This window comes from Trachurus japonicus, chromosome 5, assembly GCF_045865225.1.
Source record: "Trachurus japonicus isolate A0001 chromosome 5, Traja_1.0".
Lineage (NCBI taxonomy): Eukaryota > Metazoa > Chordata > Actinopteri > Carangiformes > Carangidae > Trachurus > Trachurus japonicus.
In genome coordinates this window covers 8,863,257-8,976,117 of record NC_140911.1, presented here as the reverse complement: position 1 = coordinate 8,976,117, position 112,861 = coordinate 8,863,257, and the positions used below count along the sequence as shown (strand labels likewise).

Here is a 112,861-nt window from a genome sequence, read left to right as displayed (position 1 = left end):
TCTGGGACATGTAGTATTAAAACCATCATCAACAGTAAAACCATGGATGTCACGACTAAGTAAAGCCGAGCATTACAATCCTAAGTTCCCAATGCCCAACGTTCACTGTGACTCACTGAGGGAAAATGGTGCTGACATGTGATGTGATTAGCAACTCGAGCGAGAATTAAAACATCCCTGAAATTATGTGGGACACTGAGTACTCGCTTAACTGCTTCCAATTTCTACTAGGAATTTCAGGCCAAGTGAACTGAACGTCATTATGTGAGGCTCGGTGAAGTGTGGTTATATAAAATTGATTCAGTGATGCCGTCTGACTTTGATTGTCATCACCTGCTCGCGGAGGAATCATAACTCTGAAAGCATGCTTTCCTGTAAACCATCTAAACCTGTTGAAGTAAATAAATTGTAACTAAATCTGCATGTCTCCAAACAATCACCCCAGAGTTTGCAATAGTTCACAGTAACAGTGGGCAACCATCTGCTGGAAACAGAACCAATTACACAACTGCTACACTATGACACAGAAAACATAAACCGAGATCCAGTTGTGCATAAAAGGACCGAGGCTCCTGGTCATGGCCCTCAACTTCAGCAAAGATAATCATCGGAGATATTGAATAAGGGGGATGTGAAGATAATACGAAGCATGCAAGCCAGAGGAATCCACGCTGCCTTATAAGGGGCTCGACTGGTGCAGAGAGGGGCAACGGAGTCTGAGGAGCGAGGGCACAAAATGGTGGACAGTACCAGTTCATCCACGGGGGGAACTTTCATCTACGGATGTGGAACCAACAAAAGTTTAATAGATATTTACCACATCCAAAACAGATTCCAGTGCGACTACATCACTTGTGTCCTGTTGTCTGCATTTAATGATTCCAGGTAGAGCCAACTTTTCTTCCAACTTTTCTTCCAACTTTTCCAGCGTTTCTTTTAAAAAAAAGGGGTCGATATCCTTTCCTGAATTACCCTTAATTCCACCATTCAAGTGCTTCTTAGTATTTTCCACTAAGCCATCCAATCCTGTCCTCCTACACTGTAGTTAACAGCTAGATCCATTACTAAATAGCACACTTGTACTTCTCACTATGCTCATCTGTCCATCAAGTGAAATTTAATAATCATATTTGTGTAACTCACCCTCATAATTCCCACACACTCAACAGAAGCTAAATATATACACCACTTCAGCTGGCTCCACACGTCCAGTTTGTGTCTGCTAGCAATTAGTATATAGGTTTGTGCGACTCCATTGTTTGCACTGCCGACCTCTCAGAGAGATAATGAACCATAATCGCTGAGTGACGCCATAATTGCCAAGGTGTATGGTGACACGACAGCCGATGCAATTACCCTACTTTTGACATCAATGCTCTCATTAAATGATGTCATTGAAACGTGACGCTCTGCATACACATACACACACTCACTCTTGCATTTGCACATGTGTGTGCACACATGGGGATCATACAGTCACAGAGGATTTGCAGGTATGTCGTACATGTTGCACCACATCACTTACATAGAAATACAAAAAAGGTAAATAGTTAAAAAGTGTATTAATGACCGGTGTCTGCTTTATAATAAAGGCACAATCAGTATTATACTTAGATTTTTTTTCATATTTAATCAGATGATTAATGTTGCAGAACATCTGGAAAACCAATAACTTATCAAGTTGGACAACATTTGGATTATAAACACTTGTTGGCTATTTCTTGCTCCTTTTTGGACATGAATTATGAATATTTCCTCCAAAAGTTCACTGTTTTGTAATAAAAGAAAGTCTAAGGTTTTTATTTTCATGCCAGAAATGATTTGTCAGAATTACCTTTAAAGGGTTTGTGTGTCTGCACATTGTATGTTTTGTGACACAGTTTGTTACATCCAAGCAGGTAATGGATTCGGCACCAACTGGAACAAAGGTTTACCTTTACTCCTCGATTCAACTCTGTGAACCGTAACCCCATACTAAGTGACTCCAATATTCATCCCTGTTTTCACTTAAATATGGCTTAGAACTTCATTTACAAGGTGCCTGTGCAAAGCGTACAGAAGTATTTCTTTATTAAGTGTTAGAAGCTACTGGTGTTTTAGCCACCACTTAAATATATGCTGTAAAAAGGTGTCAAGCAAATAGCTTGTTACAGTTTTATTGTCACACCTAACACTATTCATTCAAATCACTTTTCTCCAGTAGAAACATTAGAAACTGCGATATGAGAGGCAGGAAGAATAATTTCATGCACTGCCTCCTAAACACACAGAGAAAGTTCCTTACTTACTTACATACACGTGATTCTATTAATAAATATTTTCTCATGTACACACACACTTTATCTCTTTCATGCACACTTACAACCCTCCTTGAAGTACTTTACTTAACCTCTTTCTCAAACACACTCACACGCTCCCAACACTGACCATGAAGCACTGTCAAACAGAACACAAGCAAAAAGGCCATGACCATAAATAAACACAAGAATTTGTAAGGTTGACTTTTGCAATTAGGACTGCAAGGGAAAATATATCTCTGAGAAACATTTTAATGAGCTTCAGCTCAGCTGCACTGCTTTCTAAAAAAGAGCAGCCCAATAATGGTTCATCACTCAAAAACTGATGTAGGGAAAATTCTTGAGGATGTGAAATAATTCACCGTGTCCAGTGATGGCTCGGTAAAGAGCCCAGGGCGTCATAAAAACCTGAAGGCAATTAAAAGTGGTTATTTTTCACTCGCGTTTCTAAATTCTGTAGCAATTAATCTGCCCAATTTGATTACGAACGGCACAAATTAAACAATAAAGACCTGTCTAATGAGGGATTAATTATGGGTAGCAGGAGGGTAGTGGGGCCGAGGCAACGGCCATACGTCAGTGTCTCCTGCAGACAGCACAGGGCCATAAGGAAGACAAAGAGGCTCCTCGTCCATGTGGTCCCGCACTGATAGGGCCCCCTCATCACAGATCAGTAGATCCACAGTCCATGGAGCCCATAAAGGGCTGAGCCATAATTGAAAGTGCCAAAATCAATAGCGTTGACAGGCCTTAATTAAATTAAATATGTCTCCCACAGGAGAGGGGTGGGGCTGTGGAAGGAGGTGGGTACCAGAGCTGCTTCCCCTGTGAGCTCACTGTGAGGGGACTGTGGCTGCATGCAGGGGCATCTTATTTGACAACACCCTTAAATGATTTTACCAGAAAGTGACATGTTGTGATGACATTAAACAGGCAGTGGCGAATGCAATATCCCAGTGAAGATGTTGTTTTTAAAAGTCACTTTTCTCAGAATATAAACAACTTGAATTAACAGAATCTTGCAACACCCAGAGTTTCAGATTTCAGCGGTGAAATGCCAAACTCCAGGCTGCATGATGTTGCACTCACTGCTTACACATGATACAGTATCTGTCTGCATTCGGCCACTAGTTAAAGGAGGGCTGAGAATACAGCCACGCCACAACACGCCATGTTCCACAAATATTAATCGAGCACACACTTAATGTGACCAGATTTGTAAAAAATCCACCAGACAAAGGAGATTTTTTTTCCCCCACTGAAATATTCACTGTCTACCTCCAGGTTCGTCAGACCTTTTAGCCTCTTTGATTGCAGGTTTTCTCACAACAAACAGAGGGGATGTACTGTACCTACAGTAGTGACCTGCATGGCTGAATCTGACACAAATCCTCCTGCATTCCTGCTGCAGACTGCCCGGTGCGGGGTTTGCTGCTCGGCCCCAGAACAACCAGAGGATCTCTTGTGTGTCTCTCTGGGCTGATACTGCTGGACACAAGGAAACGAGGGAGAGGCAAAGGACATCACCTGTATGTTTAAACAAAAAGAGAAAGAAAAAAAAGGCCCAACTCCTCATCATTTCAGGCTTTGCCCACATTTAAAGGATTAGGCAGCCAGAGTCAGCAAAGGGTCACTGACAAGAGTGTTCCTCTGGGTGGAGGCAGGCGGAGGACAGGGGCGGGTTAGATGGGATGGTAATGGGGGGGCTACGAGAGGCTCAACCCCCTCTGGATAAACTTGAGTTGCAGACTGTTGAGACTTGTGAGATTAGGATGGAGCCAAGTCTGCTACACTGTGTGATCTGAAGGACAAGGGAACGCATGCCGCTCGCCGTCCACAGTGCAACTTCCCAGACGAACCCCCTGATTCTGCCCCGCTTTGTTGTTTTCGGTTTGCTTTTCTTTGGCCTGGTCTAAAGTGGGAGGGAACGGCCTGAAATGATTGGTTTAAGATTTTTTTTTTTTTTTTTTTGTGAAGGATGGTTTATGTTTTTGCAGTGATAATTTAAAAATGGCTGACCCACACACTACTGTATAAATCCTCATGATTGCATTTCAAAACCTATTTGTATCTGATGTCAGTTCCCACAGCATTAATTTCCAACACAATTACCTACAGTTATTATTCTGGCTTATCTTGATTTGTGTGTTCCTTAGGAAAATTAGATTTACTGATGTTATCTACAGGGGAAATAATATCTGTTTTAAAACAACAAAAAAAATGTAATTATTGGATATTTGGTCAGTATTATGTGATAACATGCCGAGTACTGTCAAATAAAATAGATACTTGCACTTCATTATATTTTTTAAAATAAACAATTGCTATTAATTGAAATGAATTATACTTGCAATTGCAATTTAATGAGTTGTCATATCATTAAATTATTATTATTTCAATGCACTTAAAAAAAATCATCTCATTGTATTCTAATGTTGGAAAAATAACTGGTAAATAAGAGATGGTTGCAGCAGTGAGTCTGTGGGACTGAACATGTTTTCATTATTCCTGCAATTTGTTTTGAGCGCTGGGGAAATATGGCTGACAGCGTTTTGATGCTCTACATCATTTACGTCATCATTAAGCGGCCTTTAAATACCCCTATATATCCGATTACAGAGATGATTTGTTGTTGAAAAATATTGCTTGTTATGCGCTTATTAAGCATTTCATTTAAGAATCTATTTAGTTTCTAATCAACAGGCGCACGCGGCCTTTATAAAAAGCCCAAATGATCGACTTTATCAAAATAAATCCCCCTGATTTGTCACGAGTTAATCAGTCCATTTAGATGGGCCTATATCATATTACTCAGGCTCAGTGATTTGCAAATGATTTTTTTAGTGTGCTTCCTGTTTAATGGCGTGAAAGAAATAAAGGGGCGATAATTCAATTTCACACCAATACCTCGGGTAATTGAGATGTCTGTGATTGAACGGCGGGATGTTGTAAATTCAAAAAGCCGCAGTTTTATCTAAGTTTTACAGAGAGTGAGCGGCAGCCAGAGGAGACACTGATACCGCCGAACACGTGATGACATTAGCCTATTATTTTGATTTTTGAAGTCATGCAGAGGTCAGGGTGTGAGGGAGTAGTAGTGATCCTATCTGGCTGCCAGTGTGTGTGTGTGTGTGTGTGTGTGTGTGTGTGTGTGTGTGGCTGCATCACAGAGGTAAAAAGGGGGATGATCAGTGACTTTTCATATAAACGCAACACAAAACCCTCAGCAGAAGAAACAGTTTAGATGTATGTGATGTTGACTTATGTCTTTATTTTGTTATGCCACCCCCACCTACTGAGTGACAAATTGTTGTTTTTTTTAATAGATGTAAAGAAGAATAAATTATGATTGAATTATGAATGAAGTCACAACAAAAACAGACTAATAATAATAATAATATTTATAGGCCTAATGATAATTAAAATGATCATTATCTGTACATTATGTAATAATTAATGGGTTAAGTATCCTCTCCTCTTAAATTACATCATATTATTTTCACATACTTTTTATTAAATGACCATAAATTAAATCCTAATTTAATTGGCGACAACAAATTTTCAAGACACTGAATTGAAATTAAATTTAGGCTAAGTGGTCTGGCAAGTAAGGAGACATGAAAGAAAGAAGCCCAGGTGCACTTTGCATTATGCAGTGCTTTTCCCCATGCTGTTTAAAAAAACAAAAAAAAAAACCCAAAAAACAAAAAAAAACAATTAGACACTGATCTCAGAACCGTTATGAGTTATTTGTCGCGAATCGATCATTATTCTGAAAATGAGTGACGCCACAAATTGTACAATTAGTAGCAACTTCTACTGTCAAATTGATTTACTATTGCGACAAGTGTCGGGAATGTAGCTCTTAAATAACACCGGTGACAGCGAGACCGAGTTGTTCTGAAGTGGCGCATTAATATTTAAACAAACAACAAGTGATGCGGTCACACAGTCACAGGTGTGTCAGGTAGAGGCTGCTGTACGCTGCTGCGTTTTAATGCGACTGCAGCCAATCGGATCTGAGCAGAGGAACAGTTCACTGACATCGATAGGATACAAAAAGTGGCCAATCAAAGTGTTTGTTATGAAGCCTTAAAAAAGAAAAGGAAGGAAATAGAAACGTTATTTTATTATTGAATATCATTTCCGAGTTTGGAAAGTGGTCTGCTGTTACATCCGTGGGGTATCGATAGTTCCCTAAAAAAAAAAAAAAAAAAACCTTCATGCATCATTTCCGAGTGACTGTGGCGGTGCCAGGGAAATATTTCTTCTCCAGAGCCTCTCCTCCACCGACATGGCCCCCCGCCGCGCCGGCGACAACCGAGCTGAAAACCGCTTCTTTTCTTTCTTTCTTTCTTTCTTTTTTTTTCTTCCCTTGAACCGCACGAGGGTTTTTATCATCACCGAGGGACACATTCATCCCGCCTGTCAGCCAGGGAGAGGTGAGGGAGATGAATGGGGAATAAAGTTCACTAAGCGCTGGGTCTGATTGACTTAAGAGAGTTAATAATTCCAAAAAACACCCAATTTCTTCTTCTTCTTAGTCTTCTTTTTCTTCGAGCCGCACGAGGTCGTTTAATCCCCGAAGCTTCACGTGCATTTATCATCGAGGCTCCTGCACGTTTGGAGCCTGTTTCTCTGCGAGCTGCAGTTTTTCCTGCTGCTCAGTGGCTCAGTGGCTCTAGTGGACTGCTGCAGCCTGAACCACTCACTCCCTCCAACACCAGAACTCAACTGCGGGTTGATACTAAATTTGTCTTTAATTATCTCACTTTTTCTTCTTCTTTTTTTTCATTTACACAATGTGCAAAATATGGCTATTTCGCTATGACTACATTATGTTAATACATACAATAGTATAGTAGTTATAGTCAATGTTAAGTGCTAAATTATAATAAATAGATGATTCATTGTATTTAAAGTTTGAATAAACAGCCTCATTCAAAAGCTTTGCTTCTTTAAATTAGACTGTATCAAAATTAACTGAAATATATTGTTAAATAGTTTTTTAATAGCACTCTCCCTTCTTTATTCCATAATGGCTGGATATATTACAGTTAGTGCAATGTTAAATAAAATATGCACAGCTCCATGTTCTTCTGCGCAGTGTTTAGGTATTCAGCTACTACATTACATGCATTGTTATTCCGGGGGGTGGTGGGGATTACCAGGACGTGAACTGGCTTCAGTAAACGAGGCGCTAGCTGACTTTTGGACTTTTGGACGCATCCACCTGCCAAAGCGACTGGAGCTCCAGTCCGCAGGGCCGAACCTGTGAGCCAGGGAGAGTGAATGGCATCTTGAAGCTTAAATGACCGTGATGCATTGTTGCTCACTGGCGGCGGAGAGATCCCTGTCCGCCTGATTGCGCTAATTACTTTGAAATAGGAGACATTATGTATAATTGTGCAGAGCTCGGGCCTGGACTGTGCCTGTGCACCCATGCACTTGTTTCTTTCATCCCCTCTGACCTGCATCAAAAAGTCGCTGTTGAGTTTAGTTCAAATCACCTGCATATATTACTCAGATCATCAAGTGTTCACAACTTTGAGCAGCTCCATAATTAGTGACAGTTTGGTTTATTTATTTATTAAATTCTCCGGTGCAGGCGCAAATTCACAATGTGACCAAGCTGGAGAAGTTACTACTCACATATGCGGTCGGTGTGTGTGTCACTGTCCTCAGGCGAGAGTCATTCACTGGCACCAAGTGCAAATATTTTCCCTGTGAAAATGCCTTTTGACATCCACGCTGCCTTTTATGTCTTTACAGTCCAAATTGACAGGGTTGCATGAAAAGGGTTAAGACAACTTTGAGAGGAGTCAACAATGGGCCTTTGTGCGCAGTCCCTGCCTCCTGACTGGGAATCAAAGGTAGTTTATAAAGAGAAATAAAGGCCCGATGAGCCTTACAGTTGTTTTGTATCTCAGCTCGGCCCTCATTTGTTGCCTCGGGATTTGAATAAAACGCTATGGTAATCGTCTTCTCCATGGCATATCAAGCCTTCTTAAAAAGGGCCAGTGTTTGGGATGCTAATTACAACCAGCATTGTTTTCCATGACCGCTGTCCCTGTGATGATCCGCAGACTGATCGACTGGAGGCTGCAGCGACCGAGGCCCCAAATCAAGTTTAGCAGATGTTGATCAAAATCAATCAATCAAATCATAATCAAATCATCTAATACCGATAGTAGGCTATTAGATGATACGGTGGAGAGTGTAGCAGACATCATTACATCAGTGATTGGATCATTAAACACGCGCGTGTGTGTGTGTGTGGAGAAGGAATCCTAACAATAACCACAGAGGTGCAGAGTTTTCAGAGTCAAACACGACTCTGATTTATGAGTTTCTGAACATCCCCACAAAAATTAGCAGGCTATACGCGTCGTTGCCAAAACAGCCTCTGTTGCCTATTTGTGTTTACGCACCCTCGGTTAACGAGTCGCATGTTTGAGGGAGCCTGAAGTTGTGTGTGTGTGTGTGTGTGTGTGTGTGTGTGTGTGTGTGTGTGTGTGTGTGTGTACCCCGGGCAGAGGGCGACTTCAGACGGACGTGGGAGCTCCGGAGACTCTCGGTGACTTCAAAGCTTTCTCGGAGCAAGGCCACTCGTTCCAGGTTAGAGGCTTTAAGTGTTTCCAAACACGCTGCAGCTGCACGCGGAGCCTGCTACCTGCACGCACGCGCGCGCACACACACACCTACTCACACACACCCACACACACACCCACACACACACAAACATCACACAACCCGGATGTGCTGCAGAGGAAATGATAAATTAAGACTTGTGTGTTAAGTTCTGTGGGACCAGGTAACAGGACAATTAAAGATCACCTGGGGTCTCTATTTTAAAAAAAAACTCTAAAGTGAACCGGAAGTCACACTGTTATTAATTTTTAATAGAATTATGATTATGAACTTTTCATTTGAAACGCAATTTATAATAAATCACAATTCTTGTTTTATTATCAATAGGGATTTTATTTGATTTCATCTTTTCTGTTTTGTTTTTTAATTGCTATACACTTTCCTTCATGTTATGGCTCGTGGAGTAGCAATTTCTTAAATTATGAATGAGCACGTTCCCCAGTAGCAAATGATTTACCTTATCGTGTCATCTATATTTGCTCATACATGCTAAGGAGTGGAGTCTGAACCTGCGTCAGTGGTAAACCACCTTGAATGTTAATTACATTATTGTTCCAGTGCAGGAAGCTATTTAATATTTCTAACTATTATGACTTCACCATAGAGAGGTTATCAGCTTCATATGAGGGAACTTGGATCCAGAGGTGGTTATACAGATGCTGAGGTGTCCAGCAGCAGCAGCAGCAGCAGCACAGATCACCATCATCTGCCTGCGCACACAGACATAACAACAAACACCTCCGCGCACTGAGATCATGTGCTCTAATGTGTATCTTGGGAAACGCAACAAGGAATCCTTTTAAGTAGAAGGGGGCTTTCTGAGAGTAACTAGTGGGCGCTGACCTTTTCTTCTGCGGAGCCTACTATTACACCGACCATGGTGCTCATTTGAATAGATGGAAGTGGCGTGCGATCGGGCTGAGAAAAAGCTAATTTTTCAGGCTGAATGGCTCAGTGTCCCTGGGCTAGGGCGGGTATGGAGGAGGAGGAGGAGGAGGAGGAGGAGGCGGTGCTGAGCTCTCGGTGCGCGGGTTCAACTTCTTCTATAGTCTCGCTAGAAGTGGAGGCTTTGATCCGGCCGCTGCTGGCGCCTAAAAACAACATAACTTGTCTGCGCATTAGGGAAGACTGACAAATCGTGACAGATTGTTTATGCGTGGTAATTAGCGACGCAGACGCTTCCCTGAGAACTGACGAATCTGTGGTAATAAGGTGAACTGTTTTTAAGCTCCCCTGAAGCCCATTTCGGATATATAATTTATTGCACCGACATTATTTGATATGAAATCATACTTTTACGCCTGCATCCAATGAGATAGGACGAGTTTCCACAGAGATTTGGTGATATATTTAATGCTCTCTTTTTAAAGGGCTGCAGATAATGATAAGGTAAGGTAGAAGGCTACAGGAGGTACAGCCAGGTAAATCAATGACAGTCGAGGGTTAAATCCCTCCCTGGCTCCACGCTGCCTCCACCCCCCCGGACTCCACATAATTTTTGACTTTAATGGATGTAGTCAAAGGAGAAGGGGGGAAAAAATCCCACTGACCCCCCCACCCCCTACCCCTACCCCACCCCAAGCCCAATAATTACCCCTAAATGACAGCGAAGGCCCTGTGCGTTTCAATCTGATTAGAGCCCCGCAGCTGTCAATAAACAGCGCGCTGCAAGAGGTTCATCACATAACGAGGCTGCAGGAAACTGTTGTGCAATATCCAAGGCTCGGTGCTGCTGCTGCTGCTGCTGCAGCGGGGGGATGTATAATGCACATGCATGGCACAAGTCCCGATATGTGGGTCGAACAGAATCAAGTTTTTCCAAAAATCATCATAAGGCAAGAAAAGTTATCAAAGATGGTTGTAAATATGATGAGAAATAATGCCCACGCCTTTAGTCCTCATTATAAAATGACAGGAACTTAATGGAAGGATAATTACAGGGTACACTTACGGGCAAAAGATCATTTGTGGGATTTAGTCCTGGAGGTTTTTTTTTTTTTTATGTGTGTGTGTGTTTATGTTTATCTGAAGTTGGTTTTTTAAAAAAAAGAGAAAAAAGTAACTATTGTTAACTTTCCCACTCTGTTTTTTTTTTTTTTTTCTTGGACTCTCTCAGGGGCCGGCCCATCTGAGCCCTGATTGGCTGCCTCTCTCTCCACGCCTGCCTTATTATAGCCCTGCACTCCAATTTGGTCACATAAACATGAGGATACCGTCACCTTAGGGCGCACTGCTGCTGCTGCAACTTTTTTTGTAACTCTTTTTCTTTGCACGACGACACGACACCCACGAGCAGTCGCTTCACCACCAGTGCCAGTCGGACCTGTATGGCCCCATCGATCGTCATGTCAGCTTTGACCGCTGGTTTGAAAACTGAAGACCTTCCTCCCCGCGCGGCTCTCGTCGGCAGAGGCGAGATGCAGCAGACCAGCCTGAGCCCCGCAGAGGAGACTGGGAAGCCCAAAGTCGCTATTCTGCCCTTCAGCGTCGAGGCACTGATGGCTGATAGGAAGCCCAGCAGGGAGTTGCCATCCCCGGATCATGCCACATCCGTAGCCGGGACGTCCCACGCGCTGGGAAAGGGCGCACGGATGGGCTCTTTCGGTAGTCTGGATACTTCACTTCCTGCTTTACCCATGAGCTCCTCGTTTTCGGTGGGCGAGATCATGAACATGCCAGAAGACGTACTGATTAAACCCGAGAGCCCGGACAGTCAAGAGAGGTCTTCATGGATACAGAGTCCTCGGTTTTCTCCTACACCTCCACGTAAGTTGAAGCTACAGAGTTATAACGTGTATCCTATAGGTTAGAGGAATGGATAATGCATGTGTGTAATATTGTTGTTTTGTTTTTAATCTTAAATATATCAATTGTGGACTGGTGTGGGGATTGATTTCTTTCATAGTCAGTGTGCTTTAAACATGAGAACTTTGTACCCAGTTGGTCTTTGTCAGTTTTATCCCGGGTGGGTTTGGCATTACGCGTTGTAATCCAGGGTTTTAAATGGAAGCGTTTTGTCTCCCCCCCTCCCTCCCTCCCCTCCTCACAGGAAGGTTGAGTCCTCCTGCCTGCCCTCTGCGAAAACACAAGACGAACAGAAAGCCCCGGACCCCGTTCACCACGTCCCAGCTGCTGGCCCTGGAGAGGAAGTTCCGCCAGAAGCAGTACCTTTCCATCGCCGAGCGCGCAGAGTTCTCCAGTTCCCTCAACTTGACGGAGACCCAGGTCAAAATCTGGTTTCAGAACAGGAGAGCCAAAGCCAAGAGGCTGCAGGAGGCAGAACTTGAAAAACTGAAAATGGCAGCTAAGCCTATGCTGCCTCCGGCTTTCGGGATTTCCTTTCCACTCGGTGCGCACGTCCCCGCGTCCTACGCAGGGTCGCACCCGTTCCAGAGGCACTCGCTGCCGGTTTCCCCCGTGGGACTGTACGCCGCTCACGTCGGATACAGTATGTACCACCTCGCTTGACTGGGACGAGGGGTTAAAGACTACTTTTCCATGTGAGCCCCGCGAGCGCGAGGTGGGTGGGTATAGGGGAAGTCAGATGGACAGGTGAGGTGGCACTCTAGTAAATACAGAGGCGTCCTGACGTCGGTGTCACATCTGGTCATGGCCCCTTCTGAGGAACCTTGAAGTTTATCCACTTCTCTTGACCTCGCCAGTAAGTTCACACACTGCAAAAATACTCCAGCTTTACTGGTCATTTAATCCTGACTGTTAAATCTGTTTGTCAGTGGAATTTAAAAAAATATATTATAATAATAAGAGCAATAATGAAGAGCGCATTGGTCGTTAGGTGTAAGATGGAGTGTGAGACTAAATGACTTTAAGATGGATATTTTTGCGGTGCAGAGGTGAAGAACATCTTAGTACCTGTAGGCCAATATGGACAGTCAAGTATGGACAGCAGGCTGTGTGTCACGGAGAGCCCACTCTGCCTCCAGCCAGGTGAAAAGGTCTCCTCCACGAGCCTCAATCATTAAAGTAACAAGACTATTTGCTGCAGCTTGAAATATTTGCACCAACAAACTTAAAGTTGGGCTTTTATCGTCGCATTCGTGCTGCTGTCACACTGCGAGAACCATACTTTCCTATTGTTTTGCATTCATATCAATGCGTAACTATACAGTGGGTTACTGAACCCAGTGTCCATGAATGCTCTTTGTGAATTTGGAGAACCACAGCATTTGTTTTTTTGGTTTTGTTTTGTTTTTTGTTTTTTTGTTTTTTATAACAGCACTGTCTGTTGTTGGATTGATTCCCTTCGGAAGGGATAATGTGTACTGTAAAATAATGTATATTTGAAGAATATCCTCATTTATATTATGAATATATTTGTGACATAACTTAACAATAAATTGTTTATTCTTTTTTCATTAAGAAGTTTTATTTTTCATTTTGACTGACACTGCTGCACCAAAATCTTTAACAGCTCTGAAAAATATATTTTCCTCCTGTTAAATTGAAAATATAGAAATATTTGATATTCTAAAATTCCTCACTTATATTATAGTGAAGTTTGGAGCCACTGGGAGTGAGCTGAGTATGAGCGAACAAGCGTCAACAAGCAGAAGTGAATTATTATTATTATTATTATTATTATCAGGCCTATTAAAGAAGGTTTGAAAATAAATATAGGGATATTGATCAGCTGCAGCACAGCATGATTTTAAAATTATATATTTTGAATCTCGTAGATGTACGTGACCCACATGTGTAGGCAGCCCTACTGTCCACATTTTCTTCAGGTTCATATTTACATCCTTCAGCCTTCACACTTCTGTGCACGCGCGCAGCAGAGGATGAGCCGCGTGCTGCAGAGCTGCTGTTGTGCTTCGCGTGAATTGAAACTTGTCACATGTTATTTTGGTGGAATGTATTTCTACAGCTGTTGCCTATTGCTTTGAAACAACTAACCTAGATTTTGTTGGCGCCAGAAGAGTTTAGGGGGGTGGAAGGGTGGGGTGGGGGGGCTGGGAAAAGGAGGAGGAGGAGATGGGGTGGGGTGGTGGTGGTGGGGCTGACAACCAGTTGTGCTGACTTCAAAACACACCGATAAATATTAGAGATTGCTTCACTGGGCTAAATCGCTTGTAAACAATCCACTTTGGAGTGTCATTATGGGGTGTTCAGGGGGTGTAAAATGAGCCAGGTGACACCCCCATTATGGAGAAGACAGGGTGCCACATCCATGCATATTCCATGACTGCATGCAGCACATTAAGAAAACATGTGTGGGTGTGTGTGTGCGTGTGTGTATGAGCACCTGTGTGATATGGAGGAAAATTACAGGCCACTCTGCAGCAGTTCTTTTTTTTTTTTTTAAAGGCTTTCTCTTGACTCCTCTGCTATTCAGGCAGGGGTTAAACTGGAGTAAAATAATTGCTGTAATGAGCAAAGGCAATCTGCCGCAGACTGAGGCCCGGCTCCAGTGAGGCTGTAGCTCCAGGCAAGGCGGAACTTTTATCATTCCTAAAATGTCAACGGGGGACTGGGACGGGCAACACTTCTCTGCTCGCTGTGATTTCCTCCTCAGCGCCGACAGCCTGCTGTCCTCAGCCAGGGCCTCAAAGTGCTGATTTATTATTAACACAGAGAGATTTTGCAATGATCAGTTGACAAGTTTTTGTTATTGCGTCAATATGAGATTAATTTATAATCGTGAGTGTTTTTTGTGTGCCTACTTTAAAGCCTGCTGAGTGCTGCCATAATTCTTAATGTCGTATTATGTCTTTCTTCATTAATCTAGTGAATATTCCTCCGCGCATCACTTTACCCATGAAGCATGAATTAATACATAATCCCTGACAATAAGTGGAAATCACACGGATGGATGCTCCATCTGAAAGGAAAAAGAAACTTTAACACAAAAGACCAAAGAGGATCGGTCTATTCTTCTAAACTCTTTCATTCTTTTGTCCCCCCTCCTCCTCCTTCTCCTCCTCCGCTCTCCATCTTGCCAGGAGCCATGCACAGAAAACAAAACTCACTTGTTTCTATCATCCAAAAGATCACAGGAGGCTGTTTGACTCCGCACTCAACCCCCTTGATCCTCTAGAAAAAAAGAGGAATGGTTTTATAAGAAGCGGCCTCAGATAAATGACTATTGGAAGAAGAAGGAGAAGAGGCTCACTGGATGTTTAACGGACCTTTAACCTCTCGTCAGGCCGGGGTAGAGGAGCTGGTACTGGGCGTTTAGGAGTTTTACAAGTTCGCCAGGAACCAGAGCTTCATCTGGTCGTTTTATCTTTCCTTAATAAATAGTGTTATGGTGTTAGAAAACAAAATATATCCGCTCCTTTATCACAGGCCCGCACGAGACCAATACTGATGATTGGGGACACAGCAGAAATTAAAAACGCTTTAACGCAAAGTTGATCAGACATGAATGACAAAGAGTCCTCGCATCTTAATTCTTTAATTATCTTAAATGCGATCTACTCTTAATAGTTCTAAAGGCGCCTACAGGGCTATATGTCGTTATGCATACCTACAGTATATAGTCCTACAAATTATTTGGCCACACGCACTATGCATTGTGAAACAACCTTTACGATACCTGATCATTAACGACGCTTCCCTCTAAAACCAGTTGGACGTGATTTTGCCGTAAATACAACTAGACACACGACTTCACAGTGTCATGGCCTTTAGAAGAAGAAGAAGAAAAAAAAGCTCTGACGCCTCTGGTGAATAAGCACCTGGACTTATAGGCTGTAAACGTTTCATTAAAACATTATAGCCTATATAATATATAGTAATATACTGGGTTGTTGCAAGTCGCAAATCAGGTGATGTCATTTTATTTTAAATACAAAATAAAGTGTTGCCAGGGTTAAATGCAGGCCCAATCATATTTGAACCTTTCCGAAAAAGGTTAAAATCCATTTACTATAGAAAAACTCCACATGCGTCCTGATATTGAAATGTTGTGAAAACTAAGCAAATTCCATAAAATCTGTAAAAGACCAAGTTACCTGCACAGTTTCTATAAAATGCCACACCACCACCTTCTGTTCAGAGTCGGAGTAACATAACATAACTTAAAATAAATAAAAAGTGATCAAATCTGACTCAACTAACAGGTAGTTAAATGTTCATCACATGTCGTTGTTGCTCTCAGGGCAATATGATTTCAGGTTAAAGCATAATAACTGACTTATAATAACAATAATATTATTCTAAGATAATATTTTTTAATGACTAGTATTTTTTATGTTTGAAATTAAGGAATAGGCTACATAATAATAATAAAAAAGAAACGTCATGTTCCCTGTTGAGGATGAACGTGTCTAGACATTTCTTTTTAGATTATTCTTTCTTTCTTTCTTTTAAAGTAACTTAACAACATGTTAATTCCGAGTCCACAGTTGCACTAAAATAAATTCATGGGTTGCAGGTACTATAATACCCACATTTCTCAATCGCAGACTATAAACCTGAACGCACCACCACGTCCTTGCTGCTCAGCTGTGCAGTGGGAGTCCAGTCGGAGCCCGCATGCTGCAGTAGGCCTATAGATATTATAAATAATGCAGCATGCATGTTGTAAATCAGTGCTCAGTCTAAGCAGAGATAAACATCATCACCAATTTCTTGCGGCTGCCTTTACCGAAAAAGACCTAATAAAAGCAGCCTCCTGCAGAAAACCAGATGTTCTCATATAGGGAACTTACAGAAAAGTTACAACTATATGTTAAAATGTATAAAGCAATAAGCTCAGCATGAAGTCAGTTTGAGACTATCATGCAGTAAAAGTCGTTATTAAAGGAAGGATTTTAATACATCATTGAGTTGGACATTAAAGATGCAGGAAGCAGAGCAACCAACAGGTCTGTACATAGAGAAAATAATATATATATTTATACATATGTATATATTTTAAATCTGTTCTATTCATCAGCTTGAGATATAACTGTGATAAAAGTGTTGCAAAGTTAAAACGGATTATAATGACGAACGAGGACTACATTTTATGCTTTTTTGTCCTTTACTGTCCACTAGAGGGCAGCATGTCTTATTTTATTTGGTTGTTTGGTTGACCTGGGATCATGACCAGGCTCTGGCCACTAGTCATGATCAGGCTGAAGTTATTAAGCAACAAAGACAACAATAGAGTCACCACCCGTGAATGTATGAGCCTATATAACTGTTAATAACTGCATTCAACCTTGTTGAACAGTCCTTATTCACTCACTCCCCCTGTGCTAGTACAAAGTCCTCCACTGACCCTCTATTGAATAATTACTTCAATGTGTAAATCCATGGAACAATTGCGCATTTATAAGGTACATTTACTGTTGACAGGAGGGGCAGCTCAGGCCTGATGTGTGAGACTTTTTGAATCTCAGTGTGGGTTGGTGGGACTATAAGGCCGGCCCTCCATGCACAGCAGATTTACTGAGCAGCGTAATTACAACAAGTGTGGAGTGTGTGCCAATCATCTATTGGAAATTAAGGGGGAAACATTTTCTTATGTGGACTAATGAGGCAACATTTCTTTTAAAGGTGCAATAAAAGCGCTAAATGTGATGGAAAATTGCCTGAAACCCCCATAAACAAAAACTGCATCACAAAACTGCATCACCGAAACTTTAATGCAAATAGGTTTCTGATCTGTCCTTTACAAGGTAATTTATTTCAACAGAGCAGAGAATGATTACTGTCACCCCTCGGCTAAGTTTTTTGGTGTTTTACTGTGGAGCATTTAAGCATTTTGGTGCAGTGTGCAGCACTTAACATAAAATTGTTAATGTACCTGGCCGCCTGTGGTTTAAATGTTCTGTTCTCGGTTTTTTTTGCCTTAATGATAGAAAACAACACGGAGTCTGCGGCCCCTCTAATGCTGATCAATAAGCGCGGAGACTATAAGCTTTATAATCACACCGTGGGTTGGTTTCTTAACAAGCCACATGCTGCTGACGAACATTTTCATTTTTGTAGGGTTAGTTAATTAGCAGTGAGGGGTTCAGGCCTGATGGTTCAGAAGTGCAAGAACTTGATTCCTGGCACAGAAAGAAACACATTCTTGTTGCAACATGGGCCAAACTAAACTAAAACTGCAGGCTGTAAAATGATTAGTGAAATGATTAGTATGTGGTGGAAGATTAAAAACATCTTCTGCATGGGAGTGATGATGGAGCTGTGAGATGAGGTTGTTTTTTTAACATAATGTCAGAAGTGGATTGATATTACAACTCATTATTATGACATTTTTAGGGGTAAACCTCTGGGTTTGCAGATTCAAATTCTACAACATTATGCTTATAGTTTGAAACCCCTTGTGAATCCATGTGTTTTTGCTCAGTCATTTATTAAAGCACATTTTGTATGGAGTTCTTAGTCTTGATCACTAACAGAAAACCATTAGGCCCAGTTCAACATCATGGCTGCAGATTTTCACAAAGGCAGAGCTCAGGGATTAACTCTGTTGTCAAGTTGAAAATAGCAACGGGAACTTTTAGATCGTAAAGTCTGAAACATTAGCATCATCTAACATTTGATCAACATGTGGCGGCAATGTAAAAATAAATCCAAGTCCATGGCCACAGTCTGCAATGTTTTAAAATGATTGAGAAAAGCAGCACTGAATACTGACAGGAAGTTCTAACAAAGGGACGTATTAAAGAGCTGTCAATCAGGGGGGATGAAATGAGGGAGAACTGTGCTCATCTGATGTGGCACCATGAAACTGTGACAACCAGCAGCACCACCTTGTGGCAGATCAAGGTATCACTAAGCTCTGAAGCTGAACCTTATCCAAAGCATTAAAGACAGTGAAATGATGCTGCTGCTCATCTATCAGCCTTCAAAAGTGATCCATGCTCTCGACTCGACCCAGCAGCATCACAGCTCCCACTTCACTGCCGCTTCAACGGCACTCAAGATCAGAGAGAGGCCACTCAACAGCAGGCCACGGACCAAACCTATTTCATTTGAACAGCACAACAGGCTCTTTCATATCAAGACGTTTTGAACAGTCGTAGGACGGAAAGCACAGATATTAACAATAACATAGACAATTATTCAAGAAAGCCACAGCAGTGTGACAGTGAGCCAGCAGGAAAAGCTAAATGGAATTCAGCCATAGTGGATTTTAATATCTAGAACAATGTGTTTCCTACTGTGGCATGTTCAAACACGTCTTTGTCTGTCTGTAACGCAAAAATCACAAACACATTGTGAATCTCCCATGATTCTTCCTTTCTTTCATTAAATCTATTGCAGTTTTGCATATTGCATGTTGGGGAGGGGGTCCTTCAATGAATGACCCTGTGGAGGCGTCAAAAAAGTCCCTGCTGGCAGCAGCACTTAACTTTCCCCAACCACATGACAGTGACAGTCAATTAATTTGTCAAAATTAAACTGAATGAGACAGATTACCCATTACAAGTGATTTCATGTCTCTACAATTCAATTTTCATTCAAGTATGCACACCCCGTTGACATGAATAACATTAGCATTAAGAGCAGTTTACTTACCAAATATTTCTTTACTCACTTACTTTGACTCTCTTCATATAGCTACTTGTTTCCTCTGAAGTTCGCATGCCAACCGGCTTCATGTGGCCTGGTCACCTGGTCTGGTCTGTAGCATCCAGTCTGCTCTGAAGAGACAGTGCTGCTCAGAGGGCATATCATAACTTCTTGGACTATAAATGTGATAAGTGAAGCTCCTGGAAAAACTATAGTGACAGTACAATACACTGACTAAGTAGCAATAGCAAAAAAAACCCCAAAAAACAAATTATCTTAAACGATATTCAAGCAATAATCCAGGATTCAACAGGAAGAAGCCCACATTAGATATAAAGTCTGAATGTGATATGAATTAATATTCTATTAACTGGCAAAAAGAAAAGAAAAGAAACAGGGACAACTCAGAGAAATGAATCCCTGCAGACCCACCTGTTTGTAGGTTACAGTCTTGCCAACAGAGAGCAGCAGAGGCCATGAATAAAACCAGGAAGGCAAAGTGTTCCCAGTTAACCGATTGTTCCCACATCACAACACTGCATGCAAAACAACAGCAGGAGCAACATTATTCACTGCATCTGTCCAAAAAGCACAGAGGCACGCTTTTTCATCTGGAGGGTTAATGTTTCAAGTTATTTCTGTCAGCTAAATGTAAAAGAAAGCAGGAACCATGATCTATGCACAGCCACATTGTTCTCTCACAGTTCATCCATCACAGATCCCAGACATAACCACCAGTTAAAGCCTCTGTGCTGTGACGTCAACAATGGTTACTTGAAATACAGTTGTATTTCTGTTCTGAAATACAAGAGAATGAGAGTTCATACTGACAGGGAGTCTGAGGATATCAGTGCATGAGCTCATAAAAAGAACATAAACAACACACAGACCTATTTACATTAAGAGATGTTTTATTAATAATATAAGACATACTGTATAGAGATTGTCATAAGGTATACATAACGGCACATGTTTCCAATATGTCTGTGATAGTGGATATTACTTCATATGCTAAATGCCATGAAAATATTAATTTGACTGAGTGTCACTCCAAGCAGCAGTGACAAATAAAAACACTTCTGTATAACTGAATCAATGCTTAGGGACATACATTTCTTACATAACGTTTCTAACCACCATGTTCAGCTCGTGTTTACAAAATGCTGTATAGTGCTCCTTTAAGACATCGTAGTCAGACCAAGGGTTATGGCAACACAACATATTTCTCTTAATGACACACGGAGCTTTGATCAGCCCTGGTAAGTAAGCAGCGGTTAAAGCCCGGCTCACAAGCATCTCTTATTGCTTTATTATTTCAAGGTTTTCATCGGCATGGTTGGCATTCAGCAAATTTCCTGTGGAAAGTTCGGCCTCCTTGCTGTAATGTAACCACACATGTCCACTAACATGAGTCTGCAGCTAACGCGGAGCCAACTGGGTAAGGTATGAAACAGCATAATACACTGTAGGCTGTGGTGCGTGCTGTACATGTAATTTGTACCTGCATTCTACATATTGCTGATATGTGTTTCTTTATGAATGAATAGACCAGTGTATGTCTTCGTCTCCTCTGTGTGTTGCTCATCTGTCCTCCTGCAGAAGCTGAAGCCTGTCCTCAGCAAAGTGGGGCCTGGTGTGGCCAGTATCAATAGCCTCACAGTCATCTGTGAAAAACACCAGGTCCTGCCAACGAAAAACAAAGACATGTGGTCAAGTCACTCGTGCATGAAAACAAGAATGTTGAGGTCGGGAACGCTGCAGATTTTGGAGATCCTCTCACCCGATAACAGACTCTGGTGATGATGGAGTACAGATTTTGGATCTTGCGTTTCAGCAGCACCATTCTGGGACGCTCTCTGCAGTACTGGTTGGGATGGTTCAGCACCACATAGAGAAAGTCACGCAGCTTGGTGGTGACGCATTGGTTCTGCAAGGAAAACAGAACAATACTTTTAATACTTTAAAAAAAGAACATCAGCATCAAATTTTAAATCAATTATTCAAAGAATATGCTGCACAGATTTACTCATGTCATCAAGTAAACTCTTTTTCCCCTCATATATTGCAATTTCACAATCTTTCATCATGCAAACAAGCCATGAAGTTATGTTATTGTTTTATTTTGTACTTAATTAAAAACTGCTCTCAGTATGTAACTGAGCTTTGAAAGTGGTTATCCCAACTTCATGGAAACCCCCTGAAACCATTGCCAGCACCTCCGTGTGTGTTCCCCACATCATTTGCATCACTTCGCTGCTTTCAACTTACATGCACATCCAGGAAGATGGGAGGTAGGATCTCAGCACACGTTTTCTGCAACGTCGAACATCATCGTTAGAACAAAACAGCACAGTCAAACACAGCCTCGTCTGTCTGCACAACAGTGACAATGCAACGAGCGCCAAAAGTGCTTACCGTGCGGTGGTAAGTGTGTATTTTGTCCAACAGAGCCATGACTTCTTTGCTCAGGCCGAGCGCCCTGGAGTAGCAGGTCGGAGGCGCGCACTCCGACAGCCACACAAAGCTGAAGAAACACACCACGGTGGCCAGTCCCAGCCTCATGTTTGGGTTGTAAACGCTGCTGCTGCTGCTGCTGCTGCTGATCGGGATCTGCCTCCAGCTACTGCTGCTGCTGCTGCTGCTCGTACAGCCAACGCTGTGTCAAATAGTAAAGAGGAGGACTTGCTGCAGTTTTAAGGATGGTGTAGTTAAAAAAAAAAAACGACGGACGGTGACGTGGACGCGCCGCAAGAGTGAGGAAAACATCTGGGGTCTGCTGTGTTTTGGAGAGAAAAATTTGTTCATGTGAGCTCCAAATGCCAGGGATGACTGATCCTCTGCTGCTGATAACACAGCCAAACGGTTTGCAGACCCCCCACCCCCCTCCACCACCACATCTACGAGCCAGCTCTGCGGCTGAGAGCGGGGTATTTATGTCAGCTATTGAATTATCGATGGGAGTCAAACCACTGTACATGTCATAAGGAAACAAGGCAAAATTCAGGGGAAATTTGGACTCTTGAGTTATGATCATCATAAAGTTGGAGTCCAAAGTTGTTTGGCAAAGTCAAAGCAGTCTTTTCTTATCAATTTTTACAGTTGCACGTGGAAGGGATTGGGGATTTATGTGATACAGTTGTGTGTTTTGAGTGTTGTGAGGTGATACAGTCAAAACAATGACCCTTAACCTGCAGTTTTGGCACAAAATAGCAGAATGGGGTTATTTTAGTCAGTAAACGGATAAGTGATACGTAGCCTATGAGAAGAACCCACTGTGTGGACTTTTTCCCTTATTTAAAAATGATGCCAGTTTAAGACATGGGGCGAGGATGAAGACAAAGTTGACCTTGTAAATCATTCTGCCTATTAACAATCTGAAGTCATGAGAAGAAGAAATAACTGGAAGCAGTTAAAGTCAGCTGCCTTTACTTTAAAATAAAGCCAGATGCTACATACACTTTTAAGACCATGTGCTATTTTTTTTTCTTTCTTTTTTTTGCTACACAGTGAAACTACTGGTTTAGTTTACATTTATGTACCATCGTCATAAAAAAAAATCATTTTAAAAAACAATGTAAATCTCAATATTCATGTTCATAGGATTGTTGGTGCCACTGAGCCCTTCTTTAAATTGAGGAAATTCCTCTTCCTTTTTCTCTTGGGAACAGACACAGTGTCACATGTTTCAGGTGGATCACGAAACACAAACAGCCTTCCTTCGGCAGCAGCAGGGCTGGCCGGAGTAGAGCTGGCAGAGGCTGAAGTCATGTAATCCCCTGCAGCGCCATGTAACGTTTCATTCACTGTAGCCCCGACCTTTTCTTCTGCAGTGTCACCCTGCTGCTGTTTAACTATGTCTTCAGCCACAACTGATTTATATATGGGTTGTTGTGCTTTGGTAAAACAGTCCGGCCTTCCTTTCTCTTCGACCAGCCGTGGTTCACCATCTCTTGGAAGCGGAGGACAGGATCTGGGGAGCAGTTTTTCCATCAGACTCTGCCTCTTTTCCTGGACTCTGTGGGGATTTGGAGGACAAAGGAGCTGTTGTTGGTGGGAATAGAGAGTTACCTCATGCATGTGGTCACTGCTGCCCAGCCATGTAACCCCTCTGATGACAGGCTTATTTCACTTCAATAAAATGATCTGTCTATGAAGCTGCTGACCACTGAACTACAAATTAGTCTCAACATCAGGCCTCTTCTGTATGGCAGCTAGTAGCAGAAGACAGAAACGTGTTGAGCTTACCTCTCCGTGTCCACGCTGGAGCTCGGCATATTTCGCATATTTTTATGCACCACGTCTTCCCTCAGTCTGACAGGAAGAAGTCGATTAGACCCCAGGGCACACCTGGTCATAAAGTCATGAACATATTATGAGGCTGTAATTTTGATACAGTCTGCACACAAAGCTAGCTTTGATTATAAAAAAGCTTTGATGACAAGAAATAGACAGTGATGATCCCCTAGCTACATGATATTTTTCATTAACGTCAAAGATACTTAAATACCTTTGTCTTGCATTAATAGAGCACAGTAAGTTGGAGCTGTGAAATAATACTGACAACTTTTTTTTTTTTTTTAGGGAGATAAATATTTAAAATTGCCCATAAACCATCAAATTAAATGTGTGTTGCTTAAAAAGCTTGCTGAATGGACAAAGAGTAAATTATATGCATCATTTGGTTTATCACTGATTACAGCGAGCACTGAAGTAAAAGCAGAGTATGGTCAGCTCAGCAGGGCTTGATAATATAAATGACTACACTGCGTTCAGGGTATTTCAGGAGTTCCTGATGTTTGATTACATATGGAAACACACCACACTCCTACACACATTTACCTATACACTTCAAACCATGTGGAGTGACTGATCAAACTGGGAGGTAACAAACCAGCGGGACAAAGAACAGCAATGGATGAACAAAGCAGCTGAAAATTTGAGATGAATGTTTCTTGACATAACTGGAACTTGATATATTCACTATTGTTTCTAAATTAGCAGAGGATACCGACGAGACATGGTTGATATTTGTCTACATACAGGAAGGAACAGCTCCATGTTTGCACTTTTGTGGAGTTGAGCTCAACTCAGTAGCTAAATCAGATAAGTAAATGCAAACAGTGAAGGTAAGAGATCACCGTTTTGTCTCTTTCAGTGCAGCCATTCACATAATACAAGCACTTTGACTTCTCTCTGTTGCCAGATGCCTTCACGGCTATAAACGGAGTGATCTGAGTCTTAAAAGAGTGGGTAAATGTTATTCTGCAAACAAAAAGAAACAACAGTGATGAAAAGAAAAGAAAAACACATGTCGAGGGTATTGTTCCAAACTGAGCGTTGTCCTTCGGCCAGACAACTCGGATCCAAGGAGACTTCATGCATGAGACATTATTCATCAGCAAACTAATCCAAACTCAGCGGGGGCCAGGCGTGAGTGTTCCAGAGTATCAGGAAGAGAGGGAAATTAAATGATGAGTAAAATCATTTACCTCTCCATCTTGGCTCAGGGAAACGGCTCTTATGTTCAAACAGTATTTGTTATTTAAATGGGAGACAATGCCTGGGGACGGCTGCCGTGGAAACGCTGCTTTTATTTAAATCAGTGACTTCACTTTCTTAAACCACAGAATTTGAATTGTTGAGACTCTGGCTGCACGTTCGAGGCAACGACTTATTCACTGTATTGAAGTTATTTTATTGTTATTTTTTCCAATAAAACAGAGGGGAAAAAGAAACGAACATTAAGCTGAGGACTATTGCATTAAAAAAAAAAGCTTTTGGTAGCTCATGCACATTATTTGGGAACCGAGCTTACGACTTGTTTTGCCAGTTGGAAAAGTCAAACACATTTTGTATGATGATGTCAGCTAAACAAATCGCTATGCCATCTGCGCCGATTTAAGTACAAGAGCAATGTTTGGATACTAGATTAGCGCATCGTGTGGGCACTCAGCACTTAAACAACACTTTTTATGGAGTAAAACGATAACTCTGACGAGGGCTTTTCACGTATGACACAGCTTAGGGGAAATCCTGATGCAGCTCTGCATTTACTGCTGACAGGATGAACAGTTAAGTGTTGATCTTAGGTGCAAGTTTTTGATTATGAAGCCACTTTCTTAGGAGTCAGCTCACAGTATATTAAAGGGGAATTATGCAAGTGTGGTCGCTTTTTTGCTGCCGCTGAGACAAGATCAGGGACACCGGGTCGAAGGCGCTGATCTTGCAAGGTTGGTTTTCAGCCAAGAGATGCTATGGGGAAGGCAGAGAGCCTCCGTTCTTCCTGTAGCAAGTCATTTAACCATAACAGTTACTCTGAAGCTGTTTGATGAATTAATAATTTAAAGGGATAGTTCAACATTTTGGCAAATTGGCCCATTGCCATATTCCTTATGAGATAATAATGGAACGTTACAAGACGGAGTTCTTTTCGAGGTAAATTTATGCAAGACCGCTGATGCGCGTTCCTGTCGAGGGCAGTTTCCGTCTCGTAACGTTCCATTATTATCTCATAGCGTGGTGAAACTGAACTCCACAAGAGGGTTTTGGAGTTGTTGGATTGTGTATTTGATGAGTTTGATGAGGGAAACCAAGAAATCTCATTAGCCTCTGTAGCGTAGCTCTGAGCAGCTCACGGCTCTGCTCCACTGTTCTAAAAATAACTTGCACTGACAATTAAAGGCAACGAACCTACTGCTATGACTGCTATGACTATTGGGATTATGGCAATAGGCCAATTTGCCAAAATGTTGAACCATCCCTTTAAATTTAATTAAAAATCTTGCATAGTTCCTCTTTAAAAGTCTTAATGGAGGAAAGACTGTGCAGGCTGTTTTTGTGTAGGAGTCCAGCACATTTGCGTCCAGTGAACCCACATGTCAACGAGACTTTTACAAGACTGTTTGCCAAACAATAAATGCTGAACCTGGCTCTTACCCGGTCTGTTCCTGTTCTGCCGATGAGGAAACAGGGTGCTGTTTGGGGCAGAGTGCGTCAGTGACGGACAGGAGTTCACTTTCGGGCAGGGTGGGGAGGAGGAGACGCAGGGCCTCCAGGAGAACCTCTGCAGACACTTGACTCTGCTTCACCAGATGAGATGCAAACTCCAGATCCTGGAAAGATGAGCGAGGCAGTGAGCCAAAGGTTTCCTCTACTTCCACAGGCATGCACACAGAAGTGAGGAATTCCCCCATATTTTCCAAACCTTTACTGTTTGTATTCAAGATATCACTGGAAAAAAAACAACCTCTGAATAAAAGCCTGACCTGGTCGCAGTTCGCATAAAGTCTCTTAAGCTCCATTTGTTCTTTTAAATCTTCCATGACTTGATTCTTGGCTGTGATTTCTTGCAATCTGAAAATACCAGAGAGTTTCAACACTACAATTTAATGGTCTGTGTCAACCCACAAAATTCCTCATTACCCCCGAGGTAGCACCAACTCGACAGCTCACCTCTCAGCCAACAGTGTGATGACCTGATCACACTTGTAGAGAGCCTCCTGGAGGATGGATGTCATCCTGCAATCCTGCTGCAGCTGAAACATTCGCTCTTCCTCATTGTCCTCCTCCCTCTCGTCAGAGTCTTCGCTCGCCACGACTCTGGCCTCCTGAGACATTTCCAGGCCGTCCAGCTCCGTCTTGTCTTTCTGAAGCTGTTGCTCCGCTTCCTCTAGACCCTGCAGTTAAAGTCAGAATATCCCTCGTAAATTTTTTTTTGAGAATCACACAATAGTTTGAAGAGGAGCTGGGACAAAGTCATTGTTTTGCGAGTCACAAGTGAATTCTGAAGTCCTAAACTTTGAGTTATGAGTCCCTAACAAGTAATAAATCCATCTTGATGAAATATGATAGTGATAGATCAAATTCAAACACATCACAAATGCTTGTATTCATTTTGTAGAACAAGTTTATGGAAGAATTCATACAAACTAAACAATACAATGATTAATGGAGAAAATAATCAGGAGATTAATCATCAAATAATCATTGATTTCAGTCCTGAGCTCCTCCTCTACTACCTAACACTGCTGCTTTCAATCCTGCTTTCATAATCCATGAGTAATAATAATTCAATGACATCATACATGACAGTGAACATTATTCTTACTGTAAGTACACATTCATGATCATACTTACAAGCTTTTACTTATATAATATTCAAAATGTGCAGCTTTAATACCTTCATCACTGCCCAACGCAACTACTCTTTACCACTCACATTATCAACCTGTCAATTACCAAAACACACCAACTGGACTTGGAATCAAGAAGGGAGTAATATTATCATTGTTTTGCGTGACAAGTTCACTGCTGTAACATTAGCAGTTTGCAGAAATTAATCATCTAATTTCATCTTGTTGTTTCGGGTGAATGTCAAAATGCAAATCTGTGAAGGAACAGATCATTGCAGTACAATGTCAGGGATGGAGTCTGTACTTTGGGAAAGCTCTGCAGTGGGTGCACCGGGGGATGTGGGGAACTACGCTTGTTAAATAACATTGGTTTCAATCTTTGAAAGTTGAAATGAATTGAAGATTCAATTCAAAGCTCAAATCATATACGAGAATCATGTGACTTGAGTCCACATCTCTGGTCTGAACACTTTAATATGCCCTAATCCCATGAGCAGCCATCCAACCATACAGTGGGGTACAACACACACAGCACGAGTAAAGCTTTGCTTACCAAGCAGTGGCTCTGTATACTCTGGGCCATGTCCTGTCTCTCCAGGCTCTTTCTCTCTCTGAGCTGCTGAATGAGCAGGCTGTGCAGAGTGAGCATGGCTCTGGAGGTCTCCAACACTTTGGTCCTCCTCTCAGCCTTCTGGTAGTGGATGGTAGCCATCTGAATGGCCAGGCTATCCGCCTGAGAGCGTAGATCATCCTCCCTCTCTCTCTGCATCTCCTCTAACACCTGCCAAAATCAGAATGGATGAGGACTGTCAGATTTAAATACTCCCTGGCACTAAAAAATGACTTACAGTTCATGTCAGTGGAGTGACAGAACAGCTCCTTTCTCCTCCTTTCCACCTCTCCATCACCTTGGTCATGACACTGCTCTCCATCGCCTTCTCATTCTCAAACAACTGGATCCTGTCTTCAAGACGTTTCTGGAAAGCCAGCAGGTCAGATGTGTCTGTTTTCAGTCTGGCTTTGCTGGTTTTCCCCTTCGACTGCATATTTGTCTGAAAAATAAACCACAATATCCAAAAGGTGGTCGGGAAATGACTCCAACCACAGCACTATGGTGTGATTACAAATGAGACCTCTCTGTGGAGCGCTCTATTATAGCCCTCTATTATTTCTCAATACTCATCCAGTGGCCACACAACTGAAGCTGATCGCAGTGTGGTTTGCACTCGTGGTCGCCATTCTCCAATTCATATTCATAGGAGAATACATTAAATGCACCATTATCTCCTTCTGTGGTTTAATTCACATGGGTTCCTCTCTGAACTTCCTCCAGAACTTTATCAAGAGGAGATTAAGCGAAAACTTATTCCATCAAATCAGTAATTGAGAAGAATTTGGGATGAAGACTAAGGCCGGGTTAAATAAAATCTATTCACAGATCAAACTGATCTTTGATTAATCTGATACCGATCTATAAAACCCAGAGATCTAGCTGTTTGCAATCTCCTGTGGATGTGTGAAGCTGAAACCCCCTTAGTCCCATCTGACCAACTTTCTCACGCAGATAGATTTGGCCATGTGAGAGACAAAAACATGGCAGACATAGCTCCACTGAAGGCGGTGGTCTAGAGCCAACTGTGTGGCTGCACTTTTGATTTCATTTTTGACAGTAAAGAGCTGGAAAAAAGCAAATCCATACTTAAGATGGGTATAAGAAGAAGCAGCCGGGTGTGCTGACCTACACTAGCTCCTGCACAAGGGTATGATAGTAATTTTTAACTTTTTAGGAGTCTTCTAACAATATTCATGTTTTAAATAATCACCAGATTAGAAGAACAATTACAGCATGAGGTCTGAGGATCTCTAACTAAATTAATACGGAATCGAACTGAGTTGTCAACCGTTTTAGCTAGTTTTTAGAAACGCTCTAAAGCTTTATAGAGTTTTATAAAAAAAAAAGTTCTAATGCTTTTAATTTACTATAATTAAAAAAATATAATATAAGAGCTATAATATATATATATCATAAAGCAAGCATGGATAAATGATAGGGTTATTTCACCATGTTAAGTGCAATGATGAGATGATGTGTGATTTGATCAATGTCTTAGACTCAGAAAACAAAAGAGTGGACTCCAGTGTCTTTTGATTACTAAAATCTGTCACCACAGTCAGAAAGCATCTAATTTTACAAACTGAGGCTTTGAAAGAATAAAATCTGAATTCAGTATTGTGTGATTATGTGTCTACCATCTGTTTCTCGCTGTCCTTTCTCCAAGCTGCCAAGGAAGTGTGGAGTTTGGTTCTGGAGACAGCGTGGGGCAGCACCAGGCAGCGGTCCATCACAGACAGACACTTCTGGAACTCCAGTTTCATCCTCAGCCTGTCGTCTTCAGACAGAGTTAGCTGGGACGAACACAAACACCTGGGACAGAAACAGAAAACACCAGAGTTTGACCATGAGACTTTACATAGTTGTGTTGGAACACTTTAATCTAATCCATTTGTCATTCTACATGTTAAAAACACAGAACGAAAAGTGTTACTCAGGACCAGTGAGATAAAGAACTAAAAAGAAGACAATAAATAAGAACCCATATTAGAACTAAAAGCCTATATAATAAATAAATAAATGAATAAAATACATTTTTTGGCAGCGACATGTTGGGTTAGCATGCAGTTATGACGTAAAGTGCAGTACGGTGCAGAGGACCATTATGGAAAGAAGCTGCATATACAGTAAGAATATGAAATATTACTGTATGTGTTTAAATTCCCCTAAATTCATTCACTACACATCATCACTGACCTGAAGTAGGCTCTGTAGTGTGCCCTGATCTCCCTCTGCTCCTGCAGCTCTCTCTCCATGGCTTCCCGCAGAGCCTCCCTGGTGCAGCTCAGGGTGCGTAGGGCTGCCTTGCCGTCCTGGTGCAGCCTCTCCTGTCCCTGCAGGAGAGCGCCTGCGCCTTGTCCCTGGGCCTGTCCTGCTGCTTGCTCTGGTTCTATCTGCAGCAGTGAACGCTGTGTCCCCGGAGGGAGAGATGTCAGCAGAGCCTGGCTTGCAGAAGGCTGAATGGCTTTGACCTCTGCAATGGCACCTTGGATCACACGCATGGTCACCTAGGGAACAGGTAGAGGACCGATACAGGAAGCAAAACAGCGTCAGTCAGGCTCTCAGGTACTATAGTTTTATGTGGGTTTTTAAGTGATGATGATATGACAGAATGGCACCTTGCGAATGTCAGCAGTAGCCTCCTCATCCAGGTTGTTGATGAGCTCAGCTAGCTCCACGCTGTGAGCCGTCAGCAGGGTCTGCCAGCGGTGCAGGTTCTGAGCTACTTCTAACGTTCCCTCCAAAGCCCTGGACAAGCCTGACAGATCCTTCTGTCTCTGCTTGTGAACACTCAACTGGTGACGGTAGAAACAGGATTGAATAAAGGTGTTATTAACTAAGGCCTGAGATATCAATCCACAATTGATTGTTACTACCAAGACCTTAAATATGTGTGTTCTCTTCACCATTTCAGATATGAGCTCCCTCCTCTTCTTAATGAGGCCACAGCGCATGGCTCTTCTCTCTTGGCTCAGAGCCTCGTCCAGTCTCTGCCTCACCATCACTAGCTCTTTCTGGGCCTTCTCCTGCAGCTGGTCGATCTGCTCTGCAGGCACTGTGCTCCCTCTGGTGGAGGAGGAGACAGCATAGCAGGTGAAAACATGGTTCTTGTATAGCTTACTTCTGTTCATTGCTTCTAGTGGGATATAATGTAGGAGAAAAAAACAGATGTCAGAAAAGTATTTTCTTTGTATTCATTTTGCAATTTTTTTTTGCCATTGAAGTATGGACACTCATATTTTGACAGTTTCATTTTGAGTTGACAGCAGCATCATTATGTACATATTGTTTTTTTTTTTTAATATGGTGCATTCATCCTTTTCTAAATGATGTTATAAAATCTGTATTTTGTATAGCATGTATATATACACACACCACCTGACAAATTGAATCACTTTAAATTTAAGATTATCAAGATGAAAAATGTTAATATAGCTCTGGACTCCTACAGTGATCACTGACCTCCTGATGTTCATGAACCAGCTGTCCAAGTTGCTGGAGGTGCTGGAGAATGTGTCAGCGATCAGGCCGTTGAGGCTGTGGAGACTGTGCACCAGGAACTTCCTCTGTGCATGGCGCTCAGCCAGAACAAAGCGCTGATTGGCGAGGACCACATCCAGAACTTCTTCTAACTGATCCTGGAGAAAAAAAAAGTTGCATTGTTATAACAAAATAGTATTTCAATTTGCACAGGTTCAAGTGGAAATCAACTCTGGTTGTCCACCTGACAGGTAAAGTAATCATGCTGAAGACTCTTGGCTGTGCTCTTATCCAGCTCTCCCATCCTGGTGGCTTCCTCCAGCTCCTCTGAGAAGATCTTGTGCAGCTCCACCCGGCGCCACTCGATGATCTGCCTCTGGACCTTCGCTGATGCTCCTTCATGTCGGACCAACAGGAGGCGCTGCAGCTGACTCTGGCTCATTTTGTGCAGCTTCTCCAGGAGGACACTGCACTGGAGGAGCTCCTACCAATATTACAAAAAGGTTTAAGTGAGATGATAGAAAACTAAACAAATTAGCAAATATGACAACTTGCCGTTACCTGTTGGTCTGCATGTTGACACAGCAGCTCGGCCTGGGCTTTCTCAGCCGCTTCCCTGCAGTGCTCTGTTTCCATTTCTTCCCGAGTCTCCAGGTTGCACTGGCCAGCCAGGGCAGCCATGCGGGCCCCACGCTCCTCCTTCAACCGCCCCTCCATGCCTAGTAGCTGTCCATGGAGCACACTGAGGAGCCTCTGCTGAGCCTGGGTGCTGGCCTGGCCCCGGGCCCTCAGGCCACCCAGCAGGGAGGATATCACATCCTTGTAGATCTGAATCCGGGTGGCCTCCAGGTTGTTGGTGGCGCGTAGCAATGTTGACATTTCAAGGCTTATTGGGATAAAATGCACATTACCCAGAGTAAGCCTTTATGTTAACTTCCTTTTTAGTGGTGATTTTGGTCATTTTTTGCTAAACTAAAGGACATCAACATCATGACAGAAAAAAACAATTGATTCTTGACTGCAGCTCCACTCACTTCTCCAAAGCCTGGTGCATGTTCTGAGGATCCTCAAGCACCATGATGTCCACCATCTTGTCTTCAAATGTTGCCTCATCCTTCACCGTCTCGCTCATGTTGCAGTCTGCATACTCTGGGTCGGAGTCCCTTCTTTTTCTCTGAGCAAAGAAAATATTCAAAAGTAATATATTATACATGAGCTAAATCAGCTCGCAAAATAGGCTGATGCTAGTTTGAGAGAGCATTTTTCATTCCCCTTTTAAAATGCACAATAAGAAAGGTATGATGATTGACATCAGTCTGTCATTACAATTGACTAGAACAAAGCACATAAGAGTTTTAATGTCTATAATACCCTTTGCTGAAGAAGGTTTAGCCTGGTTCTGAGACCTATCAGGTTCATGGCCAGAAACCCAAGTGACAGCAGCACCAAAATGATGAAGAACCCAGCAACAAATCCAGCAAAATGGACACCGTGGTTAGGATAGATCTAACATGATGAGCAGAAACATTGAGAAATTACTTTTGGGAATATTTTACAACAAAAATATGATGTATACAACTGCAAGTGTGTTTCCCAGACAGGAACAGGACAGGTACTGTATATGTATGTGCATTCAGCTTACCTTGTCAGTGGAGTTCACCCTCAGGGTTAGATTAGCTGTTAATGGACCAAACATGCTGACATCATTCTGTGGAGTAAAAAAAAAACAAAAAAACGTAAAGTACCTAGACAGCAACCTGATCTGATTTTGCTAAATATTATAGTAGTGAAATTAATACTTTGGTTTTACTAAGTTGTCATTTTAAGAACCCACTTTTTCAGATAAAGAGAAAAAATTGAGTCAAGGAAAATACCTGTGAGGCATTAGAGAAGGTAAGAAAGGCTGGAAGGTCCAGGACTTCACTCTTATGACTCCTTATGTGAGCAGTATAATTGACAACAATCTGAGAGCCAGCTGAAGAATAAAAAACAATAATATACAAAGTAAAAAAAAAAGCTCAACCCAGACATGCTTGTAAATCATTTACAATATTTAGATTCCCAGACCTACCAGACAGTGAATCAATGGCAAATGTCTGGTAGCCTCTTTCTACCATTCGTCCTTCTGTTTTTAGTGGGATTATTCCAGAAAGGGAGTCACGAATCGCCACCTGAGACAGGTTGGTACCACCAACTGGGCTCATGTTGTGTATGACCAGGAAGAATGTCAGCTGAGGGGGGTCAGTGTCAAGCTTCACCTGATAACCAAGTAATGGAGGAGGAGAATAAAACACTGGATGGCTGATTCTTCATGTTTGCTAACACAATAAAGATAGTTGAGCAGAATATATATGTTGGAATGAAGTACAAACATGTAAAATGACCTTAAACAATATGTTTATGTACCTGAGCACACTTGTGAAATTTTACTCCAAATGCAGATGGAGGTGCCACACTCTGAATCTGCAATGACATTGAAAGCATTACATTGTTAGTCTTTACGTCATACTTAAAATTAAAATTTAATTTATAATGTGAACACCCACCTGGGGCAGAATGTGGCCTGGGATGAATCTGGTGAGTGTGCTTCTGCGGACCCGGGGCTTCACCATGTTTGACATGTAGGTAAATGATGAGTACAGGACAGAGTGTCCCAACGGACCAGATGGAGCTGAGGAAGACAGGGGGAGCTCTGCAGAAAACACCATTGGCCATTTAATTTCCATTGTAGTATTCAAATGTGGATATTCGATCTCAAAATCATATGTGGACATAATGCATTTTCAGAAGCCTCACTGGACAGCATTCAGCGACCAAGTAGTATGTAATTATGTAAGTCTAATTTTGTAATGTATTGTATTGTTAATGCATGATAATAAGACATAAGAACAAACCATCCATCCTTAACAACATCAGCTCTGCTGTTCTCCCACTGGGGTCATGGTGCATTACATGGATACTGGAGGAACTCTGACAGTGGAAAAGGATGCAATCAATAAAACACAATTAAAATGGTTTAACATCTCCAAAGGACAACCCAGCTTTATCCAGTGGCAGTCTACAGTAGGCACCAGTTGGCACAGTGGACATTATACAAATAAAAATGCATGAATTGGTTTAGTAAATTAGCTAACAACAAAATAACTTTTATGTAACGTAATTTTCAGGATACACACCAAGACGTTAGTAGGAACTTCTGCTAGACAGATTAATTTAACTTACACCTTCACCGGAGGAGAGACTGGGGATGTTACACTAGTTTGGGGTTTAATAACATAGGAACAGTGACTTTTATCATGGGCATACTCACCTCCTGCTGTGGAGGAGGTGGTGAGGTTGTTGTGTACCATGATGTGTCCTGAGACGTTACGTTACCGTTAAAACACGGTTGACATCCTGCACTGTGCTCCAACACACCGGCACGCCGCGTCTCACGCCGGGTCACATCGTTACACCGGCGGGAACACAAACCAGTGACCAAGAACGGCGTTTGGACATTCAAGATAAACAATAGTATCGTGACCCTCGTTGCGATAAAGTGTACATAAAGCATCAGTGAGTTGGTGTGCCGCTCCTGCCGAGGAGAGCCGCTAGCTAACTGGCTGCATTTTGTCTGGATGTAGTTAAAATCCACCGCGGTGAAAACATTCCCACAGCCGTTACTTCAGAAACATCAACCACAGCGGCGTCTCTGTCGAACAACAACATCTTATTAGTGAGTTAATATCTCAAGAGAATTTACGGACGTCGTTTCAAAGACTTATCCACGAACGGGAGATGTATAATCACGTCGGAAAACTCGGAAAACATTTCCAAAACTTTGCAGGAACGGGGCTCCTCCTCGGCGAACGTTAAGATCAACAACGTGCGGCCTACTTCCGTTCGTAGCTTTCAAATTAAAAGTGTGTAGGCGAGCATGAATGGTATGCGGTTTTTTAAAATAATTATACATATGCTAAGAAAGTGCCTTTCTGTCAAAAAATTGCTTTATGTATTTGTGTTAATGTTGTTACTGAAGGAAATCCGCAAAATATTCTACTACGGATTATTGTTGTGATTTATTTTGAAGGGCACTGCCTGTATTTCCGCCCTAATAGCCGTTAGCTCGCTCCTCTTGTTAAATCACTGCCCACCCGTTTTTCTTTAGGAAAAACTTTTCTCTCTCTCGTTTTTTCCATCAAGAGGTTTATTTTTTCAAGCTGTAGTTTAGTCATGTTAAAATTTAAAACAAATTACAAAGAAAAAAACATCAAAATAACTTATAATATAAGGAGCTAAGTTGCTGTCTTCTTTTGAAATGAGGTGACCGTTAAGATAAGTTTGATGTCGGCTTTCCTCCTGCAAGAAGGCTAACTAACACATGTTCAGTTTTCCTACAGTTTGGTGAGTTTGTTGTTGTGAGATGGCAGGGCAGGAACAGATGCCGCCGGAGTGCGATGTAGATGTCCCGGTAATTTTCGCCGAGTCGTTGTACGTGTATACGGAGCTGTTAACGGTGGCCACGGTGTGTGGAGGGCTGTCGGGACTGTTGGCCGCTGCCCTCCTCTATGTCTACTGCCTGAAGCCTCTGCTGTTGACGAGACAAGTAAGTTAAGCAAATGCAACACACAGCTCTCATCTCATCCCATCCACTTAAAGTCTCTGTCTTTATGCCTTATTATGAGTCTATTATGTTCCATCTTTGACTTCTCATCCCCCTCGTATTATCCCATTAGGGTTACAATGCAAGGAGGCTGCTTGAACCTGATGACGGGGAGTTAGACAACAACCAAAGTGACTGTGTCAGCAACAGCAGAAAGGAGGCTGCAAGTGGTACCATTAATGAAAAAGTACGTGAACTGTGTTGTAGCTGCAAGTTTAGTACCCCCAGGTGGATCAGATCTGCTCTGGTGAAATGATGGTGAAGTGATGCTGTAAGTGCTTGGAAATGACACACAAGTGACTGTTGTATACATTTGTTTTTGTACTAATTGATTCCCCCACTAACCATTTTAATCTCCTTTGCTCACTGACCAGGAGAAGAAGCAGCCACCCATGAACAGTGATGTGGCTGCATTTGCATCCAGAGCAAAGGTGGTTTATCCCATCAACCAGAAATACAGAGTAAGCTCATGCATACATAATGGGATAATGTGTTAATTTGTTTAAACTTTGCAGAGGTGTCTGGTCTATAATGTTATGATGTCATGTCGCAAACTACACAGTGATGAACATAGTATTTGTACAAGTAATTAGAAATACTGTGCCCCCTGATAAGACTGTATTAAAAAAAGCTTCCCTGCCATTTTTCAGCCTTTAGCAGACGGAGCATCCAACCCGTCACTACATGAGCACTCCAAGTTGCCAGCGATGCCTAATGAGGAGTCATCCTCCTCCTCAGACGGAGAGTCTCTGAGCCAAGAGCAGGACAACGACGACAGCAGTCAGTTCATCTCCTCCTCTCTGGTCCCTAAGAGCCTGCAGAACCAGAGCTTCACCAGGGTCTCACACTACCCTCACACATTCACACAAACAGGGTAGGAGTCACTGGGGTCTCCAAATGTTCAGCCACAACCGTAAACCTCAACCAAGTATGCAGCAAGAGTTGAAAGTGATTATATACTCTTTGTTATCTCTGCAGTTTTGAAGGTAGAATCAGCCTTTACTGTTTGGCCCTGCACGATATACAACAGCACTGCTCTCAGCTTCAGGAGGAAAAATATCTGGTGAGTGTTTGTTTATATTTATTAATAAGTAATAAGGATAAGAATTATTACTGATTATTATGTGCTAACAAACACACATTCATATATGTATATTATAAAGTTCTATTTTTTATTTGTGGTATAGATTTTCCTTCAAATGATGAAACTAATCTTCAGTTGCCGATTTCCAAAAGACAAAGGCGACGTTGACTTCTGCAAGGATATTCTTCAACTGCAGGAAAAGGTTAAGTCAAATGGCTCTTTCTGACGAATGGGGTTTAGTATTTATCGTATGCTCTTTGTTGTATAATGAGTTGCTATTTCTCACAGTTACATTCACTTGATTTACTGTGCACTAAGACACTGATGTATAGGAAAGTAAACGTTGTAATTTGTTATCTTAGGAACTAAATGGGCTTAAGAAACAGTTGCCATCAGGCCAAACAGCGACTGAGAAGAATGACGACGTTCCCTGTACGCTGGAGGAGATTGAGAGGGCCCAGAAAGATCTCCTCGAACGTGGCCTCCAAACGGTACAAATCAAGAGACAAAAAACAGTTACACACATGTTAATAATATGTTGGGGTTATTAGATCACCTTTGTTGATGGAGAAAATAATGTTTCTTCACAGTCCAAAGGTTTCAGCAAGCAGGTGGAGGACTTATGTCAGAATCTGCTGAGGAAGACCAGCATTTTCTCTCCAGATGAGGCCCAGGAGGTGAATCTCTCTCTCATCCAAACTCTTTTATCAGTGGAGCATCACCTGGTGAACGCGCAAGAAGAAGACCTGAAAGTAAGACAAACAAGCTGTTGGTTGGCAAACCATTTATTTGACATTTCATCACTTGTGTCTTTATTTGAAAACTGGATGGTTGAATTTGTCTCAATCTCCTAGAGAATACAGCAGAAGCTGCTGTGGTGGGAGGAGCTGACTGGGCTCCTTCAGTCCCAACCCGCGCTGCTCAAGCGGGAAGTGTCTCTGAGGCAGAGTTTAATAGCCACAACACTGGAGCAGCTGACGAGCGATGACATCTTGACCTTTAGCCACATGGAAAAGATCCTTTCAGAGGTTCAGGCCACTCTGACTGAAGGCCTTCAACAGTGCACTGAAGGTAATACACCTAAAATAAAGTAAAACAATGGTTTCAGTTTTATCTGAGAAAATCAAACGAAGAACAATCAGGTCAAAAAGAAAACAAAGAAGATTGACGGCATTTTATAGGTTAAGAAAATTGATTGTAAAAGGGAAAACAGGGAAAAAATAATCATTGTGTAGTAACACAGATGCCCACAGGCTGACTGTGGTCTGGAAGTGTGTTAGATTACACTTAACTAGTTTCTGGTGGCAGGTAGCAGTGGACAATGTCTAGCCTACTTTTCAAACTTATATGACGTACTTTCTCAAAATAGACCATTTTCTGGGAATCCTCCTTAGCGCCTTAAATAAGGTCAGGTTCTTTCAGGACACCACTGAATACGCCCATTACTGCATCTCAGACTCTCATGCAACATCTTTCAGACTTACTGCTGTCCTACTGTGTAATCAAAAACACACAAAGGTGTGGCTACTGACAATTTACTTGTTTGTTGTTTTTTGACAACTGGCTAAACCTGGATAAGGCAACTTGTATCTTATAGAGAAAGACTGTTAAATTATTTAACTATTTGCATCAATAATACAACTTTTTTTTATCTGTCCTTTAGAGTATGATGTGCCATTGTTTATTAAGTTGTCACTCATGCCTTTTATTCAGTATGAGAACAAGCCATTGAGTCATCATTTGTATAATACTCAATCAGTTGGCTGAGCAGCTATTAATAACAATGCAAGACCAGTCGATCTAAATGTTGATCTGTAATGCTCCAGAGTGCACACGAAAGACCAAGGAGCTGGTGGATGACAGGTGCAGCAAAATGGAGGCCAAGCGGAAGAAGCTTCAGAGGAGCCAGAGCAAGGAAAAGAGCCGCACCCTGGAATCAATACAGACTCACAATGACCTACAGCAGCTCACCAAGGTCAGAGCAGTTTGCCTCCATTAGGTTAATATGTAGAACAAGAATCACATAATAGACAGGCAAAGTAACTGGCTGGAGATCCCTGCAGTTAATTAATTTTTATGCGACACACATAAGACCCTTGTGCTTCATAATTGTCTTTTCTGACTCTTCATTCACTTTTCTAGTCTTAGTTTCACTATTAGTTGTTAGTGTGTAGGTAAAGAATCTAAATCTATCGACATCTGTATTGTCACCTTTCCTCCAGGTGTACCAGGAGCTGCTGGTGAAACACAGGCAGCAGATTTCTGATCTGGAGCTGCAGCAGGAGAACAGGGTTGCTGATGCTCTCTGTGACCTTTGGAGGGTGAACAAAAACCTAATACTATAAACAGTATTATGGGAAAGCATGTGTATGTACATAAATCTACAACTCTCACATAAAACCCTGCTTCTTCAGAAATGTCGTGCCTCCTGGGCTAAGAAGCTGGAGGAGCTAGCCAAGGACATCGTTCTGGCTGCAGTCTCTGCCCAATCAAAACTCTCTGCTGAGCGCTGTAAGAAGCTGTGGTTGGATCTGGAGCAGGAGCTGACTGCACAGCTGCAGCAGGCCGAGGGCTCTGTCAAGCTGCAGCTGGACGACATGAGGGCTCAGCTGGATAAAGATGGACAGGTAGACAGACACCATGTGGTTCATTTTATGTCCATTTTGTCTCCTCTAGTGGTGCTTGGCAGCTCAATCTTCTCAGTACTTTACTTTCATCTTTTAACATTGTTTCACGTTGTTTTATGGATAAATCACAAGTCCCTGGGGTATTTACTAAGAGATGGGAGTTTAATTTTTCAAAATGCTTTTCACTGCTTCTAAGTGAGCCTCTTTTTCTGTAGGTGTGGAGTGAGGAGATGGCTCTGGTGCAGGCCTGTCTCAAACACCTGAGTGAACAGCAGACGAAGATCCTCCAAGACATGGTGGCCAGACAGAGCTACTCACTGAACAGGTCAGACAGGAGGATGTGACCAAATGTGTTTTACTGCATGTCGATTTCAGGTTGTGAAAGGCGGCCTGGAGTAAATAAAACTATGTTTGCACTAATGTGGGTCAATTCACTTATATCCAAATCCATTTTTACGAGGCACGGTGAAATAATGCAATTTGATCCTGTCCTCAGTCAAGTGGGGAAGCTGATAGAGAAGAAACATGAGCACCTGTTGGTGGCGGTGCAGCGCTGCTTTGTGGTCAGACACTTCTGTCTGCACATGCTGAAGGAGATGAGGCTGTCCAAGCTGAAGGTCCTCTCTCAGACTGATTTCAGAGCCACGCTCATGGAGGACCCCAGTAAAAGCCAGCCCTGTGTCAGCTCTACTCTCAAGGTAGGAAAAACACATGTAAAGAGCAGTGAGTCTGAGTAATAATGACAGAATCTTTTCATTTTTGTGATAATTTTGAGTTTTCTCAGGCACCCTTAGTAGACAGTGTGCTGTGACTGATTACAGAACAGCAGTGCCAGCCTGGCAGAGAGGCATCTGGGTCCAGAGAGTCAGTTGGTGGGCCACAGCTTCCAGCAGGAGTTCCTCTCTGAACTGGAGACGGGAATGGAGCTGCTGCAGAGCCACGCACAGCTGGTGCTCGGCAACGCCCTCAGCTACGCCATCCAGCAGCTGATGGAGATCATAGAGTCAGACACCTCTCCAAAATCAGATGATGGCTTGAAGGTATAATATTGGATTAAGGTGTGAGGAGGATTATGAAGAATCTCTCATAAATCAAATGAGTGTTTATGTATGTGTGTGTCATTAGTTGGTTTTGTCAAGAAAATTGGAAATTTTCCTCCTTTGTTTTTATCTCATTAGCACCACCTGATCGAGGTGGCATCAGAGAGCGTATATTTGACCAAAGATTCTCTCACCACACTGGTCCGAAGCTACTTCTCCCACCAACAGGACATCGCCAAAAAACTGCACCAGGATCAGTCAAACGTAAACATCGGTGAGATGAGGATCACATATGCACATCAGTATCTGTATCAAGACAGATTCTATATTGGGTGTTAAGTTTCTCACAATGGAAGCACTGTGTTTCATTATTGAATCATGATATAGTTCAATGATTAAACCTTTGTTGTTGTATCCTCTGTGCCTGCTGCTTTGGTATTTCATTTACTTATTAAGGCAGGCTGAATCGAGTGGACAGTAGAGAAATAGAAAACAGTAGCTATGTCAATACATACTGCTTCAATACACCATGTAAATACTAACCATCACAGTATACTGTTTTACAAGTTAGTATTTGCCTTATTTCTTCTGCGTTCTGCCTGACATGTCATTTATTTTGTGGACTTTATAATGTAAACACTAAAAATCTGCTTTGAATCTTTATGAAATCTGGACTTTGAGACTCAATAACAATTTTAGGTCGACCAAACATTAAATATTACGTGTTAACTTCACTGTTTTGAACTTTTTCCTTCAGAGGTGGAAGAGACTCGGGAGAGCAGCAGTCAGCTGAAGCGAGCCTTGCAGAGAGAGCTGGTGAACTGGGGCAAAAAACCCACCTCTGCTGAATTTCAACAGAGGTACAACAACCCTGGAAGTGCTGACAACGTTTTGGAAGTGGGAGGGGGCGGGAGTATATTTCTGAGTGTTTCTTTTTTTATGTGTGTGCTTAGGGTTGAACTCCACAAAAGGAAGGTGTTAGAGCTGTGTGACGTGGAACAGGAGACGATGTACGAGGAACTGAAGCGGAAGAAAGTGGTCCAAGATCAAACCATGGAAAAGATCAAAATGCAGCTACAGGTTTGTATGGTTATGTTTTTTGGTGTATATTTACAATCCAGCACAGTTATTTTCTGTAAACACTGTTGTTGTGTCCATTAGGAGGCAGAAGAAAACTTCATAACTGAGCTGGCAGACCTGGCCCGGGTTTCCCTCCACAGTCCAGAACCAGAACCCAGTGGTGAAGAAGACAACGCAGGTGAGCAGCGCTACACTGGAGAATAAAAATCTAGTTTACACTCACTGAATGTCACCGCTCTGTTTCCTGACCTGTGCGACGCTGTATTTCCCCAGGTGATCCGAGTGCCACCATACTGGACCTGCTAGCCCTGAACCCAGCACTAGATCCAGCCTTGAATCCTTCACTGACTCCAACCATTGTAACTCCGGCAGCAAAATCAAAACCAAAGAAGAAACTAGAGCAAGAGTCTCATTGAAGCTGAAATCTTTTCACATGTTCGTACAGCAATGTCCTGTAAAAATTGTATCTTCTTTTTTTTATATAATTGTTGGTCCCACTACTTGTCTGCTGGGATCAATGTTGTTATAAAGGTACCTCTAAGTATTTCTATGAATGTTTTTCTTGAAAGTTACTAAAAATTTAGTAATAATAACAAAGGCAATCCAATTAAATCCATATTTTTTGTAAAATGTGCCATTAAATTATTTAACAGATTCTCTTTTGAGTGCATTTTGCAATTTTTTTTCCTGATACACAGAGCTGCAGTGCTACAGGCCTAAAAGTACCACATTATTTTCCTACATCTAAACCCACATTGCTTTTCATACCACGGCTCATTCACCGCATTGATTCCCATTGACTGCTCAGCACACGGGATGATGGATGTGCTCCTCTGTGAGTTGTCCGATGAATTAGAGATGTCCATCCTGATTGTAGCAGAGTGCTACTACTCAGCGATGTAGCAGAGTGCTACTACTTCTGCTCTAATGGGGTTTTAAGTACAAGCCTTTATGGATGATAATGCAGAGTAATGGTGAAAAGTCTGGGAGGGCTGAAGTCTGGAGGATACTTCAGTGTCTAAGCATCAATCTCACAGGCAGCTCACTCTGGACCTCATGGTTTACTGTCAGTTTGTAGATCCAGCAGTGTCAATTAGCAAACATCAATTTTTAATCTGTCCTTTATTCGCATGCTCACCTTGCACACATAACCAATTACTGCCATGGCATCCTGAGAAAATATGCTCCTGGTCCTGCCCCACTCATACACACCGGAGTGTCTTGCCAAGAGTGTATCCCTCCTCGAGTGTTATCTGGTAAAAAATGAGGGTGTACTGTTGACTTTGCAAGTGTCGTCGCTGATCTGTGGTGAGGGGAAACCGTTTGGATGTATTTTGAGGTCCCGTAGGGGACTGCAGGGACTTGTGGGAAGATGACCTGATTTCTAATTTTCTCCTCTCCTGCCTGGGCTGTGGGCTATAGTCGCTGCTACCAACAGAGAAGCCCGTCAAAGGACTGTGACAGTATGATGATCATCAGTTTGGATTATGGCCTGGCTTTTGGCTTGAAGTTGGATTTTATTCGTCAGTGTTGATGGACGCAGGAGCGGCTGTGATTCTCCATCAGTAGGTTCAGGTAAGTGGAAATAGTCCTCGGACGGTTCACCTCCGCTGCTGCTGCTGCTGCTGCTGCACCTTCACTAACATGTTTACAACCCAAATTACGTCTGCAACATCGTCATGTCATTGATATTCTGTCATTCACAACCAAAGTGGGACAAGTGATAGCCTATAAATAGTTGCGCCTTAATTAATATAAAACCTCCTCACTCTCCTGATCTTATCTATAGTTCGTTTTCAACTCGTTTCCGATTACTATAGGGCTGAAGTTACAGGAGGAAAGGTTCAGTCTTTTCATCCACACACACACACGTCTCACATTTGCTCAGTAAAGTGCAGAGAAAATGCCCCGGAGCTGTTAATGGAAATGAGTTGGATTAAAAAAAATGTCCAGTGAGGTAAAGATGTGCGCAGTGTGACGGCGTCATCAGATCAGATGATCGGTTATTTTAGGGCCAAAAATAAGGTCGCTTTGAAATTTCCCAGTCAGGGGGCTTTTTCCATCCCAGCTGAAAACTAATTACTTTGTCTGTCAACACACTTCCGACCGATTATTTGATTGACTTTGAAAGGGCATTGAACCTGAGACACTGTTGATATTGTAACTATATGTGCAACTTGTGATTTATTAAGGAACTACCCGGTTAATTTTAACCTATGCAGCCTTCCTATACTGTTATAGCCGTGATAGGCAATATGATAATAGCATTAGTAATAATTGTAATTATCTTCCATATTTAAATTTAGATAAATGGCAACATAGCTGTAATCATGGTTTGTTACTAACATCTAATACTAATATACCCTACATTATTATTACACACAATGCTACTTAATGTTATTAATATCATATCAATGATATTAATGTGATTTTTATGATATTATTATGATATTTTCATGTCTTTATGTGTTGAAAAAACTGAAAACTTTCAGATTCACATGCACAGTAACAGATTCAGGGCTTCAGTCATGTATATGTCTTTCTATACTGCCTTGGGTTGATATCTTGTTTTAAAAGCTTTTATTGGTAATGTGTAGAGCATTTCAGTTTGGCTTATTTTTTGAGAGGCACAAATAAATTAGTTTTTCTTTGCCTTTTTGTTCCCTCAGGTGAGCAGCCATGGCTAACCTGCAGCAGGAATACCCCGGGGTCCTTCTGGGGATCCTGGAGGAACTGGCCAACATGCGACAATGGCTGACGTTCCAGGACCTTTGTCGTATGGTCAGCTCCCGCTTTGACCTAGAGCATCTCGTTGAGCTCAGGAGTTTGCTGTTTGCCGCTGCCAGCCGGGACCCCTGTTTCCCAGCCACTCTCTTCAGAGACCGGGTTTCCACCCGAGGCCAGGGGCTGTCACCCATAGGCGTCGCTGCTGATATTGTAACTATCTTCAATCTTATTCAGATGACGGGTGGGGCTCCTGATGACAGTCAGCCAATGAGAGCCCAGACAGTCCTCCCTGTTGATCAGACTCCGGGCCCCAGTCTGCCTGGGATCCACCAGCTGCACATCCCTGGCCCAGAAAGAGCACGCACCTACTCTGATTCCAGCGGTCGGCCGATCGACCAACATTTGCTGTTTCCTAGATCTAATTACTCGGCCCGCAAGCGAGCAAGTCTTCCGCCTGATCCGATTTCACTTGTTTCCTCCCCTCCAATCAGGGCAAGGGCTGTGTCTTTTGACTTGCCTCACACAACGCTCTTGTACCCTAGTGGTCAAATCTCCAGCGAGGTCATGAAGAATATCTACCTGCCTCTGGAAACGGACAGTGAGTCGAGTGGAGATTCTGCACCCGTGGAGGTGTTTGAACCCGAACAGGCGTCTGTCGACCAGAAGAGAAACATCTTTCGGAAGGATTTCCATAACCAGCCGCCTCTAATACCCCAGGTGACCATCAGCAGTGAGTCCCCTAGTCCGAAAGGGCCGAAAAGCTTTGACAATCATAGCTTTGAAAGTATCCCGAATCCTTACCCATCGCCAACAACAATCCACCAATCACCAGAGCACCGGGCTAAACATGAAAGTCTTGATGACCTGCAGGACTCAACTTATTTCGGACCTGGGTCAGCCCCAGATTGGTCTCCTCGACACCTCCAGCCCCCCAAGGCTCAGAGAACCATCTGGGGCAACAAGAGTCACAGTCTAGAAGACCGGATAGGTGTGGGCAGCATTGGGATGGGACTGGAATCGCAAGGGGGGCTGCTCCCGAGACGATCAACCCCTGCTATCAGCAAACTGGGGTCCTCAGGAGGCGAGAGCGGGGATAGTGGTTTGCCAAGTGGATGTGATGCAGTCAAGGCTCAGGGAACCCAGACTGATCCGCCAGACACCCGGCGTCTCCGTAGCCTGGTCCACGCAGACCGCCTCTCCTTCATGACCTCGTTGGACGATCCTGAGTTTGGTGAGGATGACATTAGTGCCATCTTTCGTTTCTTAGATGACATAAGTATGTGTGGATCCACAGGAGTTCTACACCCCAGTGACGGGACAGCGGCCATCAACCAGGACACCCCCGAGGCCAGACGCGGCCGCCTCGGTCAACTCCAGAGGCTTTTCCACTCTTTGGAAAGCAGTGACGATGGGCTGAAGGCCAGTGTGTGTAAACTGCTGCTACGTATGAGCCAGATAGAAAGACAACTGGAGTCACTGAATGATGTAAAGTCAGAGATTTCCCAAGTGCTCTCCGCTCTGCAGCGACTGGATGAAAAGATCCAGCAGCCGGTCACCGGTGGACAAGGCGGCAGCGGGAGATGGCTGGAGCCACTCAGCGGCGTCTCCTCCTTCATGAGCCACCCCATAACTCCCTCTGACTCATCAGACCCTCAGCCTCTGTCTGCATCCGGGCACCTGTTTCCAGGGACCAGCACCAGTAGTTTGGACTGGAGCCGGTGGAACACTCCTCTGGACCAAACGGAGAGCAGCAAAGCTCCGACTGATTCCAAGGGGAAGAAAGAGGGGAAAAAGGATGCATCGACCAGACGCACCTCCAAAACGCAGACTGAAGACAAAAGTGTCTCTGATTTGAAACAGCATAGTGTTTCTACCTCTGCAAGAGACTGGACTGTGTCATTCTCGAAAAATAAAGATAGCAAAGGCTCACATGGAAAATCTGCACAGGTAGAGTACAAATGTGCACATTTCATTCTTTAGGTGATACATAAAGAAATAAATGTTACATGACAGATGAAGTCCCAGCTACTGTGTGTATCAGTTCATAGAACAGGTTAATCTGTAATCCTGTATGTTGCATTGTGTATGTATTCATGCTTTGCAACCACAAACTATGTCTGACCTGTAGCCAGCAAAATTTGTTCTGCTGGGAAGATCCACGTGATCATATGATTGCTGTGATAAAAACAAACTATCGCTTTAATTTTTTGCAGTAAAATCTGATTAATCATGCAGAGGAATATACTAAACCATTCAAACCCAAATGTTTGGTGGTGCTAATTAGTTAAATCTTTGTGAAGATAAAGTTTGGTGTTGTTTGTACATAAATAGTATTTCAAAAATCTGTTTGGCTCCTTCCAGGCAGATCCGTCAGGCAGCACAGCTAACCTACTCTCCCAAAAATCCACCAACCTGGTGGACCAAGTGTTTAACTCATCACTGTTCCGCCACAAAGACAGCAGCCTGACAGGTGGCCTAACCTCTGGAAAGATCATGGACATCAGATCTGAAGGGAGGGGAAGACCCATCTGGACTGTAGATGACAAAGAAGCACGAATCTCCCCTCTGGACTTACAGGTAAGAATAGTTAAAAAATGAGAAAAGATATGTATTTTATCTCTGGGGATAACAGGCTTAACGTGCATGCATTATGCAGATAAATCAGAGCTAGTAGCTTCACAAATGAGATATCTTAGAAAAGAGTTCATGATATTTTAATAGCCTAGATAACAATTTGTATTCAGGTCATACTGTACGCATCCCGTATGTATCTGCTCTGAAACTCTGTAAATGACATGTTCCTCAGGGCCAAGAGTCTCTTAACCCCAACAATATGGAGTTCTGGATGGACGACATCTACACTCCAGGCTACGATGCTCTGCTCAGGCGTAAAGAGGCCGACCTGCGCCGGGCCAAGATCTGCAAGCTGGTTGCACTCATTGCCACAGCAGTGACTATCATTCTCATCATTGTCATCCCTATTTGCACAGTGGGTTCATGAAGACCCTCACAGACAAGACAGACAGCCCACACTGATGCCTCTTTCCATTTTATTTCATTCATTTATGCACTTTCAGCAGCAATGTGCTGTACCCTGGAACTTTGACACCGTATACTCTCAGAGATTGTAGATGAGAGAGTGTGACATAAGGACCCTGCAGCTGGATGAGAGATCAGTTAACATACAGCGCCTCCTCCTCGCACTTCTGCATGCAGCACCATTATCCATGACTCCAGAAAAACAAGAGGAACTGTAGCTTACTTTGAAATCACACTGAGTCCATTTTTCATGCAGTTACAACAAATTGTAAGATACCCCACCCCCGACCCCATCACCATTGCCAAACTTTTTTTCTTCCACTATTTACAGTTATTTATTTCACGATTTATGTTGTTAATCATTTCAGGTGGCTGGAAAAGGATGTAATTACAGAATAATTTAAATAAGTCTACAAAGAGAGCATTTATTGAAACTACTAGTACTGAGCCAATGCAAAAGTGTCAATTTATTTATTTTTCATTTTGTCTGTCTGCTCTTCTCTGAGAAACAACACTGTTACAAATGTGTTGTGAATCAGCTTTAGCCTTGAGCACTGCCTGACTCTATTTTGCTGTTTCTCTCGAGAACACTACAGGGCTTATTTCACTTCTGTGTAAAATAATAGGTTATTATCAGTACATAAGACTTTTACATCTACACTTTATAAATAGTAATGGATTCTGCCAACAGGAGCGGTTTCATTCTCTTTTAGTTTGAAGGTTCTTGTATTTTACTTTAAGCAACAAGATATATTGCTCAAGCTGAAATCAATAAAAACAATATTTTTATAGAGTTCCCACCCATTTTTCAAACTTGAAAATATGAGCTGTCTTCACCACTCGTGGGTGTGTTTGCAGTTGTGGGGCAGAGTGTTTACCGGGTGTACGGTTTCTAGAAATGGAAGATAAAAATGTTGATGTTGTTGATGATATTTTGGCCCTGGAGCAGTGAAGGAAAGAGGAAGCCTTTTCCAGTAAACACTCTTTAAGTGGGAGATTCTACTCGTAATTCAATTGATGGGATGTTGGGAGTGCACCTCCGCACATTATCTTTTCACTGTACTCACTTGGCCAGAGCTTTTCCATATACCTGCAGACTCACTTAGCACTAACACATCCATCTGGCGGCCTCTCACAGATGATGAAAGTAGTTTTGCCAGTGGTGTCACATTCCATTTTGTAAAAACATCCTGTTAACTCAGGAGACATTTTATTGAAAATGACATTTGGTGCCAGTCTGTATACAATCCAAAGGGGGTTGACACGAAATATGTATGCCTGCAAAACACAACAAAATCCAACATAGTGCCTCCACAACTACTACTACCTTTGTAAAGCTTGAAAAGTTTGATTTTTTTTGTTGAGGGGTTCATCAAACTCTGAAGGTGAAGCTCTAAGCCTCAAAATGAACACCAAAACAAAAATGTAACATTTTAAGCTTCACAATATGAATGTTTCTAGCTGGGATAATATATTGGATTGCATTACATTTTTTTTTAGGTGTTCATGTTATTGTGTTCACTTGCTCCACATGGATGACTTTCTTCCTGTTCAATAGATAAGCACTTTTCTGCGCTGATGATGTAAACTGCATCAAAATGCTTGTTTTGTTTTTGTGTCAGACCTTTAGATTTTTGCTTGGCTTCGTGTGCAAGATAATCACAGGATGTACAGAGGGCGTGATCTGCTTCAATCCATCCTCCTAAGTAGATGTATATCTGCCAACTGTTCCCCCAAGAGGCTGTTTGTGGATCCATTACCTTTCCAGCGGTGCCACTGACTAACCCTGTAGTCAGCACAATCCGCAGGTGCTTCCTCTGAAATGTCTGTGCATGAGAGCCTCTTTAATACTTTTTTCATTCCTGAAATTCGGACCCTGTTGTTGTTGTTGCTGTTGCAATATCCATGCACCTTTTAGACAAACAACTGAAGATCTGTGAACTCATTATTCAGGTTACCACTGCAAGTAAATGGAAGAAAGACGTGCAGGTATTACAGGACTGGTTACGTGCTCAACACTTAATGATTATGAGATATGATTTATGATTGTGAGGGTGATTTATGTTGCCTGTCTGAATAAACTTGACAAGTCATAATGTGCCTTTTACAGTATGTTGCCTGATTGGATAAATACCAAACTAAGACCTATAAGTGGTACTAGACCTGCACTTAAAGCAGGGAATGAAAAAAGCTCTCTGGAAAAGTAGCTGCCCTCTTTAGCAAATTTAGTTGTTCCCATTTTCTCTTGCTGAAGTGCTTGGTTTATTATGCTTGCAGATAGTAACAACAGTCCACTCAGTTTTAGTGAGGGCAAAGAGGCAGTCTGAATTCTGGCAGTTAAATGATCTGTGACTGGAGGAAATGTACACACAGAGATGAATAATTGAAAAAGACAGAGAGCGCATATTGACTGACAGATCCTATTATCTCAAATCAACACTAATGGGCCTGCCATATTCAAAGGACACGCACACACATACACAATGTTAAGGGAGCAAATGTAATGCTAAATCATACAGGCATGCACAGAGTTAATCTATTGTTGAGTTGTTAACAAAATCCAAAGTGCTATGGACACATAAAAGTAAATAGTTTGCAATTGATTTAGTGTGTGTGTGTGTGTGTGTGTGTGTGTGTGTATGTGTGTTACCCTCATTGAATGTTGCACAGTAGAGCTGCTGCTGCACCCAGATATGCCATCTGTGGCTGATTAATGATGCTGTTGCGTGCATCCCATGTGCCAGGCCCACAACAACAGGACACAGTTGCTGACCGTTTCACAGGAGTGCTGGTATGAAGAAGAGCAGGAGGTACAAAGACTGGGCTGACTCACCTCCAGCAAAACTGTCTGTTTTTATTTCTTGTGTGAAAATCAGCTTCTATTTTACTAATGGGGTTACTGGGTGCAGTAGTTTTTAGGTTAGGAGCACATACTTGAAAGAAAGTGACAAGCAACTACTCTTATGTCAGAAAAATGCCCAGTCTTCAGACACAGCCTGAACTGACTCTGATTCCTCTTTAAAACATTACGTTATCTTTCCAGACCAGTACACTTCTCTATCAATACTCTTCTCTATATTACTCAACCAATAAGGTACATAAAAAATGTATAGATTTTACATGATCTTGCAAATGTATGCAAGATCATGTAAAATCTATACATATTTCTTTAATTGACCTGCTTATTGATTTAGTAATACATTATTTTTAAAATATTGTACAATGAAACTTGAGCAGGTGTCTATGATATGCGTTAATACGTTTATTTGAAAACAGGCACAGTGCACATTAATAACATTGCTGTAAATGCGCCAGAATTAGCCAAGAGGCTATTTTTCATCTGTAGTCCCTCCCTAGACAGATGTTAAAAAGTCACCCTAAAAACAGAATATGAATATGAGAAATAAGATTAAAATTACATAGTTACTATTAGCCAAGGCAATCTACAAAACATGCACAGCAATTAACAACATGACAAAATATGATGTTATGTTATGTTATGTTATGTTATATTATATTATATTATATAATGCAGGACTTCCTAGTAGCCTACTCTGGGCTGAGACAGGAGACAAGAGGCTAATTTTCATCAGATGTTAACAAGTCACCCTAAAAACAGAATATGAATATGAGAAATAAGATTAAAATTACAAGGCAATCTACAAAACATGCACAGCAATTAACAACATGACAAAATATGATGTGATGTTATGTTATGTTTATGATATGATATGATATGATATGATATGATATGATATGATATGATATGATATGATATGATATGATATTATATTACAGTCCCCCAGTGAGCCTCAATAACTGAGCTGCAGTTACATCTCAGGATGTGCAGGGGGCGATAGAGCTTCCGGTTTCCCGTCACATCGCACAGCGAGGAAGAAAACCGGCGCTGATTTTGAACTTTTGAAGAATGTGCAAACTTTATCGGGCAGGTGTGGTTCAGCGGCCGCTGCTCTCGCTGGAGTGGGAATAAACCCCATAAACTACTGCTTTTTAACACCGGGCGGTGTTGTAGTAGATCATCGTAACATCCGCGCTTTCCCCCTGGACAGACACGTATCGTCGCGCTAAGTGTAAGTGTTTGTGTGTTTGTTTTTGTAACGAAGTGAAGCGAGGTCTTGTCAACAGCTGCATACCTCGCGTGCCAGAAAGCGTCGTCACGGACGTAGAGACGTTAAGACATTGAAGTCAGTTTTAACATAATGAAGATAACCTCTGCCTTAAAACACAAGTGACATTTTGTCGGTACGAGCCTGTATTTACCACTTTATAATCACTGTTTGAACGCTAACCCACTCACAGGAAGTGTACGTAGCTTCACTGCTCCTTCAGTGCTAAACCCAGTGTAAAAAAAACCATCAAAATAACAAAGAGTAACATTAGCATTATCATGCATTTGTCCTCTCTTTAACTACTGCTACTACTACTTCTTTGTAGCTACGAGAAGCTGCCTTCATCAGCTCTTGTTTACCATTTCCATGTGTTCTCATATTCCGTGTTGTAAACTGTTTTCTTGTCTGTCAACACAACATCTAAAAACGTGCTATACAAGTAAAATTGCCTTGCCTTACTGGCTTTATCTAACCCAGCTGCAGAGAGACAGGATGGAGTCGCCTGTGCTGAACCTGTACAACCAGTTCCAGAGTCTGGGAGCCCAGGTGGAGGGTCTGAATGAAAGCATTGAACCACGTAAGTTATTTCCTCACAGGGCTTTGGCATTTGCCACCTCTCTGCTCAGAACCAGTCTGTGAAACAACAACAATGGAGTTTAAGTGCTCATGCTGTTAAATTAGCCTGCTGTGGATGAGCTAGATGCGTCTTTTTTTTCTTTTCTTTTTTTTTAATACCGTTTCAATGAATTATTAACCACAGGCATGAATGCAGAGGTAGTGCAGAGTATAAAGCCTCTGTTTTAGAGAGTAAAACCTGACAGGGCCTGAGTGCAGTAAACATTTCCATGTCAATAGTCCAGATAATTGAATTCATTTCCATTTTACCTAGCAGGAAGGCACAGTTACTCATTTGCCCGCTTTACAGCAGAGCACTTTGTTTGTTTCCACTCTGATGGTAATTTGCATCATTACTGTAAAGAAAGCATTTTTGGAGATCTGATGCACAGCGACAGCAAAGGTAAAAGAGTATAATGGTGTCGAGCAGCAATACAACTAACTAACTTTTTTAAATCTTACATTGTTTTAGAGTTCCTCCAGATGGCACAGAACTTTGAGGAGTGCCGTAAGAAGTGGCTGCGGACAGACGAGGAGCTGGTTTCATGTAAAGAGACGCTGACTAAGGTTGAGACTGAGACGGCAGCCCTGGAGGTCAAACTGAAGCACGCTCGCAACCAGGTGGACGTGGAGATCCGCCGGCGTCAGAAGGCTGAGACGGTCTACGAGAAGCTGGTTAGTGTAGCAGTGTTTATGGGTTACATGGGTGGGCCTCTTTTATTTTATTTTTTTACATCATCACAGATACTGTTTGTGATGTTTGTTTGTAAGACTCCCCTTGTGGATCATTTTGTAAACTTTATGTAACTTTTGGATGATTTCTTTTCTGTCCATTTGTGTGTGTGTGTGTGTGTGTGTATAACAGGAGCGTCAGGTACAGCTGATCCGGGAGCTGCTCATCTCAGAGAACAACAGTGTCCATCTGAGTGAGGAGCAGCGCTCTGCCTTGGCCTTCCTCAGTGCCCACTCCCAGGCAGCACAGGCGGCCAAAGGCAACCTCAACTCTAGCAGAAAGTGAGAGACCTCCTAATATGGTTCAGAAAAAGCTGGAGGTGCACCCAGGGCTCCAGACTAACTTTATTTACTAGGAGCACAGTGGCTCCTAATTTAAAATCTTTAAAATCTTAGGCGCGCAAGCAAAAGATTTAGGGGCACACACCTTAAGTCCACTTGCAAATCAAATATTAACACTTCCAATGATCCTCACACACATTGGCCTGCCACCTGTAATGACAGATTCTTTGAGTCGCCCCATCAACGTTTCACCAATATAAAAAAAAACAGCAATTTACTGGTTGCACATGCGCAATTAGATGAAAAATCTACTTGGACTGACTCAAGTTTTAGGGGCAAAATGCGCCCATTATAATCTGTACTTGGTTTTGGATTAGAGCACACTTCCTTTACCTAGTTAATACACTGTTTGTGTACTGTGTTGTAGAGGCGCAGGATACATACTAAACACTTTAGAGAATAGTGAGGCATTTTTTCATACATTAACAGCTTTTGTATCTCACCATTGTGTAGTTTCTCAACTAGCCATGGACACAAAAAGGGCTTCAGACAAATATTAAGGATGATTTTAATCTATTTTACAGGTTGACCACCATCGATGAATCAGCTTCGTTACTGTCAGACATCAGCTTTGACCAAACAGACGACTCTCTGGTATACTGACCTGTTTTATTATTCTTATTGGTGGACCTCTGATTTGAGGATTTAATAGCGATAACAACAGAGAACGCCATCCATGACTTTTTTTCAGTACTATCGTCTTTCTCTCACTTTTGTAGGACTGGGACTCTTCTGTGATGAAGACTGTGAGACTGCGAAAACGGCAGAAACGAGTGAGTGATCCCATATCTCCAGATTTCTTTTACATGCCTTAACGATGTGTTACATGGTCTGTTCCAGGTTTGGGGTAATGGTAGTTTTAGATTATAGTCATGTTTTATATTCACCATCAACAACTTTGTCTTAACTATTTCTTGAATCGTTTTTATTATGCACGAGAAAGTGTTCCTAAATGTTACCTTTTTAATCCACAGCGTTCGTCCAGAAAACTCTCTGAGGTTCCTCCACAGGCCATGAAGAAACCTCGCTCCACTGGACACACATCTGACAGGGTAATGCTGACCTCTGCAGCTTCATGTACTATATAGCACAAACATCTAAATCAGTGGGGGTCTTGAAATCATCGAGAGAGGGTAAACCTCAATGATTTTTCTCTGAACCAATGTAAGTGTACATCAGTTTATGCTTCTTTATATGATGCAGATGAACGAGTCCATCGTGGCCAAAACCACCATCACTGTGCCTGTGAATGGCGGGACTGTCGAGGCCGTCTCCACCATTGAAACCGTGCCTTACTGGACACGCGGCAGAAAGAGGAGCGGTAAGAAAAAACAAACAAACTTGTAACTTGTTCATGGGACCAAACAACAAAAAATAAATATATACAGACTGTAAAACAAAACAAAGCAATGTGTGGATAAACTTCAGGTGTTATTTTGCATTTTGAGATTTTCATTGACCTTTGGGATTTGACTGATGTGTATGAGTGTCTATGTGTGATGTACAGTTGCTGCAGGGTGGGGCGATACCACTACTACGGACCAATCTGAGTCAGCAAGCGAGGCTCCCAGCACACCAGTGTCAAACTTCCCAGCCCAGATGCGAACCCCCAGAGCCAATGGGGGAGGAAAGAAGCACCACTTCATTCCCAAAACAGTAAGACTGCTGCTTACTCAGTCTGTACTTGTGCAAGTTATTGATTTAGCTGAGGTGTAGTCTTCTCACCTCGGGCTGTATTCCCTCTGTCAATTAGGTGATCAAGTCTGAATTCTGCGCTCCTTGTGGAAGAAGAACCAAGTTTGGGAAGATGTACCTTCGCTGCCAGGACTGCAGGGTCGTGACCCACCCAGAGTGCCGGGAGCGCTGTCCCCTTCCCTGCAATCCCACAGCTGTCGGCACCCCCATGAAAAACACAGATGTAAATTTCTCTCATGTCTTTATGGCACATTCTCATCACATAATTTTCTATTAACCTTCATAAAAATGATGTGTTTTGTGTGCAGGCCACCCTGGCTGACTATGCTCCAGCCACTGCCCCAATGATCCCGGTTTTGGTTATCTACTGCATTAAGGAGATTGAACACAGAGGCCTGCGCGAGGTAGGACAAAACTTTATCAAAGTCACCTTCACAGTAATGCTCTGATCCTTTCCCTTGAGCAATTACAATCGATAATTCCCTCCTCTAAGTAGTTATCTCATTCAGTGGTAATACAGTATCACAGGCAGCCGGTAATGAGACTTGGTTTCTTTAATCTTTCTCCTTGCGGCAGGTTGGCCTGTACAGAGTCTCTGGTACTGAGCGCGTGGTGAAAGAGCTGAAGGAGAAACTGATTAGAGGGAAGACTCTACCTCCACTTAGCAAAGTGGAAGACATCAACGTCATTACCGGAGTCCTCAAAGACTTCCTCAGAAACCTCCCCGAACCACTGCTCACCTTCCACCTCAACAAAGCCTTCATGGAAGCGGCTGGTGAGTGTGAGACTTGCAGAACAACCTCCAGGGGATTTCTGTGTTTGCATGTTCTTCATCTGTCTTAGAGTCTTTGTATCATTCCTCTTTTAATTATTTTTCTACTGAGTGATATAACGGGTCTCTATGGGATGGAGGGAACAGACATACACAGGCATATTAACACTGGTGTTTATGTTTTTGTAGAAATCCGGGATGAAGACAATAGTCTGGCCATGATTTACCAGACCATTGGTGAGCTGCCTCAACCCAACCGAGACACTCTGGCCTGCCTGATGATTCATCTGCAAAAGTAATTCTCATTACATCTCAGAAAGCCTTTTGTTTATCCTGTGTTTACACCAGAATAGAGGATGTTGAAACCTGCAATGCGGGTCAGCTTAATCAAAGACTGCAATTTCATTTCCTGCTCCTTTCTTTCTCCAGGGTGTCTCAGAGTGTAGATACTAAAATGGATGTGCACAACCTTGCCAGGGTCTTTGGCCCAACCCTCGTGGGTCACGCTGTCCCAGACCCAGACCCTATGACCATCCTGCACGACACAAACAGACAACCAAGGGTAAAGAGAACGAGAATAAAAAATAAATATGATGACTGCAAATATTACATTTAGAGCCTGTAGTCCAGTGTTTCTAAATCAGCGCTTTCTGATGAAGATCATGTTTGTTCTGTCTCCAGGTCGTAGAGCGCCTGTTCAGTATTCCTGGTAGCTACTGGAGCCAGTTTGCCCATCCAGATAATGTAGGCATGGACAATGATCTTCAGTTTGGTACCCCAGACCGCAAAGGTAAATCACAAAAGCTATAAACATGATGAAAGCACTTGTGAAATTAATAAAATTAGAAAGAAATATGATGTGTTTGATTTGACATAAGACGTTTAAACCAGTTTTTAAAAATTGGAGCTTCTGTTTACAGCTTCTTTGATTTATAAATGACATAATTGGTTGAATTGACCTTTTTAATTTTTTTTTTGCAGTGAGCATATTGGGACCAGTGACCACTCCAGAGCACCAGATGATGAATAAGACACCTTCTTCCAGCTCGCTGTCCCAACGCATGATGCAGACCCTCTCCAGCACCACCCTGTAAGCTCACTCTCACATTCTTTACTTATCAAGCTGAAGAAAAGCAGATCAACATTCTTCATAAGCATAAGCTGAACTGGTCATGTTATCAAACAGTAATGTGTGTTTTCAGCAAAAGTGGCGCTCAAGGCCCTGCACACCTGCACAGGGGGTTATTAACACTTATTCCAGCTGATTGCCCTCTGCTCAGGATGAAATTTAAGTTTTAAATCCAGACACACTGTAATTTAACCTGCCTACCTTTACAGCAGCAAGAAAACTCACAGGAGAGAGGGAAAAGGCAGTGAAGCACAGACTAAATCTGATCTAATCAGGCTGAGAACACCTGTGTGAGTGTGCCATATAGTTATAAAGGGCCATTAATGTAAAGGCCACTACGCTATATTGTACCCCTTAATGTTGAGAAAAAGCTATTTCTAAATCTTATCTAGAAAAAACAATAAACAAACAAATGTTACATTCTCTTACATTAAAAGCAAGAGTTTAAATATCACAGTATTCCATCTGAAAAATTAAGTTTATTTCCAAAAGTAATATGTTGATGCACATAATAAGGCCTGCAGACACTCAGCTTAGCCTAGGCGCTTTCAAAACTGAGCTAGAGTTTCCCGTCTTTATGCCTTTAAGCTGAACTCAAAGCAAATGCAGCTAACTCCTCCTTGTTCTTGTTATTGTGTTTGTTAAGTTTACAATCATAATCAACATTTCTTTCTGCCTCCGTTCTTAGATTTGGGAGCAAGAGCAAAGCGACAGCCGCCTCTAACCGCCAGGGCAACTTCTTCGCTTCCCCACAGCTGAAGTAATGAAGCACATAAAACACTCGCTCTGTTCTACTCTTGGGTTAGTTACTGCAGTAACTGCATATACATTCACACGATCATGTGGGTAAACTACTGTGCAATTTTAGCATGTAATAATAGTTTGACTTTTTTCCTCTTTATTTTTCTAATAACCAAGACTTTTCTATCCAGATTTTTATTCTTTGAAAAGATTTCTGCACGTGAGTGTTTAAGTTTGTTTTTATATCTTTTGATTGCTAATGATTTTACTTTCGACCTAAACTGTGGTGACGTCTATGTGATCGTGACCATTTGAAACCAATTCAAGGATCGTTATTTTCTATTAACACTTGGCATTGATGTCCGCAAGCTGTGCATTCAGTGGTGTTTCCTCATCTTTGGACCTGTGGTTGTAACTGCAGCAACAGAGATGCACAAACACATGTGCGATACACAGCTGGAACGGACAGAGAGAAAAGAAATTGTGTTACTGGCCAGTGTTCCTTTGTCTTTTGGTTTTAGTTTCCTTGTCATCGTCTTGGAAACTTACACTGGTTTCCTACTTTAACTTTTTTGTTTTATATGTATGTTGATTGTGTGGTATTGACATAACAATCATGCCTTATATACGCTGACAATACTACAATGTAAACACTGATTATGAATGGGAATAATGCTGCTTTTTGCACTGTATTAATGTAACAATCCGAGTTAATGTATTTTCTACCTGGGAAAACACGCCACTAGAGGTTGCTGTTGCACCACTTTTGATATGCAAACCTTAACTAATGAAGAGTCTACTGTATATTATGCACATAACCAGTCAGAGTTACTGACACTCCTTTTTATATTATTAACAGAAAAGAAACACTGTGAGCTATCCCTTTAACCTAGAACAGCTCGAGTCAACGTTTTTCCTCACCTAAACCAAAGATGTTAGACTCACCTGTGTCATCATCGCATAATAAAATCTGGAGCTTCTTTAATTTATAAATGTGGAAACTGATTTGCATGCACAGTCACTGTTTTCAGTATTATTATCCACTCTAGCTTTCTTGAACAAGAAGCCACCCTTCCTTCCTCTGAGCGTTCGTCTGCTCTTACTGTCACTATTAGAAACTCCTGACTTGAGTGCGATGATGACACTGGTGCAAGTAGTTGTTACTTTGAGGGAAACGCTGATGCTGATTCTTGGTGTATTCTCATTTAAAGCCAAGTCTATCTGAGCTTTGCCTGCCAGTAAGAAATGGGCATAATTAGAAGTTGTCAGTCAACTATAACACTGCTTTGTTTTATATGTATTTTTATTTTATACATCCATTCCAGTATCTCTATACTGTATCTTTGATTATATCCTGTTTAACCTGATTTTGTTATTTTCACTTGACAAAATCTTGTGAACTGACGTTTAACGTTCACTCTTTTGTCTCAGCTCAAATAAGATCATACAAGTCCATAGTTGAGCTAAAAATAAAACATCAAAAGACTGGTTCCTTTGTCTCGGTGGGTGTTGTTCATGCATGAGATGGACATGGAGGGGGGAGAGGATCCCTGCTGAAATGAGGCCCCTGAGCAAACACGTAGAAAATGTGGGGTTTTTTTTTTAACCCAGCAAATTAACTTAAGAAAAAAAAAAACCTCATACACCTGAGTATGGATTAGTGTTATCCTATTAACTGTGAGTGTGTTAATGCTGTATTCATGTAGCCTAAAACATTCATTCATGTTTAACACTCTTCATCTTCATTTCCCTGGTCTAAATTGAATGTTGGCCATTATTATTCGAGATCTTCAGTGAAAGAGCAAAAGCACAACGCCAGTTATTCCAAAGCCGACATGGCACTGAATGATAATGCAATTTGGCTCATTGTTCCAATAGTCATTACAGCTATTTCCATAATCTATTGGGCTGAGTGGGCAGGCGATGAGGTCCAACATTATTATGAATTAAAGCAGGGATCATTTATACATCTTATAGTTATTCCATTAACAGTTACTGTGGAAAGAGCTAAATTCGGGCTGAACCCATTGACATACATTTTATATGGCCTCATTCAATACAGAGCTTCAGCACCACCATTAGGCCCTTTGAGATCTGAGCCCAGCTGTTTGGGGGAGAAAGGAAAAATATGGTGTGCAGAGTTCATCCAAATTAGTCCTCGCTTCCTTTCTTTCTCACGCGTGCACGGAGCCATGAACGGCTGCGGAGAAGACCCTCCAAAAAATGTTTGAATTTCAAATCAACATTAATAGTTCATTAGCCTGGAATAAGGTCTCCTGTGTGTCGATCTGTCCTCTCATCGGGGGATTGTGTGTTTATGCTGCACGCTGCAGCATACGCTCGGCGGCTGCAGACATCAAACAGCTGGCTGTGTACAGTGTGTCTCTGTAGCTCCATATTCCAGCATGCCCCAGTGTGCCGTGATAGAGCTCCACTCTGCTGTGGGACCAATGAGGGCCAAATGAGTAACTAGTCCAATTAAGAGCTCTTAAATAAATTACAATGTAAGCTGGTAAACACACAACAACAACGGCACTATTTAATTCCTCTATTTATACAGCGAACTGCAAGCAGTGATGCCAAAGGAAATAACAGTACTATTACCATCTCTGGAAGCTGAATTACAATCAATACATTATTCAATTCATAAGGTACTGTTATTGCTGGAATCGACTTGATAGAGAATACAGTCTATATGTGTCAGGCTGTTGCAGTGCAGCTTGTAGCAGCTGTCTGCAGCGCTGCCTGTTTGAGGTCAGGGCCAATAATGGCAGCACCTCTGAGATGTCAACTCAATAACTGCCAGTCAAATCCACCCATCTGATCACGTATCGAATCGATGCGTTTGCTAAAGCAAAAAGCCGTGTTAACCACTAGACAAATGATTTTTGCATATCCGTGTTTGACTTCTTGTCTTTGCAACACTTTACTACCTAAGACACTGATTTACATGCTTTGCCACAGGGTGTTTCTACGTTGCAGAACCTGCTCAGACCAGGCACCGTGCAGATTTTGCTTCTCCAGTCACATAAAAATGTGCAGGGGAGCATTAAGTGAGGCTTAAGGAACAAAAGTATAATGCTGCAAATTTATAAACACGCTGTGTCCCTCAGCAGGCTAAGCATGTGCTTGAAAAGTGGTCCTCCAGATTTGTTTCTGACACCGTTTTCAGTGAATTATGTGACAGATTGTGTGATCAATATGCTTTCCATTTGGTGAATTAAACATACAACACTGAAATACCAAACTATGTTCTGCCTTTAAAACCGTGAAAAACAAGAGTCATTGTTCAATCTGCACCCACCTGTGAGTTTTTTTTTTTTTTTTAACTGGCTTCTTGGCTTTTAATGCTCTTGCTCTCTCACTCTTTTTAGCTTTATCCCTTGTTCCTTTTTTCCCCCTCCTCTTCTTCTCCCTCTCCCACCCTCCTTTGAATCGAACCGCCGTCTTAGCCGGCTACCATGCGTGGTCGATACCTTGTTACCACAGAGAAATCAATTATCTCGACCAAGCAGCAGGGGAAAGAGGCAATAATGAAAGAATGCTCCTCCTTCCCAGACGATGGCCATGGTCATTAAATATGAATTTATCATTGGCTGAGGAGATTTATGGAGCGAGATGTGGGCCCCGGGTTCACGCTCTCTTTACAGCACAAGTTCAAAGTCTGGTTATAAGTGTAAACTAAATGTGGAAACAGGTTGTCAGGCTGGTGATGTCATTTGTCCTAAAGCTCAAGCAGATACTTATTACATTATCTCAGTCCCTGTGTTATCTGGAGGCGACTGAAAAACAAATGTGACATTTAACCGTCTTCTAAAAACAGCCACATTACATGAGACACCTGCAAATGACGTCTTCTCGCGTGTTCAGATGTTGACACGGCTTTCAAACAAATGACTAGTCCCTGAGGGGAAAATGAAGGAGAATGAGGTGCTGGATACTCGCTAAGCTTGTGTAAAGAGACGCAGTGTTTACTGAACGATAGCTGCCGGCCGCCACATTCATGGACAGTCATTTTGTTGTTGGCGCCACTCAAGGTGACAGAGAGAGACGATGGTGTTGGCTGACAGGTAGGTGGGCGTACCAAACGTAGGCTACCTGCTCTGTAATGAGCCGTTGTGATGACTCGTCTGACAGTTGCTGTGAGAAGTTTGAGGAAAGAAATGAAAATAAAAAATACCAATACCACAACTATCACCACCACAACTGGAGGAGAAAAGGAAAAGTGCAAATGAGAGAGAGAGAGAGGGAGGAAGACGGAGCAGAGAGGGGAAAATGTGTAATTCGGGCTTGCTCTTAAGGCAGCAATAAATTCCATTTTAATGGGGCACCACAAGCAGTAGCAGGCACTCAGCAGTCTGTTGTGTTTGATGCCAAATTGTGCAGAATAAACAGATTTGCTGTGCATCTGGTCCAAACACACACTTTCTCTCCATCCCTCTTTCTCTCTAAACTTGCTATTCATGCTTTTCCACCCGCCCAGACATAACAAACAACAATCAGACAAACTGTTTCCTCCTCACCTGATGCTTGACCTCTGGTTCTTACCCCAACCACTCGTCCCTGTGATGCAAAACCGGCATACGCTAACCCAGCTAATCTCCTAATCCAACAAGCAGCCGGGCGGGGGCAACATTATGGGGATATGGAAGAGGGAAGCAGCAATTTGAGAGGTGGGGGAACAGACCGTGACACAACATATGCAAGACTTCTGCATTCAGAACGAGCGCTGCTACACTAGGCGACATAATGAGAAAAGGATGTTGCTGGCTGTAAACTAACACTTCAGGGACACCTTTTAATGGTACTTCAAATGCACGAACGATACAAAGGGAGAGTTCAGAGCAGTAAAAGAAAAAAACAAACGTGTGAAAGTCTTTGAAGTTAAGTTAGTGTCAAGAGGAAATGGGGAGAATACGTCAGTCTGACCACCCAAGAGTTCGACCGCCCATTTCTCAGACTAATCTGACTTATTCTAGAGGGTTATAGTTAGGTTTAGGGTTGGGATTGGGGTTACTCAAGTCGGAGAAATGGGAGGTCGGACTAATGGATGCAAAAATATAGAAATGTATGGTTGGAGAAATGGGAAGTTGGAGAAATAGGAAGTCGGGCAGATGCCATGCGCCAAGAGCAGATCACCAGCATCAACATGAGTTTACAGCCATGTTAGTGGCTCTGTGAACTTGATTTAAACACAGATTTTATGAGTTCAGTTTTAATAACAACACAGTGTGGCAAGGTGAAGAGGGCCCAGGCGGGCTACGAACCCCAGACTCCCGGGTAATAGTCATGCGCGCTAACCATTCGGCCAAAGGGACATTCCCTTGGCCAAGTAGCCAGGGCACATGATCAATTGGAGGCATAGTGACAGGACAACTTGGCATGCTAACATTTGGCGACCTCACTATTCTTAGTGTCACTACTGTTTAGTTTGGGGCAGAAATTGAACTAGAAGTCACACTAATTCACAGGAGTAGTGAAAAATTTTGATGTGTAATTAGCAGCAGCGGAAAAGTAAGACTATCTACAAAGTTCATCACAATTCATCCTCTGGGGAGCATGAACAAAAGTCTGTCCAAAATTTCACGGAAATACGTTTTTTCTACCCAATATTTATAAAAAAGAAAGAAAGTTAAAAGCATGCAATTCAAACATACAAAGAGAAGAATTACAATGGCGATTTAAATTAGGTAAGAGATGAAAAGAAGGAAACAAACAAACAAGGTAGAAACATAGCTACTATTTTCCCAAAAAAAAAAGGAAATTCAATGATGATTTCTTTTCAAGTTCATGGAAATCCATTTCATACTGCAGATGCTGAGATATTTCAGTCAGGTGATGGACTGACGGGCCCACAGACGTTACCAGCCCTGGTAACATGTTGCTAGCTAACATGGCTAAATCTAACTCCTCAGAGGATGAAGCTCCTCTGTGATTGGTGGGTCTCTGTCAACAGAGTGACATCATGACCTTACTGTTGGCACTCATGGGTGCATCCACATGCACACCATTGACTGCTGCCATTGTTTCCATGATTTATGTATTGTTTTTAGACGGTGGGCTCTCACATGTCCATGCAAACACACACACGCACACACACACACACACACACACACACACACACACGCACACACAAAAATACCTGTATGGATGCAGCTGGTTGTTTGTGTGTGTGTGTCCCTGCATGAGTGCGTCTGAATTCATGTAATTTAATGTGAATGTGTGCACAGGTGCATGATATGGAATACTGTGAGAGAGGCTCAGTGCATGAATGGCTGAGTGTTTTCCCGTGAATCTGTGCAGTGACCATGTGTGCAGGTATGTGTGTGTGTGCGTCTGCCTCTGAGTTTGGGATTGTTTTTTTCAGCATGGATGGACACAGCTATAAATACTGCCTGTGCGTATATATACAATATACTCATATCTTCTAAAGCACACAAACACAGATCTCATCTCATTGTATTTTGTGGTCTCTTTTTATGAGACTCAATTGTAGAGTAGAATGACATGATCAATTAGTTTTGTCAGTGCAGCTCAGCAGCATTGATGAAGCATTACCAAGTAATCTGATGTTAATAATTTGGGCCTCCCTGCATCAATAGGCTCCTAATCAAGCTTTATCCCAACCAGGAGCATCAGAAATGAGAAGGCCTCGGGACACTGTGCTGGTACACATCAACATCATTTGCAGAAATTCAGATCAGTTTTTTAAAAAATCGCCATAAGCTCCACAAAAATATTTCTGCCACAGCACATTCCTCCAGCACTTCCTGTGATTTTCCTGCTGCCCACTAGAATGCACTCTTGCACCCTGTATCCCACGTCAGCGTCATGGAAGCAGCTCCTCTGCAGCCGAACACACCCATTAATTTCACCCATCTCCACAACTCTATCATGCACGGTTCCCCCGTGGTTGTTAGGATATGGGAGCATTGTCACTGTTTGTATCATTTGCACCATTGAAGCTTTAATTTGAACTGATAAAGTTTGTGCTTTTGACTGTGGCAGCCTTGCTCAGGTGACAGGTACTAACATCTTCCTCCCCTGGAATTTCAACCCCGCCCCAGGGGAAAACATATTAAACAGGGTGGATCGGGGTTCATACATAAATGCAAGCTGAACAGACGCCGGTGTATGTAAGAGCCTTATCACACATGTAATTCACATGTTCATGGCTTCATCTCAACTGGAAAGCTTGACAGCCGTTTCCATACACCTGCATTCTCCCTTTAATCACAAACTGCATGTGCTGGTTGATAGACGATCTATCGTCAGTGTCCCTGTGATTTCATTTTCATGATGAAAATGCAGGGAAAAGTGATAAATTGAGAATATGCAGCACTGTGTTGTAAAATTTTAACATATTTAATTATTCTGGGCACTTGAATCATAACATAATATTTCTAAATGTTGTTATCCCTGAACCCCATTTTTGTCATAATATCAATACTTTACAAGAGGTTTTTCTTCCTCTTGAGATACTGGTTTATGATAAAAGACAGTAATGTCTCAAGACAATATTATAAAACTAAATTATTTTCACATTTATGAGTGTTTATAGACTTTAAAAGGTTCTTGAGATGATGATTTTCCAATGCTTTGGGATCTTGGTTGTATTTTTGTGCAGACACAACCAACAGCTTTTGTCAATTATGCGCGCTAAACTGGAATTTGAGACATAACGACCAAAAAACCCTCTTCTGAGATCTACCTTTTTGGCACAGTTCTCACCACCAGAATCTCTGTGTGTTCACATGTAAATCACTTCCATTCAAAATGCTAAATTCAACCTGCCAATTACACCACTGACTCACATGGGCAAACACCTGTTGCTTTTCAGTTAGCAATCAAGGTTTAAGAAATAAAAAAAGGGGGCCAAAGATGGGCCCTCCATTTCAGTATTGTTTATTTTTTTAAGGAGGGTATATATGAATGCCAATCCCTATGAGTCCATACTTCTTTTACACAAGCATTGGAGGAAGCATGTGGGGATGTAGCTGCTGGAGCGCATCAGGGCTGGACTCCTCATGCCGAGAGACTTTCCCTGCTGTTTGATCAAACAGAGTGTTGCCTGTGATGTTAGTGAGGTCCTGTGGCCGTCAGATAAAGAACAAAAGAGATATAAAGTGACTGCGTTTTTACTTAGGAATCTCTGTTAAACTCAGTAATTATTCCTAATGAAAGGTATAAATAACAATGGGCCAGTAGCATGATGAATATCTTATGTAAAATGCTGACATTTTGGCCTGAGGGTGAGACTGGTAGAAAGCCTCCTGAGTGTCCAAATTGGGAAGAGTCTGCACTCAATTTCATGGCTATCTGCCCACTTGATTTGTCTTGATTATCAGATAATTCTTGTGCAAATGTGGACATTTTTGAGCTGATGGTGGGATCAGGGACAATTCGGCTGGGACCGTGGACATCCATACCAAATTTCCTGGAAATCTGCTCAGCACTTGTCGACAAAGTCGTGTTGTGAACCAAAGTCCACACGGACAAACTAACCAAATGACTGACCAATTATTCTGTCTTTCTACCTGCCACTACTGGGAAATAAACAAACAGGAGGAGCATTAACTCTGCCAAGACATAAACGATGTGACCTGCATGTCAAAAACATGCAATAAACATTTCACACGCCGGGTGAAATGCTCATTTTTTATCTCGACTCGAGCACAAATTGTACTCGACAGACAGACTGCTGTTGGGTCACATCATTGACTGCAACCCCCAGACAAAATGAAAAGCTCTGTGTTGCTCATCAATTTATCACAAGATTTGACCAACATGGTTCAAGACTTTAATAAACCACTCCTGCTTTTAGTTTGTGACATTCAGGAACTGCAGGAAGATTCAGAGTCTTGTGAATATGTGTTTGATGAAACTACTTAAAATTTCTATGAAAGGGGATTTACACCAGATGGACCCTATTAGTGTTTCTATGATAATACTTACAGACCAACGTCACCACTCAATCTAAGTTTAGCCTTTTTAGACGCTGACTTAGAAGAAGAAGAATATCATTTCCTCAAATCAAGCAACTTCCCTCATCTGACACATGATGACAAGCAGCTGTAGGGAGCGTCAGACAGTATAGAGACTCAAGTCAAACCCAAACTCTCTCACAGTGGATCATCATGGCACAAGAACATGAGCTCTCAGACTACAGCAACGCATATGATCTCCCGGGATGTGAAACCAACAAAGGTGACACTCAGGCATCAGGTAAGAGCAAGTTCATTGAGGAAAAAGAAGAATTATTAATTAAGAAATCCATCTGTGAGATACTGTTGATTATCTTTTGTCCTTCGGGAGGTAAATGTTTCTTGCGTTTTACTCTTGCTACCTCATTATTTTCATAATTCAGTATTAGAATGATGAAGCATCAGTTTATGTTCATGTTACATATGATGTGTGAACAGATTTAAGAGGTGTAATAGCAGCGTCATTGTTGACCAAAGAACCATGTCTATGTGTGACTCCCCCTCCCACAGAAAGAAGACTCTTCAGATTTGGGATTATAACTTTAGCAGTTCTGTGTGTCACACAGGCCGCTCTTAACGTCTCCCTTCGCCTTGCCTGTAAGTTGTGTCCAACCATATTTCTGTTTCACTATCAGTATTTTGCTTTGCACTGGAAGCTACAGTACACTTGAAACCATGTTGTAATACTGGATGATGTTTCCTCAGTGGGGTGTTGTGCAACCAAGTCCTAAAAATGTCTTCTTTTTTTTCCCAGTTTATTCAAATGAAGACGTAGATCAGCTTCCTTTCAATTCCTCCACGATAGCAGAACTGTGCGCGACTGACCGGTCTCAACAGAACACGACCCAGGGATGCTCCTGCTGCAACAACCTGCTGAGGACTCTGCTGAGGGAATATGAAGCCTTGAAAACGCAGAGGGACCAGTTGCAACGTCAACTGTCTGCATCATGCAAATCAGACTATACATACTCTGGGTATATGTCAAAGGAGGATTACAATGACCTGGAGGAAAGTTCAGCTCAGTTCGGTTAAACCAGCAAGCTCTTCAAGTATTTCACATTTTTATCACATTTTGATGAAACATTAATATTTTACATTCTCATACAGAGCTGGAAAATTGCTGAATCTTAACTTTTCATCCTTATTTATATAACTTTGTATAGTTTTGTGAACTTCAATCTGTAAATATGAAATAAACTATTCCAATAAAACATTGTTTTGGGGTAAAGTGTCCTGACAACCGTCCATGGTGCCTCACCATGTAGTTACTAAATTATTTTTGAACACACAATATGTATTTTTCTGTTGTTCAATCCAAACAATAACAAACAACAGAGTCTGGTGGCATTGTGAAGTAGTGTGAGATCGCAGGAGTTGTCATTTTCACCTTTGATGACATTGTGGCTTTAGCTTCTACTGATCAATACACCTTCAGTATCAATTGCTCAATACGTTTTTACCAGAAGCTAAATAATGATTAGACCAGGTAAAAAAAACACTGAACAAAAGGTTTCCCATCAAAATTCAGTGTTTTTCCGATGCCGTTTGCTGGACACACGAGGTCTTGCAGAGGCATCGGCCTCGCTACTCTGCTTGTTCTTACTGATAACTTCAGATCCAGTTGTTCAGGAGGTTTTTTACCTGGAGCAGAATCATCCACAGAGGTCTTCTTTTTTTTCTCCAGAACAAACGGACCCGGTGATTAAATCTGGTAAAAACATAGAACAAAGCAATTTCACGTTAAAAATCAGTGTTTCTCCAACACTGACAGACACTGGAGGCCTCGGGGGGCTGAGAGCTGAGCTGCTGCTAACGTTTGCTCAGCTTGTTATGATCCAGACATCTGACGACTAAAATCCTTCATCTCATTAAAATTTATTGTTAAAAACAAGCATGAAAGCTGGATAAAAAACAAAACAAGCTAATTCTTGACCATTTTTAGCAAACAAATGCCAGATATGTTGGTAATTAGACATCAATGTGTATCAGGAAGTAAATCCAGAGTCGGGGAGAGTTTCAAGAGGGTAAAGGACAACTTCAGGAAGGTAGGTGACACATGTAAACCTATCATTCATTGATCTGAAATATGAGGCATCAATTGAAACAGAAGTAGCTAACCTAACGAAAGCTACTTCCCATGAACACCCGACACTCTGTAGCTCTGTCGTTGCTGGTTGTTGATCAATCTTTGCTGCTTTTACCTGTGTCATTAACAGGTTCTTTGCTTCCTGTAGCTTCACCTGGTTAACCTTGTTGCTTCCAATGCATGCTGGGTCCTCCGGCAGGCCAGTAGGTTTCAAGGGGTTAAACAACTCGCATTTCTTTGTAAAGTAGACGAGTATCCAACATTTCTCCCACAACATACTAAACACTATTCTCTAATGAATCATAGCTTTGATTGTATAATTAAATTGTTATCATGTCCGACTCGTCAATGAACGATTTGAACTAATAACTACCAGTTCCTAATAGTTTCTTTTCCAGTATATTTGTCATTGGATCATTATCTCTTTACATGCTCATACACTCAGTTAAATACAATTATTTTATATTTATACATACCCATGTTTTTATTTTTCTGACTTCTTTGAGTGTGTGCTATAAAATGGCACTTGTATTACTTCCTTTTTTGTTGTTATTTGTTGTTGCTTTCTCCTGTTGTTGTTGTTGATTTATCCTCTGAATGTGTATATTTCTTGGGGAGGTGCTTCTTATAAGCCCATGTAGGGTTTTTTAACCTCTCCTGCACTTACTATTCTTCTTTCATTTCTGTTTTTTGTAATTGTCGTTTTTTTATGGTGCAAATAAATAAAATACAAAAAAAAAATACAAAAATACCAGTCGACTAGAAAAAACTCTTTAGTCAAAGGCAACATCTGAATACCTCCCTGTGCAGGGCAATATGTTTGTTTTTATCTTTTTTTAACACTTCGGGCCAGTAGTAGAGCGTCAACATTATACATACAACAAAAGTTGTATTATCATTTGAAAATGACAGTGGACATCTGCAAGTTGACCATCACATTCACTGTAAAATTACGTGTTAAGTTCTTGAAGCAGGGTTTCCTCAAAGCTATGTTAGTAACAGGAAGTGTTAATTTATCTGTGTGATGGAGACATCAAACCTCAAACCACAGTTCAGTTCAATCAGCCCAAACTTCTAGGAAGCAACAGGAACTTCTCCAACGAAAAACTCACTTTCATTTCTTGCGCAGATAGAAACTTAGCGAGCAGGTTTGTGTCATATTTAACATGGATTTTTTGTTTGTCTTATTTTAATACCACGTTTACTTAAGGCGATTACTGTTTCTTATGCAAAAATCATTTTACTTGACTTGTTTGGAAAAAGGCCAACAGCCGCTCAGCTGAATTGCTGTGTTATAGTGAAATGCAAACTACTTACTAATGATTCAACTCACATAAAGACACAAATTTAACTCACCCCCGTGGACACATTATACTGTATATTTTACTGTGCCACAATGTCATTGAGCCAAACTAAAGAATAAAATGAGACATTTATATTCTTTCTGCGACCAAACAGCGATGGACACCTTCCACATGTGGTTCTCTCCTGGGGGATAGAGACAATAGACACCTTTAGGATGGCTGGCGAGCAAACAGCTGGGAAGGAGGATAACACCAGTCTGGATACAGTGTGTCACAGTAACACAGGTGTCAGTCACAGCGGCTAATTAAAACAAAGCGAGCAGTGTTAACGAGAAATGATGAGTGAGTATCCTGCAGCTCTCGTTTCTGTCAGTTTACCTCTGACGAACCTATCAGCAAGGAAAGACTCTGAAAGACAAAAGTTAGAGTTATTTGACTCAGATAGGCAGTGTAAAAAACAAAAAAAAATACAACACACAAACAGATACACACACTCACACAGAATGATGTTAATATTAGTCGCCAGTAAAACCACAAATCTTGGATTTGCAACACTGCAACAATCCCGATTCTATCTATTCCACTGCTAATTTAAATTCATGTATGAAGCTTGGACAACGACAACAAAGAGCGAGTTGAATAACTAAGCAGAAGCCTTTTTTGACATGAAAGCTCCTCTGCACTCCACTCACTGAGTGCCATTTCCCATGTGATGCAGTTTGCCTTTCATATAGAAGGAAAATAGCAAAGCTTCATTTTATCATTCAAATTGAGTAAATAAGGTTCGCTCTTAAAAAACATTTCTGGATTCTCTATTTATGGTGGGATTCTTTTTTGGGGGGAAAGTGTGAGGTCTACAGACACCATCATGGATCAAAGCAACACACACACAGACTTAAGTTAATGGTGTTTTTTTACATTGTACCTTTGACCCTAAAGCAGTGTGTCTAAAAACGACTACTACAGAGAATAAACTGTGTGCCAATGCTGATACTGCTACACAGGGAAAAGGCTCATGTTCCTTAACCCACAGAGTTAACTGTATATTTCTAACAGGATGTGAGTCCAGTAAAACCCACAAAAAAACCAAAACATCTTAGCCAGGACTTAATCTGTCTCACTTCTTCTGACTGTGGCAAAAAAAAAAAAAAAATCCATCATCTTCCTCACACTAAATCCTGTTACATTGTACGATTTCAATTATATCAAACACAAATTAGTCTCCAAAACATGCAGTTTGACAGCAATATTATGATCCTGCAACATGTTCACTACAGCTCGCACTGATCACATTTTTGGGTTAGTTGGGACATAATTATTATGTACTGCACTGACTGAACATTTGTCAAACTTTCACCAGCTGTAGTTTTCTCAATTTGCTCTCCACCGGCTGGGAAACACCTCTGTGATGACACAACTTAGTCCTGACTGGTTTAAGGCCTCAACCACATGCAGGAACTGTTCTGTGTTTTTATATATCTCCCACGGTTGTCTTTCCCAAAGGGGATGCAATTTCTTTCTGGCAGCTTTTTCTAACATATGGTCACCAACACTTCAGTTTTCATTTCTAACATCAAGGCTATAAAAATAGTTTAGTTCACTGATTTCTTATTGTAGAAGAACTAATGCCCTTGTAGGTCTTCTTTTAAATTATTCATTAGATTTCATTTCTTTTCACTTTCCTGGCAACATGGTGGCTCTTGATTTGTTTCGTTTTTTGGACACGATTCTGAAGTTTCTGAAGTCAAACAGAAAGGAAGAGAAACTGTGTCTTTGCATGCATGTGTCAAAACACTGACATGAAATAGTGTCCTGAAGTGACCTGAAAAAGCTTTATGTAGTCACTGGCAGCTCACATGGACCATCAAATCCTAGACGAATCAAATGTTATGACCTGATGAAGTTAATGTGATCGGACCCATCAGCTAAGACAAAAAGAAAATAAACCAGACTAATTAACTATTATTACGTCCACTGTAACCAGTGAGAAGTCTCTGACAGCTGTTTGTTAATGTGCTGCACACACGAGACACAGCTGGAGTTCCCACACCGAGACGTCATTCAGCCATGGCTGCAAGAAGTACGGGTGCAGAGGTGCAGCAGCAACCCCACCTCCAAATAGCTAAGGTGTATTTGTATTTTATGTTATTATTGTCATTATTATTATTATCACAGCAGCTCTACAACCCACTTTCTTGATCCCCATCACCCACAACAGGCCTATCTTTATTTTATTTTCTTCTTTGTGGCCTATCGATCTGTTGTGTCAGAGAGGTTTGGGTTCACACAGCTCTCTCCAGCGTGAGCAAAATACATCTCAAATCCAGCAACTGAAAACATTCAAAAAGTGTTTCTGAGGTGTCAGTGAAGTTGTCTACTGTAACTATTCTGTTTTTAGAGTCACACAGTGTAGCTGATCTAACGTCATGACGAGATGCAAATGAGTCTGTTGCAGGAGCATGATGAAAGTTTTATTTGCATAAAAATTTAATTGTCACTGCAGTGCTGTGGTTTTATAGACTAAACTGTGAATACACTGAAAGCATTTAAGAAAATTATCACATCAAAAAGTATTCAACTTTTATCTTAAAATTCAAGAATCCAAGGACAGATTGGTAAATTTATAGTCACAATATTGTTGAACTGGGGCAGTGCATGGCACAGTGGTTAAAGGCAGATGGGCAGACCTTTCCTGCATGTCATTCCCCCTCTCTCTGCCTCCCCCTTTCCTGTCTATCTCACTATGTACTATCAAATAAAGGCAAAAAAAGCCAAAAAATATACTTAAAAAAAAAAAAAACTTTAAAAAAAATACTGTTGAACTGAAATGTAAACAGTTTTACAGTGCATTATCTCCCATCATCATATTTGATTATTCAAACATACAAACAAGGGCTTATATGGGAAATGTATGGGTGCTTATGTATAAGCTGATGTGAACAGTGTATAGTTATACATATTACAGAAAGGCTAACTCTACCCAGTCATATTTTCTGGACACTCCTATTTTAAATTGAAAAACACAGTGTTGAAATTCACCACATACACCGAAATGCGGGAACAAAAACATTCAAGTCGGGACTTAATAAGAATTCACTAATTAAAATCTGAATTGCTTTAACATCATTTTGGAGAAAGCAGAGCTGGATAGATGAGTCTTGCCTCAATTTTATAGCGTATTCCTTTTAACACGACTAAAATGAAAATGTTAATATCAAGCAAAACTAGATCCACAGAAACACTAATACAGCCACTGACTGTATAAACAGGAAGTGGTTATTTTGGCACGACAGCAGAAAGAACAGCTCTCACTAAATCTGTTGGTACCAAAGAGCCGCTGAAAAGAACCGGGATCGTTTGCGAAGATAACGTCACCAGGGTTTGAGACCCACACTTGTCAGCGGGGTGAGACACGAGTGCAGTGCCCGAGTATAAACAGAGGCCACGGCAGATTTCAGACTGTGCTCCTGTGCAAACACAGCGGGCTGAATATTAGCCACTGCCATGCTGTCCAAGTCCCTGTGAGGGAGGAGAGAGAGCGCCTGCAGATGGTCAAGCATTCTGAAATGACGCATGACGGCCATAATTTAAATACTGATAACAGGATTGTGCATATCCTTGTGTGCTCAGTACATGCACACGCAAACACAGAGCCACACATGTGCTGTACAAACAAGTGAGTCTCATGCTGCAGATTTCAGATGTAAAATGTCGTCTCAAAGACACAGAGGAGCCGTATCGGGCAAAGATAAGACGAGCTAATGAAACAGAAGAGAAAGACTGATGATAACACTTCCATGTCAGTTATCTTCACATGATAACATAATGCCATAAGAGAATATAATGAATGATCAGGCTCTAATTGGGCGTTTGATAAAACCCTGTCCCCAAAAACTGTGGCTGACCTGCAGCTTTCATTTCAAGCTCAGGCTTAAGCCACAGCTTAACCACAGCAGTGGGACCAGCCTGGCCGACCAATGGTCTTTTCTTTTTTTCAAAGAAGCAAATCTACAATAAATCTAAACAAACAACACATCTAATCGCTTCTTGGACAAACTTTAAGCTACTTTCCACTGAAGAGAGACGATTGGCCACCACCACCGTCACTGTCAGCTTGAAAGCCCGACAAGCAAATAGCAACAGTAACCAGGAGGTGTAGCAGACTGATCTCTGAGTAACACAATAGCTGTGGTTTATGAAGGTGAAGCTGTTCTGGTCCTAACAAGTTTCTTGCACTTTCAATTTCATTTGTGCAAAAAGACTGGCCACTCGCCATTGAAAAACATTTACTTCCTAGTAGGTGGATAGCTTAAAACGATTGGATCTGCCTTTACCCAATCGGTTACGTTTAGTTGTGATGAAGCTGTTGCATGATGTAAACTGTAAACAACGGCCAAAGCCAGTGTGTGCAAGATGTCCATTAACGACAGCAGCGTTGCCATAATGGAACGAATGGCTTCGTAAACATCCATCTCCGCCGTCATTATGAATGAACCACAACTTCAAACTTGGCGCATAACCTCAATGTCATTGTTCTCAGCCAGTCCCTCTGTTTGCTTATTGGCCTGTAGATTCTCTACAGGAGAAAAGTGAGGAAAGCGTTTCAATACCAGTCTGAGTACTGAACGGAAATGAAAAATTGAGTGGAAGCACATACCTATAGGCAAGTTAGTTTTATAACCATCATTGGAAAGGCCGAACCAAAATAAGATGGTCTGGCTTTGCATCTACAGCTATTCTTTCCACAAAAACCATCAGCTTTTGAACTGACCGGAAACCCAATACATTTATAAGAGTTATCCTCCAACTCGCCATCAATGTTGTTCGCTTTCGTTATTAAAGTGCAATGAATCTTGGGATAGGTTGAGCCACCTGTTGGAGACCAGAAAACAAAGGTTGCATTTGCTAAATTTGAAAGAGCCTTCCAAATCAGACCGTCTAGTTGCAACTCTCTGGTGCAGAAACCTGCAAATACCTGCAAAAGATTTACCTCCTAAAAAGGAACAAAGCTAATCATTTACGAAAGTTGAATTTACTTATTGCATGACTATTTATTCCCACTGGAACCCATAATGTAGAACAAAACCATGAAGACTTCACTGATACTAAAGGTGGAGGAGTGGTGTGCCACAGTTTCCACTTCCCACACTGTTATTATGTTTCTATAGCAGAAGTGGAAAACACATTATATATCGACTCATTCTTGTGTTACTGTGAACATTTCCCATAGAAAGAACTCAATCAACAAACACATTCTCAAACTGCTTTTTGGGAGGATGGAGATAATTAAAATTCAAACACCAGCTTAATGTACTGGAATTGGCTTCAGCATGTGTGTATTTACTTAACATCAGCAGTTATTTATGATGGGAGGGTGTGCTTTGATTTTTTTTTTCTTCTCACTGGAAGATGAGGATGCAGCTAGCTTTAGGTTGTCAGTTTTTTTTTTTTTTTTTAATCGACAAGTACAAAAAAGAAAAAAAAGAGGCTACGATTAAAAGACAGCCAGCAGCAGCTCCAGCTGAATTCTGTCAGGATTTCATTATAAATGATGCCCGACGAAGTTAAAGTTTTGATAAGCCCTGATCATTAAAATAACAGATATTACAGACTTAACCACTTCTATCCACAGCATGTCAATATAATAATTATTAAGATGCATATGGAGCAGCAGCACTGAGGTGAAAAGGTCAGAGAGATGTCTGGATTTTTATCTCTCTAAGAAAATATACACTCAAATATCTTTTTCCACACCATCTCTGTGGCATTATCTTCCTCTAAATGTCAGAATGCTGAAGTGGAACTGTAACTGGACCATTTACGGCCCGCGCCCTGCCTCTGACGCTGGTGTAATTGTAAGCTGTAGACAGCAGAGAGTGTATCACATGGGGCTTAATGAACAAAATGAGATCTCTCTGTAGAATAAAAGTACAGCAGGCAGGGTTAGAGTTCAACACCAGCCTTTCAGCTGCTAATTGGCTGAGCTTGTGATCTCTCCCAGAAGGTCCCTTCATCAGAGGCTTCAGCTTCCTGCTTTCTAGACCCTTCTTCTTGTGACAGCTTACAGCCAACAACTGACCCACATCTACTGTACGACTGGTCATAACCGAGCTTTATATCCAGACCACTCTCCGCTGTCTGGCATATTTATTAAACACCTCACGTCAAACGGTCGAAGCTACGGATGTCATTAGATGAGTGCTGCATCTTCCTCGAGTGAACTTTTCTTCATGCTCTTTTCTGTGTAATTACTTTGCACAAGTGAAAAACTTAAACTAAACAGGTTTGATCTTTAGCCTCGCCTCCGCAGCTACAGGAAACCTTCAGAAAAAAAAACATGGCGATCAAGCCCGTGGTACAAACTTAATCCTGGCTTACATTGGGGCCCCTTTCTGTCTTCACCAGAAAAATCAGGAGCTGACAAGAGGTGCAGAGCCAATCTTCCCACAGTCAGGTTGCAGGGACAAGCTGCAGATAAGATGGGCTGCAGATAAGGCCGGAGACCCCCGCAAGCAGAACCACGAGCTGCAAGTGGGGGAAGAAGATCCTTGAACCTGATACAAAATGAAAAGGAAGAGGCTCTGGAGCTGTGGGGCCAAAGCTCCCGGAAAATTAATTATAGCAGCAGCTCTCTCCCCCCACGGCGGCACCATCCCTCAGCACCTGATGATGACATGCTGCTCCACCGTTCAGGAGACCACAACATGCTGTCGTGGAGGTTTGTGCATCAGCGGAGAAGGTCAAGTAGCTCATGTTGGAGGAATCGTGTTTGCAGGAACATGCACAACATGAGCGTGGCAAAGGAAATGGCACCTCATTGTTCATTTCATGTAACAAAACATCGGATGACATCGGATGGATTTTTTCTAACTCTCTATTTTTCTTGTCTATCACCTGATATGAATGAATCAAGATGCCTCTGGTACTGATCACATGACTGTATGATGGTGTTTTGTATACCTGATGATAGTGTCATGTTATTGTTGCCATAGCATGCTTGTGCACATATATTTTTTTCTATTTTTTCCTTTTCTTGTTGAGTGTTTTATTATGTAATGTTTTTTGGAATATTGTGCACTTAAGATGTGTCACCTGTTTGATCATGTGACCTAAGAGTATATTAGAGGCTCACTGCTTTCACCTGTGTTAGTCTGAGGACTGAGGAAGGGTCTTTTAGCCCGAAACGTTACACTCCCCCCTTGGGTGATAATAAATTATTGCTCTGGAGCTTTTTCTGGTGTGCGGATTTTTTCTTTTTCATCATTTCATGTAACAACCATAATTTGTATTTTTAGAAAATGAAAATAAACTCTTCTGTTTCACTCTGGTTGCTACAATACACCGGGTTACCCAGCATGCATCGTTGTCCAGCCTCAGACTAAACAAGGCAGTGTCAGACACTCCCAAGGAGTGTGCAATCCTGTCAAGTTCCCTGGTAACCCTCAGAAACCACAGCAGCAGAAGGAAGTTGTGTAGCAGCGCTGTATCCTCCTCACACCTTTACATCACACACACATCGAGAAGCAGAATCACACCAGTCCGGCTCTTGTGCATGCGTGCGTGCGTGTGTGCTGCATGCCGGCGAGCAACGAACCATCAGCGAATCTGACATCTTATTGTAGCCCCCCGCTGCGTTTGGCAATAACCTGTCAGGGTGCGGAGCGTTGATATTAGGTCATTATTCTATAACCGTGAATGTTCACACTTGCCTTGTTAAGCGCCCTCCTCAAAAAGTAGAGCTGCCTGCTCTGACTTTGCAGGCGGCTTGCGTGTACTTGCAGCAGTGTTCGCGCAGGTCCCACAGGGGCTTATTAGAGCGAATGGTAGGGCTTCTCACAACCTCAGCAGCAGCAGCAGCACACGCTCGCTCGCCCGGTTCCCCCCTCACAACAGCCAGCGGAGGGAAGAAGGGGAGAGAGGTTCACAATTACCAGGCTCGCGTCGCCCCGGACTTCAGACACATTCTCACTGCAGTGGCTCTGCAGCATCGAGCAGAAAGGTCACTGGTTTGTTTGAAATTCTGTTTTCAAAGATTTTAATCATAATGTGTGGTGGGGTTGGGTAATCCACATTCAGGGCCATGATGCTTCCACTGTGTGTGAGGCTGTATGTCTGCAGCTTCTAAGCCGTAACTGGAGGCTGAATGTGTGTGGACGTCATTGATGGCATTATTTGAGAGATGACAGTTAAGCCTCTCAGCACATGTTGGGAAGCTATTTACTCATCATTTGGCTTTTCTCAGATATAAATCTTTGTTTTGCTTGGTCGTTTGTTCGATGAGTTATTTCCATATAAGACTGACTCTGATTTGACCCTGATCTGTAGTCAGACAAGTTATCCACCGTCCCTACAGACACAAAAATCAAATCTTGATCCATCAATGGTGCCTGTTTGAGCTTCTGTCACAGTCAACTGACAGATTACAGCCCATTTGCATCACTCTATTGTCTAAATGAAGACTAATCAGTGGCATCCTTTGAGTCTGAGACTGTGTGTATTTCATAAGCGTGGCTGAAATACACACAGTTCAATAAGAAGTGCTGAACACATTGACGTCACAAGATCAGCGATATGAGCACAAAGATAAGATAAAAGATACATGTGAACACAGAGTTATACCCTGGTTGCTTTTAATTAGTGATTTATCAAATTCCAATATATTTTGCACTTTCTTTACAACAATTTTGGTGCTCATGTAGTAAAGTTTATAGTGCTATAATATAGTTCAGGGGACTTCTACAATGTTCTTGACGCCAATGACCCTCAAACTAATGGAGGGATGAAGCAGGGCCCCCCTACTTTATACTATTATAAAATTGTGTATTATATTAAACTGGGCCTAAACATACCCTAGATTCAAATACTAAGCTATTCAAACAATACACAGGTTCATATATTCAGGTTTTTATTTTAAAGGTACAGTGAGTAGGACAGCCGTGCCACTGTCATTTAAAAACATACCTTCTTATATCAACAATGTCTGTCAATTGCATGATAATCATGCATACAAGCTATTCTAATTGACGTTTTTATTTAAGCATTAATGTGGAAACAAAATTGTATAATCATCAAAAATTTCATGACACCCTGCAGTACCTCTGCAGACCCATATGGGTCACAGACTCCCTGTTGAAGACCTCTGGTATAGTAAATGTAGTTTTTTTTCTCTACGTAAATAATTATTGTCTTGTAATGAACAGTACATTTTTTGTTACATATTATTGTACATAGTGTCTTTATATTTTTCATTTCTTACTTTCGGCATGTTGTGTACTTCTCTGCTTCTGTAGCATGTGAATTTATCATAAGTGGGATCAATAAAAAGTCTTACGTCTCATGTATATTTGGCCCACTTTTACTTTTTAAAGCAGCCAAATAACTGGAGCACTGCACAGCTTCTGTATCACCATCATAAATTCATATATTTGGATTAATGCATAATTAGACAAAGATGGATCATTAGATTCACACAAATATGTTGGATGCTACTTGTGTCTTCCCAAGATGTCTCCAGTGCAGGCAACATTAGTTAGCATGGGAACAGTGAATTCTAAATTCAGTCTGTTTTGACTGGTATACTCTTTATGTAAATCCATAACTCCCAGCATTATTTTTCTCTCTCCCCACCGCTCTCCCTTATCTCTTCTTTAAGTCTGGAAGAGGCTGGCATCATTGGAAATGCAGATCATGGGCATTTTGACAGGAAACTCTGAGGTAGCTGTGAGCATTTCCCTTGTCTAGATAATGGGGTTTAAATGGGATATTCAGTTGTGTGCATTCTGGTTAATTGGACATCAAACACTGCATGTACGTGAGAGATTAGACTTCTGAGGATATGTCAGAATAGAGGAGACTACCATATTTGCTCTCTATCAGATACTTTGTTCTAAATCTGTATTATTGGACAAGAAAAGCTTCTAATTCAATTTCTCACTTTAAATTACTAAGGGAGGATTAAAAAGAACTCCTGAGAGATGCAGCAGGATTATACTATAGCACTTTCCTGTTGGTGGGTTTTTAACTTGTCTTAGGAACGGGCCAGGCTGATAGCTCTCACAGCTGGTGGAAGGTGTAGAGGAGACCTCGGGAGGAAGCCGACAACCAGATAATGTATAAGCTTTTAATTTCTGTCATGCTCCATAATTCAGTAAGAACCCAAATGGAACGCCATTTTTTAAATAAATAATAGGATTTTAATTAATTGTTCACTGATAAATGTGGAATTCATACAGCTCAGATCAGATCATATCTGTGCATTGTGCAAGTTGCAATGATATTATACAATATCCTCAACTGATACTTTGACCTGATGGTTGAAACTAGAGGAAAAGTGATGGGTAATTTGAACAATAAGCATACACTATACACTATGATGACAAATTCAAATGTTAAAGGAGACATATTATGCCTGCTTTCCACAAATTAAAATAGTTCCCAGGTGTCTTAAAGACATATCTGTGACATGCTTTGGTCAAAGGATCAAATATCACAGCTCTCTTTTCATACTAAATAGTCCTGTTCAGAACGGCTGGTTTCAGAGACTGTGCCTTTAACCACTGCTTGCCCCACCCCTTCTACCAGCCCCAGGTAGGGGTGGGGTTATGCAAATTCGAGTCCTAGTTACATCACTGGAAGACATGTGAGGGAACAGCTCGTAAAACCACGTGGATTTCGACCTGGGGCGCCTGCACATTATAGATTTTTTTTGTCAATTCTCACATTTTGAGGGCCAGAAGGCAAGCCAAACACACAAATATATGTTGATGAGCCTTCAAAAAGTGATATTTCCATAATATGTCCCCTTTAATGTTTAAAATACCGATAGACGGATCTAAGCATGGCCATGGCATGTGTGTCGGTCCATCTCCTTCATCCACACTGAAATGTCAAGCTGCCAGATGCATGGCTGTCGACTGATGGTTGACCAGTAGGTTGATGTTTTTGGCTCGTACTGACAGAGCTCAACAACTACTAGATGGATTACCACTGAAATGGGTAAATGTACACAAACAGAATATATTAGCACACTACCATCCATCCATTGTTTATATTGCTTATCCAGCAGCAACAACATAACATACTAAACCAGATTAAATAACCCTCCATGCTGCACTTTCCCTTGGTGGTGATAATAAACATTTGGTATAGCAGCTCTCTGACAGAGAAAATGTTAACATGCTGAAATCTGCATTTAGTTCAAAATACATCTGTGTAGAGGTGACGGCCTCAGAGAGTTGCGAGCATGTCTGGAGACTCCTTTTTTTTTAACCTTGTTAAATTCGAAATAATCAATTTTGCCGTCTATGTTGCTCTTGATGCGACTCTGACATTGAAATGCAGCTTTTATCCTTCATACATATATAAATCCATAGGCCTCCAGAAATATGTGTGTGAGGATTTGTATTAATTTGCGAATGGATACAATACTGTACATAAAATGTGAAACTCCCTCAAAAAATAGTTGAATCAGTTCTTGTGCACCTTTCAAACTGCAAATCTCAACAATATTAAACATAACAAAACACAATATACGGTGGAGGCTTCAAGAAGATGGGGTTTCTGCAGTGCCATTGTTTTGGGCTACATTACATTATGCTGGTTTTCTCTCCATCCCCTGTAGATGCTTCTTTATTTGATCGAAAAGCTGGAGCAGCCCCGCACCTATAGACACTCTCTTACCGCTACAGTATATTGTTCAGTCTTCTGTAACAACCAGACACAATTGCATGCAAACACACTCGCACACCTTTCTTTGCTGCTCCTTTTTCTAGAAAAGCGTCTAAACTTTCCCTATTCCCATTTCCACAGGGCCCCATATCTCACTGTGGGAAGGGAGAGAAATAAGCAGTGGCGTGCTGCCTCTGCCAGCCTGTCGGATTTGAAGTTTATTAAGTATATCAAACCAGGGCCGGCCCCCTCAGGGAACATTTGCAATCCAAAGCTCTGCTTTCTGTTGCTTCCGCCAGCATCAAGCTGTCACAAACACTCCACTTAATTTGCAAAGCAGAGCACAGAGGGGGGAAAAATAAGAAAATAGGAAACAAGTGTCATTTTCCACCATGTGTGAGTACACCATTTGCATCTAAATCAATCTGATGAAAGTTGTTGGTTTTTGCTCTTGGGGAGAGGTGATGCATTGGGTTGTTAAACAGTGCTGGGTTTAACGGTTTGTTGTGTTGTATAAAGTAGCCTCAAAATGAGGACTCCACGTTTCCAAAAGAGCTATATTTGCTTTTGGATTACATTTACCAGCAAGAATGCACACAGTTCAATGCTTGTCTGTGCTGCGTAGCAGACACAATATACTGTCCGCCTGATGCTCAGCCATTAAAAAGCTTATCTTGGTGGTAAGAATGAGGCTCGTTCCTGCTACTGTATTGAACTGTATTGACTGATTGATTTTTGAGCCACTCATGGCCAGCCAAGCAAACATCAGCTGCAAGTGAATCAGTGAATTTCGAGCCGACATCCCCGCAGCCACCACCAATAGCATCACCGCCGTCCTACACACTCACAAGCTGAGCGCCTCTCGACTCAAAAAACTGACGGACCGTCTCCGCTCCACACTCCCAGACCAGATATGCAATTTATCAGCTGGAAAACATGCAGGAGGGCTAAAGGTGGAAGAGCCCCTCTATCTGGTCTCGCTACACCAGCCCCTGCTCAGTATGCTCCACCTGGGCTCATTTCACCCTCCAGCGGACAGAGGAGTATATATGGGCCCCTCAGTAAAAGACCTGAGGCACTCCCACCCAGATTCCCTCCACCTCTGCCCCCTTCCTCGCCTGAGGGGGAGATCAGACTGACAGGGCCAACAGGACAGGGAGTTATGATGCTCTCAGCTTGTGTGCGCATGTGTGTGTGTGATTGTGTGACTGTTATTACCACTGTGCGTTCATGTGTTAATGCAGGATTTGTCCGTCACATTGTACGCTACGTACTCTTACAACGTCCAACAAGCAAGTCTAACATCTCCTCTCTCTCTGCGAGGATGTGTTACCAGGAGATAATACAACTTTTAAGCAGGGAAATGGATTACTCTCGCTCCAGAATTAAACAATTCATTACCGCTTTTCTTTTTATAACTATAGACTAATTACATTAGCCATGATGGTTATGTCATAAGTCTGTCGTGCTGCTTGCATAGCGCAGATGAATGGACTTACTGGGAAAGATGTGACCCATTTTTAAATTGGTTCTGGGAACCTATAACAGCAAATGTATAAGCACATAGAGCATAAGTTCTCCTATATGGCTTGTGGTGATAGTACAGGCTCGTTTCATCACTAAGATATTAGTCATGTGAGCAGATGAGAGTCTGACAAGCTAATTTGTGGCGTCTTTTATCAAATGCCTTTTTTTTCTCTTCTGATTTTACCATCCTTCCATTACGACCCTCTCCTTTGTGAGCAACACGAGGGCTCGCTAGACTTTTACCGAAGATTGACCTTGTCCTCACCTGCTTCAGCCTCAATCTCCAGGAGAGAAAAATTGTGTGTCCTGCGTCTAATGCTGTTTACCACCAATACACGGCACGTATATGTCTCCCCGGTGTTCTCTCAGGGCTGTTTTTTTTAGCACGGTGCAAGTGGCACAGCTCTGGGGAGGGCAATATTGTCCTGCCAAGTCCATCACTTTAGTCGGAGATTTCACAACAACTATTGGATGGATATAACCATGAAATTCTGTACAGACATTCATGATCTCTGGGGGGATATCTAGATGATTTCCACTGACTTTAGTGCTCCTCTGACTTTTCCTTTAGTGCCACTATGAGGTTGACATTTGGTGGTTTTTGATTGAAATTTCCCCACAATTATTAGATGGGCTGCCATGAAAGTAGGAGCTGGCACTCGTGTCCTCTGCAGGATGGAGGATAATAAAGGTAAACAAAAGTTTCTTCACCTTGCAAAACGTTTAGATTTCCATCAGATGTGAGCACTCCGAGCTAAGCTGGAGAACATGGTGAACAGTAGCAGAGGCCATTGCAGGCCAAGATCTCCTTCTCAGGTGTGATCCGGCCAAAACAGCAACAGTACACATCATGATAAGCATTTAAACAACTAACAAACTTTTAACTGAGAAGTTAAAAGCAAAACAACAATAAGTGCAAGTTAGCATGCTAGCGTTAGCCACACAGCATGACTAGTAGTAGTTTGATCTTGTAAAGAGCAAATGCAACTAATGGGTTTTAATTTATTTGTCAATCTGGCCTGGATTAGCCATTCACTAGAACTTATGTCATAACTGGGTGAGATCCAGTTCCTTAATTACGGAAGTAGCAAATGAGACACTGATGATTAAACCTTCCTCAAAAGGTCACATGTTTTCTCCCCCTTTTTGAATTCACCATTGGCTGCTGCATCGCTCTAAATAAACCAGGGAGAGTTGCTTTGGAAAACGCCTTTTTGTGAACCAGATGGTGGATATATAGAGTTGGCCAATTAATATAACCCTTTGCTTTTTGGGAAATGCTGTGAATGAAGCTTCCTTCTTTGAGAATGTCTCTCCATCTCTCTCTCTCTCTCTCTCTCTCACACACACATACAAAATGCTCCATTTTTTTTTTTTTGCAAAGCTGAAAGCAGCACTCAGCAGACCACAGTTTCAGTTCGCCTATTGGCTCCAATAGCAACGAGATGTAAGAATTCACAATGACATGCCTCCCTTTGATCTCTCAATAACACAAGTGTATTCTCCCCGACTTACAATGTCAGACCCTTAGCCAGGTTCTGCAAAACACACACGTGCACAAATCACTGTCTCCAAAGTGCACAAAGTCTCATTGGAGCTATGCATGTAATGAAAAGAGTGTGTGTGTGCCTGAAGCCACAGCTATCACCGGATAAAAAAAAAGAAATAAAAGAAAAGAGAAAAACAGAAATCCGTCAACTTTGCTGGATATTCGTTTGGTTTTTATTACATTTCAGAAAGGTCGGATTCAGAATGATAATGTGTAAAATCTGGCATTAAATCAAAGGAATCGCTGTATAAATATGTGGACAAGTGCATCTGCAATTAAATGCTGCAAAATGTAATAGTTGTGTAGCTGTTGCATGCTTCGGGGGTAAAAACAAACAAACCAACAAAAAAGGTAGGGTCATCAGAGGGGATGAAAACAGATGCAGTCATTTGATATGCTTGACAAAGATGAGCAGACTTAAGCTATGCTATGTCAACAATCATTTTACAGATATATACATACTTATATATGTATATAATTCATTTCTCACACGTGATATGCATGTCAAACATTTGTAAATTCACATATTAATGGTGCTGTTCCAATTGATCTATGCAGCGAGATGAGAGGAATTATTTGCATGAGGCAAAATCTGTGTACAGCACTCATACATAAGTAAGTGCAAGCTGTGTCTATTGCTTTTCTTTTAGTTAGCAACCTAAGGCAAAGGTTAGGCCCCTGGCAGGTTTATGCATGTAGATGAATGCTAATGCATCTGAGGCGAAATTATGCATTGCTTTAAAATTTCAACAGCTACAAAGCTAATAGCATACGGTATGCAGCAACATGTGGCGGAGTGTTGACTATGGAGGGCTTTGGTTGGAGGATAGATGTTACACAGCTGGGACTGGCAGAGCTTAATTAACCTCCAGTGAGTAACATTCAGTTAGTGACACATTTATTTTCATATTTGTCACAGCGGTTAAAAATAGAAAAGCTGCACATCTGTTTTTCATAGTGTTGCTGCAACGGATGCATAATTAATAATCATGACTGACTGATAATGATAAAAATCCGAGACTGTTTTAATGGGGAAAGAGGTCTCAGTGGTTTTGGACCCAAATGTATATGACAGTATAGAGTCTGAATAAATCTGAAGTAGGATGAGGAAAATCTATACAGATACTATAGAACCTGGAGGAGTCAATTCGTGTGAGTCATTTTGATATTTATCTGTTGAAGAATAAGAAATACTTGCTATACAAATACAAAGTCTCTTTTTTTCCATACGCATATATAGCTTTTGTGCAGAATACGGCTCAGTCCAGTCAACCATTCCTATCAGCTCATACCAGCATCATTACACTGTTAGCACTATGACCATGCTCTGACCTATATTGATGTTGGTCCAGGACCTTCATTCCACAGCGCCATTATCGCCTCATCAGATGTCAACAAACACTCTCCATCATCATGCACCACTGGAAAACCCTTGACCCCTCCCTCGGGGGGCGGAATGGGGGTAAAAGAAAAACTGCACCGACTTGAGAGACAACACATCTCTCACCAACAACATGCTGCTGTCTGGAGTGGCAAGCTGAGTTGGCTGCTTGAAGCCGAGGCTTGCATTGGCAACACCACCACTTGTATTAATGCGCAACCATCACTCTCCCTGCATCTAAATGTTTCATTACAGCCTAGGCGCAGACACAATTTCGCGGCCTATATGGGGTCGCTCACCAGCAAGCGTGCTCTCTTAAGGGAAAAGTAAAGCATGACAAATTGAAATAAATGAGAGAGGGAGAGAAGAGAAGGAACGTGGTGGAGGAGGAGGACGGCGAGGCCTTTTCCTCCATATGGCCTCACAGGGAGGATAAGTTAAGCATTTTTCTAATATCTCTCTGCTTCTGTCTTGTGGCAATGAAAACTCTTCACCTCTTCCTCTCTGTCATTTATCCGTTTATGTTAGCGATGACCTGCTTCTGTTATCAGTTATTCCTGCTGTTGATATGAAGCACTTGACAAGGTTGCAGGCACAAAACTGAAAATGATTCAAAAATGAAATCTGTGTGCACGCCGACATATTTCAAGAACCATAAGACGCCATAAGATTTCAAAATATGACAATTTTCCGCCTCCGACATGGAACCAATCCACCGAGGTTATCTGATACAATACAGTCAGGATAATGCATTTCTATGACGGGTGATTTTTATCTTTTCATATGGTACACATATGATGCCTGCAAAATGAAAAAAGAAAACAGCTGTGGTGAAAAGCTATACAAATGTATAATTTCCTTATCAGCTATAGACCATAGAGGATTTACAGTATTACACATCGCTGATCATGTCTTGGCGGTCTTTTATCTGCTAAAGGGCTTCGACCCCTGGAACATCAAGGAAATGACAACCCCATTCTGATAATCTGACCAATTATTTAGCAGACTGAAGAGCATCAGAGGACAATCTGTTCCACCCTCAGGTCAGTGTCTGGAGACTAACAGGACTCTAATAAAAGTGGACAAATGAAACTACAGAAGCATCTGCAATGGTTTTACAGGGACTATAAGACATAGTATTAAATACTGTGTCATGAGATTTATCACATTGTTGTTGCAGCAAAAACAATATTAGATCAAACAACAGCTTCTTCTGAGTTTGGTTCAGACGAGGCTGCAGAGAGGAGCCACTGTTTTTGCAGGTGCATTTCATGTCAGGTTGTTGCAGGTTGTTTGCACACACAAGAATGTCATCAACACACACACACACACACACGTGAACCCCCACCCGCCCAACCTCGCTCAAACCCCCATGGCCTAAAACCCAGTAGCCTTCATATCAATGAAGCCACACCGATATTCCACCACAGCAGGTGTGTTGCCGTAGCAACACAGCCCTTTCATCTCCTGATTCCTCATTGGGTATGCATATTCCATTTGGCGCCCTCATCTCCACTTTGCCCACCCCCCCTTCCCCAGAACCCCCGCTCCCCCCAAGCCAGTCAATCACGCGTTTGTCTCATTTCTCTCCTCTGATTGGCTTGTTCCTCTCATGCCCCCCTTCAAAGTATTGACCTTCATACACGGCCGACTGCCGAATGACAATGAGGAGAGAATCACCTGTAGTGCTGTCGGCGTGTGTGAGAAAGAAAGACGGAGAAACGGAGGGAAGGAGTGGAAAAAGAAGAGGAAGCGCACCTGTTGCATGTCTGAGTGCCACAGCACAGAGGCTCAGGAGGCGCTTGAAGCTGCTGCTGCTTGAAAATAATGCCTTGGTGGAGAATGGGATCAGAGACAGAGAAGAGGCTTATGGATTTTTCTTTCCATCCTCACTTCTCATAAAAAAAGGAAAAAAAACAAAAAAAAAACAGCAGCTCTTCCAGCACCTGAAAGCCACGGTAGGAGTTAGATACAGAAACAGTGACAAGACATGAGGACAGTAAAGAAACATGAGAGTTACAAAACTCAGTGGATCTAAAACTGGTCAGAGAGAATAAGGACTAACTGGATCTACTCATATTACTCACACTTTTGATGAACAGTCATCTGATGCAACACAGATCGATTATATATTCCTTGCAGTGCACATCTGTACATGCATCTGTAGGTTATTTATTATCCTTGCATAGGTCTGATTTATTTATTTATTTTCCTGCTGGTCTACCTCTGGGCTTCCCTGGGTAGTCGGAGATATTGACGTTTTTCTTCTCTCTCCTCCCAACCTGTGAGCTCGGGGTTGTCTGCTCCGCTGAGCTCCAAAGGCCAGCTGCAAGTCGTGTGGGAGGGTAAATGCGGGAAAACTAAGTCCTGATTATCTGGTCAGTTAGCTCCTCTTATCTCCCAACTCGTCTCATCACTGACAGCAACCTTGGCGTGTGGATAGTCAGGCGGAAGATCTTTCAGCCGCTTCTATTGGAAATCCCTCTGCTGATAGCTACGTGCTCTGAAGGCAGCAGGTTGGTCAGGGAGGCGGCCTATTAGTTCAATAACTGCTCGTCCGACCTGTTGTATGACAGCGATTGACGCTGCGTGCACAGTGGTGGAAATTCAATCGGTCAAATTTGCAAGGGGGAAAAATCTAATGACTGGAAAGCTAGAGTAGGTTTCTGGCTGTTTGACTCTGTCCAAATGGTTTGATGCCCTCCCTGCTCTGGGCGGCAAACATCAAACTGATACACTTACTTAAAGGGATAGTTCAACATTTTGGCAAATTGGCCCATTGCCATAATCCCTATAGTCATAGTAGTTCGTTACCTTTAATTGTTGGTGCAAGCTATTTTTAGAACGGCGGAGCAGAGCCGTGAGCTGCTCAGAGCTATGTTACGGAGGCTAATGGGATTTCTTGGTTTCCCTCATCAAACTCATCAAATACACAATCCAAAAACTCGAAAATGCTCTCGTGGACAAGTTGTGACCTGCACATTCACCACGCTATGAGATAATAACAGAACGTTACGAGACAGAGATGTTTTCGAGGTAAATTCATGCAAAACAGCTAATGCACGTTCCTGTTGTGGGCAGTTTTTCGGCAAGCAGTCTCTGCATTTGCCTCTGTCCGTGAGATCATTTTGGAGTTGTTGGATTGTGAATTTGATGAGTTCGATGAGGGAAACCAAGAAATCCCATTAGCCTCCGTAGCGTAGCTCTGAGCAGCTCCGCCGTTCTAAAAACAGCCTGCACCGACAATTAAAGGTAACGAACCTACTGCTATGACTATAGGGATTATGGCAATGGGCCAATTTGCCAAAATGTTGAACCAAATCTTTAAAAATAAGAAGGACTTGTTTACAGGGGTGAAATGTAAACTCCAGGCTGCTGGTGGCGAAAACAGTTACTTGTCAAGATCTTCAGCCATCTTTGTGTTTAGGAGATGAGAGCTACAGTAAGGGCATGCTGAAATGACTCACTACTGCAAAGTTCGTACTAACTAACCAGGGATAGCATGGAAACTTTAACGGTAATAAGAGAAGTGACAGATATAGACTGGGAAAAAAAGAGCCAAAACTGGTGACCGCTATTGGTGGCTATTGGCTAATAAAGGAATTTAACATTAATGCTGAGCTCAAGTTTCTTTTAAAACTGCTGTTAATGCAATAATAACATTGGCTAAGCAGCTATAATAAGAGTTTGCATGTAAAGTATGACCACTGGTTTCCTCTGTCTTCACTGAACTGGTGCTTCAGTTTAACACGTTTCTTTCTTTGCATGTGAGTTTGGAGGTTTCTGGGTCACTGCTTGTTATTCATGAACCTGGACTCAACCTCAAGCTACAGATGACAACCATGCCGTGTGTACAGAGCTGACCTCACCCTGGATACAGACAAGTTTAGCTTCTATTCATATCCATTATTCAAAACCTTCATTGCTGGGTTGGCTATATTGGTTTTAAATGAGTTTGGCAACATGTGATGCAAGAGGCAACTAGGTGGTGAAAATGTGGAACATGGTTTTGAAGAGACAGTGAAATACAGCTTACATTACAGTGCATGTCAGTTCCCTGTGTAACTGTAAACGGCCCCAAAAAAGGCATGGACATGTGAACTGCTTTGGGTTTTACTTTTCTTTTTTTTTGCCATTTCTGTAGAAGTTGTGTTAAAACTGAGCTGTGGTGTCAGGGCTGCCAGTGTGCACGGCACTTCCTCATCCCATCTGTTGCACACATACACAAACAAACAGCATTTATAATGGATTTAACGTTTCTTTGAGCTCTTGATTTTTTTTTTTTTTTTTTTTACAAGGTGCAGGTTTAATACATCTTATGTTTTGTCTGTCTCCAAACCAATACTCCGAAGTATCATATTATTGAGTTCCATATTTGCTAATTGAGCTCAATATGAAAGGTATAATAAATGTAAATGTGCTTCTAATACAGATGGATTTTTTCATTATGACATATCATTAACAATGTTGAAAAAAAAAGAATTAAATCCCCATACACCACAGATAGACCTATATTTGCATAAGTATCATTGGGTTTACTTTACTTGTCAGTATTTATTGCATTGAAAAAAAAAACCTGCATATAATTATAATGTATTTAATTGATCTAATATGTCTCTGGGTTACATTCTCATTACTTTCCAAGCTTTACCACTTTGCAGCTGAATTCAATTAGTGAAGAAGTATTTATCTGGAAGCTTGTCTTGCCTTTGATACTGAGGCTAACAAACTTTGTATTTACATCATGAGTCAACAAGCTTTCATTACTGTTGTTTGACTATTTGAACCCGGTATTTTCGCACATCTGTCTTCATAAAAGCTTAATAACATTGCTGCTATCGCTGTCCACATTCCCTTCATCTTTACCATGAGAGAGAGAGAGACAGGAACCTCAAACACCTCTCTCTCTACCCAAAGTCCCCCTCTAACTGATCCGACTACAAATGTATCTGGGTTGGATCACAGAGGGGAAAAAAATGGATTTGTCGACACACTGGCTCTGGTATTTTGAGACAACAATAGACAAAGATATATCAGAGACGGGAAGAAGTGCTTTGTTCCATCCGTCTCTGGTCCCAATAATCTGATCAAAAGTGCACAACATAAAAGAAGCCAGTTGGTTCTCTCATGGACGAGCTAAATTTGATTCACAGCAGGGTTTCTCAGAGTAAAGTAAAAAAAAAAAAAAAAAACACACACACACACACACACAGCTAATTTGCAGAGCTTTAGAGGTAAGATTGTGCATGTGTAACATCTGCACCAGAAACAAAGACACAAACTGAAACTGTACTAAAGGTTAAAAAGTCACGTTTCCTTCTTATTTCTCTCTTTTGTTTAATTTTGAACTCTCAAATTTATGTACTTCCTCACACTGACACTGTTTTTTTTTTCTGGCTTCGTCTCTTTTTTTTTCTTGCTCTTCCTCTCGTTTTCTCTCTGCACCACCTGGCTGCTGCTTGTGGTTGATGGATGGGTCAATTTGGCCGAGCCCTCGTACATCATAACATCTTAGTCCATGTGATGTGACATGGCATCTCTTTATGAGATCTCCAGTATCACCCCCGCCCACACACACACACACACACACACACACACACACACACTCTTACTCACTCACACAGACACATACTCAAGGATCTGTCAGGTACAAAACCAGTTAAAGAGAATTAATTTAAGAAAAAAAACTAAAAACCATCTCATCCTTTCTCTTTCTTTCCCCTTGAATGACATTTAGGGCTCACCCAACAGGGCAGTTCTCTAAAGTATACCATGTATTTTCAGAGCATAATATTCATACATTTTCAAATATTTTCTGTTTGGTTCGGCATGTAAATCCGAGTGTCCAGAGGCAGAGTGAAATTGGCTGTGTTGTCATCTCCCCGATTTGCTGGGAGAGTTGTGGAATTATTTCTTGTCCCCGAGCATTGAATCAGTTCTCTCTAAACACACAGGGGCTGTCTGCCTACAGAGTATTTCAACAGTGCTGAGGCATATAGTCATTTAAGGGGGAAATTGTGATATTTCACAAACTGGGCCTTTCTATTGCTGTTAGCAAAACACTGTATTAATATGAGCACTCTGCTGAGAAGAGTCCAAAAGAAGACACTAAACCAAGGCAAACTTTAAAAGAGGTTGTTTTTCTTTAATGATAATATGTTGGCCATTTAGGAAAATATGCATTAACTCCCCGATTCACTCTGCATTAAATATGAAACTATGGCTAGAAGTTAGTTTGTCTTGTGCCTCAGGAGGTAGAGCGGGTCGTTCACTAACCAGAAGATGGTTTGATTCCCGGCTCCTCCAATCTGAATGTCAAAAAAAGTGTCCTTGGGCAAGACACTGAACCCACACTTGCCCTCTGATGTGTCATCAGGTGTGTGAATGTGTGTGAACGATTAGTCTATGAACAGTGCTGTATGAATGTATGTGTGTGTGAACGGGTGAATGCCACAAACAGTGTAAAGTGCTTTAAATGGTCCAAGAGACTATAAGCGCACCCATTTACCATTAGTATGAAGCCTAAAGGGAGTAAAGAGGAAGCCTAGCTTATGCAACATCAGAATCAGAATCGGCCTTTATTGTCACTATACAGAAGTACAGCGAAATTACAGCCATCAACTCGTCCGTACATATACAGCAGCATACAATACATACAATACGACAGACATAACGTTACTGTGTCCTGCCTGTTCTCTAGAAAATAGCCTATTTATTACACATACTATGAAAAAGCGTCACGCCGAGGTTGCCACAGACTTCTACAGTCTCTCTAAGGTAAACCACCACAGCTAGCATTTCTACATATTAGCCTACTATATTAGAGGGCAGATGTGTGAGTGTCATTTTATTGTATAACACAGCGATGCTTTGCCACATGTTTCTTTGCAGGGAAAAGTTTCCCCTGTTTTACTCACATTGGGGCCAAAAAAGGATTTTGACCTTGTTTAGTGATGGTCACATATAAATGTAAATTTGCAAATCTACTTTTGTAAACCAGTAAAATAAATCTGCAGGTGAAATTCAAGTATATGTGCTTGTGTGGTGAAGGTTTGTGTTTGACAAAAGAAGGTTTGCAGAATGTGTTGAATTACAAGTCCAGATTTTAACCCTGAGTCTTTGGGAGATCGGAGATTTCATTCACAGTCTGTCTCTCTTTTTTCAAAAATAAATATCTTTTCTTCACAAACAGAACCGAAGTTGCCACAGGTTTACAAAATGTTGATTTAGAACCATAACATCTGGAATTATTTATTAACTTCCCATTATGAACTCAAAATCTCCTAATTTCATCCTGGTACCTTTGAACTTCTCTTTGCCTCTCTAGCTGTAATTTATTAGGATGCTTCTTAAAAACCTCAGAGATTCGAAGGAAGAGGAGAGAGATTTGAAACATTTACTCACACGGGGTGCCATGGTAACCATTTGGTTATAATTTAATGTCTCTTTGTTGTGCAGCTGCTGAATAGAAAGAGGCACTTGCCGCTGAAAGGCTGTTCATAGCACCGCTGGATGAATTCTAATAATCTGTCGTCTCTTTTTCTCTGTTCTTTATCCAGAGCGCCTCAACCCCCCACGCACTCCGCTCTCCCTCGTTCATTCAGCTTTGTAAAAAAAAAAAAAGGGTCAAAGAGCAGTCTCATGAAAGGGTCATTTGTGAGTCTCAATGGGGGAGTAGGTTTGCTCCTTCCCTTAATGGGGCTCGCCTCAACAGAAGCGATCCGGAGGAACCATGGAAAGTGTTTTATTCCTAAATTGAGCGACATGAAAGGGGAACCATAAAATCAAGGAACTTTGTTTCCTGTTGGTGGGTGGCGCCTGCAGAGGTGATTGAATGGACTTTGCCGCCACAAGAGTGCGCTAAGAGGCACTTCAGAGCAGAGAAAAGACGTGTGTTCAATCACTTATGGAAATAAAAGAAAACTGAACAACAGGAAGGACAGCTCTTACACTGTTGGGTGCTGGAAATATTTGCCACAAAGTGAGAAAATACTGGTTAATTCTATCACACACCTGTCACACTGAGACGTTGTGTGAGACGAGGAACCAGCTTTCACATTGCCGTACGAGGACCCGTGATCGTAGCAATCAGCACAGTGATAAAGTTTCTTTACTTATATCGTTACCACAAAGTCATTTACTCATTTACAAGAATACACATGCACACACAAACACAAACACATCCACGACGCACCCCAACAGTACCTCAGGCAACAATAATCAATTAGAATATCCTGGCAAAGGCTGGCTGCACCATGTAAATGATTTGATACAAATGAGCTTTTCCTAATTAAACGGTCTAATTTGCTAAAAGGGGTGTGAGAGGGAGGTTGGCGCTGGAGCCAGCTGAAATGCGCCGCTACAACAAAACGCCCCAGGTGCTGTTGAAGATGATAAATGTGAGTAAAGCTGTGTGTTTTTGAAATGAGCTGTTACGGAGAACATGATGTGGGCATTTTGTGTTTTATAGGAGTGATTTATTTCCTGCAAACTCTTATTGTTCGGCTGAAAGAGATGTTTTCATTATTCTGTGCAAAACTAGACGCGGACGGTTCAAACAGTGTTTGCGTTCGAGGTCAGTGAGAGGTGCTGCGGTTCGTCCTCGGAAAAACATGAAGACACTCAATTCCAGATGATTTGCTTTCAAAAAGCACAGTTTCATATATTTTTCTGCAGGTGTTAAAGACAGAGCAGGTGTACTTCGTTGTTTAAAAACAGAAATGTTCTTTGACTTTTAGCTATGCCGTAGTCTACTGTGCTCCTCTGCCTGGTGAATTCCTTGTTTTTCTACCAAACTTTTTCCATCTTGTGGGGAAAAAAAGGTGAAGGCAACTTTTCATCGAACTACTTAACTTGCTGCTTCAGTCTCGCTGGCCAGAACATGAATGAAAAAACAACTTAAAGTTACGTAACAGCAAATCCTCAGCCTGATCTCAAACATATTGAATCTCTATTCTCCACTCCTTCCTCCCAATCTATTAAACCCTAAAACCAGCTCTGTAGTTTCTATGAGTTGTAGTGATTGGTGTTTGCTAATGATCCCACAATAAAGGTGAGGAACATTTTGTTAAAAGATGCCGTGAAGTCAGCTGGTTAATGTTAAGTTTACACAACAACAACAACTTCCAACGTTACCATTAACCCACTGTAATGTACAATATCTCATGTTCTGACAGATTAGTAGCTGCTATTAGCAATTAGCTCCCATTTTCACACATTTAAAATGCACAGTGCCGTCTTGTGCAATTTCCCTTAAGAGGTTTTGTGTGTGCTTTCACAAATTGTGCAGCGGCGGCGGCAACCCATAGTTCAGGAAGCTTTTTGCAAAACCAGAAAATATTGCAACAACAATAATAGAGTAAGACAGAAATGGAAGGAAAGTATTAAGATCTTTTCCAATGAGAATTAAGACTAAGGAGGATGTAAATATTACATCAGGAAACAGACGGAGCTGAGTTTAATGCCGGGGTGTAAAGTGGACACTGGTCTCTTGAATGTAATCAGTGTTGTGTGAGTGAGCTTTTAGCAGCACGTACATTTTAGCATATCAATCAGCAGAGGATGCACAGAAGCAATGGAGCAAAAGCTATACTGTGAGAGGGAGAGAGGGAGAGAGAGATGATAGAAAGAGGTATATTAGTACAACTAATGAGGACTAGTCATAGCATCAGGGGTGTGAGGGTGTGGGGCTGCCAGGTGATGTGATGGAGAAGGGCCTAGAGGGCACCGCTAGACATTTTAATAATAAAGAGATCCCTGCTGAGAGTGTGTGTGTGTCTATGTGTATATGTGTGTGTAGAGTTTGGAATAAATGCTAATTTAAAGAGCTCCTGTCTAAACCAGCCTTAATATCCTTGGTATGATTCTTCCTCCTTCTTCTCCTCCATCTCTCCAACACCCCTCCTTCGTTCAGCATCTCTTCTGTCTCCTCCTAGACCAGAGGATGGACTGAAATGAAAGAGAGAAGGTTCGAAGAGTTCAAGAGAGATACATATACACATGGGGGGGCATAGACATCTTTTGAGGATAATGCAGGTGCCCTTTGTGCATGTGTGTGTTTGTGTGTGGAAGAGAAAACAATGCACTATCAGCATGTGTGACCAAAATAGTGTGCCACAGTGTTTCACCTTCAGAGCAACAAATAACACCAATGACATAATTACAGGATTGCTGTCTCATTATCTGTTAATTTCTTGCCTCCATCTCTTATTAATCACTGTCTGTCTCACACTGGCACCTTTATTTTGGTGTGTTGTTTTCTCAGATGAAGGGGCTGATTAACATTCAAACACATGGCCACTTAAGAGAGAAGAGGAGAAATTCATATGCATTACCTCAGCTGCAGCTCCACGAGCGTTTGTTTGCTAATTGTGAATTAACATCCCCTTCTTCCTAATGTTGGGACCTTGACAGTCTGAACCTCCAGAGAATGACGAGTGACATCAATAATTAAGTTCACTCAGCTTGGTTTCTGCGCCATGATACGTAAACAAACGCCCCCCTCCTCCACAACAACATCCCGCAATCCCTCATTCACAACATGTGTGTTCTTATGGGCGGCATTGACCTTCACTGTGGTGATCAGTAACCATTGAGTGTTAAAGAAACTTTTTGTTAGCTTTGTAGCTTCATTAATCTAAAGGGATAGTTCAACATTTTGGCAAATTGACCCATTGCCATAATCCCTAGGAGTAGGTTCATTACATGTAATTGTCGTTGCAAGCTAGTTTTAGAACGGCGGAGCAGAGCCGTGAGCTGCTCAGAGCTACGCTACGGAGGCTCATGGGATTTCTTGGTTTCCCTCATCAAACTCATCAAATACACAATCCAACAACTCCAAAACGCTCTGGTGGACAAGTTGTGACCTGCACATTCACCACGCCATGAGATAATAACAGAACGTTACGAGACAGAGTTGTTTTCGAGGCAAATTCATGCAAAACCGCTGATGTGCGTTCCCATGGGGCAGTTTTCCGGCAAGCAGTCTCTGCATTTGTCTCGAAAACAACTCTGTCTGGTAACGTTCTGTTATTATCTCATAGCGTGGTGAATGTGCAGGTCACGACTTGTCCACCAGAGCGTTTTGGAGTTGTTGGATTGTGTATTTGATGAGTTTGATGAGGGAAACCAAGAAATCCCATTAGCCTCCGTAGCGTAGCTCTGAGCAGCTTGCGGCTCTGCTCCGCCGTTCTAAAAATAGCTTGCACCGACAATTAAAAGGTAACGAACCTACTGCTATGACTATAGGGATTATGGCAATGAGCCAATTTGCCAAAATGTTGAACTATCCCTTTAAATATCAGTGACATTAACTGTTCACTATTGTGTTATCTTGAAATCTCATATTGTGAGACTTTTACTTTTATAGTACTCTATATTGATGTAACACCATGAGTGCTATTTTCTTCTTCTCCTTCTTTTTACATTATGTCTTTTATTTTATTATTTCTCACTGCGTTGTTGGAGGCTATTTACACTTTCTACCCTTCCAAGCTGTTGCTCTGCCAACATCCTGATTTTATAACAGTGATATCATCTATAAATAGCCAAAGAGCTACTTGTGAAAAGTAAGAAAGTAAGGTAAAGCCTAACTCTGTCCTTCCAGGGAAATACTGATGCATTTCTTCCACAGAGAACAGGTAAGGTCTGTCTAAAGTCTTCAGGTGCTATTTTGGGGGGAGGGGGTCATTAAATGAGTCTGAAAAATTGGTCAAACAAGCAACAAAGGTTGGCAATAGCAAAGTTGGCAAAAAACACTTGTTTGCAACAACTCAGTTGGAAATAGTACACATGGTAACAGATGGGATTCATCTGACCAGTGGTGAAAACTCATCATTCAGTCACTGAGCAACAAGTTTTCTATACTTTTCATAAATGAAAGGTTGAATTCAGAGTTGAATTCAACACACTCATTTAATCTGGTTGACCAGCAGCTTTATAGCATCTTGCTGTACACAGTCTCTTAAACAGCACAAAAGGAGAAATACAAGCTCATAAAGGACAAGTCCAGTAGTACGTTGTCAAAACCCAGAGCCCGGGATCATCTCTGTTTCCACCACCTTTAAAAATCTACTTTTTCCCTGCACTCCTCGCTCCTTCGCTTGCAGCCGACATCACACCAGCCACTTGTCTCACATTCTCAGCCTGACATGCTTTAAAAGCCCGTCACCCGCTCTACACAATCAGGTCAGTCGTCAGAAGTCAGAGTGGCAGGATGAGGCCCTGAGAGGTGTGTGCACCTTCCTTGGCTCCACTCATCCTCCCCCATCATCCCTCCCTGGCTTGGTTCACCCCAGAGGTGCACTGAATGATGGGTAATGCGGTGTATTTATGACAGATCTGGGTTGACTTCTCCCCGTCACCTCCCCGTGTCTCCTCCTGCAGAGGAGCAGCGAGCCGCCTCCTTAAGCTTAACAGGCACCAAAAATGTACACGTTTGTCCTCTGACTTGAAGACATAGTTAGACGAAGACATGATGCAGCCGCTGCATACAGACACGCTGGCTCTTCTGCCTGATCTCTTTGCCTGTGTGTGTGTCTTTCTCTCTCTCACTCACTCACTCACTCACACACACACAGAGACACCTGACTCTCCCACCTCTCTCTTTATATCCTCTAACATCACACTTTCAAATACTCTCCCCATCTCCCTCAGTATCAATAAATCATTCGTGGGCAGCTCCGGCAGACTAAATCAGCCACTGTGTAAACATGGCTGCTAATCCATCGGCAGCCAGCCGAACTCCCACTCCCTTATATCCTCCTCTTCACTTTATCTAGCAGCATCCACCAGGGATCTTCTGATCAGTCAAGCTGGGAGGAGAGCAGCCTTTCTCTCTCTATGTGTTTTCACTGTCTGCTGTCTCCAATAACCTGCTACACACAGAGAAGACATGTGAGACACACAGGCACAGAGGACGACGCGAGAACAAGATGGATGCGCGGCTTGAAGAAAGATTATTTTACACATATGAGTGATGTCTGTCGAACCCTGGAGGAGTTTGAATTTTGGGAACAGAGGAGGACACCTATGCTGCACAGCAGGGTGCCACAGTGAGCACAGCTTCAGGGCCCAGTCGCACCAGAAAAGGCTGCTGCAGAGTATCTAATTACATTTACTTGAGTACAGTGTATTCTGAGGGACTTGACGTTTTACTCTGTCACCAGGGCCGTTGTATAGGGGAGAAAGGTGATGATAATTCTCGGGGCCTAGCGCCCAGTAGAGCCCACAAAAAACCCCAGTAGTTTAATCTTTGTGTGACTGAATTAGTCTGCATAAGACCTTGACTAATAATACTGCATCAAAACAAAGTAGGCTAAATAAAAAATGATAATACATATGTAGTCTAAGAAAAAAAGTGGAAAAGTCAGGGGCCCACTTTAGTATTCTTTCAGGGGGCCCAGAATTCCTAGCAACGGCCCTGTCAGTCACACGTACGACAGTGCAACTTCCTGTGTAGAGAACTGTTTTAGACTGGCAAAGAGGATTTTTATCACTTTATGTGGGTGTGAAACTATTAAATTTATTAGTGCATTACATGGTATCAGAACAGTACATGTGTATTTTCATGCAGTACTGAAGGCAATTCTGATACTTGTATTGGAATTGGAACAATTTTCATTCATGTTCGTTATATTGTATCATTAATGCTTAAATTTTGCTTTTTTTAATCAAGTAGAACTGTGTGTTTGATCTATTTCCCACTACCAAACTAGTGACAGACACAGTATGTTTCAAACACACAGGAAAGATCAAATGATTCCTGGTTCCCGATTCTCCATCCCAAGACTGCAACACTTTCCCTCCAGGGTTTCCAGAGGCATGTATTGATTTTCAGGGCTTAACCAGGCCCACCGGACGACACACAAAGAGACCAACAGGACAACCAGTTCAAAATGGATGATCCCACAGAAACTGAGCTAACAAGACACCAAGGATTTAGCTTAGCTATACAATTTGTGCCGTGCCCACGAACACATACTTATGCAGACTGAGCCTATAATGTCATGGTGAATCAAACCTATTAAACTGTATTAGTCGCAGTGCGGAGAGGACAATGGAAAAGAGGGTCAAAGTACACAGCTTTCTCTCTCTTTTTTCTTTTTTTTTTTACCTCTATTCTTCCTCTGTATTAAGGAGGAGGGGTGGATGAATTAAAGAGGAAGAGTAGTGTACTGTGGCTGCTAGAGCAGAAGAGAAGCAATTAAAACACAACTGCTTAATTTTCAGGGGACTCATCTTCAGCAGCCGCCTTGGTTCAAAACATGTTTTTGTCTAAAGAAACAGTAACAATTGCATATCTGATTGCACAGTGGGATCAGCAGTGAGAGATAAAGTGAAAGGACAGAAATGAGAGGAAAGATACATGCTGAGAAATAAAAGCCCAGCTCTATTCACATGACAACGCGCTCTTCAGAGAGATGGGGAGCAGGGCGAGTGTGACAATTATACCATAATATTCTGTCTTCTATTTGCTGTTCTTTCCAACTCAGAATATTGTGTTAGTACACCGTTTTTCAGTGAATGTGAGTCTGTGTGTGTGTGTGTGTGTGTGTGTGTGTGTGTGTGTGTGTGTGTGTGTGTGTGGATGTGAAAGAGAGAGACAGAGTGCATGTGCTAAAAGCAACAAGGCATATATCTGAGTTATGAAATTCAAACGAGAGAGGGCAGAGGAATATGTCTCCTTTTCATTAGCGGCCTGCTTTGGAGCTCTCATATCCTCTGGCTTGGAGCCGGTCCAGACTCTCCCTCTGTCTCAAACTCTAAATAACCGAATGCATTATTCAACGCCGCCCCACGTTCTCTCTTCTCTTAAATATTAAACTTTGAAAATTGATTTATCTTTCAAAATTCATCCCAATCACAAAAGTCATTCCTGTGCAAACACTTGATTACTCACACAGATGAATGAGCCTCAGAGGAGGTGGGTGGTTGGCAAAGGCATGGGGGGGTGTATGTATATGTGTGTGTGTGTGTAAGAAGTACCTGAGGGCAAATGTAGGGCATTTCTAAGGCCTGGCATTAAAACATGAAGGCTGCAGTTGTGGCTTGGGACATAAGCTGACAGGTGTTGGAAATACATATTCACTTCGATGATTGGAGAGGGGAAAATGTGTAATAACTTCAAACGTCTGTGAGAGAGAGAGGAATCTGGACAGGAATAAAAAAAATCTGTCAGTTCGAAATTCAACTTTGATTTTTCCACTGCTGGCATAAATAATACGGTGGAGAATGTACCAGGCCTGAAGCAATTAACCTGCCTGCAGCAGCAGTCGTCGTTCTGAAAGGTGTAATACAGATGCTATGTTCTTGACAGCTCATCATGACTAGACTATCAGGCTGTGTTTCCTCCCCGGCTGTGGCTCGCCCCGTCTTTGTTTGCAGCTGCTTGATGTTCACGTAATTTTGCTGTTAGTCAACTGACCCTTTGCTAATTCCCTCCTTCCTACACAGGGATTGTCCAATCATAGTTTGGCGTCCATATGTATAGGCATGAGCAAGCCAATCAAGTTTTGTATTTTCATGCACAGGTTTAGATGAACGTGTTACAACCGGCTCAAAGTCGCAACACTTTAAGGGACACCATATGGTGCAATGCAAAAAGGAATAACATTTATTTACAAAAGGACAAAAAGAGGGGCATTTTAGAACACAAGGGTGGAGGAAGGATCCACTTATATAGACCGAGCCCACAGCTTCATGCAGATGCCCTCAATCATTTCTCAGGAAACTGCACCTTGAACACAGGGACATTGCAGACAGCCATGCAAAACAATAGCAAAAACACAATGACATGTAACACATGGTTTCTAAAGAGCTGTAGACATTAAAATAATCCTCTAACTCACCACTGTGTACCAGCTGACAACCTTTACTATTGGTAGCACATCTTTATGTGACATCCAAAACCCAAGCAGAATCTCTTTTAACTATAGTCATTTTAAAATGTTTTTCAAATGAAAATTACCTCTGTCAAGATGAGTGTTTTAGCTCCGTATCAGAAACGCAGCTGGTTGGTTGCAAAAAATACTCCAAATACAAATGAGGAACAACCACGACAGCTGTGGTGTTAAAATGCAGAGTTTAACTCCTCAACAGCTGCAAGCAAAGAAAACAAGGTCAGTAACACTTGTAATTCATTATCGTGTTGTATCGCCACTTGTTGTCCAGGCTGATATAAACCCAATCAGAGAGCCACCCTGAGCATCAACGTCATTGTTTCCAAAGGTCTCAGTTTTCAATCGTCCAGACTGCAGTGCTACACCAGAGTTTTTTGTTTGTTTGTTTTTTTTTTACAAAAAGTGTTTCCAAAATATTCCAATTTCAATGCTTGAAAACTCTGCAGAAGTGTGGGCAGAAGGTGGAAAAGAGATTTGTTGTTTTTGAAACAATAATGTAGTAGTGTGGATGCAGCAGAGTGAAAATACATTAGAGTCAAGTGACAATCCTCTGTGGCTCCATCAGTAAAATTACATGATGTAACCATTTTATTCCCATTGGTTACAAAAATATGAGATTTGATATGTAATATGATGTAATACTGATTAGAGTATCTTTGAAGAATGAGGATGCACAAATCCACACCATCCTATTACAGGACAAAGCCTGCAGGTTTCTGACATGGAGAACACAATAAATTACCAGGCAACTTGTGCAACACTTTATCTGTGGATCTTGTGCTTCAGTAATTCAAAAATCAAACTGGGCAAGCTTTTCTATTTTAGAGGCAAAGGATACTTCCTAAATACACTGTTGTTGGGCTGTGTCATCTCAACTAGTTCCCTAACGGCTTTCATGTGATGCAGTTTCATTTTGGTTAAGTTACCTACCACAAATATTAGTCAGAGTATCTGAAAGTCAGTGAAAGGTACAGTAAGGGTTAAAGCTGGGGCACTGTGACGTCCGTGCGCTCCCTTCAGGGACACGATCCACCTAGATTATAGAGACTCACTGCTGGTTTTGGCTGAATCAGACTTTTGGCCCATGTTCAAAACAAATTACACTGATGTTACCTCAGAGATGCTCAAAAGAGAGACTGGAGACGCAGCCAATTTTCATCTGAACGTTTACTAAGGTTATACTGTGTTGATTTCATTATCTCCACAATGAAAACCACTGTCTTGGAGTATATTGCAGCTGACATGAATGAGCATGAAAAGAAAATGTTGTATTATCTCTGGTCACTGTACCGTGGCAGCATTCATCTCTCTTTCTTTATTTGGACTTGGTGTAAATAATGACCAAAATACCCATGGTCTTCTTTCTTCATTTCCTCTGCCCCTCTCTCTGCCGCTCTCATTCACTTTCTCCATCTGATTCCATGCGCTGATAATGATAGTGAGATTAGCTTTTCCTGTTGTCTGCCTCCTCACTCAGACAAATGCACTCATCAGGTTAGACCTCGAGGTCAGGCTCTGTAAACTGCTAATTATTAAGTGATTCCAGAGCAGGTGCTATTAGGAATACTCGGATGAGCTGAAAGGTTCACACCCACATTTCTAATAAAAACACTTTATATGACCTCATCTGTTTGTGTCTGCAAGGGTAAATACTGCATCCTGCAGCAGGCTAAATTCAAACCCGAGTCAATATTATCCCCCAGGTATGTCTCTATTAAAGGTACCATCATTTATAATGGGATGGCGGATTAGTAATTGAGCTGTCTTCTGGGAGCTCTTTTGGGGAATCTGAAAATTATGGTAGAGTTTGAGGAATGCTAGTCACTGAGATATATATATTTTTTTTTAGTTTCTCTAAGGAGTCTGGGACATTTGGTTATGTCGAGGCAGCTTTTGTCAAATTCTGGCAGGAGTCTTGGTTTCACTTCAGCAGAATCTGACAGTCCTCATTAAACGTAAAAGGGAGTCCTGAATCTTAATGCACGGAGGTGAATGTGTCACGTTAGCATTCTGCATCGCTACAAATACGGTGGTGGGACATAGGATGTTATTGTCACTATACATCTACTTGACATATGAAATTAAGAAAATGTTTTTGAATGGTTATGTGATGAATCAGTCATTCAGATCAAAGCTGAAGCTGCAAAAAAAAATCATTAATTTAAAAAAAAAAGAAGGAAAAAAAAGATTTTTCGCCCCATTATTGTCACAAATGGCATGCATATTCAACTACAGGTGAACTATCAAAGAAGTTACTCATTACCCATCTCTACTCCCTCATCATTTCAGCCTCTTTCAGCTCACTGTCGCAAGAATAGTTCTACGTCATCCAACCATGAGGTTGTGGCAGCTCGCTTGTACACTGTAATTTTCAGAGCTCCAGACAACTAATAGCAAATGTATAGACCCATCAAGCTATAAAAAACAGGCAGGCATCGACAAAAGCAAGTGATAAGCCGAGGGAGATGCAATTCCTCTATTTCACATCTCTATAAAAATTGAGCCTATTTACTCACTGTAAAGCCAAAGAAATAACTCCAAATGAATGATATTGTTGCTCCATGTTTTCTAGATTAAGTGTATTTGCTTTATAAGGTTATTAGGTTATAGGGTTACTAGCTCAATGAAACTAAGTTGGCACCGATACATCCATTTCTAGCTGTGCCTGGCTTGGAATGAACACATACAATGATTCATAAATGTGTGTAGATTTGAAGATGAGCGTGCACAAATAGCTGAATGTATGTGAGGGCATGGAAACAAAAGGCCTGTGTGCACACTTAGTCTAAAAAATCTCATCTGTAAAAGGCAGGTTATGAATTTTCATGATTAAATTCTTAAATTTAGCTCGAGCAAAAATGGGTAAAATTAGAAGGATCCGACTCCAGTATAAATTCTGAACTTTGTGCAGATTAATAGGACACTGAGATACCTTTCCCCCGTCTCTCTCTCATCTCATTACTACAAAAACTCCACGAGGTTCTTAATTAAAAGCAAAACCACTCAGCTGATTTTTTTCCTTGATTCACATACTAAAAGGAAATTAATGAGTCATCATTGCCTTTTGTTACAGCGGGTGACTTCATCAGGGCATTGATAAGCACATCTGTGTCTGGCCATCACAGAAACCACAGCTCAGTAAAGTGCTGTTGAAATACCCATTAACCTATCTATCGCTCCTGTCACGCTTAAAGAGAAAACTTCCCCAACTTTGACTCCCTGTGGATCTCTCAAAAATGGTGCTTACATAACACACACACACACACACACACACACACACACACACACACATCTGTATCTCTCTCTCTCTTTCTCTCTCTCTCTCTCTCTCTCTCTGGAGCACAAATGTATTTTCTCTTTGATAAAAGCACCTAAATGATGAATCGTACAACATTCCTGCGTCTCCCAGTGCCACTCCAACTGACAAAACATCAAGTGCCTCGTCCTGCTCCATTCTGTCACCGCACATCTTTTGATTAGCGCACACAGCCAGACACCTGCGTGCATAAAGGATTTCTGCCTTTTTCCGTAAAATTACACGTCAGGGGTTGAGACACCAGTTTTGTGTGTCACCCAATCACAGCACCCCAGGACTTCCACTAAGGAGGGAGTTGTGTTTGAAATGCCATTGCTGTGCGTTTCATTAGGAAAAATGAATGTCACAGACACACACAGGAGTGAGTTGTTGGTTACCACAAAACTCATTATTGCATTTTTCTTTTTTCTTTTTAAATCTTAAATCATTCACTGGTCTGCAGGAGTTGACATGTTTTCATTATAAAATGTTTTTCCTTATGTAATTCTTCCAGGAGTTGTTTAGAAAATCATAAACCTCTCACAGGTCTGACTTTTTATACTTTGTGTTATTTTTTCATAATGCCGGTTATGAAAACAGGCAGGGGAAAGAAAAAAAAGTTTGAAAAGCTTGGCATCTGATGATAACTATAGAAAATGAAGCTTTTCTCCGAGCGGACGACTGCGAACTTTGCTGCTCTTGGAACAAATCGTGTTTTGCAACAGACACATTGCATTGGATTAAGTGATTATGAAGAACCAAGTCTATATGGCATCTTAGATTGGCCGTTCGTGTGATATGTGTGGCCGCGATATACAATATTGGATTTGAGGTGACACCAGATCTAGTTAGAGGGGAAACTCATGAGATAAGATATCAAGAAAAGGAACGTGGGATTTACTCCTTTAATTCTCCCCGAGGGTAAAGCTGTTGAAATGTTTTCTCCTCCTTTGCTATTTTCCTGTGACATTGAAACCTCAGTGGGTTTTTTGCTTTAGACGTGATAATGAAAACACCTTGTGGAGGTTTTACAGTAAGCAGGACTTGGAAGGGGCTTTGTCTCAATTAAAAACTGCTCGTCAGCTGTAAAAGAGTCCCGGCGCTCAATGTCTGAGTTTTCACGGCAAATGGAAACAAGTCGCAGAAATCCAAAGAAGCCACATTACCGGTGCCCAGAAGTCACAAGCGTTGCAGCTTTGTGAAGCTAGCTTTGCAAGTTGTCTGGCAAGACTGAAAAAGCATTTGCTTGAGGTATCACTTCAAAACTGGCTGTGCAATAAATGATTGACGGGGCTCTCTCTGTCTGAAACATTCAGTCGAATTTATTTTAATCCTTTGCAGGGAAGTTTTGTCCAACAAGAAGGAACATTATGGCCTCAGTTCTGGAAGTGTTGTCGGCGCTCTCTCAAACCTGTCATCCAAATTGTCTTCTGTGTTAATCTGAAGCAGAATGTAAACCATGTAGACACAGCATCCGGTTTTGTTTTCAAATCTGCACCACCTGCTTTCAAGAGCTGTCAGGAGGTCCAGGGGTGGTGAGAGGCGGGGAGTCGGTGTCATTATCTATACCTCTTCCAATAGTTCACTGAATCGATCAGCTTTCAGCCGCCGGCTTCGGTCCAGCCTCCGACAATGTTTTTCCGAACTAAAATCTTGGAACAAAACCTACAGCACTGATGCAAGTCACTTCAGAGGTTGCGAGGCAAGTGCATTAGCTGGAAAACTGCAAAATAATTTAATGGATCATCTTAAAAAACATTACAACATATGACAGAGTCAGACAGACTGAAACAGCTGCTACACCTGACCAACGGGAACACGAATCTAACAAAACACAGGGTGGACGACCCTCCACTGTTATGGTGTTTGTACTGTAATGATCATTTCATAGTTCATAGTTTTATACCAGCACTGGATCAAATGATGCTCATAGTAGCAAACCAAAAGATATTATGGTCTGACTCTGCTGTTCTTACCATCTCTATGGGTGTTTTAGCTTTTTTTTTTTTTTTTCTTCCGCTAAGCTTTCAGCTCTTCTGGTTTTACGGTACAGAAGTTGATTGCTTGGTTCACTTCTCTCACCAACATTGTTTCCTGACACAGCAGGCAGCTGGTGAACATAATCATAGCATCTGGCTGCTAAAGAAGCAGATATTTCCTTCAGGAGATTGTAGAGAGACCAGAAACAGCTAAAAGTAATACTGGACACAAACATGTCTCCACATGAATGCGAATGCTGTGTATGTGAAAAATTAATGTTATCCATGTTAAATTCAAAGCTGATAACTTATGTTTATAGCTTGTTTCAAGAAATCTGTTCATGTGGTAGTTTTAACACATTTCAAATTCATTATTTCATGGTATGTTTATCCTGTTTATAGCTATATACAGAATATTGTGGCTGTAGACAGACAGCCAAATGTAAAATACACAGACAGACGTGACCTCGAGACTCAGAGCACCGGCCATGAAGCTGAACCTTGAAAAGCCAGTGCAGGTTCACTCATCTATATTTGATCAATTATACAATCCGCATGGTGTGCTGGCGACCTGAACAGCTGCTATCCTCCACCATTAACACAGACATAAATAACAGCATAAACATAAATGAATATTAATGCGCAATTATTAGCATTAGCTTTGTTGCTAAGGTCCCAGTGGGCAGCCCTATTAGCTTCAGCCACACACACACACTGGGCTTCTGGATCAAGACTCATCATGGTCGTCGTCGTCGTCGTCGCTGCAGGTGAACGGCGCGTCCTCTGAGAGAACGGGTCTACTCTGTTTGAGTCCTGACAACAGCTTGCCGGTCATGACGGGAACAGCTTGTGCGTGGCTGTGTTGGGCGCTTTGTAGATGTTGCCACCTTTCCTAAACACTGCAGATGAAAAGCAAGCTTTCCTCAGCACTTGTTAGTGAGGAGGTAAAATGTTTTAGAGGATCTAAAGCTTGATATCTAGTGTTGCTTTTTATTTGTACAGATTGAAGAGGAGTCGGGGCAGCGAGGTGCCGACGGGCAACACCAGTGACAAAGTTCGACCTCCTCCACTCTAATGCATCTGGGTTTTCGATGAAAAGATAAGGTGCAATCAGGGAGGAGAGCTACGTTTATTGCTTGTTAACTAATTTTGCTGCATTGTTTTGTTTCTTTGATTACACTAGCAAAAACTGTTCCTCATAACATCACCCAAACTGTTCTTCACTGCACTCAATCATTTGTGGTAAGTTTCTTAAATGCCTTGTGATTAATTCAAATCATTACGAGTGTGCTTTATGTACACGATTTGATTGAAACATGCATTGCATTTGCATAATTACAGCGCTGTAGAGTAGGGCTTATTGTTGCGATCCAATCTAAACCACTCAGACTTGGAGCTTTGTGTATTCAAGGGGACTAATATGAAATCACACAAATGTATTGTGTACAGTGTTCTCAATTATACACAATTACAGACTGGCCTTTCAGAGACACAAAAGCCTATTTTAGCCTAACATTGTTCAGCATAAATGGTTTGTGGTTGTTTTATGGAGCTAAATGGGAGAATAATGATGAGGATACAGTGAATGATGAGGGAGAAAAGATAAACAAGGGAAAAAATAGAAAGTCTTTCTGCAAGAAAACTTCTCATCATAAGTTTGGCAGTGGCTGTGATTTAGTATTGTTGTATCGTGCAGTTCTTTCAGAGACACAAGCAGGTATATACACAGTATGACACATTGAAAATCCTCTTAAAGGACCATAATAGTTGTTTTTATATCCACTATTGTAAACTGTTTTCTTGTCTGTAACAACATCTATTGCACGTCTGTCCGTCCTAGGTGAGGGATCCCTCCTCTGTTGCTCACCCTGAGGTTTCTCAGATTTTTCCCTGTTAAAAGGGTTTTCCATGGAGTTTTTCCTCAGTCGATGTGAGGGTCTAAGGACAGAGGATGTTGTTACGATGCCATGTAAAGCCCTTTGAGACAAACTGTTTGTAAAAACGGGCTATACAAATAAAATTGCCTTGCCTTGCCTTGCCTTGCCTTGCCTTGCCTTGCCTTGCCTTGCCTATTGTATAGCACCACTATCAACCATTTTTAAACTACAGTATACTACTGGTAGCAACCAGATGTAGTACATAACTGCCAAAATATATCATATTAGATATGAGCTCAGTGTAAACAGACAGCACTTCCCTCAGATCAAGCTGTCCATACAGGATTTAATGAGCATTAAATATGAGGGTTTTTTAATTTGAAAGGAAATTGTGCACGCTTCATTTTTTTGCTCTGGAAAAATCAAAAAGCATAAGACGACACATTTTCCATCCAGACGCGTCAGCCTGCTTCGCCATCAGCTGTCACCGATTCCCAAAGTGAAACTCTAAACACACGTCAAAACACAGAGCCTCAGTAGTAGTTTTCATTAAACAGCTTAAAACACACAGTGAAAGAAGGAGGATTAAATAAAAATAAAATTACCTTTATTCCTTCAGCTTCAGTGCTTCATGAAATCCTGGTCTCTGACCACATCAATGCAAAGAGCTCATTCTGCCCTCTGAGCAAACAGGAACAGCTCCTCCTTTGGGAAAATTATTTCAACTCTTTGCTTTTACAATTTGGAAAGTTTAAGCACAAACGCAACTTTACATGAAGCTCTGAGTTATTTGAAACTGCCCCCTGCCGGCTCACACACCTTGATGACGACATCACTGAGAAACACGTTGTGTTGTCTCGCAATGTTACCATCAGTAGCCAATACATGTGTATCATCTCACATTATATGATGCAATATCTCCACACTGTTTCCATGCAACAATTGAACATTGACAAACACTAATATTGCCTTCATGATCAATGCGATCAACAAAACAAGTGAAATAACTCTCATTAGGTCGATGCTTTTTATACTACATCAAAAAGAAGAAGAGAAACCGGTGGCTTCTATAAACAGAGACTATGTCGAAATCTAAAAGTGAATAGCTGTGGGCGAAACACACTCATATCATTGTTTACTGTGGGTTTCACATTGTATGACTCAGTTTCCAGAACAAGCAAAGTCAATAGTGTTTTAAATAAACCCACGTAGTAAATAATTCAGCCCTTAAATACAGAGGAATCTTAAACAGGGAAAGCTTAAAAATACACAAATCCTCAAAGGAATTTTGATGCTTCCAGTCTGCACTGGCACCTTCACCAGCCGCTAATCTGTTTTCAAACCCTCTGATCGACGACCAGCAGATTCAGCATGCACTGATAACATGTTTTTGAAGTCCTTATCTAGTTTCCACACCATCAAAGTAGTGTCTGGTTCTATGTGAGCTGCAGCTCAGGTGAGTCCCAGGTTACTCAGGGAACGCCAAGCAGCCTGCCAAAATCCTTCCCCATCCTGAGCACTGGATCTGAGCCCAGCGTTGTGGTCTTTCACAGGGAGATAAAAATACAGGATGTCCGATGCATCACACACTCCCAGGCAGTTATCAGTCCCACGAGCGTATAGCATGATTTTTCACCTGTGTGCTAATCAGTGACAACACTTGAGAAGGACAAGGAGACGTCCCTTACAGGTGGAGTGAGGAGGTCACAATGTAAAATACTAACAGTTGTTCTTACAGTTGTTAAAGGGATAGTTCAACATTTGGGCAAATTGGCTCATTGCCATAAGCCCTATAGTCATAGCAGTAGGTTCGTTACCTTTATTTGTCGGTGCAAGCTATTTTTAGAACGGCGGAACAGCTGCTCAGAGCTACGCTACAGAGGCTCATGGGATTTCTTGGTTTCCCTCAACAAACTCATCAAATACACAATCCAACAACTCCAAAACGCTCTGGTGAACAAGTTGTGACCTGCACATTCACCACGCTATGAGATAATAACAGAACGTTACCAGACAGAGTTGTTTTAGAGGTAAATAAAGCTCTGAGCAGCTAGCGACTCTGCTCTGCCATTCTAAAAATAGCTTGCACTGGCAATTAAAGGTAGCAAAACTACTGCTATGACTATAGCAATGGGCCAATTTGCCAAAATGTTGAACTATCCCTTTAAATTAAGCTTCTCTCCAACTGTCCATCCCGACCTCCCCTTCTTTCCTTCCTCTTTTTCTCAGCTCCTGGCGAAGAAACCAAGATCAGGGCCACGGCTGTAGAAAACACACAGCTGACGCCCCCCCACCACCACCACCACCACCCCCGGAGGTGGAAATGCAAAGGTTTATCTAGAGGCAACTCATCAAAAACAACCTTTTAATCATCCAGATCAGCTACAGAGGAGGATATCACCCTAGCTTACCTTTTCATTTAAGACAGGATATCAGATGACGCTGATACAGACTCTTTCTCATCATATACAATGTCTGCAGGTCTCTTCTCCTATCCCAAGTACATCCTGAGTTGAGGTCAGAGATAACTCAAACTCTCCAAAGCCACATGAAGATTGATAATGGGAGAATTTTGTTTTGTGGCAAATTCGGTTACACACACACACACACACACACACACACACACTCAGGCTGTGTTGCTTCTTTTTAATTCATACCAGACCTTGCTGACCCTAATATCCGTATGCTTTGTAATTTGTGACTGATACCGCTCCTCTTTGTAAATTGTTTTGTTCTGTCTGTCTATTTTCCTCTTTCTCTTTATCATTGTCTGTTCTCGCTTGTAATGCTCCCTCTCTCATTTGTCTTTTTTTTTTTTTTGCAAAGCAAATGGCATCTTCAGCCTACATAGACAGATTCCTCCATTATTTTGAAAACAATCTCTGGCATCCAACATCATGTGCGAGCACAAACAGCCTATTCTTCTCCTCCTCTATCTCTCTTTTTCTGTTACTTCTCATCTGTGCTCTCTCCTCTTTTCCTCTAATGCTGTTGAATAATGGAGAGACTGCATGCAGTAGTCATGCTGTCACTCAGCCAGTGAGAAGCAGGGGGCCTGCGGTGAATACATATGTGTGTGCGTGCGTGTGTGTGTGCCTATCTGTCTGCATGCTGAAGATTAGCCTCGAGGGCACACGCACACGCATATACAGTTTACACACTCACATATATGCACACACACACACATCATGCAATCAGCTGTAACAACACTGCCTCTTCATTTCTTCACCATGCAACTGCTGTATTTTCTCTTTTATTTCAGAAAATGT

General features: G+C 41.8%; 6 protein-coding genes and 1 long non-coding RNA gene across 10 annotated transcripts; 5 read left to right on the top strand and 2 right to left on the bottom strand.

The window, feature by feature from the left end:
* Window positions 1-11,143: 11,143 nt before the first annotated feature.
* On the top strand, window positions 11,144-13,321 carry msx1a (muscle segment homeobox 1a). Its single transcript, XM_085775998.1, has 2 exons — window positions 11,144-11,714; window positions 11,998-13,321. Exons 1-2 carry the CDS (start codon window positions 11,276-11,278, stop codon window positions 12,414-12,416), a joined length of 858 nt encoding a protein of 285 aa, XP_085632124.1. The 5' UTR covers window positions 11,144-11,275; the 3' UTR covers window positions 12,417-13,321.
* A 7,000-nt stretch (window positions 13,322-20,321) lies between these two features.
* LOC146987035 (cytokine-like protein 1) lies at window positions 20,322-22,311 on the bottom strand. The gene is made up of 4 exons (XM_085775997.1): window positions 21,840-22,311; window positions 21,693-21,737; window positions 21,205-21,351; window positions 20,322-21,107 (listed from the first exon to the last, which is right to left on the bottom strand). The coding sequence occupies exons 1-4, from the start codon at window positions 21,984-21,986 to the stop codon at window positions 21,006-21,008; spliced, it is 441 nt and encodes a 146-aa protein (XP_085632123.1). The 5' UTR covers window positions 21,987-22,311; the 3' UTR covers window positions 20,322-21,005.
* A 522-nt stretch (window positions 22,312-22,833) lies between these two features.
* Window positions 22,834-35,824, bottom strand: LOC146987034 (limbin-like). 2 transcript variants are annotated; one of them, XM_085775991.1, is made up of 23 exons: window positions 34,960-35,824; window positions 34,544-34,619; window positions 34,196-34,341; window positions 34,056-34,112; window positions 33,721-33,907; window positions 33,524-33,624; window positions 33,292-33,357; window positions 33,021-33,155; window positions 32,684-32,823; window positions 32,211-32,535; window positions 31,894-32,133; window positions 31,632-31,807; window positions 31,076-31,235; window positions 30,788-30,964; window positions 30,366-30,676; window positions 29,807-29,981; window positions 28,465-28,608; window positions 28,110-28,337; window positions 26,877-27,100; window positions 26,690-26,777; window positions 26,361-26,536; window positions 23,670-23,771; window positions 22,834-23,439 (listed from the first exon to the last, which is right to left on the bottom strand). In XM_085775991.1, exons 1-23 carry the CDS (start codon window positions 35,200-35,202, stop codon window positions 23,019-23,021), a joined length of 4,098 nt encoding a protein of 1,365 aa, XP_085632117.1. In that variant the 5' UTR covers window positions 35,203-35,824; the 3' UTR covers window positions 22,834-23,018. The 2 variants fall into 2 exon arrangements, with proteins under 2 accessions (XP_085632117.1, XP_085632116.1); XM_085775990.1 differs by lacking the exon at window positions 33,021-33,155 and having other exon boundaries at window positions 34,960-35,416.
* Window positions 35,759-42,778, top strand: evc (EvC ciliary complex subunit 1). 3 transcript variants are annotated; one of them, XM_085775995.1, is made up of 21 exons: window positions 35,759-35,850; window positions 36,029-36,234; window positions 36,365-36,478; window positions 36,666-36,752; window positions 36,942-37,165; window positions 37,270-37,354; window positions 37,479-37,577; window positions 37,738-37,866; window positions 37,966-38,127; window positions 38,230-38,446; window positions 39,202-39,350; window positions 39,598-39,696; window positions 39,790-40,002; window positions 40,218-40,327; window positions 40,499-40,700; window positions 40,824-41,042; window positions 41,181-41,316; window positions 41,800-41,902; window positions 41,996-42,122; window positions 42,204-42,300; window positions 42,396-42,778. In XM_085775995.1, the coding sequence occupies exons 2-21, from the start codon at window positions 36,052-36,054 to the stop codon at window positions 42,536-42,538; spliced, it is 2,898 nt and encodes a 965-aa protein (XP_085632121.1). In that variant the 5' UTR covers window positions 35,759-35,850; window positions 36,029-36,051; the 3' UTR covers window positions 42,539-42,778. The 3 variants fall into 3 exon arrangements, with proteins under 3 accessions (XP_085632121.1, XP_085632120.1, XP_085632118.1); XM_085775994.1 differs by having other exon boundaries at window positions 35,814-35,951; window positions 36,018-36,234; XM_085775992.1 differs by having other exon boundaries at window positions 35,817-35,951.
* A 552-nt stretch (window positions 42,779-43,330) lies between these two features.
* On the top strand, window positions 43,331-49,994 carry LOC146987032 (major intrinsically disordered Notch2-binding receptor 1-like). The gene is made up of 4 exons (XM_085775996.1): window positions 43,331-43,697; window positions 44,792-46,796; window positions 47,211-47,426; window positions 47,656-49,994. Exons 2-4 carry the CDS (start codon window positions 44,802-44,804, stop codon window positions 47,848-47,850), a joined length of 2,406 nt encoding a protein of 801 aa, XP_085632122.1. The 5' UTR covers window positions 43,331-43,697; window positions 44,792-44,801; the 3' UTR covers window positions 47,851-49,994.
* Window positions 49,995-52,482: 2,488 nt separating this feature from the next.
* On the top strand, window positions 52,483-59,536 carry LOC146987031 (rac GTPase-activating protein 1-like). The gene is made up of 16 exons (XM_085775989.1): window positions 52,483-52,595; window positions 53,106-53,308; window positions 53,499-53,647; window positions 54,232-54,301; window positions 54,427-54,480; window positions 54,682-54,759; window positions 54,911-55,028; window positions 55,215-55,363; window positions 55,461-55,625; window positions 55,711-55,806; window positions 55,979-56,177; window positions 56,364-56,469; window positions 56,604-56,736; window positions 56,856-56,964; window positions 57,156-57,264; window positions 57,992-59,536. The coding sequence occupies exons 1-16, from the start codon at window positions 52,511-52,513 to the stop codon at window positions 58,065-58,067; spliced, it is 1,899 nt and encodes a 632-aa protein (XP_085632115.1). The 5' UTR covers window positions 52,483-52,510; the 3' UTR covers window positions 58,068-59,536.
* Window positions 59,537-67,101: 7,565 nt separating this feature from the next.
* Window positions 67,102-68,250, top strand: LOC146987030 (uncharacterized). The gene is made up of 3 exons (XR_015035912.1): window positions 67,102-67,269; window positions 67,539-67,625; window positions 67,783-68,250. It is a non-coding gene; the product is annotated as an uncharacterized LOC146987030 (long non-coding RNA).
* The last annotated feature ends 44,611 nt before the right edge of the window (window positions 68,251-112,861 follow it).

Excerpts from the sequence above, each read along its gene's own strand:
- msx1a (XM_085775998.1), top strand. The coding sequence starts at position 11,276 with ATGGCCCCATCGATCGTCATGTCAGCTTTGACCGCTGGTTTGAAAACT. Across the intron at positions 11,715-11,997 it reads GTTTTCTCCTACACCTCCAC|GAAGGTTGAGTCCTCCTGCC; the intron begins GTAAGTTGAAGC and ends CCCTCCTCACAG.
- LOC146987032 (XM_085775996.1), top strand. The coding sequence starts at position 44,802 with ATGGCTAACCTGCAGCAGGAATACCCCGGGGTCCTTCTGGGGATCCTG. Across the intron at positions 46,797-47,210 it reads CACATGGAAAATCTGCACAG|GCAGATCCGTCAGGCAGCAC; the intron begins GTAGAGTACAAA and ends GGCTCCTTCCAG. Across the intron at positions 47,427-47,655 it reads TCTCCCCTCTGGACTTACAG|GGCCAAGAGTCTCTTAACCC; the intron begins GTAAGAATAGTT and ends CATGTTCCTCAG.
- LOC146987034 (XM_085775991.1), bottom strand. The coding sequence starts at position 35,202 with ATGCTTTATGTACACTTTATCGCAACGAGGGTCACGATACTATTGTTT. Across the intron at positions 34,113-34,195 it reads CAGGCCACATTCTGCCCCAG|ATTCAGAGTGTGGCACCTCC; the intron begins GTGGGTGTTCAC and ends ATGTCATTGCAG. Across the intron at positions 32,824-33,020 it reads TAAACCTTCTTCAGCAAAGG|AGAAAAAGAAGGGACTCCGA; the intron begins GTATTATAGACA and ends TTCTTTGCTCAG.
- LOC146987031 (XM_085775989.1), top strand. The coding sequence starts at position 52,511 with ATGGAGTCGCCTGTGCTGAACCTGTACAACCAGTTCCAGAGTCTGGGA. Across the intron at positions 55,029-55,214 it reads ACGCGGCAGAAAGAGGAGCG|TTGCTGCAGGGTGGGGCGAT; the intron begins GTAAGAAAAAAC and ends TGTGATGTACAG. Across the intron at positions 55,626-55,710 it reads CCCCCATGAAAAACACAGAT|GCCACCCTGGCTGACTATGC; the intron begins GTAAATTTCTCT and ends TTTTGTGTGCAG.
- LOC146987035 (XM_085775997.1), bottom strand. The coding sequence starts at position 21,986 with ATGAGGCTGGGACTGGCCACCGTGGTGTGTTTCTTCAGCTTTGTGTGG. Across the intron at positions 21,738-21,839 it reads TACACACTTACCACCGCACG|AAAACGTGTGCTGAGATCCT; the intron begins GTAAGCACTTTT and ends TCGACGTTGCAG. Across the intron at positions 21,108-21,204 it reads TCACCAGAGTCTGTTATCGG|GACCTGGTGTTTTTCACAGA; the intron begins GTGAGAGGATCT and ends TTTCGTTGGCAG.
- evc (XM_085775995.1), top strand. The coding sequence starts at position 36,052 with ATGGCAGGGCAGGAACAGATGCCGCCGGAGTGCGATGTAGATGTCCCG. Across the intron at positions 36,753-36,941 it reads CCATCAACCAGAAATACAGA|CCTTTAGCAGACGGAGCATC; the intron begins GTAAGCTCATGC and ends GCCATTTTTCAG. Across the intron at positions 40,701-40,823 it reads GTGTCAGCTCTACTCTCAAG|AACAGCAGTGCCAGCCTGGC; the intron begins GTAGGAAAAACA and ends GACTGATTACAG.